The 144,179-nt window shown below is 41.9% G+C and overlaps 1 long non-coding RNA gene across 2 annotated transcripts; it reads left to right on the top strand.

Moving 5' to 3' along the window:
• Positions 1-56,100: 56,100 nt before the first annotated feature.
• LOC132318477 (uncharacterized) lies at positions 56,101-131,380 on the top strand. Of its 2 annotated transcripts, none has more exons than XR_009484329.1 (3): positions 56,101-56,284; positions 74,656-74,773; positions 131,358-131,380. It is a non-coding gene; the product is annotated as an uncharacterized LOC132318477 (long non-coding RNA). The 2 variants fall into 2 exon arrangements; XR_009484328.1 differs by lacking the exon at positions 131,358-131,380 and adding an exon at positions 91,892-91,926.
• The last annotated feature ends 12,799 nt before the right edge of the window (positions 131,381-144,179 follow it).

Here is a 144,179-nt window from a genome sequence, read left to right as displayed (position 1 = left end):
AACAGTACACTGCCACCTCCTTTTATCTCACCCACCAGCATGCTGCGGGCCAGTCAGGCAGGATGCCACCTTGGGAACAGATTGCTGCATTTTGTAACCAAACTCCAAATAGGAGTGAGAGGGAAAATGCAGACAAAATGCGGGAGTTGAGCTGAAGGTGCAGTGTTGTCTCTCGTTTTTACATTGCCCTATTAGCTGAGGGGGGCCTGTGTTGCGGTTAGGGTTAGGGTCTGACTGGCTTAGGCTCCAGCTTCCACCGAAGGGCAAATGAAAATGAGGTGTTAAAATGTCCTAGTGTCCTTCCACTGGGTGTGAATTGGGTAGTTTTGTCCCCCAATTTTAATGATTTCTGAAGTGAGCAAGACACAGTACCAATCCCAAATATGATTTTTTTTTTTTTTTTTTGCTTGTCTTAATACATGGCATTGCCAGTTGCCAGTGCTAGTGGGATTTCTTTCTGTGTCTTTCCAGGACTACAAATATACAGAAAAAATAAGAAATGAACCTGGGGGACTTCTTACTGTGTGGCACCTCAGAATATATGTGAGTGTGATTCTGAGTGCGATGCCACTGCTCTGCTTTGGTGTGTTTCAGCAGGGACTTCAGCAACCGAGAGAACCTGCTCTCTGGCCTCCTGACCAGCTGAAATGGATTTTGGTTTCAGCACAGGATCACAGCCATTCTGCCTTTTAAAACACAGTGGGAAGTTTGTTTCCTGCATAATTACAGCAAAAATTCAGCCTTTTCAGGTTAGGTAGAGAGCTATATGTTACTAGAATGTACTGCAGCATAAGAAAATCACTCATGAGGGTCTGTCTTGCAAATAACATTTACATTTTTGCTAATTGGAAAGAATCAAGCTTTTGTTTAGCTGTACAGATATGGTTTGATGTTTTTAAAGGAAAGGAATTCCAGAAGGGCTGTTTCATCAGCAGGGAGAATTAACAAAGAAAAAGAAAGAAAAAAAAAAAGAAAAGAAAAGAAAGAAAATTGAACATTCCCTCACACGTATTTTCCAGTTCAGATGTCTAAAATACATGTGATCTTCCAGCTACATTTTCCTCTTGCAAATCCTAGTGTTTTTTATTAGGACAAGTTTCATTTTATTGCCTTGTTTTCCTGTAAAGCCAACAAGTTAAAACAACAGGATTTAATTTTGGATTGGCAGGCCAGCTAAGAGATAATACATCGTGTGCCCCCCTTTTATCTTTCTCTTTTCCTTCCTCCTCCTGCTTCCCGGTCTCCTTGAGGTGCTCCGCTCTGCCACTCTGCTGCTCCACTTACTGGCCTAAAAATCTTTGCAGGTGATTTATAGAACCCTATGGTTATTGTATGGCTAATGATTCATGGAACTTCATTAAATACCAAGTATGTGCCTGCTTACTGTCTGTGCACACTGCATATTAGAACCTTTGCACTCCCCCTTGCAAATTGCCCCCATTAAAGTCGCAGACAAAAGGTCCTCTCAGTAGCTTACATATTTTCCCACATGTGAGAGAGCAATTGGAAACTTCCTCTTGATAACTAAAAACTTTTGAATTAGAATTTATGAGAAGGGTCTTTTGGTCTCATTGCCTAAGGGCTGAAACAGATCCCAGTGTGTACAAGCGTTCCTTTGATGCATGGAGCTGCACAGGGTAACATTTTTTAACAGGATCAAAAAGCGTAATGCAGGGACAATGTGCGGAGGCCCTTACTCTGACACAAGGAGTCAGAGCCTGTGTTTTTCCAAGGCTAAAAATGTAAAAGTATGTGTCCAGGGTAGCAACAACATTTTATATTCTTTTTAATTGCAGTAAAGTCCAAGATAAAATAATGGCAGTCAGTGTTACAACTTCCTTTTCTTTAATGTTCCTCTAAAAATGCTTTGAAGCCGCTTTTACCTTTGGGAAAGTATTGTATATGTGTTAGGGGAAAATATATCAAAAAGAAAATAAAGGGCCAGATCTTTAATTGGTAGAAATCAGCATGGCTCTATTACAGTGATTGGAATTTCTCAAGCTGGGGATACGACTAAAGACTTTCTGTCATTTCTCACCGTGTGCTAATATATTCCTGCCCACTTACTCAGTAGGACTATCCTGTTCTGAGTTTACTATTGACAAAACATTTTTCAACAACACTTCTTTACAAAGGCAGCAACAGTCTTAAAAACATACATCGAACTTTCAAATCATAAATATTTCCTTTGGTTTCAGCTGCTCTATTCAAGAACTTAAAAGGAGGCACAGGCATATGTACTGGCTGATCTGAAGTCTCTACAAAAAGGTCTTGATAACTAGCCTTTTTCTCACCTAACAGTAAAAGGAAATGACTCGGTACTCATTCAGGTGCCCTATATATGGTGTTTCATTGTATCTCACTTCACGCTATGTATGCCTATACACAAACAAGAGTGAAAAAAAGGAACAGCTTCATGTTACGGGGCCAAAGCATCACAGGCGTTATTATAAAATGGTCACATTACATCAAACTTGTTGATTGTGTTATTGCAATAGAGATGCTTTTGAGACAGATCTTTTCTGTATTCACACTGGTAATATTTGTAAAATTTGTCATGATAATCAAGTCATACACATTAGCTAAAAGGGATGTTTCCACCAAGCAAAAGAATCAGGTTTGAAATACTTAATCTGTCTTTAATGCAGCATGCTAACTTACTACTTGTTCTGCGGCTGATGAATCAAATTTCTCTCCCTTTACACCATTTGTAGGTCAACCAAATGAGACAAAGGTTTTACCCTTGATGACTTTTGCGGTCAGTTAAGAGCCAAGTGCACTTTTCAAAATTAGCATGTTTGGCTTGGTCTCACTGTTGCAAATTTTCTTCTTCTCTAGTAACATACTGCCAGAGCGTCTGAACCTCAGTGGTGATCTTTAGAGAGCACAATATATGGACTATAAAGAGCCCAAAGACAGTGCTATCTAAAAGACCAGAATAACCTCGCGCATAAGTGAGAAATTGTATGGAATTGGTGGGGGACAGTGAGAAACTTCCTAGGGATGGAGGTCTCCTAATCTTTACTTGTATGGTGCCAGCGTGATAGGGTCTTTGTCTAATTTAGGTTTGACAGTTTTCTTATGTTTGTTCATTACTGATGTCTCTGACTAGATATTAGTAGTTATATATCATATCATGTACAGACATATGTTATATGCAATATCTGTACAATGCCATCAAATATCATCAGCTTACCCAGAGGGCCATATTTCACTAATTTGGCCCTAACTTTGTCTCATTTTGAATGTATTAAATTGCAACTCCAGTAGATTTGGGCCGCTAAACTGAGAAAAAAGATCCCTAAATTCCTTTCTTTTTCCATGGCAGAATGGAATCAAAGAAATAGAATAAGGTGGCTAACAGTAAGGAAGTGGGTGAGATGGCAGATTACCTTGCCCCAAGTTTCACTCTGTAATCTCAATGGGAATTTGGAACATGTCCCTCAACAAAGGCTTGGGCGCACATTTCAAATGTGTTTATTGCAAAGCATTCTTTTCTTTCCAGCTGAGCAGCGTATAAAGCATTGGCTTATTGGAGTCATCGCTTTCTAAAAGTAGAGTGCCCCAGACTAAAAATTCCAGGGCAGTAAATGGGGGGAGAGGTTTTTCTTTGTGAAATAGTTTGAAAGCTTCAAATTCAGACATCAGATTTCACCCATCCTCAATAACAGTCCTCTGGATGTACTTCATCAAGATAGATGTAGAAGAGTCTGGCTGTTAGATCAATAAAAAGTAAGAAAAGTTTAGAGCAAAATTAGGCAAAAGAAGAGGAGCGTTATTAAGTGTAGGTAAACATAAAGAATTTGTTCATATACTTAAGAGTAGGTAAACATTGTTACTGTGGGGATAATAGCGATAAATTGTTGTTTGAGTAAGCAAGAGGTTTCTCTGATTCACAGAAGCATTAGCAGGTGGGAGTTGGCTGTGTACTGAGATTTCTTTTGCTGCTGCTCTAGTTTCAGCTGCAAGGTTTCATAATTCTCACAGGGAAATCTGGGAAAGCAACATTGGGAAACGCTGGTGATTTTGAAAGTTCAGTCAATTTGGGTGACATTTGGCAACATCACTTTTTCCTTCTGGTGAGATTCCATTAACTTTGCTTACTTTGTTGGCAATAACTAAGAACACTATATAGTTTTTAATTGCAATATGGGAACCTCTACCAGGATGACTTAAGGGCAAAACAGCTGCACCCAGTCTGTTCCTCCTCCTCCTCCTGAGTTTAAATAAAATCTGCTCTTATCTGAATATGCACCCAGAAGACTGGATGGTTATTTAAGTCCCAGTTAGGGAACATATTTAAGAATATGCCTAATTTTAAGCATGTGCTTAAATCAATGCGACTTAAGCAAATGCTTGAAGTCAGGCATGTGGTTGAGGTGTTATCCTGAATGTGGGTCCTAATCCTTAAACAATAGCAAAGCCCAGAGGAAAGGGCAAGCTATCTGGGTTCCATTCTTGGCTCTTTTGTTGGTCGTGTTATAGTCTGTAAAATAAGGATCATTATTCTTATCCCTCTTTGTGAGGCACATTGAAAATTATTGGGGAAAAGCACTCTGAATACTGTTATTATTGGCTATACTTCTTGAGACTGAAAAAATTTAGAGACAGACATTCTCAGTGGATTTCTGGTTCTTCCTCCTTTCACTCAGGCAGGAAATACCATGAGAATGGAAAGAAGGATGCGTACCCATGATCGCAAGTAATCTTAATCTCCTCTTTGCGCTGCCCCTGTAAATAATTAGATATTGCTACACTATTGCTCCTGGAAGTTCCGCAGTGTATGAGACATGCTGTGTGCAGACATACCTGCTTCAGATCTCACAAGCGAGCTGAAAACTGTGTTGGAAGTTAATAGTACAATGGAGAGTGTGTGTGAGTGAGTGTTTTGGGGGAGGAGGGGAGGCTGCATCTTCCTGAGCCCACGTCATTAGTAGAGCTGCGCTGAGGATAGTAAAGAGACACAAGTTTGCAGAAGTGTAAAAGCATGCTTAAAAAGAGCGCTCTGATCATAGTTGCTAAAGAGGCAGCACATTAAGGCAAACAATCCTTAGTCCCGCGTAGCCTTATTAAACGCCATTCCTATCAGTGAGGTGTTGCAGGACCGGGCTCCATGGCGCGAGGCTCCCATGTGCGGTGCTGTGTTCCTGTTTGGCTGAAAAAGCTTGAGGCAGCAAAGAATCTATTATTGATGATAATTCAGAGTTCCTCACATTCTCACTACCTTAAGTCAGAGCTCATTCTCCAGCTTCCATGTGAAGGGCCTGGAGCCAAGGCCATGAGCCTGTGTATATGTGTTCAGGACAGTTAATATTTATGATGCATCTTACTGGGAAAATTAGTATAAAGCTGTGTTCCAGCAGTACATTTATCCCATGACCTAGTTTTACGAATAACGTGCTGAAACACGGCCTGCTTGATTTAAACCTTTGTCACCCATTCTGATGGATACAGTGCCTAGCTTAGGCTTATGCAATACAAGCTAGGATTTGTGCAAAAATGTGATGTGTATTAGTGCAAGGTAAACAGATGGTAATGCTTTTGTTAATACCAAGCACATACAAAGATATTTATCAAAGGACCACATGTAAGGTCCATAGTTCTTGGCAGAGATCCCTACTCTGTTACATCAGCTAATAAGAATAACCATTTTATTGCATTACATACAGTTTTTGCAGGGTTGCTTTAGACTGCGCAGGCGGCTCCAAAACTTGCCACAATTCATAGGCAAAGCATCTGATTCTGAAGAGTGTTGAACATCTATAATACCCTGTTGGGTTTTGTTGTTATTTTTATTTTATTGCTATGGCTCTGGGCATTTCCCCAGATCAACCCCCTCCTAGGGAATTCCACTGCTGCTTAACAGCTCTGAAATATGGATAAGAAAGCCAGGCAGTGAATACACTGAAATGTTGGAGGGCAGGTACAAGAAATGGTTAGTGAGAGGTTTCAAAGGGAAAGAGAATGAACTGTAAAGACTGGAAGGGGACTTTGACAATCCACCAGCCACAGAGAAATGCAGGCAACTCTGGAGAAGGCGGCAGTTGTTTTTAAAGAGAAGTGTGGCTAAACACAATTTATGCCAAAGAATGTTGCATCTGAAAATCACAAAGCTGGTTTAGGTTGGCAGAGTTTCCTCATATGATTTATACTCTCTTCTTCCATCATCAGCAGCAGCGGAGATTACTTGTATCGTGTACTGGGGAATCTCAGTCCTTGGAACATAGGCAATGCCCTGGGGGTATAGCTAGTAACTGCAGAAGGAGAAAAGAAAGTTTTCATTACTACAAGCAACCAACAATAAGACTTTTGATTTTCATCTCATCAAAAAGATGTTACTTCTCTGGAGATAGCTGGTATCATTTTGAAAGCCATTTCACAAGGCTTACTCTTGACTTCGGAGCCATCTAAAGAAGCCCCTAGCCCTGACTCCAAAGCCCTCTCACTTCCCCTCAGCTGTGCTAGTGCAACTGTTCGTGGGGACACGTTGTAGGCTGGATCACGGAGGCTGCAGTTCAGCGAACACAAGAACAAGACAGGGCAGCTGCTGCTGAAGGAGCCATCCTTTCCTGTCCCCTGCCCAGGTCCAGTGTTCCCGCTATGCAGCACTTTGTCTCTTATGCTGGCAGAACATGGCTGGTCCATTGGCTACACAGTGAACCAGTTTGAAGAACCAATTTGGCTGAAAATGGAAAAAATTTTGTCATTTTTGTCCTGCCAGGTTTGTTTTCAGCCAGATCAGTTTCCTAACCTCTTTACCGCAAGGTTGTGCACTTGCTTGTGCCAGGATGAAGAGATGCTGAAGAAGGAGTAGCAACAAGCAGGTGGGGAAGAACAGAAGGGCTTCTTTCAGGTGGCAACGCTGAGCCACGTTGACCTGAAGTGTTTCTGGATAAGGCAATATGACTTAATCAACAATAAAAAGAACCTGGAAGAAAAGAGGGAAGGAACATTCTTAACCCGGACCATTTCAGCAGGGTCTTCAGTAAGGACATAACTTCAGCGAGCTACTGACATACCTGAGAGCCACTGAAGCATCATGGGTGCAGGGACCTACTTTGCTGGGGCAGCACTTTTATGTGGGATCACACCCTAAGCATCGTGTTTCTGATAGCAGGGAGGCCTGCAGTTTCCAAAGCAGTGTGCTTTTGAAACCATGTAGGACAGTGAAGGTGGCGTGGGTAGCACGGAGCTACTCCTGCGGCACTCCATGACCTCAAATTCTGCACTGAGAAACAGAAATGTACACAAGGTCCTGATGGAGGAGAGCTCTAGCCCAGGTGCCAACTCCCACTGTCCTCAATTCTTAAGCACATAATATAATCTTTCCTGGATATGCTTCCCTGAACCACAGCACGCAGTTAGTTGAAAAATGAGAGGAAGGTGTGTGAGTGGGGTCATTTCTGTCAGAAAAGCCACTTTTTCACAGAATTCTCAGCACCGGATGAGATTTGGATCCCCTTGCATTCATTCAGTAGTACTTTATTCCATAGCATTGAAATTATTAGGATCCTCACAGGTTAAAGCATTACCAAAAGATAAGCAAGGGTATGACAGTGGGGCCTATGTTTATATAACACTACTTCTGTCACTAGGATAGTTTCAGGCCATACTGCCAACTCCTTTTTCCTTGAAGAGTGGCTATGAGCAGCTGTAGTTGCATTGACTTTATAGATGTGATTATGAATTTTCATCAGAAAGGTGAGATCCTCATGATCTGGACCTTATTTGTTTATTATTATTTATATACTGCCTTCCTGGTGTTGTAAAGATAATTTAGTTTACTCTAATTTGACTGATTTGTAGCATTACTTTAATTCTGTGTATAATTAGATAAGAAGTGGGACTGAAGAAAGCAGTTTTACTGCAAAAGCCTTACTTAAATCACTGCAATTTAAGTTAGCTTACTTCAAGATACCGCTCATGCACATGCTTCGTTTTAAGACCTAAATGTCTTTGATTTTGGAACAGTGGTGTGACTCAGAAGCAAATAGTGTTAAATTAACTCTGTTTTTTTCAACTCCATCACAACCATCTCCCTGTGAATTTTATGGCATAGATTTTCTAAAGTTAAAATCCTAAAATCCAGCCCATGACCACTGGGACGGCTCCCAGTAATTGTAAGCAGGAGAAACACAGCAGTAGAGCATATATACTCTTCAAGTCATTTGCCTGCATATCTGCAGCAAAGCTATTAAACCAGTCGTCTTCTTGGTCTGAGGTTTCTTTTAAATGTTTTCTCTATTGTAAACATTCCACTCCGTTTTCTTCTGTATTGTGGCAAATGTCAGAATTCAAAGGACTGTCATCAGCTGACATAATGACCACTGCCCTGTCCCAGAAACAAACCATGCCACAGTATCTTTCCTAAGACTGTCGCTGTAGTGCATTCATCTTGGCAAGCTTCCACCCCTAGGGTTTCAATAGCTCAGTGTTCTTCCTTCTGCTGGATTTTATCCCCCAAAGTTTTTTTTCAGTTTAAAGCCAGGTTGAAGAGACTCGTCTTGGCCTTCTAACAGATGGGAATGAAGTGGACACGCAGTGGGTAAACAGAAACCTTCACGCTTAGTTGTGACCGTTCCTCTAGGGTAATGATCACTTTGGGGTCAAACGGGAGCTCGGACGTTGGATCCCAAACTGGTCACAACTCATACCACTGGAGCTGTTACAGTTTGTATTAGCTGAGGTTCTGCTTCAGGCTGTTTTGATTTCTAACATTTCTGTTGTTATTTTACAAGTATTTCAACTCCTTGCCAGTAGGTGTGTCAATTGCCTTGTCTAATCTTCCTTTTTGCTGATTCTTGTTTCCCTAGGCACCTCAATAAATTACCAGAACTAGGAAAGGGTCCAAACCAGTAATAGTCTGTAATGGTGACATTTGGGAAAGTTTGGGTTTAAAATTAGAAATGTAAATTTCTGCTAAAATTGCACCCAAATCAGAACTTCATTTTTTTCCCTCTGAAGACTATGAACAGGTTCTCTGAAGCCTGAGTTATACTGTACATCAATGAGATGTAGGTTTATATCCATCCTAACCAATTCCCTCTTGAGTACCTTGTCTCTCCTATGCAATTGGGTAGCGTAGACCTTCAGAGACCACAAAGAAACTTGAGGTTTTAGGTGCTAGATAAGACTTACCAAGACTTCTGTCACATGTGGATGCTTTCGAAACTTAGATCTCTGTGCTCAAGTCCAACATCTTTTACAAGAGCAGATCCAGATTTTCAAAACTGAAAGCAAAAGTCTTCTTTGCCATCTTCAGGCTGTTTAAATTACTTTGATTATTTTGGGTAGCTGCTCAGCTAATTGTTACACAAATGTAGCTACGGGTATATCAGTATGGCTACACTGAAGCGAGCAGCAACTCAGACCAGTGGAAAGTCAGTCTCTCAATCTCTGTCATGTTCTGCCTTCTGTCATGTCTTCTGTTAACAAAAGAAAATTTTCAAAATGCCTAAATAATTTGGAAACAAAAGTTTAACTGCAAATAGGTGAGTTTCAGACTTCTAAATCACATAGGCACTTTAAAAAGCACATCTGTATCTGATATAATAGTACACAGAATTGGGAACTGCCTGGTCCGTAATGACTTCTAATGGACTTTGTGATCTGTGTGACCATTGCGTAAGGAACACATTCTGGAACTTAATTCTGTATCTAAGGGCAGAGTTATTGCACCGCCCTATAGCTTAGCAGTCTAAGTGCTACAACAGTAAATCAAAATAAATCTATCTGAAATAATTGTTTATACAACTGACATTGCCAGGAGCAGGAGTGGACATGAAATAACAGCACTTTTATTTCAGGACTACACACAGTATCTGATTGATTGTAGACCTGATACTACACCCAGGATGCCCAAGATTTCATTGTGGTTTTTCCAGTTTGTTTGACAAGTTGAAATATGTATTACGATACCACATGGAAAATGAAGGCCTTGATCACGTAACCTGTTTTCAGATGAATGATCCCATTTGGTCAAAATGGATCATTTGTGTTTGTAGGAGTTGTAGGATTGGCCTTTCATTTTTACATTAATAAATAAAACTCTACCTGTGGAGATGAACTGATATTTTTAAGGCAATTGATAATTATTGCAACTTCATAGTGTGGCATGAAGTTTTATTTGGATTTATTTCCTTCAGGATGCCACGTGCTAGCAGTACTAGGAGGCAGAAGGAGTAGGATGCTCTTTCTTTGACCCATTCATTTTAGCAACGTTTCTTTTGTGAAAAATCAGTCCAGTGGCCTTGGGACAAGGCAAGGGCAGGGAGGGGATTTTATTTTGCCAGGGGCAGAATGTCAAGACTTATGGGCTCTTCTGCTTGAATGAAGTTGAGAAAATGGATTGTATCAGTGGGGCTGCTCCCTTCACAGTCGGCTTCGTAGGGCACAGAGACCCTCCACCATGAAAACAAACCTCTGTTTCACAAATCGGTGCCCACCTCCTTTCTGTGGCAGACAGTGCAAAGAGCTGCACTTGAGGTGCAAGGTGTTTACTTCTCCCAAGTGGACGCTTAGTTAGTGTCACATTCCACTTGGCTCTCACGTAAAAAAAATCCTGTAGTCAGAAGGCCAAAATTAGCTTCTCCTTAAAAGCCTGAAAAGGCAAAGAGGAGATTAAAAACTGTGTGGGTCACAGTAACCCTCTCAAAATGAAGTGACTGATACTGAATGCTGAGAATGAACTTTCTTTTCCCATTTCCAGACAAAAAAAAAGAGAAAAGGTGCCTCTAGACTCTGGTTTTAAATGGACTATTTGCAGTGATTCCGGGGGCAAGGCCATCTATTTTGAACTGTCTCGAACATGTTATGTCAAAAGGAAAACCTTTATTAGATTTTAGCACAAAATGAAAGGAATGATGAAAACCAACTGAGCCAGGTAAAACCTGGGTGGGGGGGAATAGTGTGATGACAAGAAAGAGAGAGAGAGTAATAAGCAGAAGAAATTCACAATATTGTTGGAAAGCACATGGCATAGAAAGCCTTTAGGCGTAGAAAGCCTTTAGGCATAGAAAGATACAGTCCAATGCACCATCAAACAGCCCACTCCATAAGCTGATGTGGGCATAGGGTTGTTAAAGGGTGATAAACTACATACCCAAGTAGATAAAGCTTTTCAGGATCTTAGGAGGAGAGTACATAGGCATTTATTACACAGGGACCTGGTATGATTTCTGCCCCTTTGCTGGTGGTTAAATACCTGTTTAGAATAACCTAATAACTAAAAAGTTACTTTTAATAGAATTTTTCTGCCAGGATAATGCTAGTAAAATCTAAATATATATGCTTTATGAGTACAGCTGTGCAAATACATTTTCTGTAAGAGTCAAAATTGAGGAAAGAAGGAGAGGAAGGAATTGGGGGTGGGGGAGGGAAACCAGCTTACAAGCAAGAAACAGGAGGGGAAATGCATTTCAGACTGAATGAGGCATCTCATTTGGGAGATTTCATTTGCCTTTTTTAAAATTAAATATAACAGAACTTCCAAGTGAAACTTTCTTACAAAATGAAAATCTGAAGTGTTTTGTCTTGAAAAACTGTGAGAGAAATAATTTAAATTTTCAAAATAAAACCAATGTTTGAAAGAATATTCAACACAAAAACTTACTCCTTTTGTCTATGAAGATCCATATATGATTTTAAAAGTATTTGACTGAAAATGTCATTAATTTATTTTTACACAGATACTTTTCTCATGTCAGTATTTAATTGATTGAGCAGCATTTTGGAATGTAGGTGTCAGAATTTAGAGGCTGGGGTTTAGATCAATATATATACATTATTATATTTCCTTTTCAATCTGGTCTTCATGTGATTTATACCTTGGTGTAATAATTTTGGATGCCCATAGAATCTTCTTTTTTCTTTAACTGGAGTAATGATATTGATATTTGCGTGATTGATATTAAATTATATTCTTACAGGAATACATTTTACCTATTCCCTTTCTGTATGGGACAAGCCAACTATACCAATATAGCTAATGGTGCAAATTAGGTGGGTAGAGAGTCCTAAATCCTGAAGTCATGTAAAACTTCATGTTGTCTACTGGGTGTATGAGTTATTGCCTTCTCAGCCAGTACCTCTGCAAAGAATATGTGTAAGTGATTACGAGCAGTCCCTTGATATTTTTATTGAATTGTCCACACTGCTACTTCTCCAACAGCAATAGGCACCTAAAAATAGCCATACCCTGCACAAATCTCAAGAACGAACACAGTAATCCTATACTGGAATCCAGTAATACTTTGAAAAATAACCAGGGTGAAAAATGTTTCCCAAATTCTCTCCGACAGACACAGGGGAGCGTGGTGGGCAAACGTAATGTTTTGGTGAAAACCGAAGGTATTTTTTCATTTGAAAATAAATTGGCTTGTGTGATTCTTATGTTCGTTTTTCCTCCTTCTCTTTTTTAAAATTAGAAGATTAATTTTCAATGGAAAAATGTGTCAATTTGCCCCAGTAAAGAGTCTTTTGAGCTTTGCCTAATGCTTGGGCAGCAGGCCTCTGAGGAATGTCAGGAGATGGAGCAGCAGCATTCTTCTGGCTGCCGGTCAGTGCGAAATCAGCAGCGCAGTACGATGGTTGACTTACTACGCTCCTGGCATTGCTGTCAGTCAGATTAGATGTGAAACTCAGGGCTAAATCACAGAACATGCGTTGCCTTCTTCCCTAGGCTTTAAAGTCACAGCCAAATCACTTTGATAATTTGATCTTTGGAGATGGGTGTTCTCCTACCCAAATTCCCATTGCAATTTCTGTTTGACATGTCAGTGTTTACACAGCCCCAGTTTCTGTCCATGTTTTTCTGTCCTCTTTGCCAGCTTCTGCTCTTTTTACCCAAGGTGGTTTAATCTAACTAGAAGATAAAATTATTTGGTCTGAAAGATTCTGTGCAGACTGAAAAATGCTATTATTTAAATAAAGGATGTCTGAAGCCACCTTTTATAATTAAACCGGTTTACGCATGTGGAACACGCTGGCTGCATTACGGAGAAATGATCATTTTAAATTTAAAACATGCTCTCCCTCATCACAGAAATGTATTCTGCCTTTTTTTTTTTTTTCCCCTCCCCCCGGTTCGTTTAAACAGAGATGCCATTCCTTTCTCCATCTGAGTTAAATACCACAGTATCCTTTTCGGCAGGCTTCTAAGCTAAATCTAATCAAGCTGTGTCACAGCTCTGTCAGGCAGGTTGCTCTTTCTTTGGCCTTGAATAATTGGAAGAATGTTGGCACTTGTGCCTGGGCCATGAGAACGTGACCCGAGTTGATATTTAATCTACTTCAGTGCTAGGCTGCACTAGGACTGGGGCCTAAGCCAGGCCTTGGGAGCAGTGTGTTAGCCATCAGCAGCACTCATTTTACCTTGAAATGGATTCCATTTGATGTATCATTACACCGCTCCAGGAGAATGCTTTAATGAGACAGATACATGCGCTGGAAAGGATTAAATTGTTGTCCTTTAAACTCTTTTTTGCTTTGCTAGCCTAATAGCTACAAGGTGCAGGGAAGTACCTGGAAAAGGCAAAAAGGTTACAGAGACGGCCAAAAATAGCTAAAACTGAAGGTCTCTCATCTTTGGATCTGCAAGCACATTGCAAGAATTGCAAATATCTGGTCCGCTCTTCTCTTACGCAAACTAGAAGCAAGCACTGAAATTGTAGTTCCATTTTCACCTCTTTTCAGGGCAAGTTGGTATTCTGAGGGAATTTCAGAATTCCTTCACGCATTTGTTACTTCGAAGCAGCCCTCTTTGCGCGGGAATAAAACATTCACCATCACTTGGGATGCAGGAGAGGAAAGTTTTCATTCCTCTTCTCACAGGCTATGTAAGCTCCAGGAGCCCTCAGGAAAGAGGAAATTCCTTTCAGATCTATGGGTTGCTCCTGCTGAGCAATCTGAAGTCACAATGTATTTCAATAGTTTTGTTAACACTTTCATGCAGATTTCGGTGAGAGCTTCTGAGGTGGGGGGTGGTAGAGAAAAAACTGTGTGTGGGGGGGAAATAACAATGAGAACCTTTTCCAGAGAGAAGCGGTAATTGCCGTTTTCTTGACTCACAAGAAAGTCTTCTGACTTGAATGACTTGCTGAGGCTGAGGTGTCTGAAAATGCCCCAGATTCTGCTCACACACACGAGGAACTATTTGAACTTTGCCACATGGGGGAACACACTCACAATTTGCAAAGGAGCCCGAGGCAACATTTAATTTGCATAAAAAGAAGGTGATTTCAATGACCCTTAATCTCTGATAATGAGATGTATCCATGTGGACACAACAAGCTGCCCCACCACGATCGGCGATTTCCGTATTAAATCTCAGCCCCAGAACTTCATTTTTTGCCCTCCGCATTTTTCCCCCGGTTGTCCGCTGAGCTTAGGGCCCACAGGCAGCACCCCTCCGCCTCACCGCATAGGCTAAGGGCTGTGAGCGGTGGGAGAAGTGAGCTTTGTTGTGGAGTGAAGTTGTGAGACGCTAATCAGGTGTGTTACTGATTAACTCGGCCTCCTCTGGAATGTCAATGACTTCTTTTCTTCCAGGCTACAGTATTAAGGGATGGAGTGTTTGTCCCTTTCACATGTACTCCTCCAGTCTAATTTCCACTTAGATTGTTAGCAGAGGCCAGCACCTGCTTTTAAGTCCTTCTAGCTGCTGAGATGCTGGGTGCCTTTTACATTTTACAGTATGGGATTCTTGACAAAAGCAAAGTACTGTTTTAAAATATGATGTTAACTAAAATCTTTTCCCTCTTACTGTGATAAATCATTCTGTGGTCTTGAGAACAATCTTCTCAAACCTTTCACATCAGGCTAAGGATAATGCTATTCTTTGAAGAGAGCTAATAAAACAGCCTTCTAAATTTGTGTTTGTATTCTGTTGAAAGATCCTGGATGCATTAGCAAAGGTAATGCCAAGAGTCTCTTTATACATCTTTTTGTGTACTAAACGATTGGATAAAAATGAAAAACTTTCTGTAGAACAGGCAAGAGTACTCACGGTTGTCCATTATCCAGTTTCTTCTCTCTGTTTATTTTGACTATGAACCCTCGTACGACTAGAAAGTCCGTTCCTTGCTGGGAATGTTTTCTCACAAGTAGGACAACAATGTCAGACTGACCTAAAGGAGGTTGATCACTCTTACATTTCCTTTGAGGGTTTTTTTTTTGCTTGAATGTGACTTGTTTCAAATGAAGTGAGGTCATCAGAGATGATCTTCTGTCACTGTCAAGCAACAGCTACCACTTTGTTGTGTTAGTGGACATTCTGATTTTGTTTAAGCTCAGCTTCAAGCAGTCCCTTTACTTCATCTGCTGACCATCGGGAAAGTGTTTACTGAGTTTATTTGCAGCATGGATTGTTTTCTGAAGTACTTTGATGTCCCAGATTTTTTAATAGGTCACCGACCCACCTCTGCCGCACCTTTGCCATTATTGCCTCCTTGCCTGACATAACTGTGATTCATTTTTTCTAAACCTTGGATTACAAAAACCTTGCAAAGCTGGTATTTCTCATTGAAATCAAATGTTTTGGGCCAAATTTTCAAGGACACAAACAAGCCAGAAACCGGAATATTTACAAGAGAGGACATTCCTGAGGCCAGTTATGGTTACAAAAGCAAACAAACAAACTCTCCCCCAAACGCTAGACAAATGATCACCTTTCTGACCTTTGTCAGATTGCCAGGTCCTTCCGATGGATTTCAGTGAGAATAACAGAAAGACAAGGAGTGCAGGACCAGAGGCTGCTGCTGCCTCATTTTTTTCTTATACCTTGTGCATAATCTTAGGCAAGACACCTCTTTGTTGAAAAAATACTTTCAGATAAAGAGATAGGGGAAAGTCTGTTCTCTACTTGTGTGGCATCCATGACCAAATCAAAATCACATATGTTTATTATTTAAATTTATTGCATGCACTGGTTACAAACAAGAGACTAGGATTTGTCCTGTTAGCTGCTAATACAAGGCATTATTTCATAATTTTCTAACTAACTGCTGTGTTATGTAGGAATGTTGTGGTATCGTATTAGAATATGACAACGCAGTTTGTCTGGTGGCTACTTAAGCTGGCAAACATGGTGGTTGAACAATTTCCATGTAAAAAATGTTTCCTGGATTCCCCTTATTGGCCCTTTGTAGAAAACCGAATCAGGGAAAAGCGAGACACCGCACAAACTGCCAAAATAATGCCTTCTGCTTGGCAGCAGCTGAGCAGTCTTCAGGTATTACTGAGAGAGTGGTGAAGCACTGGAAGAGGCTGCCCAGGGAGGTGGTGGAGTCTCCATCACTGGAGGGGTTCAAGGAACGTGAGGACGTGGCACTGCGGGACATGGTTTAGTGGGCATGGTGGGGTTGGGTTGATGGTTGGACTTGATGATCTTACAGGTCTTTTCTAACCGTAGTGATTCTGTGTGAAAAGCACTGCTGAATCATCTACACAACTAGAGAAATATAAAGAGAGCAACAATAAGAAAAAGAAAGCTAAGGGAAGCCAGGAGAAATGGAAAGCTGTGAGTGCAGAGGAAGGGAAGGCTGGGATCTGGGTGATTATTCTTCTACAAAGTGGTCAGCAAACTGAAAAGAAACAAGGAGTATTACGGAAGTGTATGACTAAGTTATGGTCATCCTCTCTGACTGTATCTTCACTCAGGACAGGAACAAACTCTGACACAGGCACAGTTGAGGCTTTCCCTCACTATGGTGCCATCATGTATTTGGAGCTAAAGAAACCCTGAACTTAGGAATTTGTCTGTCTTTAAATATATGAGATATGGCTAGAAAACCATTTCATCTAACAAAGAAGGCTGAAAGAAAATGTGCTTTTTTCAAAATTTTGTTTTCTCCCAAATCACAAAATGCTAATATTTGCAGCAGAACTGGAATACAAGCAGTTGCCTGCTACTGAGTTTGGGGGACTTTGATTTCATTATGCTGTGAAATAGTACTTCAACATAAATATTCATAGCCTTTTGCTTAACTTTAAGCAGCTGCTTAAGCTGCTCGAGTTCATAGACCTGGTCTTCATATGTCAAAGAAAAATCCAGACACACGCACAGAGCAAAAGCAGAGTTTTCAGAAAGATTCAGAAAGAAACAAAAAACCTTTCTGTGGCATTTTAAAAAAGTCAAAAGCGTGTCTCCACAGCTTTTGAAATTAGATGCTAAATGCAACAGTTAGATTTAGGGGAAACAGAAGGGTCTCCTTTGGTTTACCCAGTACTGTCTGTTGAACTGCATTTGATTTTGCAGTTACAATTGCACAGTGAATAGTAATGAACTGAAGAACTCCTGAAGCCCTATGAGGAAAATCTGCATGGGAACTTACTCTGTAACATTCACTAGGTGTGGAAATGCAGATCAATGGGCTAGATACAGTAGAGTACGGAATTAATTTACATTTCCTGCAGCGCTGGGAGCTGCTTAGCATACATCTTAGAATCATAGAATCATTTAGTTTGGAAAAGACCTTTAAGATCATCAAGTCTAACCCTGCTAAGTCCACCACTAAACCATGTCCCTAAGAGCCTCATCCACATGTCTTTTAAATCTTGCTGACACTTAGATTCATATTTTTTTATTTTATGTAAATACAGTAAAACATTTTTTCTGGAAAAAATGCTTTCACTGTACAGTTCAGAGCTGCTCAATAATACTAACTTTTTTTTCCTGCTGGAAATGGAAATACCTGGCTGGTGTTTAGAACTTGGGCCCAAGGTTCTAAACAGTTCTAGTAAATAAAGCCTAGCAGAGACTCACTGAACTAAAAGCCACTGGATTTAAAAGGCAATTAAAATAATTTCAAGCATTTTCTCTCATTCTGAAGACTAGGCATGAATTTCAGTACCAAGTTTGGAAAACAGTTCATTAGTGCCTGGTAATGTTAATAGACATGATGATTCTATCCTTGTCTTTTCATACTAGCAAGCTCGCACACAGTGGAAAATTTTGCCTTTGAAACCTTACTTACACTTCTCTTTCCCTCTCTTTTTTGTTACTGTCTTCTTTGCTCTTTCTCACCGTGGTGCAGTTTAAATATTTACTGTGGTTGGATAACCAACCAGTTTCTTAATGTGGAAATACTCTTTTTAGTTGCAAATGTTCCTTTTATCATGCACAACATTGTTGTCTTTTTTATTGTTACAGAGTCATTGCAATTAAAGAAGCAAAAGGCTTCTGAGGTCATCTAGGCATATTCATGCCAGTGCAGGATTGTTCTCTGCAGAATGCTTGATCACTATCTAGTTGTGAAAGGTCCATGCGATGGAATGTCTTTGGGTGGTTATTCTTCCCAAATTCTTCCCAATTATATTATCTAGATTCTTAGAAAATTCTTTCCAACTGCATCTGGCTTAAAAAGCCCTTTCTGCTTTTTCTTTCTTCTTATTACTTCCTTTGTCATGGCCACACCTTCCTTGTAGCAGCTACAAACTCTGCCTCTTGAACAAACTCATCCGGGCCCTCAAGAAGTCTTTGCTGAAATCGCCTGAGTCTGGAAGAGTCATACGCAGAATATGAAACCCTTCCTGCGAAAGGCAGAGCTCACACCCGCTGAAGTCTTTCAGTCGCAGCCTGCCCCTGGCCACACAGACTTCTGGGCACTCCGAGGTCAGTCCTGGTGCCCTCTGTACAACCGAGCTTCACGTTCAAGCTTAATAGAGGGGAAAGCGGTGTGAATGAAAGCAGATCTGATCCCAAGATGTGCACAGCATCCACAGCTCCCATTCTAGTGTGGTTGTTGAGATTTGTATTTTTCTTGGCAACGTGTCCTGACAGATAGAAGGCCAAAAGGAGGCAGTGGTGCTATGAATAGCTATGCTTGTAATTCTGCAAGGTGCTGAGTACTTTCTCTCACATTTCTGCAATGATGGATCTGAGCAAGACACAAAATGGCTCCACTCGTAAATAAAATGGGGAAGAACCCATTTCCTCAGTTCAGGTAGGGTATGACCACACACCCATACCGCTAACCTTTCTCCTCTCCAAAGAGGGTGGGTTTATCCCTACTACCTCATGGAAACCATGCCGGCCTCATTCTATTCATCAAACTGCTCTGGAGGGTTGCCTGGGAGAGCATTAGCTGGCCTCGGCCAAAACCGTACCTGGGAGCATGCTGATGGTTTAACAGGAGGAATAGCTGTGTTCCAGTGCTTCCGTTGGTGTCCTGGCCCTGTTTGCTTTCCATAGTTATATATATACAGAGAACCCTTAAATAATCCTGCTGTCATTCTTCTCCATCGTATGCACACACTGATTGAGAAACGGTTCTGTCGTATGAATTACTTTATGAATTATTCACATTTAGAAATCCCAAGGAGACAAAAAATCCCTTTGGTTTGCAGACCTATACATTGTATACATTAATACTATCCTGACTTAACCTCTGCCCCAAAGATCCTGCAATCTAAATCAATCAGGCAGGCAAGAAATGAAGGAAAGGAGGCATTATTTTCTGTGTTGGGAGATGCAGGAGATTGTGGGTGAGATCCAGAAAAGGATTTAGGAGCCCCAAAGTGAAATTTGGGCACCTACCTGTAAAATGTGATCATAAGGATCCTAGGTTAACCCCTACTAACCTCAAAAGTGCCTGTATTCCAGAGGCACTGCATCCAGAGACACAGTTTTTATTTAAAAATCCCTAAAATTCTGCTTCTGCACAGTACTACATCACTCCTGGCCGTCCTGGGCAGCTCAAAGCCTGTTTCAAGAACAGGCGTCACAAAAACTCAGAAAAGAGGAGTTCGCCCACTTTTGCTCCCTAAGAGCAGTGATCTCACATGCATTATAACACCTAACATACCAAAGTCCCTAAAGAAGGAGTGGTGGCAACTGCTACCTTTAAAAATTCAGCCACAGAGGAGCCTCCCTGCTACATCACAGGCAGTGGTTAAGAGGATTTCAGGAGGGAGTTGCAGTGGGAGCCCCAAATTCCACTTATAAGCAGCAGAGAAACTAAACTATGGAATTGGGAAACCATTTTAAGCTAATGATGGACCATTCACATGGTCCAAATGCTCAATGAAGATGATTCTCTCTTGAGGAATTTCTCTCTCTAACATGAAAATGACATTTCCAATGGCAAAGATGACCAAGAGGGGAAGGAGGTGGTTGGGTCTCTGGAAGGTCAAAGAGGTCTGCATTTAAAGCAAGGCAGTTTTAAGGGGAATGCCTGTTTCTCTCCCTCCTTTTCATGCCAGTAGGAGTACACAAGCAGGATGCCAAGGAGGCTCCTTACTATATTTTATTCTTTGGCATACGGAAACTCAGAAGGGACACCAGGAATGCCAGCTCTCAGTGGCCAGAAGGGAGCCGGGAGTGTGAGACTGAGTGCGAAGGCAAAGGGACTGTTTGGGAGGACTGGGTTAGCAGGAGGCTGGACAACCAAAGCTACAACAGCCCTGGGAAATCCATGACATGGGACATGCAGGGGGCCCATGACCATTGATCTCTGTATAGAGGAGGTCAGGGTTCAGTTTCTTCCTCTGCCTCAGGGGAGCCAAGGCTCATGTCCTACCTCCCGGGAGAGCTCTCCGGCCAATGAGCAATATGCTGTTTTGGGTGAGGATGCTCTCTGTCCATCCTGTCTAAGCTGTGCCACTAAGCAGAAAGGAATTCATGAAACCAGAGGAAGAATACAAGTGTGCTGGAGTATGCTGTGGGAGTATGGGAGAAACATGCTGGAGTTAGAGTAGGGTGACCAGAGAGCTTGTCAGTGTTGCTGTGGTATTTATGTGAAAAAAAAATCCTCCGTGCCCTCTGTGGAGTCATTCTTCTTCCCAGTTGACTGAAGCTCTATCAGTTTGGCACAGACAAGATGCGACTATTAATCACTGTCCCATCTCCAGAGATGTTACCACCAGGAGCTTTCCTTTTCTAGCAAAGTGGAAATCTTCAAAGCTACATTTAAGGAAAACATTTAAGCATGCCAAAGAAAAAAAAGCGGGAGTGAACTGAATGAATGTGGTACTTCTGTAGGCAGTTTATTAGCACAGATTAGTGTACCTCTGCTTTTCTGTAATAATTTCAGAATAAAAAAGGTTAATTTTCACCTTCAATCAATCAATGTTAAGAACTCTAAGTTACCTCTACAAGAAGGTAGTATCAGCTAAATTGGAGGTTGTCTTATGATGAGCTTCTTCATACAGAAATGGTATACGCAGTTTAACATAATTTCAAAAACTGTTCTTTCCCAAAAATAAAGAATTTGTATCACAGGACTTAAATTTCACTCTTTAATTTGGTAAAACTCTTACTGGCTTCACTGGAATTGCCTGGTTGGATATTGATATCAGTGGGCTACCCATAAAATAGTGTTAGTAAATAATATTTCATGGAATGTAAATGTTGGTAGTGTAAGACATTAATGTGGCTTTAAAATAGTTGCAACATTTCGGCTGCAGCTGATTGAGTGAACATTTAGTTGTGAATTCAGGTAGACATTGTAGGATGCAATCTTACCCGGCTATACCCTCCAATCTATACTCTTGCTGACCTACTTAACACTAAATTTGATATATCTGTAAAAGCCAAAGTTCCTGTTGAGAGCAATGTAGGCAAGCCCTTACTGTAACTGGTAAATAGCAGCAAGGTATTGCATTTGTATTGAAGTTCATCCTGAAATGTGCAAAGAATGATCCCAGTTCTAACATATTTTCAAGCATAAATATAAATTTCATCTTTATGTCTATGCATATGTATACATTTACTTGAGTGTTTGAAAATGGGTGTAAGCCTGCACTGTCATTTTAGCTAAACTATGCAGGCTGCAACACAAATGCCTATGAACATACAGCAAACACAAAAACACCACAGAACTTGTCTGTTGCAGGCAAATGCACAAATGTCGCAAAATCTCAGAAGCAAGGAAATGTTGTACCCGCCGTTCAGCCCATTACGTCTATTGTATCACTTAGGCACAGTATTCCTCCAAAGGTCTCTGTGTCTCCAGGCCTTTACAATGTAAACCATCACACCCTGCAGTACTAGTTTCATATGGTGGTCTTGTCTTCCCGCAGCTGGAAGTTAGTACACTTAGGATGGCACATTTACTTGGGGTGCTGCTTCACCAGGAGACTTAATTACTTCCAAGATTGCCTGCTAACTGTCCGTGCGTCGCTTGAGAGGTTCTACTTTTCCAAACTGCTTGGCTTTGTAATATAGCTTTATATGTAAAACCATCCAGTGTTTCTCTGTGCATTGAGGTCCGAGCTCCAAGGGGCTTTGCTGAGGAGAGCTCACCTCCCTGCCTGGCACGCCTCCGCCGGGCGCTCCCGGAGCAAACGCAGGCCTTGCCATTCCTCTGCTCCGGTTCCCAACGCCCAACACCGCAGCAGCCCCCACCTGCCATGAGCAACAACCGCATGGAAGCTCCTGAGCAACCCCTGGATCTGGCCAAAGGCTTTTTAGTCCCTACGGCCGTGTCACGTTGGAGGCTCTTGAGCCCCTACAACCTGTGTCAGGACAGTGCACATGACGTGCTCAGGACCCGCTGAATATCTGAAGCCTTCACCTACATATTTCTTGTTGGGTTGTCAGAGCATAGGGCAGACTCTCACCTCTCAACACTTTGTAAGTTAGCCAATTCTGGGCAAACTCTCAACAGTAAGGCAAAAGGCAGCCCTTGATCTGTTATAATTTAAATCCTTTCTCTCAAGTATGTGTTTCTTGAAAGTGCTTCTCTACAAAACATCTAAATGGGGTTTTTTTTCCTCTTATCTTGTTTTGGAAAATGGGAAAGTTTCAACAAAAAAACACATAAAACAGCCTGAGGTGAATACATGGAAAATATTGGGCCAAACAATTACAGTTTAATGAAGTAAAAAGTCCAAAAGTCTTGGAGAGAAAATTTTAGGTAAACATGATTGCAATTACTAGTTCCACCTTTGAAGTATTTCCTGACAGGTTTTTTTCTTTCACACATTAAAATAAAGGAGTTAAGCGAAAGATTCAAATGAGCTAAAACCACGGCTTTTATTCCAAACTCGGTCTCAGATTTAGTTGTGTGAAATATTTGTCACCAAACATTAGGATTTCACAGTATCTTCTTGCTTTAGGGCATTATCCAGAAGGCTTTTAGGTTTTATCTTTCTTATTGACAGTAAAGTTTACTATACCGTGGGGTGGCAAACAGATTAGGAAAAGCCCAAGCACTTCCACCAAAGCTGGATGAGGAAGCAGGGCCTGTGCACTCTGTTCTCAAGACTTCAAACACACCAGATTCTCTCCCCATCATTTTTGCATAATCCAGTGGAATCTGACAAACAAAAGACTCTCAGAAGTCAGATGGCATTTAATTTGAGTAGTAGGTAATCAGTGAAAGAGAGTATCCTGGAGAGAAGGTAATTTGTCTTGAGCTGACAATTTGAGATGGATGTGCTGGGGTTATCTGCAGTGTCAGTTCAGTCAGAGATGAACTGAACTCCATTTCTCTTGCTAGAAGTCTAAATCAACAGAGACTTCGGAGATAATGAGGTATTTAATGTGTTCTCTCTTCTCCTTGCTAGAGATCTCACATCTTTTCTCACAGGAAGAGAGCTTGAAAGGAAAAGGAAAGGAAAAAAAGGAAGTGACAAAAGGGAAAAGAAAGCAGACGTAAAGGGAAATCGCTTAGTAAATTAATTATAAGAGCTGCGTTAATCTAATCTAACTAATGATACATTTCCCCCCTCAATGGGAGTAAATCGAGGGAGTCAGATAAACCATACCACTCTCCTGTCTCTCGGCTCTGTTTTCCAAGCTGTGGTTCATGGACTGCTGGAAGACCACAGAGTGCTTGCTGGAGTCCTTGGAGAGATGCTGGGCCTCTTCTTCATAAACTATTACATTTTGGGCATTGCCTAAAATAATGTATGGTAGAATTGGCCAAATCTGAGTTTCTCTTTTGGGGTAGAAGCCTTGTTATTTCAACACTGAGCACAGTCCAGATGACTTCTGGTCACTGTAAATGGGATCCAATGCCATCCAATTTGAGTATAAATACATTTTTATATGTTAATGGGGAGAAATGAAATAAAAACCTCATTTTAAGAAACTGAATGCCCATAGAAACAGAAGAAGCTGTGAGAACAAATTGCTAATGATGTTACTTCAGAAAATATGTCAAATTGATTTAGAAAAATTGACCTTTCTTTCATTGACTTGTACTGAGGAGTGGCACATACTGGAGGGGACAGCATTTGAGTAATGTGAACCTATTATTTGCTTTATAGAGTATAGGTCTAAATCAAGATCGAAGCTATCATAACATAACATAAGAATGAAGTCTCAAAAAACTTCTAGCTAAAGGTCATGGCTCAAGAAAAAAAATATTTAAATCCTGTTCGGGAAACCACTAAAATATGCTCTTAACTTTAGAACTTTAAACTTTAAAGCCAATGGCACTGAAACATTTGCTTAGTATTATGCACTCACTTAAATATCTGTCCTGAATACGAACACTGAATAACAAAAGAACTGAAAGAACATAGGGTGGCAGAAAGAAAGAATATTATTAAACAATGTTCTTTAAACAGCATGGCTTTAATTTCTTCTGTAAAATATGCAAGTCTTTCCAAGAATCTGGCATTCATTTTTGCCTGCCTCTTTGCCCCAGCAACTAGATGAGTATGAATATTCCTATCGATAATTTGAGACTGTGTCCTGCAGCAGTCTGTTTTGCTTCAGAAAAGCAGTATTCAGGTTTCAAAGCGGATGAAATATCTGCTACTAACAACCCAAACATTTGTTTAGCTCCTTGTTCATACACAGATCTTTGCATTTATACTCTAAAATAAAAAGAAGTAACCCATGTTTTCCTTATGAGTCACAAATCATTCCATTTCCCTGTGAGTCTCAGGAAGTTTTTGTACATTACAGGCCAACAATTCAAAACAAGACCTCTCGTTTTCAGTGGCGTTTTAAACACGGCTGGCCAACACTTTTAAAATTGAAAGTTCTCTTAAGAACTGATTTATTATTATCAGTGCAATATTTTGCCATTACAGTGTGTTTGAAAACAAATTTTTGCTATAAATCTTTTAAAGAAAATATTTTTTGAGCTCTTGTCAACACATGTTGTGGGGGAAGATGATTTTCTAACCAGAGCTATATTTGACCTCTTACATTTTTCCCTGTCAGAATTCTCAGGATTTCTCACCACGCTGGGTGGAAAGAGGCATGTTCCCCAGCAGATAGCTTTTGTGTGCCAACAGTTAGGGAAATTTCTTTTCCTCGGAAAATTGGTCCCAGTGCATTAAGTCTGACTGGCCAGCCTAGGGCAGAGTTTCCCTAACTGTGGGCTACAATCCCCCCAGGGCCACGAAAGAGTTCAAAGGGGGCTCTGAAGTGTTAGAAAAAACAGTGCTGGTCAGCAGCTGCTGACTTTTTCCTGGCTGGAAGAGTGAGGCTGTGGTTTCACGAGATTAAGTCTTCAGCACCAATTCTGGCTTCTGGTATTCCCTTTCCAGCCTTTCCCTACTGCTTGTTTCATCTTCCCTCCTGCAGTGCACGGGCCCCTCGGTTCTGGCGTATTGGTTTGTGGCTCTGCTGTGAAACGGATCAGGAATTTGATCCAATTTGGAGGAAGACACACAAAAAACTAAGTGTTTCTCTGCCAGGCTATTTTTAAGCTGGACTTCTTCCCTGCTCCAGTTCATTGCACAGATGCATCCATAGCTGTAGTGGTGTAGCAGAGGGAGTGGTGTGTTGCAACACCGGAGCAAGGGATGGGGAGCCGGAACACGCCATTCTGGCAGTGCCGCTGGAGGGCTGTGCCGGCAAAACCGCAGCCACCAGAGGAGCTTTAATTACTGGTGGCAAGAGGTTACGCTCTCTAGGGAACGACGAATTGCTTTTCAGTGCCTTAATTGCTGGCAGCAGCTCAGTTCCTCCAGAGAAGGGGAGTGAGCATTTATCCCTAAAGCCAAAATACAGCTGAGTCTCGCTCTCCTCCTCCCCTGTGGGGCACGAACGGCTGCTGACTCGGGGGGCTGCCTGAAAACAGATGTTTCAAAAAGGGGCCACCTTTTCCAAATGTTTGGAAACACTGGCCTTGGCATCCCAATGGGATTTTTATCTCTGGGTGCTTATGACAAATCCAGCCTGGCCTGATGGTGAACAGTATCTGAAGCAGAAGTTTACTGATCTCAGGAGGAGACTTGTTTGTCCTGTGGAGGACGGTCATGCTCTTATGTCACTTACCACTGACTTTAATAACTTTATGTTGGTGTACATAAAGCGAAACTTTGATTCAGGGAAGCCAGTTCACATTCAGAAACAGCTGATGCTGGTCTTAACAGTTTCAGCAAAAGAGGGTTGGTCTGAATTGCCACGAAGTGGTATAAATAACTTCAAGACATTGTTACAACACACTGGCTGAGCCTCATGGAGGGACTCAATGAAAAGAGCATAGAGTTGGAGAACCTAGAGCATGGTCTTCTCTTGCAGCACTTTAGGTGACAATGTCAGAGAAGAAGAGAGACATAAAAGCAAATGTTAAATGTTACGTGGTCCCAGCTCAACTTGCACCGTACCTGCCCCATAGGAAACTTTTGCAGACAAATTCATTCTCTAGATGAACTCAGCTTCTTTTGTACTCACGGAAAAAAATACAGAAATATCATTTCGGTGAGGGGAAAAAGCAAGTTAGACGTCAGCTGTGACTGTCACTGTTCTATTTTTGCTGATTGAATTCTAGCACATGTTTTAGATCATGGCAGATAGTCAAGATTCATTTCATTGTAATAGTGAGGGAAATGAGAAAAAGTTCAGCCCATAAGACAAAGGGCTGCATTTTCAAAATATCAAAGCTACCTAGGAACTTTCCTGAAATCAATTGGATTTATTGTCTAAGTGTGCTAAGTTCATACATTCCTAATATATGTATAAATCCCTTTGGAAAATAGAATTTAGGTTCCTACATCATTTATATGCCTTTGAAAATTTACCAGGAGCCTGTTTATAGACCAGAGTTGAGAAGTCCATGACTCTGAGCATCACACTGGTTTTAAATTGAGAAGATGTTATGTGAAATCTGAACACCAACTTTATTATCCCCATGCAGCCAGAATAAAGATAGACAGCCGTCTCCAAGGAGTGGTAACTTTGCCCTGCTGCCTTGTTCAGACACTGTGCAAGAGCACAATTTCCATTTCACGTGGAACCTTTTGTGTGTTGAAGAACCCTATTTCTGTCATGTACATAGGTCAGAAACCCCTCACACTGGTTTTATGCCGCATGCTACAAAGTCAAGTTTTCCTCTGTGATCTCTGCAAGTGTAGGTGTTCAAGGCTCAGATTTTAATGTTGCCCATAAAAAAAAAAAGATAGGAAATTTGCAAAGTTTGAATCCTCATCTGGATTCCAGTTTCCAAAAAACAACTCACAAATTTCCTATGCCCAAACCCAAGGCTCAAGTTTAAAGTCTAGGTTCACAAAAACCACTAGTATGTATGATGCTTCCAACCCTACCAACACGGACACGCACACACACAAGTCAGTGGGCAGGCTTTAGGAGCCATTTACCACTCCAACTTTACAAATACTATTGCTATTACCAAAACATGTCAACAATATGAGCCACATCATTTAAGTCATGCTGATGTTGTTTTCCTCCTCTTTTAACAAAATAATAAACACTTACTTGCCATAGGAATTGGAAACAAAGTATGAATGGTGTGGCCTTTTTAAGATCTTGTCCCATAGAGGAGATGTGCTCTATTTTCATTTGAACTGATACAGTACAGCCAACCCCAAACATTCATTCAAAACTCATGAATCAGACTGTCTAGAATAAGGGGGTTGGCTTACAAAATTAATATTTTAAAAAATGAACGGATGTTGGGTTACCTCTCATTTTAAAGTCTTTCAGTGAACGTGGACCAGCATGGCATGTTTTTTTACAGCAACACTGAGGGCCACTAGTTCCCTTTAAACTGTGAATGAAAGTCGAGATTCTTAGAAAATCTTGGGGTTTTTATATATTTGCTGGTTTTTTATATTGACATATTTCCATCTACATATGGCACAGGAATTATCTGTGTTAGCAGCTGTACATATAGATGGTCTCTCTCCCAAAGAGGTTCCAAGCTAAGCTCAAGCTGAGAAGTGTTTATATATAAACAAAAAAAGCTGTTTCAAGGAATCAGCATGAGGTAAAGTTACAGTTTCTTCTTTACAAGATTATTTGTGAGCACTATTTCTTAGAAAGGGCAGAAGAAAGATAACTGAGTGGCTTTACAGATATTTATGGGGAAAACATAAAGACAAAAGTGCTTGTTTGCAAGTTTGCCTTATTGGTGAGGGATGCTGAGCAATTAGTGGAAGAAGCTGGCATCTTGACAGAGCTCATAGGGACGGAGGGTGAAGGGATAAAGCAAGTCTTGAGAGGTGGTCGAAGATGCTGCTGAATTTGCAGACCTGTGTGATGGGTGGCATACTGGTGAGAAAAAGGAATGGGACTGCAAGAGAAAGCACACAGCACTGCTTAAGCCTGTTGAGCTTACATTTACAGCTAGATTATGAGTTTACATTTATAGCTAGATAATTCATGAGGCAAGCCACAGAAGTGTGTTATAATTTTTGTCTGGGAGATGCATTTTCACAGAATCTCTGTATTTGGATATGAGTCCTTAAGATAAGCAATTTTAAGGCGAGAAAAGAGAGTACAGAAACCAGAAGGGACATGGAGGTGTGAATTCCAGTGCTAGAAGAGAAAATGTCACCAAGTTAAAAAATCAGATAGCCGTGAGGTGAACCAAAAGGACAAACAGGAGGCTAGGACCAGAGTGATAAAAGATGAAAGCAGGAGAGTCCTTTTGCAGGCCAGCAACACAGCTCGTGTATGAGGCACGTGAATCGTGTTCCCTGGAGAGGGCACGAAGGATCGTGTTCTCTGGAGACAGCGCAAAGGATGCAAAAATGTCATCTGCTAGAAGCAGCCCAGGCAGAGGAGCTGTTCAGGAACAGGATTGGAATTGGTATTTCTTGTATAGCAATGCAGAGAGCGCTGCTCTTGCCCACCCAGTCCAGCTGCCTCTAAAAAAAAAAAAAAGACACAGTACAAGAAAAAGAAGCCCAAACTGTGACAGCCAGTGCCTTGCTGACAGATATTAGGGCAACGTGGGATGCGTTGTTTTCCAAAGTTCTTCGCCTCACCTCAGAGAATTATATTTATTTTATGGGTCACAAACGAGGAATTTCTTTGGACTGTCAACCTTGGGCACATTCTTCATTGCCTCCTTCACACAGCCTGACCAAGAGGCTAGCTGTTAATGATCTCAGCTATTCCAATTTGCACATACCAGTGACTTAAAATTCCTGTGTGTACAACTCTTACTGTACCGTATTTCAGTACACTGCAGGCAAACAATCCCATTGTCTCCCATATGTTTCGAACAACAAACATAAAACAGGTGATTAAACTCCATAAACAAACAGGGTTTTCCCAGCAACAAATCAACACCTCTCCACGTCTGGTATTTGTGGAATTTGATAAGCCACCCACTTTGCTCCCTCCCCATTCTTGTTATGTCTGTCCTCAGCCTTCTTCATCTTTTATCCCCACCCTGCTTCACCCAGTCTCCAAAGGCAGGCATTCATTGTTAATTAACTGCTGAAACAGTGCAAGCAGCTTGGTTCATGGGATTGAGATGGGAATGGAGCTTTAGTTCTGAGTTTAAACTGTTTTGAAAGGCCTAAAAGGCATATTTTCTCACTCAGAAGGAGTGAGGGAGGGAGGAAGGAGTAATATATGAGAAAGAGAGAGTTAGGGAATGTAACTGGAAAACCTCAAACCAGTAAATTAAGACACATGTCTTAATCACTTTGAATGATAGTTTTTTAAAAAAAATCAAAGGTTCTGGTGTTTCTGGTACTTATGTGCTCCCAGATGTATATACTTGCCTTGTCTAATGTTTCTGGGCCAGATACCGGTCTCAATCAGAGGGGTGTAAATCTGGAATTATTCAGGATTAGTAAACACTGCCTTCATACAGGAGTTATGCTGGCATAACATATTAGCTGCCTCTTACTGTGCTGCCTTATCAAGAGCACTTAAAATTGCAAGAATGGCCAAAATAGTCAGAGAAATTGTTAATAATTACTCCCGGTTCGGTTTTAGTCAATGTTTGCTAAATATCTTGCACTGGTACCTTTACCAGTAGGTGCATAAATTACTGTGTTGCTTCCACATACAGAAGTTTCCATCTTACTGTGCTGTCTTACCTTATAGGCTGTGTTTTCTATTATTGACAAAATGAAGCCATTAATACGTGTTCAGATTCTATCTCTACCAGTAATAAGATGAGTTCTGGATAATTGAAATGCTACTGCTATCTGATTATTCCTGTCTAAAATGCCCAATTCACTGGGATGGCTCAGAGTCTGGCTTGAGGTTGTCGTCACTGATTTTAGATGCAGACGCCGGTAAGAAACTTTCTTGAGACTTGAGGGGTTGATATTTCTATTCTGACTGTTGAGGTTATAGCAGCAGCCACAGTAACAACAGTTGTTCGATATTCCCATTGTATTCTGCCTAATTAGAACACAATCTGTAGTTGTTCCCAGAAATCCATATTGTATTCAGCTTATTTAGATCTAATGTAATATTAATAACTCTTCCATGGAGTATCCTGCAGTGTTGCAAATACATTTAGCCTGTGTTGATCAGAAGTGAAAGCGTTTCATTCCATAAAGAAATTAGGAGCTCTACTGCCATCAAATTCAGCGGTTAAATGAAGCAAAAACTTAGTTCAAAGGCCAACTCCTGGAAGCATTTTCCTTTGCAACATTTCAAGAAGCAATACTTCCCTTTTGGGATTGTCCAGGAGAACATGCTTATAAGCTAAATGCCATGCCTTTTTAACAATGACAAATATTTCATGTCTAGTAAAAAAAACCAGAGCGTGTGAATTGAGCAAACCAAAAAGGAGAAATTTATTCACAGGATTTTTGCTGCACTGTCTGTCCTGGGGGAGGGCTGGGGCTTGGGAAGTCCAATTCTCTCCTATAAGCAACAGCCACGTGATGAAATGCAGGGACCCCCTTCCTATTCTATCACGCAGCTTGCCCTGAAGCCAGGGTTAGTCCTACAAACTCGTGGATACACCTAATAAGTAAGACACGGAGCGAGAGCAGCTTGCAGAGAGGTCTCATGTCTCTCTGCAGATCGCCGTTGTGGGGCATGATCTATTCCCGGAGCGGCATGGCCCCCCCAGACTGCGTCCCTGCTGCCTGCTCCTCCTGTGCCTTTTCAGCTTCCTTCTTCTCTGGTGTAGGTATAGAGTATAATACCTGCGAGGACTATCGTAATTGTAAATAATAATCACCAGCAGAGTAGTGAAAGGGGCAAAGGATTTCTGGCTTCTGTTCCCTTGGAGTCTTGGGTGTTCTGCAAGTCTGCTTTAGATGTGCTAATAAGGAGCGAGATGCTGAACTTGAAGAACCCAGATTTAAATATTTTGACCCACAAGCGCAGATACAGCAGATAGTTTAAGGGATTTATCTGGGAGTCTTTTCTCAGGTGAGGAGCCGGCACTGCAGCGCTGTACCCCGAAGGTGCCGTGCGGTTAATCTGCCCACGGCTGCCTCTCAGATCCCGGGCTGCTCCAACTGAGGCTCTTTTCCTGTCTGCAAGGGAGGGGGGCTTATCAGCAACATCTGAAATGTCGTATGTTTTACCCAGATCTTTTCACCAATCACAGGGGTGTTTTTAATCACTCTGAACAGGAAATAGCATGCTGCATTTAAATACTGTATATAATTATCATGGGAAATATAATTAGCAAGCATAATTAAATGGGCTTGACTGCATATCAGACTGTTTCTCGATTTTTCACTCAATCCAGCTGTTTCTCACAAGCTCTTTACTTTGAATACTGGTGGTCTGTGACGGAACCTCTGCACAGAATGCAGAAAGAATTACTTCTTTAAAAGCTATTCTTTTAATCTAACTAGGCCAATTTATTTAAATGCATTCATGACATTTTCCAATACAATCTCCTTTACTTTTCACGTTAGATGCTTCATTTTGGAATGCCTAGATTCATCAAAAATATTCCAATTTGAAGGTTTTATAAAACCCCAAGTACATAAAGTCACTGATGGCAGGGACTGGCTGTTTATTATGTGTTTGTTTTACGTGTTGCACAATGGAGGCCTGATCCTTGATTGGATTCTCTTAAGTGCTACCAGTATATACAAATAAATAATGATGATAAAACAAGTGTGGTTAATTACTGAGTACAATGCTGTTTTGTGATGATACTGCTCAGAAAGGAAGAAAGGAAGCGTTCTGAATCACTGGAGAAAACATTGGGTCTTCCCTCCAATAAAGACCATAGGCTCCATAATTCTGCAATAGCGTTACAAATGTTGGGAAGGATGTGTTGAGAAGATGAGCATAACCCTATTTTTATTTTTAAAATGGCCCTTTTTCTTTGTCCCAGTGCCTGATCTTTGGCTTGAGTCACGTAAAATAGCTGAAGCGATTGAACAGTTTCCTGCCAGTGAAAGAGGCAAATCCATACCCTCCCCTTCCTGAGAGCAGGACGCTGCCCTGATGCTGGGGCTGGTGCTCATATGACCCCTTAGCAAGCTGATTCAGCTCCCTACGCCAGCAAAAACCTGAAGCTGGTTTTTTGTTTTTTTCCTGGGTTGCCTGAGTGAGCTGAATTAGCTCACAGAGGAATCAGATGAGCACTAATGTCAGCGACAGGGGCATGCAGATCCGTCCATGCCACTGCCAGGGTGGGGGGGACAACCCATTCTCTTTCAGCAGGAGCAGGCGCCTAGATCGGCCCAGCAGTCTCATCTGACTCTACTTATCACTGGAGTCATGCGGTGAAGGGAAAGGGTATCTGAAGATCGTGGTACGGCATCTCCGCAGTCAGGAATGTTTGAGACATTCCCGTGCTTCCCTGAATGACACTAATTCTTAAAGCGAAAGAAAACCCGTAACTATTCGGTCAGTTTTTTCATGGACTATGCTCATAGGCTTTTTTGGACATACATGATATGATTTCATTATGGGCATAAGCGGTGGCAGAAAATGCATTTTAAATTTCTCCATTCAAACAGCCACACTGCAAGTGCTTGCGGCACACAAAAAGTACCCCGTGACTTACCTGCCAATTCGCATCTCTTCCAATAAGTAGAGAATTCTATCCAGTCCACAGATAACAAGTAATGGTTACATATTTTGTTCTATAATTTTGTTCAACAAGTAAATTCAAGGAAGCCCCTATACTCTCAAGAACATTCAGTGACCAGGGAAGAAAACAGCGTAATAAATTATTAGTTCAGGATGTATAACTACAGATATAATGTTGTACTAACTATAATTGTAAGACACGACCACATTATCGTAAATCGTGGATGCATGAGCTATCAAATCACCCAACTGTATAAATTTTATTTGTATCGGGCCTAAGCACTGAATCACATTTCTATTCGCTTTGCTGGACACCATGATACGCAGTTTATGCTAACGTTACGCCAGTTGTGAAAGGACAGGCAATACTTGATCGAGGACTCAGTTAAATGGCGCGGACAGACAGTACCTGATCCAGTGAGAATCCTGCCAGTGAAAAATTAACCTCTCAACAGACTGTTGAACAACTGAGACCGTGAGAATGATCTGCATTTTGTGTGACACAGCTGTGACATTTTTTATCTGGTAGTAGCACCTCTAACCCCAGATTTACTATAATGACAAGCCACAGCCTGGGTACGTTATGCAGGTCCCAAAACCCTGTGTAGCGGGAGCTGACTGTGCCCTTTTTCCAGGGGAAGAGGGGTTAAATTGGGAAACAGCTTCCTCGTGCTCGCTGGAGGATCCAGGCCTCCATACTTGTAATCCATCATCATCAACCCAACAGGCTATGCTTTTGAACTTTAACAAATATTACTTTATGTCTTACTGAATATAGTATAAAGAAACTGGAGAATGTATGGATAACTTAATTACTTAATACCAAAATGCTTAAAGCAGCTGATTTCCAAGGTGATGGAAAAGCGGAAGTTTAATTTATAGGCATAGGGAAAGGATTTAGCTATCTTACTTCTTCATGATAAAAGCTACGAATCATTTCTCATGCCAAGTGTGGGGGAAACAGAAGCAGTAAATTCAATACAAAGTTTCTTCTAAATCAGAGATGCCAGATAGCTTTTCCAACGTGTGACTTAACTCAGTATTTCCTGCAGTCAAGGGAGAGAAGCCAGCCACAGCACTTTACAGGTAATTAGCTGAAGAGGACATGGCTGATGCCGAGAATCGTATGCCACTTCCAACCAAAGATGCCAGACTGACCTGATAAACACAGAGTAGCAAATGGCAACCGATATAATTAGGGCTCCTCTAATTTGCCTGGTGTCAAAAATGCCAAACCCCAAATTCCACGGTTTCTTCTCTAAGCATACAGTAGAACTAGTCAAAACAGCTATAAATACATTTCCCCTGTATCTGCACATTCCATAAATAGTACAAATATAATTTTATAGCAATAGCTGAGACTCGAATAGCGGGATTATCTGCTCGGATTCAGACAGTTGTATAGTTTAACTTCTACCAGAGTCTGAACTTGGAAAAGATTATGGAGTATAAATCAATTCTTGCTTTTACAACAAAACCATGTGCAACAGGGTGCTTGCTTATTCACGGACAGGCTGACATACACTAGCAGCAAACAAAACTTTTCGAGAGCAGAAATCATCCTGCTTCCACTGACATCAGTGAGAATGTTGTCACTGCCTTTGAGGAAAGGGTGGCAGTGCCCTCTTCTATACTTTTAAAGGGGCTTCCTTTTTTTCTGCTTTTGTTGTATTTTTCTTTATTTCTTGAGAAATTATTTCATAATTTGTTCATGTTTACTCCTTTATAAGTAGTTGTACCAAGTTAGGTCTTTTCAGGTACTGAGAAAAGAGAGAAATTAATTTTACATCAGATTGTGTCCTGTGTGATTGCATAAGCACGTGCTGATCAGAAGGGGACAGTAAATACTGCGTGCCCAGAGAGCGAGCAGATGCCACAGAGTTGCCAGACCTTCCTGAAGAGATAAAGGGGAGACAGTTACGGCACAGGGAGCAGCGGATTTTTCATTCCCTTTGGGGAATCCTGGAAATCCCAGTGATTTCTGAGGCTGGGGAGCACCGGCATGTTTCAGAGGGGATCAGAGTAATGGTCCAGCCGTTCACTGACTGGGCATTGACTCCAGGATGGTACCTTGTGGAGAAGAAGGACAGTGGCTAGATGTGGAATAGCTTGTCCATTGTGGATATACTTATGTTAGGATGAGGTATGCGTAGCTTACTTGGCCAGCTTCCATACTTACGACTTGTTGATTATCCTCTGAAGTCATCAATCACTTTTCTGTTCATTTCGGTAGGAGCTGGATAGACTTTTTTCTGGCAGTTTATAACATCCATTTTATCTATCTCTGTCGACGCTTAGTTAGTGCTAAATTGAAGTTGAATAGACGAGGACAAAATTTGCTGTGTAAGAGAAACTCTGTTGTTTCAGCGACTCAGTGATTAGACCTCCAGCCCAGATGCTGAGAGACTGGGGTCGGTTTTGTGTACGAGGGCTGGAATTGACATCATCCATTTCTAAGCCGGGTTAAGATTCCTCAGTATCAAAGGCAAATTAAATTTTAGGTGGAGCTAGCTGAACCAGAGCACCGCTATGAGAAACCAGGGGAGTTGGGGTTTGGTTCTGTAGAGCAAATGGTTGGGAAAGAGCTGCTGGCGATGGACTGCCTCGACCTGAGCAATAGCCATTACCCCAAGCAGCTTATCCTGCCCAAGGCACTTGTTGCAGGTTTGTTTTTTACTGGCTGTCTGACTACAAAATGTAAGAACTGTAGATGCGCACGTTATACAACTTCAGTCCTCGCTATGGAAAAGGTCTTCCCACCTGACCTGAGAGTTGGAGTATTTTCATACCCTATTTTCAGTCTTTCAATTAGATACTTTGTCTTCAACCACTCACCAGCAGCAAGAAGCCAGTGGTGCTTCATTGACCTCAGCGGGTTTTGTCTGGGCTATCCCTTGTTCAGCTGTATTTGGTTATCAGTGCGGTATCAGCAAGGTCCAGTGAGTACTAGATAAAGAATGGGGACCAGTGAAGCCAACAATGCTTGTCGTATAGCTTACTATACTCGGTGCAAAGAAAGTTTCTCTATTGCTTATAGTGGACGTCAGATGTAAGAGAGCCCACAAAGACAGCGTGTAAAGAAATAATGCTAGCGTAGAGTCTAAAAACAATGCTCTTTTTTTTTTTCTTGGGAAAAAATGCAAAAATACAGAAAATACGTTGTGGCGTAACAAAAGCGTGCACTAATATTATCTCTCAGATAGAGTACTTGTGACAAAATTATTTTCTGAGCTATTGCCAGAGGTAAAATGATTCTTTGTAGAACAAAGATTTTATGAATTGCCAGCAGTATATTAGCTCCTCTTGCTATTGAGAAAACACTTAAGGACTAATCTGAAATGGCAAATTGCCCTCTTGTTAATTCTACCTTAAATTCGGGAACTAATAAACTATTTCTGAGAGTTTGTTACACACAATTGAAAATTGTTCTGTGTACCACTGTTTGGTTATTTTTACTCCTGCATCAGGAGTTAGTTAATCTGGGTCACCCACTTTTTCTAGGGTAGAAAGGTTTGCATTTCAGGAAATTGTAATCGGCATTGAAAAGCTGAACCTAATAAAAAGTTGGGTATGGATTATTTGTGTGAGAAGTACTGTATCCACAGGGAGGAGGTGTATGTGAGTATACACTTCAGCAGCCTCGTATGAGGAAATGTTCCAATGTTTTATATTCAAGTTGAACTCCTTTTTGTGTGTTAAACTTGTGGGGAATGCTATGTCCATTGAAGTAACAAGTAAAGCAGGGAAATAATAATTTTCTTCTATAAGCAGACTTGGATAGGTTGCAGAAACCTGCTAAATATCACAGAATCACTACAGTTATCGAGTCTGTTCAGGTTGAGTTTCAAAATCTGAGAATTTCAGCAGAACCTGGGGTAAGCTTTATAAGTTGATTTAGAAAACAAAAATGCACTTCAGTTATTTCAAATTATAGTAATTATCACTTTAAATAATGAAATTAATTTTCATTTAATTGTGTGTTTGAGGGAAGTAACAACATATATTTGTGAGAAAAACACATGATAAGGGAACAGGTGTTCCCTGGAATCCTTTAAAGTGCTGTTCCCTGTTTTTCATGTGGTTGTCCCTTATTTCTATTCATGAAAGTGGTCATCTTAGGAGAAAGATCAAAACCAAATTTGTATTCCAAGTTCTTACAGTCCAAATCCTGCCGTGATGGAGCCGATGGGGTTTTGGCTTAACCCACGCACGGGTTTTTTGCCACCAGTGTGCCTGTATGGTTCATATGGTAACACCGTACCTTGCACGCAAGGCAGGACCCATCTCTCCCTGCCTGCGGAAGGAGGGGGTACTCCTGAGGAAGCCCCTCTCTCCCCAGCGTACCGCACGGCCACTCTGACTTCTTGGTGTTAAAACTGGGGAAACTTTAATAAGTGGTGGGGAAGCGCTAGGGAGCTAATGCAGTTTCAGCTGAGGAAAAAAAAAGTCCGAGAAGTTTAAATGTCTGTTTTCCTCTTGTTTTAATGTGGCTGTTGTGTGGGGTTATAAACCCGTATTAAATATCTTACCATTAAAAATGTGTATTTCTTGGTGACTTGACTTCTGCCACTTTTTTGGATGGCCAAGTGGCAATCATAAACACAATTAATTTGGGGCTTTAAATAATTTTGAAATTAAAAATGCAGATAAAATAGAAAAACAACCACCACAGTAATACATGTTTATTCCTTATATAGGATAGCCTCTTTTTTTTTTTTTAAATACACCTCCACAATAAAAAGGGTGAGTTTCAAGAATTGCTTTCTCCGCAATTGCAACGCGGATGAGCTTGCTAAATATCGGCACGCTGCAAACCGCGACAAGGCAAATGACAAAGCAGGAGGATACCCAGCTGCAAGCGCAGGGGAGCTCAGGCAAGAAAACGCGCTTAGTTGAGCTTGGGTTTGTCTGGAGTAACGGACACTGCATCCCACCTACCAGCAAAACATCCGGAAGGTCTCTGAAGACCGTGGGCAAGGGTTTGGTTTATTTCTTGCCCAGAGGCCGGACACAGCCCAACCGGGAGGGTTTGGCCCGGCGTGTGCGCTCACGCACCGCATCCTCCCGCATCGCGGCCGGAGCCTCCCAGCGAACAAGAGGGAGGGAGCGGCTGCTGCAGCCTCCCGGGCAGCAGCTCGCTGCTGGCAGGGCTCCCACGCGAGTTATTCGTGGTTATGGGGTGCGTAAGACAAGGGGTTAGCGACAGCCACGGTCTTTATTACCCGACAACCGCACTCTCCCCGGCATGTGCCGCCGCCCGGCGCCCCGACCCCGCCGTCCCTCCTCCAGCAGCGCTCGCAGCAGCCAGGGCAGCCCCCGCCCCGCCGAGCCGCACTCGCACCGCTGGGGCCCGGCCGCCCAGCAGCGCTCGCCTGGGGCGCGGGGAGCCGCGAGGGACGAGCTGCGGGGCGGGGCGGGCGGGACGGCGACGGTGCGGCCTCCGCGCCCCGGGACGGCCTCCGCGCCACCGGACGGCGGCCGCGCCGCGCCTCACCGCACCGCGCAGGCAGGGCGGCACCGCCCCGAGAGCGCCCGCGCCGCTGATTGGCGAGTCCCGCGGGCGGCGCAGCCAATGGGGCGGCGCGGCAGCCCGGCCATTCATGCGAGCCAGCATGGCACCGCGCGCGCGGCCGCGGCCGGGCCGGGCCCGGGCCCGGGGTTGGGGCCGGGGCCGGGCTCCCTGCGACCTGCCGGCGGCTGGCTGCCGGCCGGCACCGGAGAGCCTCACCCCGTGCAACGCTGCGGAACCAGTGCTACAGAGCAGCGGAATCCTGCGGGGCCGCTTGTTTGTGTGCTGGAAACCAAACTCTGCCTTTTCCAGCGCGTGCCTGCCATGAAGTCATTTTTTGGTGCTGATTGAAATCATCTGTTTTCGGTTCTCTGACAAATTAATTGAACTTTCCTCTGACTCAGGGGCCTTCTGACTTTTGAAGCAGATTTTGTCTACACGCCGTCTCCCAGACGAACACAATTTAATTTTCTAGGCTTTGAATGAACTTTACGTTTCCAGAAAGCCAATGAAAGAAGCATTTGTTCTGGTGATAGCATTTCAGCTTTTACAAATGTGGCACAAGAATAGACGCTTATAAAATGTTGATTTTACTGCAACTGATAACCAACTCCAAAACGTGTTAGATCCTGAGATGCACAGTACCGATAATGTTGTGGGCTATGAGTTGCTTTCTTTCAAGTACATGAAAAGAATGCTCCTTAAATAACTGCGAGAGCTCTTGCAGAACTGAGCTGGGACAGTGTCGAGCCTGTGCCCATTTGCTGCGCTGATAAAATAACTACTGATTAAGGACGTGTTCCCGTTCAATTTCATTTCATATGGCTAAGCAGGAGCTGCAAAGTTCAGCTAGAGTCCAATTCCCCCCGCCCCCAAGCCCTGCATCCAGGGTTATGATTCGGGCTCCCTAATGATACGGCTCACTCCACCGTTCTCTTTCTTGATCTACCCTTGCGGACTTTTAAAACTCACCTGTCAAACATAATGAGACAAATTCTGCTGTCAGGTACCCGACTGTTGCTGCCTACGACCATCCTCTGTGTATACCCAGTATTTGAGAAGTGACTCAATGCAGTAAAGACAAGGCTACGCCAGGCTTGGAGGGTGATGAAGGAGCACTGAAGGTGCAGACTGTCTGCCATGCTCAGCTGAGTCTGTATGTATACTCTGCAGTTTTCAGTTATAGCTGTTGATTTTCCATATTTAGAAAAGCACCAAAGCACATAATTAACTCTGTGGGTTCTGCTCTCGTTTACTGGGATAGACTTAAGCACATTCTCAAGCACATGGTTATGTAGTTTACCAAACAGGGAATGAAGAGAATCTACTGTTTTTCTTGGCCCATCTGAGTGTTTCTTCCGTTTTCTTCCCCCTCCATCCCCTCTAAAATCCAAATTATTTGTAAACATTAATTAATTTATCTTTGAAACTCTCCTGGGAAATAAGGGTGTTATTTTTGATCCTTCATTTAGATAAAATGCAATTGATATCAAAAGAATTTTATGAGGCTATCGGGAATCAAACCCAAATTCTGTCCCGTGCTTTAGCTGCGGCGACCACAGCTCAGAGGGCCAGGACCTCAACCAGCTCTGACTGACTGCAGAATTTTCATCACGGGCTGACCCTCACACCCTTTCTAATTCTTCATCTTCTAATACGCAGTTACTACTTTGAAAAGTTAAGTAGAGAGCACTGACTTATTTGAAAGTCTGTGTTCCACTGAAGTGTTAGAAAAGAATTAAAACAAAGATACTAAAATCATAATAATAGGTAGCTGAAATTTCAACACAAAACCTCAGACCCAAACATTCCCAAATGCCAAGGAAATATATAAGTGAATCCAGACTCAGACATTATGATTTACCTCTTTCTGTGAACTGGCCAAACCAACCCCTGCCCCCCCCCCCCCCCCCCCCCCCCCCCAATTCTGGCTGCATCTGAACCTTTCAGTCAACGTCTTCAATTTCACTAAAGTTTTCAGTCTGTTGACAAATCTGAGCTTTGCAGCTTGCACCTATTTTTAATTTTAATGCAATTATATTAACATTTCTAGGACTGTCACTTGGAAGAAATCATCCTTTGATTTCTAAATGGAGCCAAGTCAGCAGAAGACTCTCAGCAAAGCTTTATTTAAGTACCGGTGGCAGGTGAATTTAGAGCTGTTCTGTGTCACTTTTGCACAATCCGAGATCTGAGTACAACCGCAGTTTTCAGGCCTGTACGTACCCTCAGGGCTGCTGGTGCTCTCTAGAAAAAAATGGCAGGAAAATGTCTTAGTCGAATGACACTTTTTAGGATGCTGAGTGGTTTGCAATCTGCTCGCGTAATAATGTTGATAATGATATTCAGTGTCGTTGCTTAAGCTTTTCTGTATTTATTATGCAAGCCTAAGAGGTGTGTCAAAAACGTAGCTAGAGATTGGACATGGAATCTGCAGCTGTTCAAACTTTTTACTATCTGGCCACAATAGTTACTAAGGCACATTGAAAACTTTCTGTTGAGTGTACTATTAACACTTCAGGGTTGTGAAGCAACATGAAAAAGTCGCTGTTTCAGGCTTTTTCAGGAGTATCGTGGAAAGAGATGGCTATATTCATCTGGTCCACCCACTCCTATCCAGTATTTTCATTTTATGCAGCGTTGTGAAATAAAAGTACGCTGCGTGCATGTAACCCATCTATGAATTTTCAGACTTTCACTCTATTGTGGCAAATGCCAGATAAAGGGGATTTTGTGTCTTTTTCAGTCAAAATTCCCATTGACTTAAAAATTCTCCTTGCAGAGCCTTACAGTTTTACTTGAACAAGAAGGAAGCACAAAGTGTAAAGGCAAGGCCATCAAGATGTGTTGCAGTGCTGGGACAATGATGGGGAGTCATTATTGTGCCCTAGATGAAGGTTGCTGATGGTGTTGAAGGTTTAAATATCAAGTTATAGTTCAATATCAAGTTACAATGTGTATAAAAGTCCATTGAAAAGGAGAAGACTTGTTTGTGTTCCTCTATAATAATCCTTTAGTCCTTCATCAGATTTCATTTGCCAATGTTTAAGAATGTCTTTCTGTTTACTTCTAAAAAATCCCTAATTTTTATTATATGTTCATACAAATTATGTATCTGTTATAGAACTCTACAACAATAGAGCATACCATACAATTTACCACAGAATTATAGTTTAGTGTCTCAGCTTTTAATACAGTGAAAAATCTAGGTATGCAATAAATGCACAGGTAGCCACTAGAGATGAGCCAAACATCACCCAATAGTGTCAACTCAAAACGGTACAGAATGTGAAACAAAAGGGATTTGACCTCTCCTGTTTATATGAGTGAGTGATGAAGGATGCTTTTTCTTTTGTCTTTTTTTTTTCCTTTTCTTTTTTGTAAGAAGACAGAGGACATAAAGTTTTTGTCAGAAGTTTTACTCCTGCCTGGCTTCTATCAGTTCCTTTTGCTCATCTTTCTGCGCCGCTAGGATCTCCCCAAATTTGCCTCTCATTTTCCCCCTTTCCCTGCAGCAGGAGGTAATTAGATTTGACGTGTCTCCCTGGCTGAGATCGATAGCAAAACTGTGGGATGCTGTGCCAGGATCAACTTGCAGGTAGGAAGAAGCAAGAGAGGAGTAGACTGGCAACCTGACCGCCTGTGCAGTACCCCATGGCCTGCGGAGGTGGGAAAGAAAACCAGCGAAGCTGGCTTCAAACTGTCTTCTTCCTTGGCACAAAGCGGGGCGAGAAACCTGTGCTGGGCGACGGGCGAAAACACAAGAGCAGACATCTGGGAGTGGAGCCACGCCATCTGAAGGGTGCAACAACAAAGTCCTTGATGATAACCAAGCTATTTTACAACAATAATTACTTTGAACTGTGAACCGTGCTTCAGAATATCTGTGGAGTTGTGAGGGAGTGAGGAATAAAACAGGTTTTGTAACTGTAAAAGAAATTATTTCTGTCACGCTTGTACAGGTTGTTGATGCAGAGTTTGGTCCCATTTTATTACAGAGCACATGGAACCAACTATTACAGTTTTTTTCTTCTATCAGTATGTGCCTTTAGCTCTCCCCAAACACCAGAAGAAGAAAAACAGCCTTCTTGGGACAAATCTATCATATCTTTATCATTATGGAATAGTCCCCTCAACTTCAATGCCATTATTCACGAGTGAGGCAAGCATCCTGTGTCCCTTGCAAAAAAAGGAATTGAAAGTACCCGTGATTATTCCTTATGACATTGGCATGTCTGTAGCAAAACTTCACATTTCTAATCTAAACTGAGCAAAGTGCTCTTAGGGTGACAGTCAAATAATATGGGAAACAAACTCGGGGAATCTTGTCCTGGCTTTTAAGTTGAATTTCTCTTCATCTGTGTTCATTCTCCTTTTAATTCGGTTTGTTTGCAAATGGAGCTTGTTCAGGAAGGCAAAGTGTTGATTAGCAGCCAACACTCATTTAATAATGGAACAAAATTAGTTTTGCAGTGAAGGAGAATTCACTTCAGGAAGAAACAGGAGTAACTTGTAAAGATTACATCAACCAAACAGGAAATGGAAACAGTCCCATGTGGTTTAGGTAGTTTTGATTGCAATGCCAAGGGTGTAAATTGCCAAACAGCTTTTGCTGGCTTGAGCTGTTGTCGGCTTTCCCCTTCCTCCTAACTGCTCCGAGGTGTCCACTCCTGCCTGAGCCATTCCCCTTCCATCTGGATCAAGCCCCTGCGCTGCCTTACTGTGCCTTCAGGGCAAACACGGCTGGGGGAGAATTGCTAGCAGCTGCTTATGCTGCTTAGTCACTACTGCCACCAAGAACCACTGTCTGAGACAGCTGAAGAAGTATTTGCAATGTGTATTTACAAACAATTGCTAGGCAGAATTTGTCTGCACAAAGCATTTGTCAAACAATTTTGAGCAGGAAATAAATTCAGAGGAATAGATGCTCTTTTGACCAAGGAAAGTATATGCGCAGATTTGTATATTGTCTAATATGGCTAATCATGCTGCCGTAATACCAAATAAAGGCAGTGCAACTATGAGATGTAGCAGGGTGGGGTTTTTTTGCTTGGGCCTATTCTGATGATGGATTATGTCAGTTAAACATTTTAGGAAACAGAAGTCACTTCTCTATAGGAACTTACCAGCAGTACTCACAGCTAAACCACAGACACTCGATGTTTCAATGCATACTGATGCCAGCCTTGAGTGAATGACTTCTAAAAGCAGCATCGCGTAAATGGGTCTGAATAAAATAAGAGCAGATCGGAAGCGGTTCCTGAGACTTAAGTGAATGACCTTTCTTGCTGTTGTCGTTTCCAAATGTTTGGCAGACTCTCCTCTGACCGCTATATTTCATTTCCACGCACCTCTGTACTTCCCAGTTCCGGCCAGGAGCAGAAGCAGAAGTAATAAAATACCACAAGAAAAGCTATTCTTGTGATATTTCCGGTGCTACTGGATGCAGGACCAACAGGAAATCTCATGAGAAAGACTGTTCCTTCCCAGTTTCCAGGCCCACTTTGGAAACCCAAGTGACTTGGTTGAAATAAACAGCAAATAAGCACCAGCCAGCTTTGGTGAATAAAACTCCTTCTCCCAGCATTTCTGGTCCAGTGCTGGACCTACTGCCAAGGTGCACAAGCTTCGTGGCAAGACGGTGGGCACAGAGAAGACAGTCCTTCACGGTCGGCTCAAAATAGTCTGAACCTGCATTTCCATCCAGTTATCTGACGTGAAATGAAGAGACCTGCTGACGTATAGACCTTTCTCTTCTAAAATGTACTGGTCTTACTTGAGAGGCCGTCGTGCTTCAGGATTGCAGCCTCGCTACCTCCACACGTAAAGGTCTGCTGCTGATGATTTGCGGCAAGAAGGCTGTTCCCCTCTCCCTTCAGCCTGCCTGCATGTACTCCAGGAGGACTCCCGGTCTCCCAGGGGACTAAGATGGAGGAGAGGGAAAAGAGCTCGGAAAAAAAGGGGAAAACTTGGCAGTCTCACAGCCAGCTGATGCAGGAGCAGCCCACAGAAACCATCGCAACATACACAATCAAAAACCACTGGTCTTAGGAGCATTCATATGATTCTCATATTTCCTTTCCTGCTATCCCCCCCACCCCTTGTTGCTTGTGTGTATTATGTACTGTAAGCAGGATGGGGAAGGAGCTGTGCCTATTCATTCGGTTTGCCTAAAATGTTAGGTTTCGGGTGACAGTTCAGTCAGTTTGGCCACGTGTTCGGAATTTTTAATACCATTTCTAAGTCCAAGAATTACCATCTAGGGATCAGTCCTCAGCCCAAAGGGCACCTTTCCTTTGGCCTTTCCATAGGGTAGCAAATCAGGTCCACAGTGATCTGCAGATCTGAAAACCTCCCTGAAATGTTTTGCAGAAGCTCTGCCGCTCAGCTTGCTGATGGACACACACGCTGTCAAAGATGATGACTCAGATGTAAACCCTTCCTGAAGTGTCGCTCTCAAGAACAAATGCCTTCCCTCTCGGTAACTGATACAATATTTCTGGCTCTCCAGCTGCAATACCAGATTGCATTTGCAGTGTCACTTTGGCAGTTAAAAAACCTTGTCATAGTCATCTGCTTCAACACCAAGCATCTAGTCCAACTGACTGTGGGCCTTTGTTTTCCTCACATGCAGCCAGGATGCAGGTTTCTAGGGATGTTTGATACTCGGGACATTTGGAGATGGAATGTAACCACTTAAAACTGTTTGGTTTGTCACTTTTGGATTTGCTACATAAGGCTCTGTTAATACAAACGGGCCTGTTTATAATATTCATCAGACAGTGGAAGAAATTCCTCTGATGTCTGTATAATGCAGCGAGCAGACTCCTTGATTATTAACATACTGATTGTGTACTCTTATTTCAGATGTTAGCTCAGCACTGGGGAAAGAGTGCTGGGGGAATAAAAAATGTAAGACGCATGACATGCATGGGATTTGGTCTGTGAAACTGGAAAAAATATTTACATGGTTAGATCGTGTTTTTATGTCATTCTTTCCTTTTATGTAATATTTGGAAAAGCCGCTGAATTTTCAGTTCTTACCCAAATCAAGCCACACCTCTGAGCACTGGAGCAGTCACTGTAGGAGAGGGAATGGGAGCAACATGTCCCCGTCCTTTCTTAATCCTTTCATTGATGTACTCATTAGTGTTGGCACAGCGATCATCTGATGCATCTCATCCCTCCCCAGCACTTCCTTAAGCTCCGCATTTACATACAAGCTTCACTTCCAGCACAGCGGCCGGGACGCTCAGGCATTACGCCTGTGTGCTTCCCCGGGCCCTGCTCCTGTTTGTGGTTGCTAGATGCCGCAACCTCTCCCACCGCGTGTAGCTAACCAGATCTTCATTGCCAGCCCTCAGTAAAAGCTGCAGAGTAAGGAATCCTGCATTGCTCGATTGTCCGTGAAAACAGTCCTTCGAGTACGGCACAGCAATCCACGCGCTTAATATTCTCTGGCCTGCAGTAACTTCGGCGGGTATCAGCTGCTGCATCCTGTCACCAGTTACTTACCCGTTTACAGTACTTTCATTTATTAATAAGGCCTTTTTGATGCCTTAGTCATAGCAAATACAGCAGATACTTTTTGCATTACTCAGTGTTTTCATCCCTCAGGCATTATATCTTCTTCTAATTTACTGTTTGTTATTTTTGTGAAGGCACTTTCACTTTTGGTTGGTTGCAGAGCCCACCCTGGATATCCCCTGGATGGGCTGAAGTACATTAGATATGACATTAACTAGCATTAATGTGGAAATTCAGAATCTAAATAGAACTTGTCCTGTTGCCCAACAATGAGTCATTGTCCTTTTTCTCTTTTTAGCCAACAGCAGATTCAGAAGCTGTGAGACAGTTTCCTGCAGATAAGAGATAAATCGAAGGGAAACCTGGCAAAAAGATGATGGTCAAGCTGCAAGATATCATTTCCTCCAAAGCCCCTACGTACTAATTAACCATTCCAAGCATATTTTCAACAGCATTTAGGGATTTCCTCATCAAAATAAACTTCCTCCCATGTTATCTTCATTTTTGACATCCGGTGGTATAGTCTGATATAAGAGTCAGGGTTAAAAATTCCTAATATTGGGTTGTGTGTGTGTGTATATATATGCACAAGCGCGCGCGCAGACACACTCGCACGATTGAAGCTTTGCCAGTATTACTTTGGAATTTTAATGCCTGATCCAAAGTCCTCTGTAGTCAGCAAGAGATTTTCTGTTAACTTCAATAGTAGCAGGATCGAGCCTCTATCCTTCCGCATCCAGATTTTTTCATTTATGCCTTATGACTTGTTTATAACAAACTACAGATGGGCTTGAGTCATAAAGTTCGGAGTATTCGGTTTAGAGGTTTTGCTTTGGGCCCATCCCTTTAATGTACTGCTTATTCCAGACCTGCCCTTTAAAAGGAAAATATTGTCAGAATGAAAGTGTATGTGCAATAAACAAACTTCTCATTTCCTTCCCCTTAAGTTTTTTCCTCTTTTGAAGCTGATTTCTTAACTGGACAATTAGTTTTAGGACTGCCATCGAATGCCAACGTGTCATACCTGATTTGCAATCTTTTCTGTTTCAAGTGCTATCAATTATTTTCTAACTAGATGCTCCTGTGGGATCAGCTGTCACTAAGAGCAAATTTGAACACAATGGGTTGCTTCCTATTTCCAAAAGAATCTGAAGATTGTCAAAGCTTGACAGGCAGCTCCAGTTTTAAGATGAAACAGATAAGTTAGGTTTCCCTGTTAGGAGCTTTTGAACACAAGTAGATAAAGGAAGTATTGTTTCTAAAGAGGGGGTTCCATTTATAGTGCAAATTCACTCTTATTAAGAACAAACTGCAGTTGTTTTAAACACACAGTCAAATACATTTGCACTGCAAGAGGTAATAAAATACTTATGAGTCTTTGCAAATATTTCTGCAGACCCTGCACTTACAAATTTGGCTTTCATATTTTTTTTAAATGAGAGACTGAGTAAACTATTAAAAAAATCAGTAGATGGTATAACGTAACTGTTGTGTAGATCAAATACATGAGGGGTTGATTTTAGAACCAAATTCACTGACAGTCAGCTAGAAGTTAAATTTATGTAGCTTTGTTTTTGAAGATGCTTCATACATTGTATGTCTTGATAATTACTTATGTATGTTGCACATGAAGATCAAGTGCATGTTATTTTAGGCATATCGTAAGTGAGAAGTGTTATAACTTTAGGTCTAAGGTAGCAGTAACTTTATTTTGTGCCGTGCCACTTTTGTTTTGGGGTGGAAAGGTGCCACTGAATCATTCCTTTGCACAAAGAAGTGTCCAGTATCATTGAATGTGCACTATAAAAAAAAAAATTCTTCTGAAAGATGGCATTAGGTTAATGGTCCTAAGGGCTGAAGTGTTCCAGTTGCCCACTGAAGAGACTCGCTATGTATACTGGAAACACTCATTGCCTACTTCAGGGAAGAGAATAGTCCTTGCAGTCCTCTTCTGTTTGCAAAGTCAGTCTTGGCCATTTGGTTGGCTGTTGGGTGTGTCAACAAAGATACCGTCTAGTGTCGGTTTTTGGCTGGGTCTGTTGTGTCTCCTCACCCACTATGAAGAGAGTAAAGAACTTTACAACGCAAGGCAGAAACCTTAATTATTCAGGTGACTGATCAAACACCCAATGACTTCAAGAATTAGTCACATGCTAAAACTTCTGCTTTTGTTAGAAGTGTCTTGCTGAATGAAAGCCTTGATGCGGTACGTAGGAGGTCCTGAGCCTTCAGGTGCCTGTGTAAGGACTGTCTGAGAGAAATAGTAAGTAGTTGTCTTCCTCCCTCTAAAATCTGAAACAATCATAACAGGAAGTACAAAAGGAGAATGTGACTACTTGGGTTTGTAATTTGTAGTCAGTGTGATATTTTAGAGTTTAGTGTTTTGAAAACTTTGAATCAAGACCAACATCAAGGAAGAGAAAATTTCATTCAGCATCATTACAGTTGGGAAAACACCAAGGAATGGTAAATAACCTTAGACAGTGAAGTATTGTACAACGTGCGTATAGCTGCCACCACATTGATGGATTGTCCCCAGAGCAGATCAAAAGGAGGAATTTTGGCCACGAGGGCAATTCATGCGATCTACCAATGGAGAGAAGCAATGTTATTTCCACTTGCAAAATCATAGGGCTCCATTGCCACACTTTCACAATCACCAAATTAGAATCAGGTGTTAATTAGCACTTGTGTTTGGCAAGCTCAGTTTATTGAGAACATTTGCCTTGGTCAGACTTTTGATTATTTTGGCTCTGAAACCTGGTTTACATTGATTTAATCATTAGAATACCCTCTTCTAAGACTTTCAAATGATGCAATTAAGTGCAAATACCACATCTCCTGCACAGCAACAGGGATCCGACCAGTTATGACAAATCCAGTAGACAGCAAGAAGTGCAGTTTTTTACCATTTAACAAGGTCTAATTCTGTAGGAGAGCATGTGTCAAATATTAAAATAATGTATCTTTTCCTTGCCCATTACCATACTTGTACATTGTAATCATTGCATATCTTTGTATCATATTAGGCATCTTTACTGAGTTTCTAGATGAAAAATACAGTGTTTATTGTATGGGGACATGACAGTCCATATCCAGTTTATAACTCCAGCCATTTACGAAAAAATCTCAGTCTTATGATTGCATCCAGAGAGCAAACAGAGGCTGTGGCACAAATGTAATACAAACATGTCAGCATCTACAAGAATTACTCACCCATTCTTAAGACGTCTGTTCATAAATAAGATATTTAGGTTATTTTCTTTTGGAAGCTGTTCATCTACTTAACCATGTATATTCTTCTACTTTGCAACAGCTTTGTGGCAGCTCAAGTATTTCAGAGAACTCATTTACACATTTTTGTCACATGCATTAATGTGCCATTTGGAACAATTTGCTAACAACTTAAAACTACATATTTTAATTAATTATTTCCATTTCTAATGATCAGTTTGAAAGTACAAAAGTAAATCAACAATGATGCTTCATCTGCAATTAAAAAAGCTTCCTCCTGCTAGATGTGGTAGTGGGTAATAATTTAGTGTAGTCAAGTTTTTGCTATGAGTTGGATCAAACAGCAAATACTGTAGTAAAATTAATAACATTTTTACTTCTAAAACTAGGCATTCATATATTGTTCATTTTTACACTTCACTGATGCTTTTGACTCAGACAGGAAGGGCTTTCGTAACCTTCCTCACCTTGAGTAGTACCTTACTCTACGAGCATCACCAGAGCTTCTAATAGACCTACTGAGAGTACTGTCCCACCGGAGTTGAGGTGTCAGGATCCAGCACTTTGTATTTGTTTGTAATTTCATTCCCACATGGCTGAAGAAAAACACCCTGACAAAAGGAAGTAATCTCTCTAAGGAAGGCTAAATTCCACCCCCCCCCCCCCCCCTTGAATAGCTTTACAATGGTGATTTTTATCAGATGAGTCATCTGCCAGGTTTTATGAATCGGTGCTCATGTTGTGGATCCATTAGGGGTTTGTACTTCTCTCCATGACAATGAAGTTGGAGGGAGTGATGAGGAGGCAGCTGCTTAGATCAAGTGGCAGTGTCTGTCCACTCCTAAGCTGTAGCCAAAATCAACAGTGTGTCTTTACAGTTGATCTAGGGAATGATGTTACAAAAATGGGATGTTTGCACTAATGACTTAGTCAAATACATCTGGAGCCTTTTTCCCTGAAGAAATGAAACTGATGTAATAACACAACACAGTCTCCTTATTATGTAAATCATGAGGCAGAAAGCTGAGGACGTTATTTAAAGAAAACAGAGGAAAGCTGAAGATTTGCTCAAGTAATTTCCCATTTTTACCCCATATGAGAGCTTGCAGATGGCAGGAAGGAACAGAAAAAGCAGCAAGGCTCCTAGCTTCCAAATGTGAGACAATTCTCTTCTCACAATAAGATTTTAAGCCACTGAAAACCTGGACTTTTCTACAACAGAAGCATGTGGACACATTGCAAGGAAGAAAATCAAGCCACACTTTATCTACACATCCGCTATGTTGAAAATAGAGGAATAGTGTTGGTTGCCACTTGTGACTGGATTTTGGAGGCATGAATTTGATAAAGTGCTTAAAGACACGCTCTGGTTTTGAGCCTGGGAAATCTTTCTAGCTTGCAAATAGGAATTTCCTTCTTTTTACACTAACTGAAACTTGGATGCAGTGGAAAAGAGGGAAAGAACAAAGTAGAATGTTTTCTGTAATTTTTGGCCGATTGTGCAGGATTCATCTTTACTTCGTCTAAAGTTTGTGGTCAAAGTTTTGGCTTATTTTATTCAAGTTGTTTGGTATCGTGATGTATTTTTGGAAAATTTTTCTCCCACAATTTGATTTTTCTATGCTGTTCAAAATGTACCATCTACATATGAATGTAAAGCTTTATGGGTTACTGCCTGTGGATGAAGAAAAATGAACCTTCAGCACTCAGCAAAGCCAGGCCAATGCCCTGTCACAAAGAAACCTCAATAGCTTTACTCTTCTGGCACAACAGGGTTTTCCTAAATAGTTAAAGCAGATCTATGCAAGAGACATTTCTGAGGGCATGACTCAGACATGAAGTTCTCTGGGGAGTGCCAGCTATCACAGAGCTCACCATCCTCTGCTTGACTGTCAAGGCCCATCCTTTTACATTCCATGTTCTGCAGAGAAAGAGGTGTAGCAGGTCTTAGTGCGTCGCTGCTTGGTGCACTGCTGAAAGAGCTCAAATACTTCAGAGCTGAGTGCATATAAGGATTTACAAAATGAGAACAGAGAAGAGTTACTTTAAGACTTTGAGGTTTGCACTGTGCTTGGATGGTGCAGACAACCCATTGTACAGCTCTGCAACACTTATTGCCCCAGTGAATTTGCAGAGGATGTTCTGTGGCTCATTGTTTGTGGCTTAGGTATTGGTCAAATCATTGACAACTTTCACCAACTTCAGTCCAGTATGGCTTTTCTCCTGGGAGGATATAATCTTGCACCTTAAAAGTCTGCCTTTTTCCATATTTATGATTTATTCTCATTCATTCTTTCTCCTAATTAGAACTGTGAACCTCTTCTTTGGGGACCAGGAACTTCCAATGCATCCAAGAAAACTGCTAATATGAAAGAAAACTATGGGCAGAAATCAAGAACCACGACTACAACTAACTCAATGTTCCTGTATAGTAGAGAAGCAGGAATTCTCATTCTACACTTAAAAAATCCAAAGACAGCAAATCATCACATATTCTCACTTTCACTGCCCTTGCCCTAGGGATACGCTTAGGGCTCCAGCTGACAACCTCTGCTGAATCTCACTGGGGCAGCAGAAGGGGTTACCCATGCCTCTAGAAAAGCACAAGGACCAAATCTGTCTCAGATCCTCTGGTAGTGTTGTTTATAGCACAGTGTTTTCAAACAAAATTGATGAAAGCTAAAGAGGCAGGACAAGGAGATCCTGGTGATACCCTCTAGCACGGAGACGGAGCAGATAGCTGGCAGCGATAATGCCTTAAACCCTAGCTGCCAGGATTCATCTGCCAGAGCCTTCAGTTTCTATAATTTTGCACCTTTTTCAGTATTTGCCTGCTCTTATTTTTGGTTAAGTGGCACCTGTGCGCCTAATAGCTGTAGGCTGCAGCGTGCATAATATTTTAAACATAGTTCAACGTAAAACACGCAACAGCATTTTCACAGGTTTAGAGACACCCGTATAAATACACAGTACATAGGCTCAGGCATTGCTGTAGTTGAAGGCTACGAGACGTATCTATGTTTTGCACCTTCTAATCCTACAACCTTCATTTAATAGCAAGACGTTAATTCTAAGACTACATGAGAATTTTCTTCCTGGCTAAGTGAAGATTCACTTGCATAACAGAATGTTTGTGTGCTGAAAGGCACCAGTACCTGCAGATGTATGGTACTTCCTTCATAAACCATATTGCTAGGCTTCGCTGTTAGGGTATTCTAATCTTTTCACCTCTGATGAGCCTGATCAACAGGGTCAGTGTTGCCACTTATGCAGATCTTTATTCCTGAATGTTTGTGTGGATTGCAATTAAAGTGTAAGGCAAGGGGCATGGGGGCTTTCTGGTATAGAGCTGGGGCTTTTCAGACATTAGTCAATTGGCTATAACATAGATGAGGTTAGCAACCTTAATGAAATAATGTGCTGCTGAAGACAGCAAAGTCATTCTTCCCATGGATGCAAAATCCTTGTTCTGCGTTGATGGGATCTGGGTTCAAGCAAGAACTTATTATTTCTGAAATATGGAATGCATCTGCTCTTGGAACACATGTCCTTTTTATGCCCCCTGGTTCATGAGCTGGTTGCAAAGCTACAAATTTGCTATAAAATCCCTTTTAAGGTGCAGTGCTGCTAGAAATTTGTAGAATAATAGAGATCCTTTCATCCTTTGTATTTAAACATGCAATTTGCTTTAACAGGATCTGATCAACCATTAAAACCCACTCTGTGTTTTATGTGTTTAACAAAAAACATACTTGCACAAGTAAAATGGACTGCACGCAAGGCTACAATATACCTATTTACGTTTAACATATAACAAGCTCTTGCAGAACCCCTTTCATCCTGAGGGGTTTAACAGCTCTGTCCCAACACCACTAGTGGAAGGTCAAGCCCTCTGGAAGGAAAGCTGCAGCACAACACACCGATAGCATAACGTGTTTGTTTGTTAGGGCATTGGGTCGGCAGTCCCAAAGTCAGGGTTCAGCTCTTGCAAGAGGGATGCTCAATCACAGCACTTACGTTAAAATATATCCATGATCCATTCCAGTCATCGCCTATCCAAGAATGCCAGCATTTTGCAACAGGAACTGTTTTGTCAGGTACTGGCTAGTCAAGTGGTCGGTTCAAGGGGTCTCACTCGTAGCTGAAATGCTTAGGTACTACTGGAGTATCAATCATAAACATGAGGGAAGTTTCGAAGTCCAGAAAGTTTTAAAGTCGGGGAGAGGAGGCTGGCTTTTCAGAAACATGTGTGTGGAGTCTCTGATGTTGAATGTCTTTAATGTTGCTAATGTGACACTCAGCAGAAAGAAGTTCTCAGTGTTCAAGGTTTCATCTGAAAGACATGCAATAAAATCGATGATTGACTAACTCCTTCCTTTTTAAAATTGATTGATTAGCCATAGAATTACAGGTTTTGCCATTTTTTTTCAATGAAGAGGAAAATGCAGTTTTTCATGTAGTCCTGTTTGTTTACTCAGATATGCAAAGTTTTGTTTTCGTGAAGACATCAAGTAGGCATCAAGCAACGAGGGAGAATATTTTGGCTTGTAGTTCAAAGGCCTTTTCACAGGTAGCGCTTTGCTCAAAAGTTCATTCACTTAGCTTTTCTCAAGATCTTTTTTTCCCAGTGTTTCTTCTGGCTTTGTGTTTGGCTTTTTTTGTCTTTAATTCTTGATTGTTTTCTCTTGCCTTTTTTTTTCTTTTCTTTTTTTTCCAAAATCACAAAACCCCATTAACAACTAAATCTACTCAACTAACCAGTATATCTGTATGGGTTGGAGGCCCCATGGTTTCAGCTGTCAGATCCTGTGAAGTTATTCACAGAGTACCAGGAAGACATCACAAAAAAAAAAAAATTAGTGGAAAACCAAGAAATGAATTGCAAGAGATACTTCAAAGACATTTTCAGGCTTTGGAACTAAGAACTGATAACTTATTTGATATCTTGTCCTCTGTATTTCTCTAGGAATTTTGTTTTCCTTGCTGTCATTAACATTCTAGAATGAAAGCATTAAAATGGATTTTTGTTTTAGAAATACAAAGATCAAAAAAAATTTTTTATTTTGAGGATTCTTCTATGCGATGCGTTTGTCGTATCAGAGCTGAAGGTGAAAATTAAAAGGACTTATCAAAACTAAGAGCTACATTTTGATAACATTTTCATCCTTTTAAGTAATGGATGTTGTTTACTAAATGTTTCATGGATTCTTTCAAGGAAAAGCAGAGTTTAATTATTTTTTGTCTTTGAAATATTTTGTGACCATGAACACCCCAACCTTTCCTATCAGTTCGATGGATACAGCCAGGACTGCAACTCATTGAGTCACTGCAATTTTTAAGATAATAGTAAAAAACCCCAAACTCTTGGTTTTTACACGTATATATATTTAATGCTGAGGATTACATCTGTGTAACTAGTTTTAAGAGAATATTTTACCATGGTTGTCGTGAAAAATAGCATATACCATATTTGTCTTCTTGTTCTTTTTCAAAGCCCAAATCTTTTGGCTGACCAAATGATCCCAAGACCTCTAAAATATTCTGTGATCTTTCTAATTGGATACACTGATGTCTGCTGGAAAACAGATGTGATCAACTGCAGTCATCTGTGAAGCTGAAACAAAATGCAGCATGTTTTTTTTCAGGAAAACTTTATCAGTAACTGTACCTCCTTCCAAGGCATAGATGTAATCCATAAATAAAAGAGTTGCTATTTGATGAGAAGGAGGAAATTCTATCTTAGTCAATGACAGGGAAAGTGAAATGTGGTCACCCAGAGTTCCTGCAATTCAAAGCCAACTCATGCCCACTTTAATTATTATGATGTGTGTTCCCGTTCAACTTTAATAGGACTGCTTGTACGAAGAAAGGATCTCAATTGCAAGGGTCACATTTGCTTCGCTTTTTTCATCGCTAGTTTAGAGTTAGGAAACCTGCAGAAAGGACAAGGATCCTTTGAGAAAGCCATCTGTTCGTCTGACTCTGTCTCCCCCAGGAAAGATGAGTGCAAACCCAGGGTGGCCAGTTTGGGTAGACCCCTGGATCGCCACTGAGTGGAAGGGGGAATAGGCTGGCCTCATGTCTTAAGAAGCTGTGGGACTCAAAGCCAAAGCACAAGGTATTTTTGGAGAGGACTGGACTAGTGTAGGGCTGGATGGCAGAAACCACCACATACCCACAGGGAACTAGTGACTCCAGATAGATCAGTCAAGGAGTTGGCTGCAACAATCGTTACATTTTCCTGCATTTTATTACTTGTAATTTTAGCTTTAATTTCACCACAGGTTTTTCAATCTCAGTGGAAGAGTAGAAAGCAAAAATTTCACATGGCAAGGGAAAGTGGAGTCAGGAACACAAATCTACAAAGGTCTGGGAAGTGGATTCACGGTTGAGTAACTTTTTAGTGGGCACTGCAGGATTGGTGAGGATGGAGATTGCAGATGCTAATTATTTTGATTAGTGGAGGATTTGGTACTTTCAGGAAGTTTAAAGAGTTTTGGTTTTGTTACAAGCTCTTTAGACTCTAGGTGGGTTGAGATAGTCTGAGGCTTTGGCAATCCGTGATGGAGTTGCACTTCGGCCTCCCCTCTGCTTTATATGTAAATGGTGAAGTTATCCACACAAAAACTATCTTCTGTGTTGACTTCTCTTTGGAAAACATTGTGTTTCAATCAACTGCTCTTTATCTTTGAGCAGGGTGAGGTCTGTCTGGGAGAGCTCAGCCTCACAGCAGCGAGAGGGAGGCCATGCTGGTGACTCCTGCGGGGACTCCTCCCGGCGACGCTGACATTGGGAACCACCGCACTGCCTCTGTTCCCAGGCAGGATTTCAGGCCATTAAGAGGACTGACCCAGCTTGAAAACTCAGACGTCCATAAAACCATTAAGGTAGGTAACATCTTCAGGCATTATTTACCTGTCAGGGTTAAGGCACGTCTTGCTTTTTTGTGAAAATCAGATGCCTGATGCCAGCATGTGGCTTTGGGAGCTGTGATTGTAGCCAAGGACCTATAATGCGTGTGCTTTTATCTTGTTACTTTTTAGTACAAAGGTCTTGCAGATATCTAGCGTACATACATACAATGATTCAGTATAAATTTTTAATTAATTTTATCCACAGTAATAATGTCAATAATCAAACTGAAATCAAAGACCAGTAAGAATTTGACTTTAGGCTGTCATTCTTAGCCATCTCAAAGCTCATTCAGAATAAATTAAAAATTATAACAATAAATTAATGAAATAATATTGTATCTTTTCAGAGGACACAGGCTCCCAGTTTCCATGAAAACTGCTCTGCAGCCAGCTGCTGCTGCAGCTGACATTTGCTTATTGAGCCAAATCCATATCTCAGGGCAGACCAGAGGGAATGTGTCTATTCTGGTTCCTGAGAAACAAAGCAGACAAGGGCTATTTCTAGTGGCCTTTCAGGTCCAGTGTGGGTGGCTGAGAACTTTGAATCAAAGTCCTCCCTTTCAAAATTGAACCCAGTGATACAAATTTTGAACAGGGCTCACAGACTTAAACCCAGTAAAGGAGGAAATTGAGACAGTTTGTGATGAAACAAGCAACTTCTCTGCCTCTTGGAATGAGAATATTAACTTCAAGAAATGGGAAAAGCAATAAATAAGAAGCAAACTCAGAAGAATGAATTTAAATATTAAAGGGCACTAAAATCTAAGAAAAATGTCCTGGCTTGTTTTCTTCAAAACATTTTGATAGACTTCTGATAAACTAGAAAATACACAAAAAGCTGTCAGCTTGGGCCAACAAACAAAAAAGTGCTGGCAGATGTGTGCAACGCTTGCTCTTTTTTTTCTTTACAAAGTCATACAATAAAATCCAGCTAGTGTATGTGACTATGATATGGGGGAGGAGGGAAGGAGGGAAGGCGGAGAAGAAGGTTAAAGACTTTCAAACCTGGGTGCTTAATTCTAGGTCTCTAAATCTGTATTTCTTATACAAACTATTTTGAGAGGCGCTTATACATCTCAGAAGTGTCCCCCAAATAATTTATGGTTGAATTTGTCTTCTTAAGATGATGTGATCCAGTGTTCTTTATTCAGTGAAGGGAAGCATCTATAAACCATTTCTTTTTTGAATGGCTTTATTTCTGAATCCTGGCTTACCCTAAATAAGAGCTGAAATGGTTTCTCGTGAACATTAGAGGATGAAGGAGTAGAGGGTACATCGTGTTTCTGAAAGGCAGTCTAACGATAAACAATGATATATATTTTTAATGCTAAAAGTGATACTGTGTTACGGTTTTAAAGCATTTTAAAAATATATACAATCTGCAAAGGAGGAGGGGGAAACTGGTGAGTATTTCATTTTTTATCAAAGACTAGCCATTCATAAATTGCTGAACAATGGAAACTGCATGCAGGGTAGCGCCTGGACTTGAAGTGAACCATAGTATTTCATAAACTTGTAGAGCTAGGCATAAAGTGCTACTATTGGGAGTCTGCATCACCGAGTATCTGCTCACTTAAACCCCAGGGTAGAGGAGAAATTTTCATGGAGCTTATAGTGATTTATAATGGGAAGCATAGGCTTTTTCATAGACATTGTTCTCAGTGACAGTGTAAAGAAAGAGAGCACTAAATCTCTTCTCATCATAACTAATGATTAAGTCAGCAGCTTTTTTGGCGAATACAGAATGCCCTTCTACAAAAACAAAGTATTCTATTGTGATGTATTACATTTAAAAAACCCATAAGTATCCCATAAGGCTATTGCAATATTTTTAACTAGATCTTCCCTCTTTGTCACCATATTGAAATAAATGGAATGTGTCAGACTGAGTAATGCTCTTTCAATAAGTTTTTAGGAGCTCACTTAGAAGTTTGGCAAAATATAAAGAAAAGAGGAAAACTTTCTCAGGATCCTCTATGGCCTGAATGAAAGATCAGTCCATTAAGGAGAAAAGCTTATGCTGATGCTGACACTAATAAATGGGACAGGGAAGGACATTTCTGCTTAGTTTGGGCTACCTTGCTCCAAGCTTGCTGCCTCAAGTTGCCCTGTGAAATAAATCAGCCAGCTGAAGATGATTCATTGCATTACAAAGTTCCCATCAATATAATGGGGAAATCAGTTTTGTGTGAGTGTTCAAATGTGAACCCACCCTCAACTATTAGGAGTCAAAGGACCAGCGGTAGCTGAAAAACCACTGTTCAGACCTGGATTTGAACTATGGCACTGGCAATGCATCTTCCTTCAGAGGGTATTTCTGTTATTCAGTCTGGATACTGAACTGGCTTTAGCATCATACATTATTTGGAAGAAAATATCATTATTTTGTTAGGCTGTTGCTTCTCCAGTGCTTTCATTTCAGATGCGATCTCAGCTCTGTTGAAGGCAGTGGTAACACTCCTACAGCCATCGCCAGGGCCAGGCTTTTGCTCTCTATTTTGACTCTTGAGGCAAATTTTTAGAAGGTGGACCTTCAGAGTTAGATCTAGCTTGAATTTTAAGTCCCTCTTGTAGGGAATATAAATACATTCTCTTTTATAAATATGTTCCCTAAAATACTTTACATCAAAACACAAAAATACCTCCTCAGTGCTCCTCAGATGGAAAAATTTGCAGTAGAATGGCAATGGGAAAGAATTGTGTTTAATCATTATCCCTCAGTAACGGTCAGACTTTAGGACTCCATTGATCTCCATGTTGCAAGTGCTGTATTTTAATACCGTCCATCTTTCATTCTTTAGAAAAAAACAGATTAATGAGAATCCATTTTCAACAGATTCTTCTCTTGGGACACTGATCCTACAGTGTGTTCTTATATTAGATAGTTTAAACATTTCTGAATGTTTGGAAATCTTGCTTAGTAAGTCTTTTTTTATATCTCTGTAATACAGCCTTTCCTGAGTATCACGTCTGGAATCCTAGCCACAATTCACAAAAGTTACAGTTGGGTAAAGTGGGCCCTCCACAGACTTAAGAATCCTTCAGTTTTCCTTTCCCCCCCAGCCCCTTTGCCTCACAAAGGTCCTAGTCAAGAGTGGGATAGAAGGAAATCCCATTAGATCCTAATAATGCTGCTTCTTTCCAGAGGGAGTCACTAGAAAGTCATTTATTTCTTCAGCGTGCAACTGGAGGTACTCATTTGTCAAAGGCTTGTGCATGCTGCTGCTATGGCCTTCGTTATCCCGGGAACAAGGGACTGAGGTTGTGACCCAAAAAGCCTGTTCCTACTGCCAGGCTAGCCCTGTTTGTTCCTTACTTACTCAAACATCACATACAAGCCTACTAGACGTATAAGGCTGTGCTCATAGCTGGGATTTGTACAGTATGTATAAGGTATGAAAAGCCACAATTCTGCTGCCTTCCCGTATTAGCACCAGTAAGGCACTCCGGGCGAGAGTACCGCTATCAGCTGCATTCCTTCGTCTCCCGAGCCATGGGCAGCTCTAATTTTCAGACATGCTTTCCTTTTTCTCCCCCCCTGCTTTTCTCTATTGTTATGTCTTTCCCATCAAGGGAATTCGCCCTCAAGTTCAGATCACACACACTTAGGAGATGCGGTGGAGAATCAGCCCTTTGTGAGCGTGTGAAGGATGCTTTCCTTGACCTGTCAGAGAACATATTTTGCTTGATGAGAAAGAATGCCGGGCCAAATTCCTCCCTACTGTAAGCAGGCTGCTGGAAGTGGACTTACATTAGGGCTGAGCCTGGCCTGCTTTGGTTGGCAGAAGGTCTCCTAAGCAGATGACACTATTTGCAATGTATTGGCTGCTTTTACTGCTCTTTTAAGTGATGGTGGGTGTTTATACCAAACAATGCAAATAGGAAGTCATTTGTTTGTGAGGGCCTAATCCTGGAGCCCTTATTTGGTGTTTACTGACATTAAATTCAGCCTTTACTCAGATAAACTCCAGTTGAATTCACGAGGAGTTTGCCATAGTGAGGACAAGAAGAGGACTGTGGGAGTGTACTGCTTGTTTTTGGCCAAAGCATGAAGATACTTTACATTAAAAACACATACTGAAGAAAATAGAGGCACACACAATTACTGCCTATATGCATGCGGCACTGTACGTGTGCACACGAACACAATTGCACACTAATCTAATCAATACATTCATTTCTTATTAGAACATAATTACACATCCCAGGAGGCTGGAACAGAAAAGTCCCATTAACCCCTCATGCCCTTTTCAGCTTTCCTCTGCCTTTCCATCTAACAGACCTCTGTGTCACTCCACTCATTAGCAGTTACTGTCTATGACATTGTTACATAAATAAGGATGTCGACCTGTCAGAATGGGTCACCCAATTCAAGGGTGATGATAAATATCTGTCCCTCTGAATTAGGCCAAAGACACCAGAGTACAGGACAGCTACTGTTGATTATTGGATAGTTAATGTATAGAGGACAAAAGGTGCTGAGGCCTGGTCACTTTTTGGATCATTAATATGGATTTAGGCCTATTGTTAAAAAAAAAAAGCACACGCACACAAGAAACTAGGTTAGCAAGAACATGCATAACTTTCAATTTGGGATAGAATGTATAGACGGTGGGTAGATTCACGGTGTTGAAGGTGTGGTGCTTTTAGATATGCAAACAAAATATGTGGGGGTCAGGCTGAAAACAGTTTGTGGTCCCCGTGCTTACAAATGCTAGGTAAGTAAAAGGCACGGTGGATGCCTTTAAATAAGCAGAAATGACTCCAGGAAGGGGGATATGCAGTAAAGCAGTATTCAGTTCAGAAGCAGCTAGAGAGCTGCTGCTGAGGCATGCCACATAGTTTGCACTGAAAACCATCAGTTATTGTCAAGACTCTTTTCTGAAACTCTGCTTTATTTTCAAAACACCTTTTTCTACTTAAATAATGAGAGGACTGGAGAGTATCTGTAACCTCAATTCATTCATTTAGTGATTACTATCTTCTTGCGTTAGTGACAGATTATTCCTTGCAGGTAGCATTTAAGTGTGATGCAACACACTGCTTTGATTTTAATAGCAGATAATGTAAAAATATCAAGGCAGTTTTGTAGACAGAAGCTCTTGCCATTCCAAATAAGAATGAATTAAGACCCTTTTCCAAAAGACTCAATGCTGTAACTCACTGAAAATGTTAAGTGCTGGGCAGGAACATCTCTTAGGATTTGTTTATCTAGCAATCTAATCGCAGCACCCACAACTTCCCCTGAATTCAGTGTCCCACAGGATCAGACTGTCATATCAGTGTCTAGAATTTATTACAGCAGTTTGCTTTGCATGGAAGATCCAGTCCTGTACGGAGCTAAGTGCCCTGTAAAGAAGTCAGTGTTAAGCACAGCATGCCTTTGCAGAGTCGGGCCCCTCAGTTTTACTCCACTCATCCCTACCTCTGTGCATTGTCACATCCTTTACACTCCTGCCACGGAGCTATGAGAGATGTGGCTACAGCATTCTTCTAGAGCAAGGCTCTGCCAGACGATGATGCCAACACATGTGCCAATTCAGTAGTGCAACGTAGCTGTAATTCGCTCCGTGTTTCCCTCTTCCTAATTTCCTCCACCCTCAGGGAAGCAACTGTTGCAAGGAGTATCCCTGTTTTCCTGGCACACTGGCGTATGGAAAAGTTCTGCTAGTTATTGTAGTCAGAAATCTCAGTCTCACTGGTGGTGCCAGACAGCAATCTTTTGAGCACAGGAGGATCAACAAGTCAACTCTAGTTTGCTGAGACACCCCACCAGTCCTGAAGTGCTGATTTGAGTAGGGCCTGTGAGTGCTGGCTTAGTGGAGTACATTCACATCTTCATCCAGGTTCAGCTATGCAGATCCGGAAAAAGAAACTGCAGGATGGTCCGGAATAGGGATACCTACAGCTCCTGAATTTCCCTTGCTGGGGTACGACTCAAGGGACTTAAGGGACAAACTCTGGAGCTGGTCTACGCTGGCAGATTTATATCCTCAATGGATGAGACCCATAAGGGAATGTCTAATGTAACCTGTACATAAATTGTATATCAGCAAAAGATATCAAAAAGATTTAGAAACACACTGCTCCCAAAGCTATTTTTTCCCATTCAAACTGCAGTCACACATACCGTTCTATTTAACTGCAATAGATTCTACTATTTTGTGATTATTATGGGTAAGAGTCATACTCCTCCATGAAATCAATTTTTAGAATTAATTTTCCAGAACAGATTTGTCTGTGCATGAGTCTGCAGATGTGTTTCTGCTGGAGTATACAACATTTTCTCTCCAGACTGAAGCCTTTGGTGTCTGAATGTTGTACCAAAAAAAAAAGTCAACGGTTTTGTATCAATATAACAAGTAAAATTTGAAGATACTTTGATCTGGGATTTCCTCCATGTATTTTCTCTCATAGGCATTGAAGATGATGATGTAGGAAAGACAAGGCTTGGAAGTGCAGGGTGTAGTAAGGTTGCTTGGAGTGCCTCTGTTTCTGAAAGGGATAGACCTGACAGTGTTCTGACTGATATCATCAGACATCCTCAGATATCATCACCTATTCCATTATAATGACAGATTTGATAGACTGTGGGAAATCCGTAAAAAACATAATTCAGAAAAATACACTAAATTACATTATTTCTTTGTATTTGGTTATTTCCTATATCTTTCACAGGACCAGCATGGCTGTATTAGTTTGACGTCTCTCAGAAACCAGGGGGAACCACATCAAAATATAAGCTAAAAAATGAAAATATATTTCTTTCCTTTTTAAGGTTGATTGTAAAAAACCTTGCACATACACACATGCTACATTTATAAAAATAATTCCTAACACCCTCTAAAAAAGTCTAATCATAATATCTCAAATATGTGGCCAATATATATGGGATTATTTTGCAGCAGTGGGTTAAGCATATTGCTGGCAAAGAACTCCGGGACACGATGATATAAATTCACAGAAACAGTGCTTGCTAATGCAGTAAATGACGACAGCTGCTGTAACTGCTGAACTAAAAGGGAGCTCTATCCAAGAATAATGAATATTTCCCACTGCATTTCAGAAGTGCATGCTTTGCACGTGTGCGTTCAGGTCATAACTCCGTTAGGCCTCTGTATCCCTCCATTTACTGCATGGTAACATTCAGATGAATTAATTAAAGGTCCGAAGTTAATTGTGCTTATACTCGGCGTGAGAATTCCAGCAAGGCAGCCCTCGGTATCCAAGTCCTCGGCACAGTCATGGGCCAGGTACTGCCTGGTCAGCGCAGAGCCCCTTGCGATGCCTGGTTCGCTCCAGCCTGCTGAAGGCAATGGCACTCCTGCCGTAAACTGCCAGGGAGAGAAAGCCTTTCGGCTTCTTATTGCAGCCCGTTAACAATCTGCCCGTTTGTGCCGGCGGTTTTTGTGCTGTGACTACCTTTCCAACAGGAACTGGACTGAGATCACTGGCTTATTCCAGTCTAGCCACTGAAAGGCTGCCTGTTTATTAAAACCATACTCTCTGTGAAATGCATCTTTGTCTATGAAATGGCATGGCCATTACATAATAAGTTTGTGATTTATGGTCGTCAGATAGTGTGTTTGCAGTAGGCAAAGCAGTAGGCCTTGAGGGATCAGGATTTGTTAGCCCAAGGCCGTCCATCTCCAGGTGCTTTCATGCTTGCTTGCTTCATTGAAACATAATAATTGATGGGACTTTGCTTCTTGAAGAGTGAACAGCTCTATTTCTACCATTGGATGAGGCAACCCCAAACCAGCAGCTATAGCGTAAAACCTATCAGAAGCATCTGAAGCACCCGGACACCTGTCAGAGTGATGTGGAAAGCTACCTGGGTTATCTCTAGAGCTCAGGTATTGGTAGCAGTCTAGCTGTGGTGGGATGGAGCACCGTGAACATTAATTTACCCAGCTGAGAAGTGCTTGAGCCTGTGGTTCCACAAACATTTTCCTCTGTGGCAATTTTGGCTCCAGCAGGTCATGCTGCCACCGCCCAGGGCTGTTTGCGGCAGTCCCTACACTGCCCTCTTTGTTCTGCACGGAGGGGTGGCGGGAGCATGGGAGCAGGCAGCAGCGAGCCAGAGTGGGCATCGCCTGCTGACGCTGACTCTGCGTCCTGGAGAAATGTGTGTGTAACCACAACCCGAGGGGCAGGATGAATAAGCTTATGTGGAAGTCAGTGACTAAATCATTCTGGAAAATAGGCTCTAGGCTCTTTTGAGGATGTTACCCATTGCTAGTAGGGACTAGGTGTCTTAAAGAAAAGGCAAAAGGCCATTTACTCTAGTCCTTTAAGTGCGTAGCGTCATGTATAAAAGAAATCACCAGCACAGCTGCTGTTAGCTGGAAGATGTGAACTTTCTCAGCAAGTAATTGATGGCCATAAAGATTACACTGTCCTCTCTAAAGTGGTTCCTGGTGTTAATCTAATCAGTGCCAAGTACAGTAGCTGTTGATCCGTGCCAAGAATCTCTCTCTTCTGTTACCTGGGTTAAGCCTATTCCCTGGATGCAAAATTAACATTTCATAAGTATTGAAGCTGAAGCAAAGTATGAAAAAGTGGGTGTCTGTTACAGGGAGTTAGGAAAGAGGTCTGTTGTGTCTGTTGTATCAGTTTATCTGAAAATTCTGGCGGTGAAATGTTCCTTGCTCTTTTGATTGTGTGTTGTCAAAGGGTGTGTGTAATGTCTGAGAGCAGCAAACGAAGCTAAATTCCTGTGAGTAAATTATCCACCATGAATTACTCAACAGCTTCATACCAGTCAAGTTACAAATATTAGTATACATTGGCATGCATGTTACCAGTGTGATATCAGCTGATGTTGTTAAGGTGTGATGCAATAAATTGCCTAAATGACTCCGTGTACCATTATATGGTAAGTGTGCAAGACCCCCTCTGCCTCCTACAGGTGCCCACACAGCTCCACGTGTTACACCTTGAAAACGTTTACTTGCAAGTTTGCCCCTAAGTGGTACGATGCAAAAACTTCCACTCTGGCACTAAATTCTGGAAATTCGGTACTGAAGAAAGCAAGATTGCCTCGTACAATCAGTTTGGCAAAGGCCGGTGACAAGAGGCTGATACTTATTAGCCTTCTTACAACGCTAAATCTGCCATTCATCACAGTCCCTATGACAAGAAGTTTATTTGTCTTCCTGGCTGACCTAACCCCAGGACCGCCCCAGCACGTGTGTCTTGGACAGGTATGGCTGTGCACTGTGGTGGTTATCCTGGCTGGCCTTGAACAGGGTCAACAACGTCAGTCGGGAGTTACGTCACAAGCTCTCTTGTACCAGAAGAAGCAAGCCAAACTGTTGACAGAGAGATGCCGAAGTCATTGTAATGCCTGCAGTCAAGTGTGCCCCACGCTCTGATCTCATCAGATGTTGTGTGCTGACTCAGTACTTCATGGAGGGCTTTTATAGTGTGTATGGGAGGCACTGTTGGTGAGTAAGTGGCATGCTTTCTTCTGAATCTGGCTTAAACTCAGTATTAGTGGACACTGTAGGTGCCTGCTCCAGTAGCAGTCTTGCTATCAAGCTGTTCTGTTGCTGTGGCCATTTTTCCATCATTTTTGCAGACGTGCATGTGATAATGTGATGAATGACTACGCTTCTTATGGTAGTGGAAGCAGACAAGTGCTGCGGGGTGGATCTCACATCTAACGGTACAGCACAGGTGTGCAGTCAGGAAACAGAGGGACGTGGCGTTCCCCAGCATCAGGCAGTCCCCGTTTTTGGTTGGGGGTATGGGAGGTGTGAGCTGAAAGGGGCAAAGACCATGAAAGAAGAAAGTAGGAGCAAGAGGCGTGTCCTGAAGCTGCGGTGGAGACAGGGTGAAGACAGAATGACTGATTCTCGCTGTAGAAAATGTGTGTGATAGAAGCAAGGTGGATCAGCGATTAGAAAATAAGCAAAAACTGAATCTGAGAAATTACCCTTTTCCAGGCTATAGAGCCAAGTTCAGATTCTTTCAGGAACTGATTCCATTTACATCAATGAGAGGAGAAAATACCTGCTCACACTGAAATACGTGATTTCCATTGCCGAATTACAGTTCTGTGCACTCAAACATATGGCCCATGTCCCCCTGACCCCACCAGGAACACAGTTGCACAGCTTCTGTCATAGCTGGCTTGCCGTGTTGGGTTGGCGGGGTTTCCAGATTTGGGATAGAAAGTTTCTGCTCCGTGACCCCACCTTTTTGCAGCCCTTCTGGAACGTACAGAAGGGCGTCCTTTCCCAGCACTCATGGCACACCAGTGAAGTTCTCACTAACGTAACAAAGAGTGGATCGGCCCCTTAGGCTTTGGTTTGTCTGTGTTAGTTTTCATGGATACAGCATACACCTTTTGCCAGCAGGTAGGATCCACAGACTTTCAGAGTGTGCGCATTCATTGCTTACATGGGCTTCTATCCTATTGTATGAACTTGGCTAAACAGCAGCATTTTAGATTTAGCTTAATTGTCAGTAACACCTTTAACTCAACTCTTTTATAATAGAGCAGCGTACAGCTCCATCCATTAGCATCCTTCTGAATTACTGTAGAATTTTTTGAAACAAAAGGCATTTTTAAATAAGTGAAGAATCATCCCAGTTATTAAAAAATAGCATCATTAATTCAAACTTTATTAATATTTTGCTCTACTTTAATTTTGGTATACTTCTTGTGTGGACCCAGATATGTACACATACATGCATGCACACACTTGCACAGATTTATAGATATGTATGTGGGTGTGTAAATATATATATACACACATGTGTGTGTTCCATATATATCTATACACGTATGTTTGCCTGGAACATATATGAAATGTCAGCATGTTTGTAGAATATTGTCTGAGATGTTTTGGAGTTCACCAGTCAGGTGTCATTGTTGATGACTTATTCGTATTACAGAAGTGCCTACAGAACCTAGCCAAAACAGGGATCAGATTGTGTTAAGCAGAGTTCAAATGGTTCCTGCTTTGATGCAAATGTTTTAGAGAGGAGGTGAAGAGAAGGAAAGATGTAAGAACTAGTGGTTTAGCTGGAAATAAATTTTGGTGTCCTGACTAACACCTTTCGATTCTCACTGGCTTCATGTATTGCAGTGTGATGAATCAGGTACCAGCAGCAGAATTTGTCTGAATGAATATTATCACAGGTTGCTCTGACGCTCGGTCCTGCAGGGCTCCAAGCACTTGATGGCAGCCTTCAGAAACTCCTCCTGCTCTACCGGATTTCAGGGTCTAGACGCTGAATTTTCTCTGCTCGTGCCGTGATCAGATCTGGCTAGGACCGTGCTTTGCCCTCAGCACTCAGTCCAAGGTCCCTCTGAAGTTCCAAAGAGTTGCATTTTATTCCCATTATTCCTCATTTTCACATGCTTGTTCACATCCAGGTTCCGGAAGAAGCTTCAAGAGGAAGCGCCAGAATCTTATTAGGGAAAGATTGTTGTGCTTTTACTCCCTGAGGAGGCCTGGTGAGATTTATAAAGACAGCAGCATGCTCCTGCGGAAGGCTGAGAGGTGAGGGAAGCAGACAAGATGGAAAAATTAATAGGAAGAAGGAAAAGTAAGAGAGGTACAGTGCATGGGCACGTAAAGAGAAAGGAAATGACTGACAAGGGAGAGTGTGAGTCTTCTCTGGTTCACAGTGTTACGATATCCCTGTCTGCATTTGTCACATCATTTAACAGTGACCTGCAAATGATTATGTTTATTGCATTTATGCTTTTCATCACTTCTTGATGATTTACAATGAAAGCTTGAAAGAGTTCACAGCTTGATTTTTTTTAATATGCTCGTTGTTGTTGTTCTGTATCTCAAGCTTTTTGTATACACAAATTTCTTGCCAGCACAACTGAATTAGTTTAGATTGATTTTGATACGTTAATGTACAAGCCTTCTCCTACAGACACCCAAACCCTCATCAGCATCTGGGGGACACACTTCGATGGGTGCAGTCATTTTCAATAGCTCTAGTTTCTGTCCATAAGAAAAGCTCAAACTGGCAGAGCTTTTGCTGGCAGACAGGCTTGCAAAATGTCAGGAAGATAGAGATGAGGGAAGGGGGAGAGAGTGGAATTTTACGGGCGATACTTGCATGTGCTAAATAAAAAATGGGGGGAGGATTTATTTCCCTGCCTCAATTCCCTTTGCAGTTCACCTTTAAAGGAAAATATTTTTTTAATGCACATGTATTAAACGTGCTCATGTTCAGTTATGATTGTTGTTTAATGAATAGGATAGTCGTTACATTTAAGCTTGTTGAGCTCACAGAAACAGCTGAAAAAATATTATAAGCATTCATTATACACAAGTGAAGAAACAAGCATGTATGTGTATGTGTTCATGTGTATGTGCACGTGTGTGTTAAACACCACACAGCACATTATCTGGGAGAGGGCCCTCACACGGACACGGATGACATACATGCATGATGGATTTAAAATAACAGAGTAAGAGGTGAAAATAAATCCAAAGATCAAACGGAAACAGAATAGAAGAGAAAATAGGGAATAAACTGAGGGGAAGTTATACTAAAAACTGGCTGTATTCCATATTAGTTATTCAGATTTCCAGATAAAGACAAACCAATTCTGTTATTTCTTTTTTTGCTCTTTCGTTGAAAACAGATACACCACAATTCAAGGAGATGTTTAAACATGTGCGGAACTTTAAGCGTATAAGTAATCCTAGTGAAGTTCTTTTACTGAGTATTCAGAAAAGCCACAATTAATAAAGGCATTCACTGTAGTTAAAAAGATCAACAAGTTCTAGGTGAGTGGAGAGGGGAAGATAACTATTACATTTATATATATTTAATGATATATGTGAAGAAGAGGAAGCTTGTAGCAATACATATGAGTGAGAAGATTGAAATTGCAGAAGAACAATAAGGAAAACATAAGGAGAGCAGGCAGACCTGTATCTACCAGGCTCATTTTTTAATATATTAAGAAGAAAACCTGAACAATACTAATCTTTTTCACTAGCTTAAGATAGTAGAACAATAAGGTAAAAGGAACAGAACTGGCTTTATTTCAGAAAAAATCCATATCATATAATGAGTATAGGGATCATTGTTTTCCTTTCCAACAGTGACTTGAATAAGTTCCAACAGGAGCTTATTAAACACAAACTACTGAAATCAGAGTTAAGATCAAAATATCCTTATACCTGTACCCAGGATTTTTGGAGGAGCTCAGTGGTTTTCTGGAGCGCCAGAGCATGCAAGAGATATCAACTGGGTATAAGCTTCCAGAAACACTAATGGCAAATACCATCTGTGATTATATGAAAAGGAAGCTGTCAAATAGGGATGTAAAAGGCGCATTATTGCTGCATTTCCCTAGAATAACATAGTGAAGATTAAGATGGGTCCTGTATTGCTGCAAATTTTGAAATCAGAGAATACATGTTCTGAAGTATACACTCTAGTAAGAGTCTACTGAGGGAGCCCTATAGAATAGATTTTATTGGGAGTAGAACTATGGGATAAATGTACACGCACTTATGTCTAATTTTCTATTCTCAAAACCTGACTATGTGAAGTGGCTTTGTACTCAATATGCTGAACTTCATATGTCCTAACATGTATTTTTAAATATATACCTTGAACATGTATTTCCTTGTGCCTTGCACTGCAAAGCCAAGATCCTAACTCAGGGCTTTCGCCGCACCGCCAGCAGCTCAGCTCAGAGGGACAGGCTGTAGCGTGAGCTGCAGTCTCCTTTCTAAATGTTGCCTTAGATGAGCCACATGCAGTCTCCTGTATGAATCTATAAAATTAAACATACCGTCTTTGGTCTAACCAATACAAGCTCAGTAATGAGAAACAATGTGGGAATCTGTATCATGGTGGAATAGATGCTGGGTGCTCGTTTCTTTTGTTCCCTGTTTCGATGCAACACTAATGCATCTATTATTTTATTAAAAAATCGTGTGCCACAAAAGCTAGTTGTCTGTGAAGCATTTGCTGATGGCCCATGGAGAACTGATTAGCAAACAATATTTTTTGCATATTACTTTATTACCTCAATAGCTTCTAATTTTTAAGTAACTGTCCTTATTCTGGCAACAGCACGGTGAGAGGAGGTTTTGTTACAGTACTTTTAGATCCTGATAGCAGGATTCTTACTGGAGATAATTAGCAAAACCTCCTTGAGCCCCAGGGATCACCATTTGTAATGAATAATCAAAAGGCTGTTGTGTCCAGAGGACACCGTGCTTGAGCTTATGTGGAATATCAAAGCTGAGACCGATACTGGAGTGGTCTTTACGTACCAGTGCAGGCAGCTACCAAGAGAAAAGCATTTAATTGCTCTTTTGTTTTTTCTCAACTGCACCATCACTTATTCATGCTAACAATCATGATATGTAGATCACTGATATTCCTTCACTTGCAAACTTCAGTGAAGCTAAAGGTATTAACACTTGGTCAGACCTTCAGGAGCTAAAATATTTTTCTCCTTTGTGTTAAAAGGGACATGAGTGAGCCAAAAGCTGATGGCATCTTTATTCCTTGGACCTTCCCAAAATCTGATAATCTAAACAGGGAATAATTGATGTTTCTCAACTCCTAGCTCACTTCCTTGAATGAAACAGTATTGATTTATAAGCTGCTGCAATATAAAAGTATTGTATGGAGACATCAGAAAAACGGGGATCAGACTGTGTAGATAGAGAGCTATACAACGTGGATGTTATTGGTTTAATTGCATGAATTAATTAAGGTTTCTAAATAGACTTCTGTTACCTTCTGGAGAAAGGAGAAAGAAAAGCAAAAATACTATTGCAAGGAGATAAATTCAAAGGTGCAGCAGCAGAGAAAATAAATATTGTCATTTATTTAGTGGCACCTTCATTGATTGTATGAATTTGGGTTCAGAAGAGAATGTTTACAAAATTAGACCTTTTTATCTGCACTGTCAGACTGGCTCTAGGTTGCCAGATAAATGAAATGGCTCTCAAAAAAGCTTTCTGTGGATGTAGACAGCTCACAGCAAGTCGATCCTTCATTTTTTTCAGAACCTACTGTCTGTCAAAAACTCACAGGAGTTAAAAAAACCCACAGCTAACCCAAAGATTCAGTGTAAGAATTACAGTTGGCTGTTTAAGCCTAGTGTCCTTGGCAAGAACAAACACAGAGCCATATCATTTGATATCTTGAACCACAACCTGCAATAATCCATACTCTTTAATCCTTCATATAGCTGTCGCTATGTCATCACAATTTATTTTAAAATGGTATTCTTTAGTACTAATCTCATTCCTAATCATTCATATTAATGTTAGCATTAGAGTGAATTAGGGCATTATTTGCCTAATATGTGCCATATGTGACACTTAAGTACTTGTAAGTAATTGCATATCAGAGAAGACAGCATTAAATGTGAATGGCACATACAGTATGAAAAATGGAAGAGACCAATATTAAACTTTTAATAGAAATAACTTCAGCAAAACTTTCCCACAGGCAACAGGACTCTGATATTTTTAGCTGGTTGAGGCCAATGTATGTTAAGAATAGCCTTCACTGCAGTGGGAAAATACACAATTTCTATTATGGGGCAGTCAGAATAACAACATGCTGATGATACACTGGTATAAAATATGTAATTATCTAGCATGCAAAAGAATAAATCACATAAACTGTTTACAGTAGGAATTGTGAAAGGACAATGACACATTGTTGTCTTCTTTGTGTAGCAAGGATAAAGTTTGGCTTCTAAAATTGCAAAATCTAATTCATGGTGTTTATGTGATGCTTCCTGCAAGAAGACTCTGATAAGATTTTTTATTTCTAATAAATTAGGTTAGATATTAGCTTCGTTAAAATGGCAGATAGAACTGGATAAAATTAGAAAGATGTTAGTTTAGATAACATCTTGTGTTTCTCCACGTTGTACCATTAGACTAAAATTATACAGAATAGTCCTCCTTTCCAATGCAGCTGCAGCTAACTGCAGTTTTGCTTCTAGAACCATTACTGTATTGTAATTCATAGGGTGCAAAATTCTTAACCATACCAGAAGTGAAGTCAGGCTCTTTGAGAGCTGTGCATGGAGTGATTATTCTTATTACAGAACTACTAGTCCATCATATTAATAATTATTAATAACTCAGAGAACAAAGGCATTGTGTGTCCTCATCTATCATCATATATAAAAATAGTTTTAATTGATAAGCCCCGTCTGTTCTGTGTGCTATTATTGTATCACTATAAGTTGTAAAAATAGGGTGAAATCAATATTTTTTATCTGTCCTCCTTGGTAGCAAAGAAAGACCTAAGCTTCGGGATTAGTGGGCAGATATGAGGAGGATTTCTTTCTTTGTGATACAAATCTGTATTAATTGATTTTTCTTGATGTGGATTAATTGCAGCTCTTTATTAGGAATAATATCACAAATAAACTATAGACAAGTATAGATTGTTAAGCCTAGATTTCAGCTGAATGAGGCTAATCAATATCTAAGTCTGTAATTTAAAGCAATTCATTAAGGCCTCAGGAAAAGCTAAATAATATGTGTGAGAAATGTCTCATCTGGAGCCTTCAAGGAGTTTCTCCCGAAACAGAATAAATACATTTGTAATATATAATTATTGCAGATTAAGCTTGCTCAAATGCTTTTCATTTGCCAGCTATTACGCTAAGGGTGTGGAGGAACACCTCTGCAGCTCAGGCTGTGGTAGCAACATCCTGATGGGCCAGAGCCGCTCTCCCTGTGTATCATTAGGCTTTCAGTTCAGGAGAGGAGGACAGCTGTCATGCATTGCAATACCTCAAGTTTCTGCTTACCTTTTTGGTAACGAAAGTGTTCGTATTATCATTTCAAGGAAGTGTAATGTGTTGTATACTCAGAATGGTTTCTGATGGCCTACTCTGGACAAGAGAAGTATACTTCAGTTTTGGCCAAGGTGTTTAAGCACAAACGGTAGTCACCAAGCACAGCCCACAAGCTACTGCTGTGCCAACAGGTAGGGAGGAGTGTTTCCTGCGGGGATGCCAGTCTCTGGCCCCAGCCTGAAGGATTGCCCGGCCAGGGCCCCTCTGTGGCCAGCTGGCCATGCCTTCTGCTGGGGGCTTGCTCACTGCCTTCGCGTGCTGGTTCTTTGCCATCACCCCTGGACCTGCGCGCCGTGCTTTGGAGGTGCCCAGCACACAGCTGGGACTCTCAGAATCACTCGGGCCTAAAAAGCAGACCCACATAGGATTAATTTTCATCAGTATTGTAGAGTAGATACTTTTTGTGTCTTATAAGTCATTAAGGACTTTCCTTGGCTATTTTATATGTTGTGTGATTTCAGATAGACAGTAATTAGACAGTAGATCACATACGAGTTGAGGTTGAAGTTAGCCAAGAGTTACAAAAAAACCCAGGAGAGCTTAGTGCTTCTGCTAATTTACATTCTTCATGTACAGCCACACAACATGTATGGCACCGTCTGTGTTACCATTGCTTTAGTCAACATTTTGGGTATCTGTAACAACTTCAAAGCTGTTCAGTCTCTGATCGGACTGGTGCATCATTCTTGCTCTTGGTTCAGTCAAATGTACAGTTCAGGTTCCAGTCTTAAGCATCCATTTAAAGTTAAATACATGAGCAAACATTATTAAAATTTCTACTAATATCTAGCCTTCAGGAAAGTATTTTAGTAACTTGTTGTGAGTGTGTATTACGCAAGGTGAATTCCAGGGTTCTGTGACCTAAGAGCTTTCAGAATAGAAACTGTATCGTAAAAGAAGGAAGTGGATGTAGCACTTGATCAATATGATTGCTATAATACTCAAGACAGATCCTAGGTTTTAGAAGCACTAAATGCAAAACCTAGGATAAAACACCTAAATCAGTGCGAGAACAATGAGCAAAAAAAGATAAATTTCAAAATAATGCTGTAATAAGAACATTTTGAAAATACTCTTACATATTGGGATATGATCTTCCTCTGTGTGTGTGTGGATGAGATAGAAACAAACTTCAAGCATATACTAGTAGTTCTAACCAGTTCAAATTTTAACACTTGCCAAATTCATTAACTTCTTTGAAGTTGCAAAGGAGACACATTTGCCTTAGTAGTTCCACAAGTGCTACACAACAAATGTTTCCTTTGTGCTGCTTAAGAAACTTGGTTTTAGAGCTAGAAATTCCAAATTCCTAGTGCAAGTCCCAGGTTTCACTGGGGCTACAGCAGGGATAAATGCAAGCAATTTCTGCCTGGAAAACCGCAAACACGACTTTCTCTACAGTGGAATAAGCCAGGCAAGACATTCTGTCAGCTCTCCAATGTGCATATTCTGATAACCAATGCTGTTATTGCTCTAAGACTTGTCCTCTTTTTTCTTTGCCTAGGCTAGTATCTGTCCTCTTGATACCACCTTGACTTCCAGTGCTGGAGCCTGTGGAGATAATAGAGTTTGACTCTCACTGTGAAGATACCATTCACATGCAGCGAAGATAAGCTAACCAGGTATTTAACTTTGACTTCTGGTTCCCATATACATTAGTTTGTCCTTGTCCTTGTATTAAGTATTGTTTTGATAGCTGAATTATCTAATTCAAAGTAGCTAGTACCTGAACTAGCTAACCACTTCTTGCAGGAAAGACTTTGCGTGATTTGGGACTGATTTTCTGCATGCTATGGTTCCTTTGCACTACTGTACGGGAAATATTTATGCTAAGTATATTTAATTGCTATAGAAATAATGCCCTACATAATTACATCATGAAAGATGTCAGAGGACAGAAATTTCTTGCTTTTTCTCGTTTGTTTATATTTCTTAGACTCTTTCTCAATTCCATATTGCTTCTGTGGCAGCACCATAAATCAAAGCCTAAATCTGAAGATGTGTGAAATGGTAGGGCATAAATGCATCCAGGATAGAGTGCTCTTGCATTTGACAGCTAACGAAGCCAAGAGAATAAACATCGTAATAAGTCCGTGTGCCCTCTATCTGGCTTAGATTATCTGGAGGCCATCTGAATAAACTCTCAGCTGAAACAGGAAGCCCTGGGACTAGATCTTTCACCTTCCTTTGATTGTCATGTTCCAATTGTTTTCATTTTTCAGTGACGCCAGCACACTTGTTCATTGATGTTCCATTTTGGTCTTGACTGTGCCAGATCCACCCAGAGAAGTCTGAAGCCAAGAACAAATTGGGCCTAAATTAAGAGTGGGCTTTCCTTGAGGCGTCCTTACACATAAGGTCCTGAAGTAAGATGCAGGCAATGATGATGTTTTGTATAAGTGGTGTTAAGACAGGGTGCTTCAAGTTCATCAGGCTTCTTGAATAGGTGGAAATAACTTGTGTGCGCACACACACATACTCAAAATCAAGGATACCAACAACAGAAATATTATTGTGAAAATACACTAAAATGTGTCCATATTTTTCTCCAAACTAGAAAACTATCCCAACTGACTAGATAGGGAGAGATTTTGTTCATTTTCTAGTCTCTGACGTTAACCTGGTAGTGCAAACAAAACAGTACCACGAAAAGGTGGCACGGTGTAGCAGCAAGTTCAGATACCCTTTCCTCTCATCTCCTCCCCTCTCGTCTCCTCTCCTCTCATGGTTTATGGGATATATTACCCAGGTATAGATGTCTATCATCAACCAAAGAAAGACATAACATGCCAACAAGTTCATCACAGTGATTTCCCACCTCTTCTCTTTTGTTTTGGTTCACTGCCAGCCACAAGACTAAGCCCTGTGCTGTCTTGGTGAGAGTAGTTTGCTCATGTGTGACAAAGGACAGAGAGATCTGGGTCTTTTCTGCACATATTTATGAAGTCCTTATCATCTGACCAAAATTCATTATTCTTTGGAAACAAGAGAGGGAGTGGGATGAGTGTTAAGAAGGCTGGACTTTCTTAATCTTACATGTGGCCTGTCCATTTTAGGCTTGGGAGTGGTTGGAAAGGAAAGCAAACCAATGTCCGCACATCTATTTTTCTTGTGCAAAAGATTTCAGTTGCACAGGGGTTGTCAGTTTGGCACTAATCATTAATATTAAAGTTTAGAGGGGAAAGGCTGTTCTGGAATGGTCAAACAGAGAAAGTCATCCATGTATTTGCATTTTAGTGCTATTAGCAGTGCCGCATTCAGAGCAGCTCCCTGCTCTGAGAACGGATTTGCAGGATAACTGCATTTTTGTAGGTTTCCTTTGAAACAGAAACAAAACAGAAAAAGAAGCATCAAACCACTATTTTAAAAACAGGATGCTTTAAGATTCCTCCTGAAAGTCACAGGCTGTCCTTACATCGTTCAATTTTTTGAATTCTTCAAGAGTGAGAACAGACTCGGTTGTCAACAGAGTGCTGTTCACAGAAACTAGGCAGGAAAATGAAAGAAGGCTCGCTATTGTTCGCCGATGTGGTGTAGGCTGCAAGAATGCGTTGGGAATGCAGCGCCTGCATGTCAGGCAGAGAGAGAGGTCTTTGTGTGAAAACACTGAAGCAGAATGTCAATCATATAAATAGCTATTATCCCATTTTTTAATCTTGATCATTGCTACCACACTTCTTCAATTGGAGTCCACAAGGATAGTTATCAATATCCTGGAACGTACTGGTGTCTCATCAAAGCTGTCCAGATACCGCATGCAGGGGAGCTGACCTACCATGAAGTGGGCAACAGTGTTGGAAGCGTCATACCTTTCATGTGCCCTCTGCTTTGTACCGCTTTCTGACACAGTCTTGATCGTAATTTATGAATAGGTAACATAGAACCACTCCGCTCTGGTGTCACTTAGAAGCAGCATTGTTTTTCCTAAAATACAGATGTCTTTATCATTCCCCAGAAGAATGTGCATGATTTGAAATATTCGTAACTGGAAAAGGAAAACGTTGGCTAATAGAAAGGAAAGCTACACACTTATGCAAATGTAAAAAACATGCTTTATCTCACAACGGTTAACATTGTGTTAGGGTGCAATGATGTAAGAGCACTGTTATGAAATTCCTCAAAATCCTGAGCAAAATAGAGGCAACGATCCTGAAAAGGGTGTATTAGTGATCAAAATAATTTTACTCTTTAAGCAAATTAATGCTTGAAACAGAAGCTTGCAGAACTGGGAATAACATACCTGTTATGACCTGAATTAAACTGACCTCCTCTGAAGTCTCGCTTCTCATGGATTGGTGTTACTTTGTGATGCTTAAGGCAGATCCGCCTTTGAGGTGACACATCGCTGTTTGCTTGCCAGTAATGGGAGGAGATCACATACTGCAAAAATCCACCCCGCTGGGAGAGGTTGAGCCCGTGGTTTGTTAGCCTACACGATGTGCTGTGTAGCAATCATAAGGGAGCTGTTTCAGCAGAGTCATTTAGGGCCAGGAGGAACAAATCCTGCGAGCTGCTTTGAACACCCATGCAGATGCGGTGCTCAGAGGTGCGAGCTGCTGGGTGTATAAGTAAGAGGTAAGCGGTCCTGAGCAGTACAGGGGACCCAGTCCTGCACCACCAAAATCAGGGAGAATTTTGCCAAAAAGTTACCTTTAATCACAATGTTGCTGGGCTGTGGCCACGTTATTATCCCTGTGTACCAAGGCCCAGCTGGGATGGCCTTATCTCACAAGCATTTCTTCCTGACACGGTGACTAATCTGGGGAGCAAGGAGTAGAGTGGGAAAGCTAATAATAAATACCTCTTAAGTCATGCTTCCTTAGGCTCCTAGGATACTCCGTTCCATTTTATCCTAAGTATTGACAAGCAAGAGAATTTGACCAGAGGATATGGAATTTCTTCTCCCTCAGGTATAACTTTTGGAAATTCTTTAAGTCAGTATTGCTGGTATTCCCACCAAGAGACGCTGTCCTGCTGCCACCACACCATCCCCTAACCATTTGCCAGCAGAGGTACGAACTGAGTCAGGAAGCTGACCCATGTTAAAACCACCTGATCTTCTACCAAATTCGTTTTAACCCTGTGCAATTTTGGGGGGGCCAGATCACCATCTAGCTGCACAAGCAGTTACATTAACAAGAAGGAAGGCAGCACGGACAGGAGGAGGCAATGAGCAGTGAGGAGCTAGGAGAGAGCAGGACAGCTTGTGCTTCAGCTCCATCTCAAGTCAGCACTCACCTGCGAGCCTCGGTACGTGCTCCAGCACAAGGTGACTTAGACTTCTACTGAGTCACATCTGCCTCCTCTGTTGCACCAGGCACATGGAGATTACGCTTTAGCCACCATACCTTCCACACTGTTTTCCACACTGTACCTCATGCTTGAGAAAGCCTTCCTGAAGAGAGCCTTAAGAGCGTGGATTTCAGGGCAAATCATGTTACTTCACCAGCCTATGCCACAGTTTATTCAGTATAGTGAATAAACTATAGGCCATATCAAAAACCTCAGTTACTTTAAATCAATGTAGCTCTCTTCAGTTCAACAGGGCTGTGCTGATTTGTACCAGCTGAAGATTTATTACTCTACCTCAGATTTCTTCTTCGTTTTTATAGCAACTGTAGCTCTATAGCACTTAATAACAGCACGTTATTATGTTAGAGTTTTCCATGATTCATTTCAGGAATTCAAAGTACACATAAGCATTTGTACTTACTGCTTAAATGCTTTGCAGAAAATCATCTTGATTGTAGAAGCAAATCTTATTTGTGTGCAAAAATAGTGTTTATTTGGCCAAAACTGGCAATTGCCAAAGTGACCAGAACACAGAAGTATACAGGACGGATGAAGAAAGCCGTGTATTGTTTCACAAAATTTTAAAATATGTTTTTCAGACTAACCCATGAAAAATATTCAGTTTCATTCTAGAGGGTAGAAACCTTCCGAGAAAGATTTTACATCTGTTCTATTTTGGTTACAAAAATCATCATTTATTTTTTCCCCATTAAAACACAATTCAGAATATGTTTTAATATGAAATCCTGCAAAATGTTACTGAAAAAATGTTGTTACAGTTCCTTGGGGAAGAGGGAAGGGTTGTTCCTTTTGCATTTGTCTTGTGTTGTGAGGGCGTAAAAAGGAAAATTTCTTCTAATAGCGATAGTTTAGTCAAAAGCTGTTTAAAAAGAAATATGATTTGACCGAGATAGTGGCCAATTCTTGATTTAGATTTTTTAGCTTTTATTAGCACTGTACAAAGCAAATACTCCAGTTGGGGTTCCAAACTACAACTACCAAAAATCTCTGATGACTAATACTTCCTGGCTGTACTTCATGCTGGCTTGAAAAGAACAAGACTACTTTTTGTCTAAGCCTGTACTAATGTTATATAAAAGGTTGTGAAAAAGGTTGTGTAGGTCCATCCACAAACATCCGTCTTTTGCATATGCTTGTGGTGGTTTTGCTAGTGGCTTTGGGGAGAGTTAATCTGATGTTTAATTAAATCATTCAGCTTTATTCAAAGCATGCTTTTTTTTTTCTAGCTGACAGTAGTTTTCGTGCAGGGATTTGCTGCAGTCCCAAAAGAAGGATGAATAATGTTTCCTATTTTGACCACAGAGTGATCTGATCATGCCTGCTGTCAGTGGACATTGCTACTGACTGGCTTGCAGGGGGAAAAAACATCCGTCGTCCACTCTGTCCCAGCCGCAAGGTCATGTGGTGGCAGGGTGTCCTGCGGGTGGGGAGAGCATGTGATGGCGAGTTGGGATTCCGGCATACTTTCCCTGGCCTGATACTGAGCCAAGCTGTGACTCTGGATGAGTTAGGTAGCCATTAGTTAAAATGAAGGTGATAATATGCACATCTCCAAAACGTTATAAAGGTAATTTCTGTGCTTTTAGGAGGCTCTTTGACTCTCAGATGAAACTGTCAAATGACCACAAAGAAAAACATGACAGTTCAAAGTAGATGCAGGACTGAGCGCACGTCTGATTTTCTGGAGGAATCTGGACCCACCAACTCATAGATTCAGAAGCATCGTATACATTCCTCAAGAAATAAAAACTGAGGAAGATCTACATGAAAATCCTCTTTTTGCTCAGAAGAAGATACCCTGTCTTCCCATTCCTGCTCCCTCCCTTTCATCAAATAAGGACCTTTCATCTATCTACTTAATCCCTGCAAGCACCCACCCTCACGCCTTGTTCCTCCCTCGCTCTTCATTAAGCTCTACATAATGTATTTCCAGTCGACACCGACTGGAAATGTAATACTCCCAACTGCGCTGCCAGCAATACTCCCAGTCCTTTCCTCTGCTGGCCTCAGCTGCTGTTATGATCCAGCTCCCCCAGTTACTTTTCCACACTGGGGAAAGGCTAGAACTGGCGGGAGGCTCCAGCAAGACGGGGAACACCCAGGGTACAGGAGAAGGCTGGAAGGAGTGGGCTGGGTCCATTTCCCCCACCTCTAAATTAGTCTCAATGTCCTGTGACTAAACTCTCTCCCTCCTCCCTGCCACAGCACCAACCCATGGATGCTCTCAAATACAGAATTGTTACCCACTATCCTATGGGGAATTGCACTTTGTAAGAAACTCACTGGCCAGAAGAGCTCAACTTCTAGTTGGGCACCTTGTAATGACCAGATTTTTAGCTGTGTTCAGCACTTTACATTTATTTGCCAGATACTCTCCTGACAAGTTTGGTTATAGTAGCCAGAAAGACAAAACTTTATGAAAGGAATAAATAAATGTAGAAAGAACTTGTTCAAAAAATCAACATCATGTCCAAAGGTCCAATTCCTGTGTGTGCTCCAAGATCCTGGGAAAAAGTCACTGATGCTTAATGAAACGTTTTTTTAACATTCGTATCAATTTTACGTAGCTTTTTTCTTTATTGTAGTCCGTCCCTGCTATTTGTGCCTTAAAACATGATATCTACATTTGAAGAGGTCGTCTTTGATCCTTGCACTGTTTTCATCCAGCAGTTTTGTGGTCATCTTCATTCTTATACCTCAGACAATTGAAAGTTTCTGCAGGCTCCCTTCTTGATTCTCCCTTGATTTTCATTCTCTTCTTGGGTTGGACTTTTGTTTAGACAGTTATTCCCAAAGCAGAAACTTAAGAGACTGGTGTTAGCCTAACACACGTTAGATTTCTACTTCCTCGGCCACTGGGAATCGAGACTGCGATTCAGCCTCACAGGACCTGACAGCACTGCCTGTAAACCACAGATCCCCCAGGTCAGGGAAACCTTCGGGCATACGTCCCGGGACTATCTTAATCCTTTGGCACCCCAGAACACGATAAGGATGCTCTAGCAGGGGGGCTATGCTACATCTTAAATACAGCTGTGTAGCATGTACACATTTCTTGACACAAAGAGGTTGCTATAAAATGACTGCTCTGTTCTAAAATATTGCTGGCAAATTGTCGTGAACATGGGAAAGAAACAAGAGTGTTGAGAGCTCTGGGTATCATTGAAATATTTAAATATTATGTATGGTGACGCCTGTAATTCAACATTTGCTGTGGTAAACACAGCAGAAATGACTGTAGCATAACGTTATTCCATATTCTAAGCCAGATTCTTGAGGTTGGTTTTATTTATATCACATGTGGCTGGGAGAAATAATTCTAGGAAGGCTCATACCATATATTTTCTTTTCAAGTTGCCAAAATATCTTAGAGAAATCAATGGCTGGGGACTCTTCCGTGTGGCTAAAGATTTATTTTTAACCTCTCGGTGTGCCAAAATCAGGAACAATTATTAATCCGTCCTGAAACTGCCGATACAACCTGCTAGCAACAGATGGTGTGAATGAAAAGCCAGAAGTGGCCATTTTTAATATTCAATAGATTAAAAAAAATTAGTTCTTTAATCTTATCTAACCTCTTGTGACCGAGGGTCTAAGGTATTGATTTAAAGACAATATCAATAGCCTTGATTTGAACCTGAAACAACTGGAGAACTGGATCTTCTGAGATACTTTGTACCTCTAAATGATGCTGCATGTTCCTAGTCTCTGTTGGCCTTGGTGGGAGATGAGCACTAAGAGTTGCTCTTCAGCAGCTTCAAAGATCAGGCCCCGTCAGAGCACCCAGTGCTGCAGGTTCTGTGTGGCTGCTCTCCGGGGGTTCTCGTTTAGGTCTGAACTTGTACGGTAGTTAAGAACCAACTCCTGTCATGCCTAGGGATGGAAAAGTATTACATTACTAGATATTATCTCAGTCTTGCTGTATTTATACATCTCAATTACTAAATCAGGAAGTATTGCCAGCTATCGTTTGGATACAGCTGGCATAAACACACGCACACACACGCGCACACACAGAGAACAAACCAAAAGAAATCCCAAACTGCAAGCCTGCTTTATTTTCCAATTAGTTAAGGATCATGGAAATCTGACCCTTGCAGCCTTGTGTGGTGTCTGGTGTCTAGTTCAGGTAACACACGGATGGCTGGGTCCGAGTTTAACTGGCCAGCCTTTCCAAAAACACTTAATCCCCGTTACCAAGCGGGGGGGTGCTATGCTTCTAGTGAGACTGGGTTTGCCCTGTATGCCACTGCTGGTGGGGACAGACCGTCAGCAGCAGGAACACAGAATTTCACAACTTCCCATGAGAGGTGGATCCCAACCGCAGATTCAAACTCACCCGACCTATGGGAAAGGCTGTATCTGAATTTCAGGTTTGGGACTGCTCATTATTTCCCGTAACATCTCTGCAGCCCAGATTTATTTGTGAGAAACAAGGTGGGGGAACTCAAAACCACAACAGCGGCTCGTATATAAAGGCAGTGCTGTTAACATGGTGCAGGTGAGAAATAGGCTGAAGTTTTTGCACGAATAATTTCCCAGGTCAGGTATCCTCTCGCTATGTGCTTGCCAGGCAACGGCAGCAGATGTGGACAGATGACAAACTTTGCATGCATGGCTCTGGGACAGACAAAACCTCTTTCTGCAAACCAAGGGCTGCAATTTGAGAAGCCATTACTTTCTCTGTTTTTAATGCCTTTATTGATACTTGTCTGCATAGACCCCGTACCCTGGCAGGCCAGCAGCTCCTCACCCACAAATCCCAGTTCTGGCCCAGGCCTCCCTCCTGCAGTTGTTCTGCTCTCCTCGAGTGTGGCCCTTCTGCCCCTTTCCGCCTACGTGTCCGCACACAGAAACCACTGACCACGGTCAGGCAGTCCCCTGACAATACAACATGTGGGAAAGCTCTTCCAGGGTGAACGGCAGCCTTTCAAGAGCTCAGGCCGGAGAGTAAAGGCCGACGCACCATGGGAGAGCACGGGAAGGACATTTAAGTTTTCTGATGAAGGGAAAATGAGCTCTCCCCTGTGGGTTTTTCTCTGGAGGCTGTAAGAGTGAGATTTCCGAATTGGAGGAGTGGAAGAAAGAGAAGAAACATGAAAAAATGGTCAGCTAGAAAGATGTAACTTTAATTTAGCACATTATCATAGTGATGCTGGGTACTGCTATGAAAGGGAAGATGCTGGGAGATGCTGGGAAAGATCCACTTAAATATCAGTTGATCTTGGACAGCAAAATTTAGCGTGCCCAACACAGTGAAACAAACACCTCATGAATGAGGGCACAATTAAACACCCACTTAAATGTTATGCCTGCCTAAGCTGTTGCTGAAAGCGGTGGCCCCAGCATACCCTGCCTCAGGGCGTCCATTCCTGCCGCTCTCTCGGGCAGTCCTGCCGGGAGCCTGATGGGGCACTGATCCAGCGATGAACTCGGATCGCTCTGCTGCCGGTATCATTTTCAGGGAGAGCAGTGGTCTGCTTTCGCCACATGGTAATTAACACGAGAATGAGCAACTAGACATGCGGAGGGAGTTTGTGGGGAAGCAGGGAGGGGTGACAGGGCTATGCATTTTGTTGGTATTGTGGATTTCTGACGGAATGAAGCATCTCTGCAACCATGGCCTGGGAGGTCTCATCTAATGGTCTGAGTAGAAATCAGCAAAGTATTCTTCATTTCTACTTATGGATGAGGGATGGATTCCCTTCTCAGCTTTGGATAGGTCTTGCACCTAGAACATATTCACTGGTCTGAAAATGGGGTTGTGAAGTGATTATTTGGGTTTGTAACATTTTTTTTGTCTTTCTGGTAACCCCATTTACAACAGAATAATATTAAAATGTCTGCCTGGGAAAGCAACTTTCTACCAAGCTCTGAGATGTGTTCCTAAATGTTCTGCACTGCAGACTACCTTAGTAATTCTAGATGCCCAGTGTATATTTTACCATGCAGGACATACGGAGTTGAAGGACGTTGAACACTGAGAATTCTTCCACTGTATGGCGATTACAGAAAGATCTGTTCTCAGTAACCCTCTGCTGATCATCTTTTAAAATTAAACGTTTAATATTCCCCAATATTTCCCATTTTTAAGAGACATGAATCTGAACAGTCTGAACTTCAGATGAGTTTTTCTTCCAAACCGCTTTCCTTACGTAGACCTGAAATGTATGTACAGTCCCTGCCTTTGTATCAATGCTTTACAAATTCTCACGGTGTTTTGCAGCATTCAACTCTACATGCTCAGACTCCTTATCTGAACTTGGAGTTTTGGAGTGTTTCATATTTCATGGTCTGAATTTTATGATTTGAGTTTCTCTCAGATTTCTAACCTGTAGTGAGAAGACCAGACTACTGCATGAAAGCGGTGCTGAATGCAAAACACATTGCACCGTCAAAGTCTCTTTCATGAAGATGTTTAGTTTTGAAGTTGTGTAACAAAGTCAGAAAAAACCCACTCCTCATGAGCGCATGCAATGATGTCTACAGAATTTCTTACTATCAGGACGTACTTTTTCTCATGATTGTGTTGCAAGTCTCCCTGGCTTCTGGTAGAATTTCTGCACTATCACCGATGAATGAGGTCTGAATATCAGAATATGTATCTCTGAATGCGCCCACAAAACATAGGTTTCCTTAATATGAAGACACTCTGTGTCCATGCCGAAAACAGCTCCAGCGCTTCTGTGAATGATATAGTCTCCAAAGTACAACCAGCTCTCGTAATCACAACAAGGCAATTCAGAAAAATAAATGGGCAGTCAAAGACTTGATATGAGAGTGCTCAGATCTTTGTAGAAGTGGAACTAGGATTAGCTTTCTTCTTTTAGTCTGTGTGTGTGTGTGTGTGTGTGTGTATTATAGTTGTCATTCATATTTCTCTCATGTGTGGTGGAAAACGGTTAACTATTAAGCTTCATAGTAACACTGCAAATATCCCAGATCTCTGCTGTATCTGCTAGACCTCGTTGCCTCACTTAAAAATTTTTTGTTTGTTTGTTTGTTCTCAGAGAACAGAGCTTTCCATTCGGTATTAGCATTCTACAAGAGAAAAGTCCTAAACCGAATAAACCCTTAGAGCCCAAGGGGAACATCTCCAGTACTATCTGCAGAGAAAACAGGAATCTCACATGGTTGCAGGTGCTGCCCCACCTTTCCCATGCCCAGTTCTGCTGCAAACACGAGCAGTCAGTGCCAGTAAATGTCTCTCAGTGCCAGTAAATGTCTCTCAGTGCAACGCAGCATGGGACCCAACACTGGAAAGGAGCTTGCGCCATCCTTGGCGCAAGTAATTCTGATCTGAGCTTAGCAGAGGTGCAAGGCACTTGAACCAATGGGTGATGACTAATGAGCACCATGGGAGGAAGTCAGCCTGCCACACGCCAATTTTTCTGCTGTCAAGATATACTAAGAAAACACTGCAAAACCAGAAAAAGCCAGAGAATTGGAAATTACATCTTGGGGGATTTTTTAAAATCATGTTTCAGCCCACTATTTTTTAGTTTAATTATTTAAAAAAAAGCCCAAAACATTTTCTTTTAGTCTATATATGGAATCATGCAAGGTATGGATTGTACAGAATAGCCCAGTCCCAGTTTGGAGTAAAAGGAGAGAAAGGTCAGCATTTTACAAGACTGAATGCTAAGTACCGCCAGACTTCCTGAAACTGAGGAAAAGTATGCAATAATTTAACTTCTGTTTTTGAATGAGTGCCTGGTGCTGGAAGGTATCTAGAGCCATTGACAAGAAAGGCACCTGAGGACACTTAGCATTAGCCAGGCAATATTCAACGTCTTCCAAGATTCAGTGCCTCGGCAGGCAGGAGCAGAGATGTAGATTTTTTAGCATCCAAAAAAAGAAAGGTGAAGGGTTCATCCCAGTTCTAGGTGGTATTTTAAAGCTAGCATGGTTAAGGCATGCCCAGTGCTGTTGCCAGCAGCTTGCAAACCGTTTACTTTTGACTTTTCCTGTCTGAAGGACCAGATCAGAGCTGCAGTTGGCATTTAGCATGAGTGTAGAGCAAGCTTCAAGCTTACGCCTCATTTATTTCATCATCAGACTATTCGTATTTTCTACACACCTTGAAAACAAACTCTTCCATCCTTCAGCTCATGTAAATTGCTCTGTTGTCCTCTTGATACAGTTGAGTGATGACTGACATCAGTTCATGATCTGTTCTTCCATTTGTAATTCTGAGATTTAACCTTTTTGCAACAAAATCATGGAGAATTAAGCCATTTGTGGCAGTAACTGTAGTCAAAGACTAGGAAATAAAAGTAGGAGCATGTATAAAATAAAAGTATCCATGATACGATCATGTGTGTAAATATATATATATTTTTTTATAAAAATTTCAGCAGCCACTTGAATTCTAAAACTGGTGATGAGATGACAGACAAGTGAGAAATATGAAACTTTCACGTCAGAGATCTTTTTCTGTTTATGATTCATGTGATTTTATTTGAAAAAGATTTCTATGAAAATGGAAAATGTTGAGTCACTCTTGATTCACCGCCCCCAAAAAGACATATATGTATATATGCATATACATATATAGGAGGGGGGGTGTGTGTGTGTGTGTGAATATATATACACAAAAAAAAGAGACAAAGAACATTATGGAAGAAAAACGATATGCATGACTGATGAGTCTAATGACCATTAGTACTAAATCCCATAATGTCTTGGAGAATTCAGACAGAGCTAGTCCTGAATAACAGTAAATCTACTTTTTGTTGGAACTTCAAAACAACTTTGTTATTTTCTCTCCTATGTTGCTTTGAAAATTACAGTATGTTTTCACTGGTCTACCTTCAACAGGATTTAGTTGCCATTTAAATGATGCGATTTACACTCCATTAATTTGAACTTTTATGGTAGAATAACACCCAGAAAAATCAAGTGTGATATTCTGGCTCTATTTTATTCTATCTGTATTGAAGCAAAGGAATCATTTCAATTCCAAGCACTGAGCCGGTAGAAATTATTTTAGCTGCAGGAGATAAAATTAAAAATAGTGCTAAACCTGCATTTAAAGTCTTCTGCACATACAAACCCACATTTGCATGTGTAATATAAGTTGATTCTTGCTCAGGTAATATTTTGCCAGTGTAAGCATGCAAGAATACTGGGTCAGTTGTTACAATACACATAACTTGCAAATTCTATTTGATCCACTGCGTACAAATGTGGGAATCTGAACACATAGCGGCAAACACTTCAAATCATGAGATGGAGGTAGAGAAGCAAACTACAATAATAAAATATCTCTTTCTCCATAATTCTCAAATTCTCAAAGGTCTGAGGCAGTTTTGGATCTATTGCGCATCTTTCTGCAATAACAAAGCATTTTAAAGGGATTTCCTATATGTGGAACGACATCCCTATTTCCCCTTATCAGGAAGATGTTTACCCATTCTCTTTTATACATTGTTAATACACTAAAATTGTATAGACTTATAGAATATTTGTCATAGAATCTAGACTAGGCATGCCCTAACATTAGAATACGAACTGGTTTATTTATATTTGGCAGTTTATGAGAAAATGTTCATGTGCAACGCCCAGCCCACTGCAGACCCAAGTGCAGCCACAATACTGCTATGAATACAACCGGTGCTATGGTCAGTAAATGTACTCTGTTTCCAAGAAAATAGGCAATTGTTTCTTGCTGCTGCATAATATTCTGGAAATACACTTGGCAACTGAGAGAATGCAGTTGGTTCTGCTGTAGTAAAAGACTGGTGTAGACTCAGACTTGCCATTAGATAGAAAAGCAATGTACTGTGGTTAAAACGCTTCATTTTTAATGACTAGTGAAATAGGACAGTGGCTGGGTAGTAAGCCCTATCACACAGGCACTTAGCTGGAAAAATCCACTATATTCTTACTAGGACACCCTCCGCCGTTAAGCTGCTATCTGACCTAAAGCAGGTTCCTGACTTTGCCCTGTCTGTAAAGTGAGAATAATGATATGTACTGTCCTTTGCAGGATGCTTGTTTACTTCTTACAGCAATATGTATTACCGTAAGTATTAATAAGCCTATTTCCAACTGACAAAAAAATTGCTTGAGTTTTTATCAGTGAAATATGGTCAGTCATCCAACAATTTGCTGCTTTGGCATACCCTCCACTTGCTATAGTGAGGACTAAACCAAGAGTACATCTCAAGAAATATATGGTTAGAAACAATGCTTTTATGTTTTCCATATTTTGTTATTTTTGCCTCAAATCACAGTTCAGTTCAGCGTGATCTGACATGGCTGAAATACAGAAACCCCCACTCCTCTGAAGCAGTGTTTATTATAGAAATCCACAAACTTAACCTAACCTAGAGCAGCTTTTCCAGCAGTGATATAATTACAGTAGTTATTGTTGCAATAAACCAGATGTTCCTGAACTGGAATGAAAGCACTTCCCCCCGCATTACATTTGTTACATTGCCTCTTTTCAAGTTTCACATCAGCTGTTCAGAAAGCTCTTTCTTGGTTGAGTGTCACTTACAGATTCTTGCTGCATGAGTCTTTTAGCGTAAAAGAATGAAATACTGGCAGGCTTCGGATTTTCATTGCTTTCCTTAGAACCTCAAACATGACAGTTATCAATGTCACTAATTCTTGCCCTGGTTTAAAGACATTTTTTGTCCTTTAAGACACTTTTTCTTGGCTAAAAAACACTTTGAAAAACCTACTTATCCTTCAGATTGAATGACTACATTGTTCTGTACGAAAAGAAATGTTCCACTCCTACGAAATCGATGAAGTTTGCCCCAGACTTCAGTGAAGCCAACGTTTTACCCCACCATTTTGAGCAACTTAGTTGTTAAGCATTATGTCAGTAGCATTGGAGAACAGCATCTTTTTAACTGCTGCGGTTGCAGCTGTGAACCATGAACAACCATTCAACCTGGACCATGAATATCTATCATTTAAACATTACATGTCTTACATTTTTAACAGTGTGCTAGTCAACGCATTTCTAATATTTCCCAGTCCAATCAAGTCCTAACTGTAAGAATATGTTGCAAATAAAGAAATGGACTGTGTTTAAACTACTAGGACCTTAGACATGAAAGTTGTTGTATATATTTTATAGAAAACCTGTCTAGGAACAACAAATACGAAAAGTCAAGAATTCAACAGATTGCTTTATTACCCTTACTGTGCCATATAATAATACAAGAAAGAAACATAAACTACGCTTCAAGTTTTGTTTACTTATAGGTAAGTTCTCATGAAAATACGGGAACAGTAAGAATGAATTATCTTATCGACTATCTGGACACGTCATGGCAATCCTGGAAGAAACCTTTGTAATGTTCAGTTATATGTGCTGCTCATTTTTCTGTTTGCTAACAGTAAACTATTAGTCAACCCATCCCTGTGGTAACTGTCATGTAACAAGGGAGACGAACGAGGGACGAATTCACCCCGTGAAGCGGTCTGCTAAATTTACACTTTGTAAAACGTAAATGTTTCTTAGAGAAGGAATTTACATGACTCAGAAACACGGTCCAATTTTTCACTGATGTGGTAGGGGATGCAGACATTGTTGGCCTGATTTTACAGAAACCTTTGAAAATGGGCCATAAAATAGCTGAGGAAACCCAAGAGGCACCCACACGTTTGGAAGCAGATTATAAGACAGCTCTGTTGCTCAGCCACAGTCAGCTCCCTGCTTTCAAAAGAAACGGTATTGATTTCACTTTTTTTGCTTTCCTAATGAGAATGTGTCAGAGCTGAAATAAATAAACAAATAGGACCCATGGCCAGGGAGCCTTGACATCTTTCCCATCACGGAGGCTGGGAGGCCCCTGTGCTTCCTCCCCTGGCCGTGACATGCCCGGTGAATATTTCCACCACCCACACTTTATTCATTCTTAACTCTCCTCACCCACTCATCATTACAGCTGTGCAAAGCATCCATCGCAAACCCTGAAGCCATCTGAAACCTACCTTTAGAACTTTGTTACGTGCTTCACACACAGCTGGGATTGGGTGGATTTTGGTAAATTAGCTTTTGAGACGACTGGCCCCCAGTTCCATGCAAATCTGGGCCCAGGTGAAGGTGAATGATTTATGGGTTGCATATTTTGAAAATCACTGAGAGAGTTTCGTATCACTGCATCATGCTTCAGTGCGTAGATCTCTGTCATATTCATGGAAATCAAAAAAGAGATGTATATAGTACACTGCAAAAGGGAATAATAATAGCAGTCAGATCCCAAATGTGCTCCGTGCGTTGCAAACAGTTCCTGGCCTGAAGGACCTGGGGAAAAAAAGAGCTCTTTTTAACTCTTTAACACTTTATTGCTTCAAAGTGTAACTAACTCATAAATTTTTTATTACATTCCTTCGTTTAGCGCATATGCATGTCCCTGGCGTTTCAATTAGATAGGAACTCGTGCAAGTAGTTGCCGTAATGATGCTCTCAGACAGGAAGCAGAGGGAGACCCAGACTACAAAATCCAGATTCAAAGCTCGGTTTTCTGTAGTCGTAATGAGAGCTTTATTTCATTGGTGATAAAAGTTTCAATTTGCAAAATTTGGATTTGGATCCTCACTGAGATTTTGGCCAGCCCGGTTAGCAAACTTAAGCAGTGTATTGTTAAATGGAGACCAGACCAGGGCAGGCCTACCGCGTGCCATCTCGCTCCGTCAGTTTTCAGAACCGTGAGGCAATTTGCTCTAAAAACACTGACCGAAATTATAGATAAACAAGTTTTACAAAGAGTGATTCAAAGGACAGAATTCAGTGTAAGAGACTCTGTGGTCTCTTAGTCAGACAGTACTGAAGAAACTAATTTTGCATTTTAATTTTAAAGGAAGCCCAGGCTATTTAAGGCAGGAGTACCAGACACGTCACTTTTAGCCTCTTAACTTGTAACAAAAGAACTTCCTTGGTTTCGGTTTGTAGCATGACAACTTTTTATGTGCAAAACAGTCTTTTTCTTTTTTGTCATGAATGAGTCCAAGCAGAAGATTGTAAACACCTCACCAGATCCCGACTGCGGAACACTGCTTCCTGCCGATACCCAAATATTAATGTAAGTGAAAGCCGGGCAGACGGTTTTTAGTGTGTGGCGGATGTTGCTTTGTCATCAGGTGACTTCAGTTATTTTTTTGAATTCCTGTAATGTGTCCGTTTATCAAGGTGACTTCAAGACAAGTGGGGAAAAGGCTTGCAAAGTTTGTATAAATCCCAAAAATGTCTTGAGGTGGAGTTGTCTTGGACTTAAGGTCATATTAAGAAAAGTATCGAGGCATGGGATTCAGCTGAGCAAAGGTAGATATGCCCCCTGTAAGCAACAGTATCTGAACTAATCACCGTGGCATGAGGCACTGTTGGGTCTCAATTCGCATTCTCCTAAACGTCTAAGATAGGTATGACGAACCACAGCCTACAGGTCTCTGTTTCTTCCCATCAGCTACGAGAAGAACATGAGTGACCAGCTGATGTGTAGCTAAACGTCTATCTACCTCCGCGTTTGGTGCGGTGAGCTCCATTCCCGGTGCCTGCTGAGTGCCCTCTGCAATGTGAAATTTGGTGGAGGAGGAAGGGATTCGGGACAAACACTGCTGTAGAGGTCAGTACTTTATCCCGTGCCACTAAAAGCAGAATTCTTCCCTTGGTCAAAAATCATTAAATAAAAACAGTATGTAAAGGATCAGCATGGAAACATTAACGATAAACGACAAGACTATCAGAGGTACTCTGTGAAGAAATGGGTCACAAAAATAACATAGAAGCAGCCTAGGATTGCACCATCAGAACCCCAGTATTATTACAGTATTTGTAACACTTTAATTGCCACCTTCACTGTGTCCATTTGTTACTTGCACTTGTTGAAACATTACTTTCGCCTTTTGCTTAGGGCCTGGTTTTGTGAAGTGCTGAGCATCCTCATCTCACATCAACATCAACATGTTGTAGACTTATACCCAGGGAGAGCTAAAATATGGCACATAATGTTTCATATCGCATATGTGTGGATGGCTGTGAATCAAGGAAACAATTGCTTTTAAATAAATGATGTGAGACTAGAGAAGTGATAACATAACGCATGATTTGAGAGCAAAACTCCACCCCCGTTGAATTAATTTCAAGAACAGCGAAGAGTGGTGCCACTAACAGTGCTGTTCTAAGGAGTCAGATGGCATTTCCACTGTATAATCTTGATTCTTGGGGTTGGTATCTCTGTCATTTCAAGTCATGCTGAGCTGTAACTTAGTGTGGAAAAAAAAAAATTAAATTGCTGAAATGGTGGGATTTCTCTCTCCCCCTCTCACTGCATCACAAAAAAATAAAATAGAATTTACATTTTATAAACTATTTGCCAAACCTCGTATCATAAACGCCTTCCTTTTAAATGAATGGATAATAAAAAGGAAGACAAAGGAGATAAACAAGTTCAATATTTAAAAGATTTGCTCAATCAACATAGACAGTCCTTCCTTTCCACAAGTTTTCTTGTTAAAAAATGAGAAATACGTTAAGAGTCTGATTTAACAATAATAGGAACAAAAAAATGCAGGCAATTAGTAACGAATGCTCAAGTAAATGTATCTGTTCTAAAAAGAGGTGTCATAAAAAATGTTAGAGCTGAAATTTACTACCACTGAAGTCAGCAATAGCATTTCCATTGCCTCCAGCTGGAGGAGGACTTGGTTCCTAGGAAGTTCACTTCAAAGATGATTATCTTTATATCAGCAAGTCTAGGAGCGAGGGCTCCATGGCCTTCTACATGAATGCTAAAGGGAATAAAGTGCTATAAATCCCTGTTTCTGCAATGATAAGGACTCTGGCCTCAGTTGAAATATATAGAAATAAAGTACAGTTATATGACTTTAAAAATCCTACCAAAATCTCTGAGTAACCACATCTGCAGTCCCACCACAGGTAAATCTTCCAAGGCTCTTGTTACAACTGTGGCTTAAATAAGCAGTCCAGGGCCTGTTTCAGTGTTTGTTATCAGATTGTTCAAATATTTCACTTACGTTTATTAACTAAAGAAGGTCGCAGACTCTTTGTTTCAGCTGTATACAGAATTTACCAAGTTCACCGCTCATAATCTACAAGTAGAGACTCAATTATCTGGGAATTTTCAAATAATTTTGTTCAGACTGTGTATTTCAATTAATATAAAAATAGACCTGTAAGGATTTCCTTAAGTTGCCACTGTTTGGCCTAATAAATAGCCAGTCTTTCAAAATTCTCTAATGGTTAAAGGCAGTGGCAAGGTATTTTGGTCATGCATTTCAAGAATGTGGGTAAGCAAACTTCTTGATTCTTCTTTCTCTCCTGTGTGTTTTATTCACAATTTTTTCTTACTTGGGATGTGTACAGCTTTGAATGGGACTGACTATACAGTTGCCCACTTTTGAACCTCTACTAAATCACATATCCCGACTCAGGTAATGGGAGAAGGATTCCTTGTTCGTGTTCCCAAGGTCTCTCCAGCAAACCTCAGGACTGAAATCCCTCTCTCCAGGCTCCTCCCACAGCTGTGCCCCACAGCCCCTGCAGACTGTCCACCTCTCCTCCCAGCCTGCTTCTGCGCTCCATCTCTGCTGCTCAATCTGCTCTGTCTCTCTTCCACATGCATCCCTGCCCAAAACAAACTCAACAAGCCTCCCCACCCAGATCTTTTAAATTCCTGGGCAACCTTATGGTTGCCTTTGTTTTGGGCAGAAACATGTGCTGAACTGTCTCCTGTAGCTCAGAAGAGAGGGGCGGTGGTTAACCTACCATTTTCTACAAGGCTTAACGCAACCTATAACAAAACTCTCAGTAAAGATGTAACCACGTCACAACCCTATGTATGTGCATGTGCATGTGCGGTATGTGGAAAGGAATTTGCGGAAGAAATGGCCATCTTTCCATGAATTTCCAGCTGGACAGGAGCTACAATCAGGACCAGGACTCAGGCAGTTCAGTTCATTTGAGAGCTGCACATACGAAAAATGTTTAATTCTGAGCATTTTGTTTCTGTTGGGACTGGAGATGCTGGTACCCTTATGGTTTCTACTTCAGACATCAGGGGACTAGGAAGATGCACAGGCAGCCCCAGCTTTTTTGTTCCGAGCTGACGATCTGAGCACCAGTTTGGGAGCCAGGGAGGTCATGCTCGGTGTGAAGTTTGGGCACTCAACAGGTCTTCTGGGCTGGGACCAGCCTCCACCAGACCAGCTTGGAGGGTGCAGAAGAGCCTCGCGTGGTCTGCCCTTGTCCAAGCTCACAATCCAAAGTGTGTTAGCAAGCCTCTGCCTTCCTGAGACCATGGGATTCAGAATGGTTGAATCACCATGGGATGTTTTGCCATAAAAAACTCAGTAATGCGTGCAGCATTGCTCTTCGAACTTGTGTGTGTCGCATCTGTCACTCCCAAATAATTCTAACGTTGATGGTCTTAATAAGACAGTGTTTTATACCCTGAGAAGGCTTGTCTGTAGGATGTTCAGTGGTCACTTGGCGGCAGGAGGAGTTCTCCAAAGCAGCATAGTGGATGTTGGGAGGGAAAGGGAATGGGTAGGAGGCTTTCCGTAACTTGGCATCTTCTTATAGATGGTTTATGTTAAGGTGGGTTATCACACATAACCAACCTTAATCCCTTTTAAATGAAGGTTCTGTTTATAGCCTATCAAGGTCAGGATTATAAATCCCGGAATGAATCACCAGGTATAATTAAAAGGAATAATGCCAATTATATTTTCCAGTCGTTCTCAGTACTTGAAACGTGGTCTCTGTACTCCTTGGACTTCTCACAGATAAGTACAGATGGTATCTCTGTGAGCTAATAGTAACCTGTTTATTACAGTTCCTTTGTTTTTACCTCTAGCTTGAAATACATACCAGTATTAAACATTGTCTATGGCATAACAAACTAGTTAATTCTTTCAGTTTTTCAGTGGAATGTTCAACAGAGCTTTAGAAGTATTTCCAAAGAAATTTCCAACGTTTATGTACCCTTTGTAGATAAATTCACTTCTTGCTTTTTTCATGTTTTTTTGTGGTCAGTTTCTAGCAGTCATCCCCAGTTCACTGATGAGAATTTCACAGGAATAGAGGGTCACAGAATATTTCAAAAACCGGAATGTCTTTAATCTTTATCACATAACTTTGCAACACAAAGCCAATTCTGAGAGATAAAGTACTTGCACCAAGTAAAGACAACAAAACAAAATGTGGTACAAAAGTAGCACATGACCTAGTCTTCCTCTTAAAGAGGTAACATCTTCTTCTTAAATTGAATACTTGAATTAAATTTATAATTTTTTTTTAAATAACTAAGTTAAATAAAAAATCCAAAAGTTTAATGACAAGAAAAAGAGAAAAAAACGTTGTGGTTTTAGTATGGTTGACTAGAATGTGTGTATTCTATCAATACAGCCAATTATTGTAGTTAGTACAGCCAGCGGTGCTTAACTAGCAGAAATTCTGCATAGTTAAAGTGTTGGCTTTGTGACAGAACTTGCATAAAGCACAGTAAATAGTAATACTATGTACAGAAATGTTTCATTCTTTCAATTACAGAGGTTTATCAAGTCCAGTATATAACCTTGGGCTGGAAAAATGATAAAGATACTTTGCAGGTAAAGGACATTTTCCTGACAGGATCCCAAGTCATATTAATAAATTGGGATACTTTTTTTTTTTTCTATTTTCCACTGAAGGTGTAGGGGAAAATATAATAGAGTTGTTTTTTTCCTCATTATTTGGTGGTCCTTCCTTGAAACTTTCCAAACCAAAGCCATTTTTCACATCTGGTTGGAACACAGATCTTTAAGACTTTCAAGTAATTCAAATCAGATGTAAAAATCTAAGCTACACTATATGAAATTCAAGAACAATATAGTTACAGGGTTAGGAAAGTCTGCAATATGGCACCTCTTTTAATCAATAACAGCCTCAGTTTCAGTTTGTCTGTAAATACAAGACTATAATTAAGAACGATCTACTGCATTAATTATTTCAATACCCAGTGTAGCAAGTTACCAGATTAGTGACACTTCACATCTATAGTATTATTAGCAATTTCTTATCCCTGTACTCTAGATGAAGTCCACAGCAATATGGTCTGTATTAGATTATAGTTCCAATGGAAAATATTGAAGATCACTAATATCAATAAGTACTTCCTTATCTCGACCATTTGTAACTGCTTGTATTGACTTTCATTACATTCCAGCAGTTCTGCTTATACCCAAACGGCAGTCATTAATTTCCATTAACTAAGTCACAACTATACATAATTCAAATTATTTCCAATAAATGTTCAATTAATGCCTATTATCTGCATTTAATTTCCATTGATTCCAAAAAGCTACTGTTGAGCTTAATTGCTGCCATAAGAAACAGTTTACCAGCGGCGTCACGGGATCTCCATTAATACCGATGGACAGCTACAGGGACCGATTTCTCTCTTACTGTCAAGCAGGAGGGAGCAGTGCTGCACAGAGATTGCGACGCAAATCAATGGCTAAAAATGCAAACAGCTGCAGCTGGAGTTGACCAGAGAACAGTGTTTACCTCATCAACAAATGCGTGCTCTTCTAGGAGACCATTTCAGTTGGCCAGAAAAATTTTAGAGGTTTCCTTAGACTTAGCGTGTGAAAATAAAAGTGAGCTGCAACAGACTGTCTAAAGTAACACAGTATTCTGGCTTGTTGCATTTGAATCAGAAAATGTCATCTCATCAGAGAAGCTCTAGACCAAGAGACAAAATCAGGGCACCTTGTCTGATTCTTTTCTTTTCCTTATTATAATTTTGTCCATATAAATACTCTGGCTGGCCAAGAGAAAAAACCCAAACCCTTATCTGTAGGACTGTTTCAGATATTTTTGGATACTATAGGTTCTTAGCAACACTTTAAACTCATTGAGATTAGATCACCACTTAAACGGACGTTTGGTGTTTTACATACAAGTCAGTTACATTTAGACTCTCAGAAACTGCCAGTTCATGAAAACAAAACATCTGCATAAGAGTCATGATCTTGACTAATGTTCCTTTTAAAGAGAAAAGCAAAAGAATCAGCTTGCTGAAAATTAAATGTTACTATATTTTCAAAATAACATTTTTAATTTTGCATTGCAAATTTTTTTTTCCTATTTTCCATACCATTTCAAGTTGAGATCTAAATTAAATATTTTGCTTTTATTCAGACAAATCACTTGATTGACCAACAATTATTTTATTCATAATCATGCTTTGTAATAGCTTTCTGGATTGTTTTATTGCTTTCATTAGGAGTGGAAATAAAACTCAACCATATGACATTCCCTGAGAAGGAAAAATCTGGATCTCACTGGGCTTCGGTTAGAGCATTTTTTCATTAGCTTCACTTTCTGAATATGTTCAATGTCTTATCCAAAAAGACCCTCCAAGCTAGTCCTGTACAAAAGCTGCCACACGTCCCACATTGTAGTATGGTCAAACCTCATCTGAAATGAGAGTGGGATAAGGCTTTTCCTAGAGTTTTATCACAGCCTGCTGTTCTTTAACAGTTCTGCATTCACACAACAAATATCACATACGTAGATCACCTACATTTGGGCTAGAGAGGCATAAATTAGCATTGGACCTAAGACTCCCAAAATTTGAAGGCAGTCGGATAGCTATTATTCCATCTGCATTGGCCAATGCATTCTACAGAAGGTTCAGCTCTGCCCTGGGCTCAGAGCACATCACTGCAGTCAAATCTCAAGGTGACAAAGTCTTGGGCAACACTTATAAACTTTGCAAGAAAAGTGACACCTCTAAGAACCAATCCCAGATGTTGAGGGTTATGGGCTATGGGTTAAGAGACAGAGCTGATCCTCTCGGGCAACCCTGACAGGCAAACCGGTATAACAAGGAGCTGATGCACACACCCTGGGGAGGACTGATGCTGTCAAGAGCTGATGTAAAGAACTGAACAAAGGAAACCATGTGCAGAGCACAAAAAGAAGGAATTTTATTGGTCTTAAGAGAACTTATCTCCTGAAACCTTATCTATTAACTATTTACACAGCCACAGACATCAGCGGTGCTAGATATTATCTGCACTTCCTTTTGATTGCTTCCCTTTCATGCCAGCATTACCTCCACCTGGTCAGGTCTGAGCCTCTCCAGCTAGCCCTCACTCAAGATCCAGTCTCAGCACGGCTCCTGTAAAGCACCCTCCAGCAATTTAGCACAGAAGACAGGGGCAGGGTGGTTCCTGGGACATCAGCGTTTACACCTACTCTCTAATCATCCAGGTATTTCTGAGCACATTTAGTAGGTCTCACAGCTGCCGGTACCATAAAGGACTCAGTCCTTAGAGAAGATGTTCACCATTTCACCCTAGGATCTCTCAGAAAGAAAAAAACAGAGGCACTTCTTAGCAGTGGCATTTATCCCAAGTACAAGTTGAAAATGTGACATCCATATTTCATGCAAATCCTATGTAATAATCAGAGAACACATAAAGCAAGTAAAGCTTAATTTATTTCTAGTTCTTCTAGGGCCTTCTTATTTCTTTCTTTAGTGTTTGTGTGTGGAACAGAGGTAGTCTCACCCCATAGCCCTGTTTCAACCCAAGTTTCTCAATGGAAACCTCTCTTCATATTCTTGAATCCCAACCTGCTTCTCTTGTAGGAGTAAGATTCACAGAGTCCCCCATCCTTCACGTGCAACAGGGATGAGATTTCAGTCTCTTTTTTCCCTGACAGTACAGCTGAGTCTGACCTTATCCACAGAAGCATGGGGAAGAGCATATTACAGACAAGCAGAACAAAATGAAAGCAAAATATGACACATATTAAAGGAAAGTCAGCTTGATGTCACAGACACGCTTGCTCCAGTTGGCGAAACTCATCCCGCGCTCTGACATGGCATGAAAGCACTTGTCATGAGATCCACTTCTTTATGCAAGGTCCCAAGGTTACCAAACTGCACGCTATTCAGTACGCCGCTTACCAACTGTGGTAGCAACACAGAGAGCTGTTGCTGTGAAAAGACAGAACTGTATTCATGTTCAGGTATTTTTTTGCCTAATTCAAACAAAAGCGAAGTTCTACCAGGCTGGAAGTAGGTCATATAAGGAATGAACTGGTAGTCTCCAAAGAAAGACAGCTGCACAGCAGTTCATCCATCCTCAGAATAATGCTGGTGAATAGCTACAAGTAGACATCCACAGCGAGTGCAAATAGCTGTTCCTGACTCCAAGTTTATGACACAACATGCATAGCATCTCCTACTAGTGCTTGAATGTCTCGAGCCCATTTTCCCAAATAATTTAACTTTGAAATCACAGACTATGATGACCTATGTTTTGTTACTCAGCACCAGATAAGGACATAAATGTTTTCCTCTTAATTCCTATTTCAGAGTTTCTCAGGTCCTCTGGATATTCAGATTGCCCCTATAAAAAAATAATATTGCTCTGCGACCTCCAGAGGTTTTAACCTCAACAATTTGACCCTCAGTTATAAAATCTGCAAGTTTTCCAGGCTGGAAGCAAAGAATGAGGATTACTTAAGTACTGTGACTGACTCACGAACAGTGCTAGTTCTTGTAATATCACCACTTATGCCATTTTCCTTTCACAATGAAATTACCCTGGAAGCCCTGCCCAGAGGGGCAGGTGCTCTCAGGAGATAAGCAGCAGTGTGAAAAGTTTGGGAACTTATCCCATTGTACAATAAACTTGACATCTAATCTACTACTTAGGTTTGTAACACACCCAGTAGAGTTAAACTAATTAACCACTGTGGGTCCATGCATCCCTCCCAACACTTTTCAGAGGTATTCTAGACAGCCCCCATTTACTGTAGCTAAAGATGCTCCATCTACGTGTTTTTCAGTTTTGCACATGCAGTCATTCACACAGCCCCGGACAATAAACTCAGATGACAGTGGCGTGGAAGATGCCTTTCCCAGCTGGGTTCCTCCAGCAAGGGAACTCCTGGTGTACAGCTCTTGCAGGGATTTGGTCATACACGTGGTATCTCGCCACTGAGCTTTATCAAGCCTCAGGTGCCTTTGAGCATGTGCAGGACTTCAAAACTTGGATACTTTAAAGCTGGAAAAAAAAGATTGTATCATGTTTAAGTACCTTTGGAGCTAGGCATTAGTTGAGCACGGGTTTTCAGGATTTAGTTTTAGTTTGAAGAAATAGTACCTGAATTTTACTTCGGTACCAATTTAGATTCCTAAATCTATTTTCTAACCTAGCCCTCAGTGACTAAGGCATCTGAATGAGCGGCAGAGATTAAAATAACCACCTTTGATAATTCTCTAAATTCCTAAATTAAAAGCACTCCTCTGAGATACATAAGCGGTTTGCCTGTTTCACATAGACCAGAAAATCAGGACCAAAGTCCAAGAAAAAAATGACATATCAAAACATCAGCTGAAACAGAAGGTTCCAGCTGTTTCAAATGCCACTAAACCACAATGATTATTGCTAACATAAATAAAGCAAAATCTTAATCCAGCTTTATCAAGGAGTTACTAACCATATTTCTCTGCTCTTCCAGTAGTTTTATGAGAGAGAGAGAGCGCATGTTCATAAGCAAGGACAAGGATGGTATATTAGCGACCACTTTCTCTTGTACTGTAAAAAACCTCAGACACCTCCAAATGCATCTAACAAACAACTGAACTTGCTCAATTCATATAGAGTAGAAAAAAAGCTGTCAAACCAATGTCTAAATTATGTCCTTGCTAAATGGCTTAACTTGGTTTTTTTTTAATTGAACAATGTCACTTCCTTGTGACCACTACAAATGATAACAGTTGCAAAAGCTTTACAGTTGCTAAACCAAAGGAATGGCTGGAATTTTTTGAAAATCTTTACAGCTTCAATACCCAGTTCAGGCTGACATTTTGTACTTTAAAAGCTATCTTTAAGCAACTAAATAGGTGATGAAGCACTCCAGAATCTGGCAAGACAAAGAAAAAATATCAAAGCCTGGAAATGCCAACCCCTTGCACTTTTGCTACACTCTACGATTGTGGTGAAGGGTTTGGGTTGTTTCATTTGCAGGCTCGTGGCTCCCTTCATTCCAGTAACAAAAATGCCAATAGCATTTCTAAATTAAACCCAGCATCTTGTCCCTTCTATTTAGGGCAGCTTTTTCTCTGCCCCACCACATCTCCAAGCACAATGCCAGTTCTCTCATACCATCTGTGTAAACTTCCCTCCACTCTTTCCAAAAGTGCCTTTTTTTTCTGCTGCTGGGCTCCTCCACTCAAGGAGAAAATTTTCACAATGTGGTCAGTGAGAATTTTTTTGCTAGCCAAGTTAAACTGATCACACAAAGTTCCCCCCTTTTTTTTTCTCGTTTCCCCACCATTAGGTTAATGTCCAAAATGTCCAAAATGTTCTCTGAGAACCCTAATTCTAGCTCGTCAGAATACAAGGGGGCAGGCGGGGGGCAGGCAGGGAGAGCACTGAAGTTTGATGCTGATATAAGTCTTACTGCAATTCCTTAGCATTCCAAAAGGCTCACTGCTAATGACAAAAGGAAAATATTTTTAAGGACACCAAAGAAATGCCTGCAGCAGGCCATGGCACAGGGAAACCTGAGCTCTCTGGAAATGAGTTCACTCTCATTGCAGCAGTGGAGCCACAGAGCAGGACCCTTCAGGTCTGGTAGTGTGCTGCCTGGGTAAAGATGTTCTGCTTTTGGGATCCAGTGCAGTATCTCTCCAGGGCAGTTAATGAATGGTGTTTTGAATCACAGCAATTTTCACCAGGACTTGTGCTTCTACACCTTCAAGGAGATTTTAATCTCTTGCCTCTAGTTTATCCCGGCATTTCTCTGTAGAGTCTGTATGGCTCCAGTAGCTACCAGGAACTCCTTGGAACTGGCATGGGGATAAGTTAACAGGGTGCAAAGATTTGAAAAAACAAAAATTAAATTTTTTTGCTGGACCTGTAGAGGGATTTAGGATTACGTGGTTCTACTTGAGAAGTGAGAATGACAGAGCATTGGCACAGATTGCCCAGAGAGGTTGCGGACTCTCCATCCTTGGAGATACTCGCAAGCTGTCTGGACATATCCTGGGCAACCTGCTCTAGGTGACCCTGCCTGAGCGGGGAGGTTGGACAAAATGACCTCCAGAGGTCCCTTCCAGCCTCATCCTTTCTGTGAATCTGCAAAAAATAGCAAAGTTGGACTATTTATTAAAAAAGGCTAAATAGATTCACGGGATGGGATAAGAGGCATTGACTGGGTCCTCTGGAATGAGAGGACATGGCACTGGTAATTCCAGATCTAAAAATCAAGTCACTGTATGCTCAAGTAGTGATAGACGAGGTACTCAGGTACCAGAGCAATAAGCATGACAGGACAGAATTGAAGTGAAGCAAAAAGGAGAGGTTCCAGTAGCTCTGTCACCACTTGTCCAATATAAAATTGTTCCTTTGGGCTCCCATGCTAATTCATCTTTCCCCTAATATAAGTGACCTGGTAGGTTCACTGTTAAACTGCATGAAAGGCCGGGTGAACGGTTGGAAAACACTAGCTCTGTTTCCTCTCAGTAAAATACAATCTCCTGACCTTAGTTAATATGTGTATTTTGCTGTTTTCCTGTTGCAACCAGCCTACGTGTTTACATTTGAATGATAAGATAACTTACAGAGAAAAATATCTCCTATAATTGTTCTGCAAACTATATTGTTCTTTAATAGGAACACAACAATGAAGTTGTGTTCATAAACTTACTGTTACCAATAGAAATAATTACAAAACCATAAAAAAAATCAATGCATGCAATAACCAAAAGTATAAACCCACCACTACTAAATACCACTTCATAACTGTGGCTCCGAATTATTACTGCCTCACCAACACAGCCGCAATATCCGACTTCATAAAGTCCTCCACTCTACAAATTAAATGAATTGGATAATTAAGAAAGCCTATGTTTAGTCCACAAAGTGAAACCACCATCACTATAGCATGAGAATGAACCCACATTTTAAAAAAATGGTAACAGTTCCATTCCCTGGCGTGCAGGATCCATACCTCCTTGCTCTCTAGCCATTTGAAGCCGGGTGCGTTGAGAATGAAGTAGCTGCGCAGCTGCTTTGCTCAGATGCTCTGCCAACAACTCCAGGTCTCGATTAGAAAATCTTCAGGGCTGGGACTTTGGCTTCCTACCTATCTGCAAGACACTTCATTGCTAACAATAATTAGAAAATTACAGATTAACTGTAGAAGTTTTGGTGGAAAAAAAAAACCCCATGGCACATAGGCATGCAGGTCTTGCACTAGGACCTGCCTGGCGGGGCTCTTTACAGAGAGGGGCCGAGATGGCAGCGGCTCATGACAGCAGTTCTTTACTATAGCATCTCCTGCCGCCACAGGGAGAGGAGCGGGCCTCGATGGAGCGGCAGCTATGCTTGTCCCTGCAGGTCTGGTAGAGGGGGAGATAACCAGAATTACAGGCCTGACCCCTCACCCCCGTACCCCACACCCCTCTGCTAGCCTAGAGAAAGGAGGCAAAGAGCAGGAATACAATTAAAATACAGGGGGTGTGATATAGATCATAGCGCATGCTGCGCCGGCTCCCCGTTTTTGCAGGGGGTTGCATGTGAGTGTTCGTACGCCTGTGAGGTTTAAGCAGAGCTCGCACATCCCTGCGGCTGGGCAGACACAGCCCACGTGTGCGCATTAAATACTCTCCTAGAAGAAAACAGGGGCGAGGGAGGGGGAGAGAGAACATTCCTTTTCCTTTTCACTCTTCCCAGCCTCCCATCATCTTTCTGTTGTCAGCCTCCCTTCTTTTCTACCCAGACTGTCCCAGATTTTAGTTCATGAACAAGCCCTGCCAGTCAGCAGTGGTCTGGGTGGCTGAGGATTGCCACCAGCTGCCCTTTCCTCTGAGCAGCATCATCGCTCCCACCACTGTAGCTAAAGATAGAGCCTTGCCTCTGTGTTTTCTTACCTTGTGCCAAGAGATATCTATTATAACTCCTGAAATATGTTGGCTGCACAGCGTTGCCTGATTACCTTCACGTTGCACTAGCTCTGTAAATAGGGCAAAAATATACCTCTACAGATGATGTAAGAGAATTACACATGTATGTTTTATGCTGAACAGCATCTCCAGAACAGCTGCTGATACTTTGCCAGTTGTGTTTTACTTGTAACATTTCAGCATATGCCAACAAGATTTTTTGTACCGCATGCAGATGGCCAGGTGTTATCATCACTCTACCCACATGCCTGAGTCCAGTAACAGTCCTGCTCCTGGCAAAATTCAATCTTTTCTCATCTCTCAACCCATGTTCATCTTTGTATTGTTTTTTAATTAATCTACGGTTAGCTGAAGCCCCTGCTGTAAATCAATGATTCCCTTTCAATTCTTGTTAAAGATTTTTCATTTTCCTAAATTTGCAGCACGTTGCTCAGAAGCCGCTAACAGCACACTTTTCTCTCATTATCAAATCAGTGAGGAATGGACTCAATGAAGCAAAAAACATAAACCCGGCACTGAGGACCTTCAGGCTTAAAACTCTTTCTATCATCATCTGCTCCAGACATGCTGCAAATGAAAACATGGTCTTTGCCACCTTGAAAGCTACAGGCCAGATCCTCTCTTGGTGTAAAGCGCCATAGCTCTGTTTTGGGATGCAAGCAATGTCCTGATTTACACCAGCTAAATATTTGACACTGTACGCTGCCTACTCTCTAGCCAAGGGAACAGCTAGCTGTCTGTGAAACTGCCCCTCAAAGAGGAATTGCTGGAGTTTTCTGTGACTATGTGTTTCTAAATGCAAGTTTTCCCCATCTTTTTATTTTGCCAAGCGGTATATTGAGGTCTGTACCGAGTTCTTCAGGGGATGCTCACACTGAGAATGTCTCTTCATGCCTCCCTGTGTAAATGTGCTTAGTATATCTTAGCATGGTTATTTAGTAAAGTTCTAATCGTCATGGTGTTCAATTTACAAGCAAACAGTCTTAAAAATCCCAAGACTTTCTCACCGTGTTTGTTTTAAAAAGAGAAGATGAACAAAATACACAAAAGAGAGTGATGAACATACCTACTTATTCTCTTAAGTGGCACAAGAGGAAAATCAGTTTAGTCAATGAAGGAAAATGCAAGCTGTAACACATTTTAGGGTAGTTTACCAGGGTGACTGTGTGCACAGCAAGAGCTGTGAACTGCACACACTAGAACTAGGCCCAGTTACAGCATCGTATATGGCTTAAGCCCATGCTCACTACGCATGTGTATTACATTAAACTTTTTCCTTCTCCTTTTCTCCAGTTACACTTCTGTGCATTTTGGTCTAAATTTTCAGAAAATTGCATGCACAGTTCCTACGATTATGCATGTAATCAATTAGTTATTTATGTATACAACTACTGTGACCAGGTATGCAAATCTCCAAGCAGCTTTTGCCATTTTTCAATAATTTAGCCCTTTGTCATTTATACATCCACTTTTGTTCGAAAAAACAAGTTCATGGAAATTTAACTCATTCGAAACATATGCGTAGATCCATATGAACTGCCCAAAAGCATCACAAAGAGAAAGGATAACCTTGTTGTTAAGGCAGGAGAGCGCGAAATCTGGTTTCCATTCTGAGTTCTGCCACACATTTCCTGTGTAACCTTGGGCAAGTCATGAACTGTAACCTATCTCAGCGTAGCTGACCTACATGTAAAGCAGACAGAGCCATCTTTACTTCATGAGGTTACTGAGACGTTTTGTTTGTTAGCGCACATGAAAAACATTGAAACAAGTCAGTGGAAGGTGCTAGAGAAGTATAAGCTACCAGTAATGGTATGGCATATAGTCACAGTAACAAACATGATAGGTGATCCGTACTCAATCATAAAACAGTAAGTAAAGGGGCAAACATGGCCATTGAGAACGGAGCAAAGAAAATGGCATACAAATTCAAGCAGGGAGATGAATGAGAACTGAACAGTAACGGTGAGCATGAGCAGGCAGGCATGTGAGTAATTAACCTTTATACTGCAATTTTTACTGTGCTACTTGGTCTTGTCCTTTTACAAAGGGCCACAGTGTCAGAAGACATTTGAGAAGAACTGAGCTGGTTAATAGGGCACTGACCACCTCATGGTCTGTCTGATCGGCATGAATTATTCTTCATTAATCAGGATAATGCTGACAGTGATATTCATGCCAGGTATTGGCCAAGCTGGTGGAGAACATTGTGTTATTGAACCAATTAATATAGCTGGGTTCAGTTATAGGAAAACATGCTCTCTTTGTTTCCTTATACACCGGAACAAAACTGAAGTCAGTTCTGTTGCTGTGGTTGCTTTCTTCTTTTTGGATAAAACGCAGTTAGACTTGCACATCGCTTCACTAAATGTTTGGGGTATGGCCTTGTGGGAGCCATATAAATAATGAGATATATTCCATATATATGCCATATAAATTCTGAGAGAATACATCTCCTTTTAAAAATTACCTAATTTTGTAGCTGACCTATATATGGCACTCTCACTGACATCATTACTAGTCTAGAGTAGACTGATTGCAGTATCTGGCCCAAATTTATGACTTAATACAGCAAAATGTTCAGTATCCTCAGATCCAACTGGGATAAAATGTTACATCTTGGGCCCCATGTAGCAAATTTCTATTTTGACTAACAAAATCTTTCCTCGTGAGAAATGAAGCAAAGCTTTTGCAAATATATTAAAGATTGCATGTCTTTACCTCTGCAAAACAATTTGCAGAGTCTTTATTTCATGCGTGATATTCCTTGGGAGGATTTGGAAATCAGAATTAAAAACGAACATAGAACGAATGAAGAAAATTACGGTACATTTAAGTTTAAGGTTTTCTGAGCTACAGGCAAATGTTTGAAAATATGCCTTGATACATACCTCTAAAGGCAGTTGTCAACCTGTGAGTCTGTGTTCACACTGCCGCTGAGGAAGAAAGCCTTCCAATAGTACGTTTGAATTTGCTACAGAGAGCTTTGTACTTCCGATGTAAAATGTTCAGGTGTCCACAGGCTGAAAAAGCTGGAGCTGCTGCAGGAGGTCAGCCTCCTGAGTTCCCTGGAATTCATCCCTGTTTGAACTGGAGCATATCTTTTGGAAAAAGATACCATCTTGATTTAAAATGTTCCAGTGAGGGAAAATACACTATAAACTTTGGGAAATTATTTCAATGGCTAATTAAACTCAGTTAAAAATCTATGATGATCAGAAGGCAGCTTCGCAGGGGTCCTTATCGGCTACAGAGAAGGAGCCCAGATTTACTATTTTTATATGTGAATTGCACCTGTGTGACATGGTGATTTTTTTAATAACCAACGGCAATACAAAAACACACTGACTGTAAAAATCCAGCCAGCAGAATGATTAGAAGAGTTACTATTCCCTTCCAGGTCTTGTGAAGTGTTTATTAAACCTATTAGACATAACCTGAAAAATGGAGATAATCGGCATGTGCCGTGGGAGTAGTTCCACCACATTTCATTAGTCTATCATCTTCATTACTCTGTCATCTGAGCTACAGTCAATGGAAAAACACAGGCACTTCTACAACATGATTCATTGGATCTTAGGCATACACCTACCTTACATTTAGACTGATGAATCACATTTGTAGTATGTGTGGCAGTTAAGAAAATTTGGGCCATGGGCCCTAATTCTGAGCAACCAAGAAAAGGCCAGATGAAACCGTTCTACCTGATGGAAAATGATCTGCAAGAGAACAGGGTGGAGGGAGTCAGTCTTCAGCTCAGGCCCACAGTGTTCCCCTGCAATCGCTGCTCCCTGCAGTGCTGTAGAGAAATGCCCTAAAGCCGTGTCACCACTAGTGTGTGCTGACTCCTGGAAGGAGCAGATTTGTCCAGCAAAACTGTTGGAGATGAAGTCCCAACGTCCATGCCTCCAGCACTTCAGGGATTTTACTCTGGACCATCTGTAGTCTAGTCCCACTGGCTGCATGTAAGTTGGGTTCACTCCTGGAGCTGGAACGGACCTCATGGTTTGGATGAATCTAAAAGGAATAGAGTCTGTGTGCTCTGCGATGTGAACCAAAGCGCAGCAAGGGGAACAGCAGGCAGATTCACTTCAGAAACAAACTCCAGGTCTGCGCTACACTGTTAGTGGAGAGACATCCCAAGTGTTTTTTATTCACGACAATAAGGTATGTGGATCTGTGCTCAACACTTGAGATCTCTATTAGTGGTCATCATCTTCTCCATCCTAGTCCATAAGCTACTAGGGACATTCAGTTATACGTTCCCAGAGCCAAAGCAAATAGTCTGCTGCTTTTTCTGTCTTGGGATGTGTGGTTGCTGACTCCTATCAAATATAGCTAGTAAGTTCAGAACTACAATGCTCACTGGCTTTGGATAAAAGTACCTTGGGAGCTACTCTAACAGCCGGTGCCTGCTAGGGAGGTATCTGCCGGGGTTGCAAACTATGGTTTATATACTGCATTCTGAGCAAGCATTTAACTGCCTGTGTTTCACTCTAACCTGAATCCCTGATGAAGCTTACAGATCATATTGGCTTGGTCGAAACCAGATGTTCAGCAACTCTAGGCACTGCAATCCTTTCTCTTTCTTCGCACAGATTCTCTGCTATAGCACAGCACAAATACCTCCTTCCCTCTCTGCTTGGGCTTTTGTAACTCTACAGGCTTTAAAAGCATTTGTCACTTTACAGTTGGATCTTGAGTAGCATTTCTTCCAGCACTAATGGAGATAACTCTGGGAATAAAGTTCCTTAATCTGCAAGTTCCTTAAAGGAGAGGGCCATTTTTCATTTTTTCTGTAAGTTTTGTGCTCATCAACAGGCTCTATGGAGTTAATAATAATAATGCAGAGTTACACAGGTGGAAACTTAAAACAAGAGGTCAGATGAGAAACACAGCTTTCATCAGTGTCGGGTCATCACTGGAATGCACAGAGATCATTTCATTTGTAGAAGACTCAGTAATTGTAGGAGGAATATTGTCTACCCCCTTCTCCACTCTCCAAAGAAATTACCTAATAGTTTCCAATTGAGATGACTTTTAAAAGAATTTGGTTTTGATTCAGTCATCATCACAGAATAAGGAAAAGTATTTTACTCTTAAATTGTAAATTTCTTAGTTGTCTAATGCCAGCTGAAATTCACACTGTTCCTCAACTAACGTATGCTTCTTAAATTGTCTCTCCCTTTGATATACATCTAATAAAATAGATAGGTGAAAATAATAATCTGCTGTACTTCTAACTCAAGATCCAAAAAGTTCCTGAAGAAGCTGGATTTAATTTCCAGACAGGGAATCTGAGGCAGAGAGAGCTCTAGGGCTTTGCCTGGGATCCCACAGCAAGCCAGCAATTGACCTGGGAATAAAATCCAGGTGTGCTGTTTCATTTCCACATGCAGTCCTCTAACCAATACTACCATCCTAATTCCTTCTCTCTACAGCTATATCTGATTTCTAACAGTGTTGAGAAAATGTTGGTTTTGTGCAAGTTCCAAAGCAAGTTGTCTTACCTGAACCTATTGAATTTTAAAAAGCTGTATTGTTTTGCTTTTACAGATAAGAAAATGCTTATTCCACCTGTCAGTTCCTATCACAGAAATGATACTCTGATAAATCTCAGTGCTCATGACGTCCACTGTCAAAAGATTGGGTCATTGACAAGATGAAAAGTGTCATTTAAAATGGCATAAACGTTCAGCAACGTATATGACAAATACAATTGAGGGAGATTTTCTTCCCGAGTCCTCCACTGACGCTTTTTAAATGTCAGTCGATAACTGAAGAGTGGCCTGTTGGTGTACACATGCAAAAGTAGTATTCCGAGTACTTGTCTGACCTAAGTAGGAAGGGGCTGTTCCATTTAACGAGAGCAAGGCCCAGCTACAAAGAAGTGATAATGGAGATGCCATTGACGACAGGGATGCATGCAGAATCCACAGAGATTCTTCCTTTTGTCTCCAGCCCATCACAAGGACCAGGATTCTTTCACACACAGAAAGAAACAATTGCTGGGCAATTGAAGGGAGTTCAGTTGAGTCCCCGATAGTGTAAACTAAGAACCTTTTTGTTCATACAGAAGAAATATATGCCCCTTGCAAGACTTCACATACATCAAGTGGTTGGGTTGTTTTTAAACAGAATTAGGCAAAAGCTTTCTCTGCTTCCTCCCACAAAATGCCTTGAGAACTTGCTGCAGATCCCATAAAACACATCTATATTTTTCTCCTCCCCAATTAGATATTCTTTATTTTTCATTCACCTCAGGTCTAGCTGCATCACTTTGACCTCTCTGTGAGGCCTGGGTAAATCCTGAAGATGCTGGGCCACAATTCTTAAGAAGGAAACTTCAAGTTCTTTCCGCTTCACTTCCCCTTCACATGTCTGAGGCAGTTAACGTTGCTGCCCCATAGTCTGCGTGGCAGGAGCTGTGTGCTAGCTGTGGCACCTATTGTCTGCATTTTTCCTCTCGTTAGTCTCCTTGACCTTTTATTGTCTTACTCCTGCAGTGTCAGGTCAGACTTAGTGTAGGTCTCCCTTCACTAAGGACCCCTTTCCTTTCGTGGATCACTAAGCAGGACAATTGCTCTATCCATCTTTTCAGGGTCTATTGTCGAGCCCCCCCTGAGCTGAGAAAGGTTTGATTCACTGGGAAACCATTTTGGTCAAAGGGAAGCCTGACTATGTGTCCTTTTAGGAACTCTGTCTTAATCACTGACTTTTTTATCTGGGATATGAAGAGGATTCAGGAGATCAAAAGGTTTGGGAGTACATGGGTTTGACCACATTTTTCCTGGAAATAATGGGAAACCTCCACTGAAAAATGAGCTCCGTTACAATGGGCAAACAAGAAGGAAAGCCACATAGTGTTCCCAGAGCATTCTGAATCATCAGACCTTCAATAGCTTCCATAGAGAAGGGAAAAAGTAAACAGAAAATGTAAATGGAATGTAATAATTAATGGACCTAAAGAAACAGACTCATTTGATTTGCGCATAATTGGTGCCTTTAAAAAAAAAGGTAAGTCAAAAGAAATCAACAGAGCAGATGGAGAAGGCTGACGTCTGGAAGTTCAGTTTGGCTGAGTACGCAATGGACGTGTGTGTGCTACTCAGAATTAGTAGCTCACCTCACCTTTACAAGTGATTATACATTCAACAGCCCCATGTATTTCCCAGGACCACGGGATGTTACAGAGATCTTGCTGGAGCACCACAGCAAAACTACGCTGGTTTTGAAGGCCCTGACTTTGCCACTAGGTATTATCTGTTCAGCCACATTCTTGCTAATGCCTTGAAGATTTCTTCCTGCTTGGAAGCCCTGACCGTTATTTACAACTATGAGGCTTTGTATAAGACAATCATGAAACTTCAGTTGACTATGTTTCCAAAGAAGTTAACCAGCAGCTACCATTTCCATTCAGGCAATTTCCTGAAATCGAGATGTAGGCGCCTTTTTTGGTGCACAAATTTCAAAGCATTTGGTTCAGGAACTTAACAAAAACCAGGAAGAATGAAAATGCCTTCTTTCCTGCAATCTAGCTAGAACCCTTTTACCTACTGGTATGCCCAAATGCTTTTTAAAATGAACATTTCACTCTTCCTTCAACTAGCCATTACCTCTGCACAGAGTCAGCTCAAGCCTTTTCAAAATACAAAGCTGAATATTGCTGTGTAAGGATAAAAGAGAGGAAAGGGACTGGTCTTGGGAAGGGAGGCAAGCAAAGGGAGGAACTTGGACAGAAAATCTTGGAGACCTGGACTCATCTTCCTGCTACCAACAAGATGAAAGAAAAAAATGTAAGCAGAAGCCAGTGCCTCAACTTTTCCCTTTGCCCTAGGCAAAGCCAAGAAGCAGCCAGGCTGTTTTGCCTTTCTCCAGCAATCTACTTTTCCTGGGTATTATCTGTATGTTTCCTTGCTTTTTTTATACTTCTAACAGGATTCTGTACCCCAATTTAGACAAAAGTTTGTATTTAAACTTCAGTACATGCCAAGATCTTTACCTGAGTCAAAGAAAAAGAGTCAGGTGGACATAGTGAGCACCTATGCACTGGGTTTTTGATGCAGAGCTACAGCTGGCTTCAAACAAGATCCAACTTTGAGATTAAACATTTCTTCTCCAATAAGAAAGTGAGGAAGAAAAAAGCCTTTTAAAAAACTGGAAAACTGAGTTAAAAAGAAAAAGCCTTTCCAGCCACAAAGAGTAAAAAGTGACACCATCCACATCTCTGATGTTTCAGGTAAGAAATAAGTGTAGAATCGAATGAGTTGTGAACCATTCCTGTTTTCTACAGTGAAACTTCTGAACCTGACATTTCTTGGTTGGAAAACAGACATAATCCTTGTGATATTTACATTAAGTATGACCTGGAGAATTCTTTTTTTTGTTTACCAGCATATATTGTCACTGAAGGCACAAAAGTATCTACAGTAACTTTTGTGCCACCTTAATTTGTTCCTGCCGTTTGACTTCCCAGTGTCAATGGATCGCTTAATGTCAGCAGTGTCACTTTCTGTCAACGTTATCAGGTAGAAGTGTCCAGGATATTAAATATGCTTGCATTTTCATAGAAGAGGAAGGGAAAAAGTGATCGTAGCATTTCCTGTACCATGGAAACACCTGAATATTGTTTCAGTTGCATTGTGATTGACTCGTTGGCAAAGCCCTGCTCCAGAGGAGCCTTTAGTCATGATCCTTAATGACAATAAGTATCGATTTTCTATTAATGAGTCCCAAACATATGAGGGAAAAAAAGTGATCAGTGAATGAAAACACAAGTATAGGTGCAGACCTGTTGGAATCAGTATAGCTGCAGTTTCAAGTTCCCAAAGGCAGAGAGTAAGTACTGCGGGATATATTTCAGCCATATTGGGGAAGCCCTTTGCATGATGGAAGTGCAGTTACATGGCTAAGCTTATTTGGAAAACTGTTGAGTTTTACATACCCTTTAAGGTTGATAAAGAGAGCTTTGCTGAATTCGTCTAAGGATCTAACCACCCCAGATTCTGAGTATGCAGCAATGCCACCAGCTTTCACCTGGTGTTTGTACTACAGAAGTTACTTTCTCCCTACCACTTTTTGATGGTTATAAGGGAGGAATCTGATCCAGAGCTTGTAACTGTGGTGCGTCTTGCGTGGTTAAAAAAGTTAGGTCAAAAACAATCCCAGAGGAAATACCTTTGAGAGAGAATGAGGAATTGTTTTCCATTTCTCCGGTGACTAACATTAAGGCTATTGATAGAGGTTTGCCTCTGGATCCCTCTAGGTTGTTTGACACCCATTGAGCATAGCTCGGGTGAGCTGCCTCACTTCTTACCTGTGAAAGCAGCAAGTTGTCCTAGGTATCCTCACAGTTCAGTCTTCCTTGATGAGCTAACTTTGGTAAAATTTATTATGGGCCTCAGGAGAAATTAATTCCCCTGATAGAGAATTACATTGAGAATTTAACTTAGCATAGCTAATTTGTCCCACGTAATTTGGAAGTTCTCATACTGCCTTCTCTGTCGGCAGATTGGTGGAGGCAGGACCTCCAACAAAGTAATGGTAAAAGGAGGAGGGTCACCTCTTCCATTAGCACATCTGGATCAGGAAAAGGATGATTTACTATCCCCACCCCAAACCCCCATTGAAATGAACAATCCCGTTCCTCACAAAGGACTAGTGGCTCTGTTGCATATTTAACTGGAATAGTAATATGGTCAGTTGCATAGTTGAAGATGTAAGACTTATAATATGATTGAGTTAATTGCTTCCAGAGGGAAAAAAAAAGAAAGAAGCTATAAAAAGGTATGCAATATTTGAAAATCAGATATTTTTTTTCCCCAAATAATGCTGTTTGCAGAGCTTTAAATGCCAGGTGGAACATAAATTATTAACTACTCTTTCTTGTAAGCATATACATTTTCTGCCTTTTGTTAAATCTTTTCCCCTTCTATTCGTTCATGCTAATAGCTTCCATAGTAAAATGCAGTACATACAGGTGGGCAAAATGACTGTGTATTCTGAGTAATTAGTTGCAGTTGGCAACTAACCCTTGATGTTGTATTCTACCTTGCAATTTTCTCATCTTGAGAGACTGAGTAAGCACAAAGCTATATTAACTCTTCTTTTGTAATAGCTGGACCAGTAGCTAGTTAAAGTCAAAGGAAAGATTCCCATTAACTTTAGTGGTCTGTGAATCAAGCTCTTGATATATATAGAAGGCCCCTGAAAACAAAGTTTTATTTTTTAATGTATTGTCTCATTTGTTGAATAGCATGGCTTACTGCCCAGTGTTATGGCAGTTCACAATGACTATTCTTCCCACCCATTCTCCTTCTCCTCCTTCCATTAATCAGTGATGGGCCGAATTCAAATGTTTTGGAAGTTCTGTCTGGTTTTGATGTGATGGTACATAAAAATATCTACAAAGTAGTTATTAGGGTGCTTGGTGTGGCTGCATTTGTCCTGGGGAAACCTCCCCCTCCTCTCTGAGAGCAGCAGCACATTTTGTGGGAAGGTTGGCAGCTCTACAAGGTCTTCTTTGAGGCGGGCTCCACTCCCTCTGCCCCAGTGGTACATCCATCATTTTTGGTTTTCCTTTCCAAAATGCTTTTCATAAAAGTCACTTCCTTGTTTCACATTACTCCATGCTTTGTGAATTCAGACTGAAACATGCTGTGAACCAGATCCATATCTGGTGTAAATCAGCATCATCCTGCGGCTCTCAGTGGAGCTACAAAATTTTGTGTCCATGGAGGATTTTGCCCATGAACTTCCTACACAAAGAGGCAGTTTTGGTGGAGTGAAAAAGGGTTCATGTGTTTTGGGAAGAGATATTAGCAGGAACAGCACATGGAAAATCCCACCTAAACAATGAGGTGTTTAACTTCACAGATACTAACATCTCAGTTCTGCCTAATGAGATAATTCTGGATGACTTTTTTGCTCTGACAACCCTGATATGGTCCATTTCTGGGTACTAGAAATGGGTGCAGAGCAAAAAAGGACCGGGATGCTGACTGTATAAGAGAGCTCAATTAGTATCATAAACTAACCCTATATAAATATATCCTTTGCACTCCCATTTCTTTATATAACTGACCACCCCAAGCACCTTTATAAAAAGTTGCTCAAAGTTTATTCAAGGATGCATTTGGTTAGATTTACAGTATTTGTCACTTGTTGGCCAAAAGTGACATAAGGGATTTCAATGTGCTGCTTTTAACGTGGTGACACTGCCTTTAATTTAGCGTAAGTGATTATATATGTTTGACTGTCAAATCACTGTATGTAGCTTTTGTGGTTGGGGGCTTGTTTTATCAAAGAATTCTGCTGAACCTCTTCCAAACCAGAACTCCCATGTGTATAATTATATTGTATTTTCATTATATAAACTTTATTTTTAAGACTGAAAACATATGAAATGATTATGGGAATCTGCATTCTATACAACACCACCACGTACTTGTGGGAAGAGAAGTTTGTAACATAAACCAAATGTTGTCATTAATATACAGGTACAAGATGCATCCATGTGACCCATAAAACTAACGATGGAATAGAGGGATCTGAAAATACATGCAATTGCACTTCAGATTGAAAGAAATTTATAGCAACCGTTATTTTGCATTAAATAGCACCTACTTGATGCTCTGTGGAAGTAGATGTCAAAGATTCACAGCCTGCTGTTGAACAGTAATTGTATAGCCAAGTTAGGTGCTTCCAAAATATCTTTCAAAGTGATACTTCAAAAAAATTGTATTAGTTCATTAATATGTTTGATTGGTGCAAATATAGCTCTGTTAGAGACCTATTTTAGAGACCTATCTTGTCCTGGGACAACTGTTTTGGTGTTTTGCCCTAAAATTGTACTGGGATTATGTCCTTCATTTAATTTCATTGTCTTCTGTCACAACCCAATAGGGACCTAATTCCAGTTTGAATAGGTGCCACAAAGACCAACATTTTAAGAGATCTGCAACAAAATATTGTTTAAGGCAGGATCCAAAATTATATCCAACAGCAAGGTCTGGCCAGGAGGGATAAACTGTGTAAATTCTGAGTAAGCTGTCATCACCATCATGTCCACAGTCCATATTCATTCATACATTTGTTTTATTAACAAGGCTGTCAAGCGCTGTCCCTGTGTTATAAACGGGGAACTGAATCACCATGCAGATTAAGCAATTTACCAAGAACATACTAAGCATGTCCACATAATTCAGCACTTGAATTCAGTTCTCCTTCTGCACCCTTACTCCATTGCCCTGAATAATAAGCTGTCCTTTATTTCAAGTATCTTTGGTAGTTCCCGATGTAATCCATTTTTTTTTCTCTCTGCCTCAGTAACTTTTGCTGGACTAATGGTGATTCTTTAAAAAACAATTCTCAAAGGAAATAAAGACTCTAAAGGGTATGTCATGAAAGCAAACCATTTTTATATATATATATATATATATAGGTGCGCATACAAACATACGCACATAGCAAGAGAGATACACACATTCACACACAGAGCAAACTAGAGGGCACATCCATCCTCAGAACAATCTGTGAGTCATCTAAGATAAATGCTAACTCTTTCAAGGCAATCCTATACAATAGATCAATAAACAATATCTTCAGTTTGTGGCTGGGAATTTAGACCCAGTCATTTACAAGCTAGAAAATAGGTCAAGGAATAATGGTGATAACTTGCCTTATCGTCAAGCAGTGTGTGTGACCGTCGTCATCTGTAAACTACTGACAAGCACGCTCACGTGGGCTCTTATTCTTCTGTTGGAGTGACAGCAGAGAAGTCATTGATGATACAGTGCTGTAAACCTAAGCAGAAAATCAGGGCCAGGGTCTAAAAAAACTTCTTATAATTATGCATAAATTATAAGTTAAGATATAAAAAACTTTTAAAAGGACAACAAATGCAGAAAAATATCTGACTGAAATGAACACAGGGCTTCCTAATCACCAGAGAAGTCATCTGAAGACAGTTTTGCAGGCTCAGTGTAGCAAATTCCTGCACAACGTTCTCAAAGTCCCCAGCCTGAGCCACTTCGAGCTCAACTGCTCTTCAGCAGAGAGAGCTTGGAAGCCGATGAATCACTGTTGAGCAGTATGTATGTTTTCATAATCTTCACTTTAAGGAATGTCCATTCAACATCTAAGCTAATGACCATTGGATAAGGGTGCAGATGGAATGTGGTTTCCACATTTGGAAACACACTGTGATGAATCTGTTCTTTAAGTGTGTTTATGTTTGAGGGACTTTGCATGCAGGCTATCTCCTCAATGGCATGTTAAACTCTGCTCTCCGAAAAGAAGAGTGCAAGAGGCAACGTAGTGGAGGGGGAGGAGAAGAATCCAAAAGGATGGAAAAGCTGCAAAATACATTTCTGTAGAAGCACTGAAATTGAATTTGCAAGGTTTGAAGAGCCTTTCTCATTTAAAGGAAGAATAATAAACTCCAATAATTCATCCAAACTCACCACAAATGATTAAATGTTGAGGGGTCTGGAGCTGCAAAACAAGACACCGTGTTTTCCGGTATCTCCATAATTAATCTAATTTGCCAGTACATCACATGTTCAAACACTGAAATATCTCAAAATGTTTGCAGATGATTTTTGTAGATTTTCAAAGCTCTACTAATTTTACACCATCTCCTTCCCTCTTCCCATATCTCCATGTGCATGCTGCTGAATGCTGTCACTGTTGGTTAAAATCTCTCTTTCACAGTCTCAGCAACAATTTTTGGTATAAGGGACGAGTTTGCAAGCATACGGTATTTTAGCATGGCATTTTTCCATTGAAGACAATCGGTTCACATTAGGTATTCTGCAGACCCAGTACTGCAGTTTCTTATAGTTTCTACAGAGCAGAGAGACTAGAGCTAGAAACTTAACTGGTTTGAAGACAACACAGAATTATCCTCAGCTTTTCTCCCAAACTCATGTAAACAACTTCCCCACTCCCAAAATAACTTGCAAACTACTTTTCCCCCTCCTCATACTTATGTATTCCTCTGCACTTCCTGATTTTGGCAGGGATATTTCAGAAATAGCTATTACAATGGTGTTTCCACTCTGAAAGAGGAAACACTGGGTGGGAGGAGTTATGAAAGGAACAGAGGAAGCAAAGCTGTTTTCATACCCTCTCAAGCTGCACTTTTGCAGCAAATAGGTGGAAATGCATCTGGGTGAAGTATGCTATGGAGCCATCAGAGTCCCAGTGTTGTACAGCGCAAGGCCAAAAGTGAATATGCATAAACAGGAGCGTGTGTGGCTCCTTGCATCATTCAGCACAGCTGACGCTGACAGGCAGCTCTAAACTGTTGAACAAACTGAATGAATCAAGGTCAGGCCAGAGTCAGCAGCAAGCTTCCCTCCCTCCACGATTCACTGATACATGAAAGGTACTGACTGGATGGCTCTTTAGCGTGGCTTTGTGCAGTGCAGTCCTACAGTAGAAGCTGCTCCGTCACATGTTTGTCAGCAATCCAAGATTTTAATTCTGAACTTTTCCATGAAACCAAGAGCTATATTTTCTGGCTCTGGCCCGCTCTAGTGCTTGGCCAGGGCTATGGGAATGAAATGTCAAAGCAGCCTGTCTATGAACTGAGATTGCTTTCATGCGTCTCCACCTGCTGGCTGGCATTTCACTAATTGCAATAGCCCGGAGAGATGACAGCCTACGTTTTGAAGTAACGAGCTTATGTGGAAAATGTAACGCAGTTTCACAAGAAGATGAGCAAATAAGCATGACGGGAGAGATTATTTTCTAACTTGATAAAGAGCAACATCCTACGTTGCAGGTGACAGGTAGAAGGCCACTGAGATTTTGCGAGTCAAGCTTTCGAACTTCTGAAGCCTCAGTTGAGAAGATAAGCGACGAGAAAGATTTTTGGAAGGAATTCATGAAGTGTGGAAACATTAATGTTTTATTTCACTACCAAAACCAGATGCTAAGAATGTTAACGTGCTCTCATTGACACAGTGAAAGAGGGAAATTGTTTATTAATATTTGGAAGCATGAGCATTCTGGGGCCCACAGCTTAGTTTCTGTGTGGTTAGGAAAGCAGTTACTTAGCAAATGCAGGCAGGCAGCTGTTTCAAATGGAAAGGAATAGAAATGATTAATGACTTCTATGCTTTAAAGAAATGAACCCACAGGATTTCTTTCTTCTACTGTGCTGTCCCACTTGGCCATTTCTGTCATGTGCCCTGGGACTTCCTTTGGAAGTTTTCAATGGTCTGTCGTGAACTACTATTTAGAAACTTACTGGACCAGATCTGGAGCCAGACAGATGCCAGCTGTGGATCTGATCCATTTGTACATACATTTACAGACTCCGAGCACAGATTATCAACACTTGATATTCCATGAAATTTGTACTGCAACAGCAATAGTCTCTCTTGCTCTCAGACACTGCAGTGATGAGCACAGTACTAAATCCTGTTTAGAGTAGGAGCAGTGTTACCTTTTTCCTTTTGTAGCCACATTTTATTCAGGCTATATTATACAATGTAGAAGGCAAGGGGCACTCTCAGGAACTGGAACAACACAAGGGATGAACCCTTCCTCTGTTAGCCATGTCAGATACCAATATGGATTATTGGTATTTTACCATCTTCTGCGCTTCCAGCAATGGCTTGTTTTTATCCTGCCCAAACTGCTAACTCTATCATCTGTTTCTCATATATGCTTTCATTTAGGTTCTTAGGTCTTCTATGCATAGCATTGGAAGGTGGAAAAGGTTAAAAAGAGAATGAGGAAGAGAAAGAGGAATATGGAGGAAAGAAAAAGGAAGGCTATACAAAACACAGATAACATTTTCACTGAACTGTTCACAATGAATCATCCAGCCAATTTTGTTAAAGTAGTATTTATCCAAGAGAGTAAGTTGTCCTCTGACTTGACTTCATGGAATTACTTTGAATGTACTTCTACTCAAAAGGGTACATAATTTGATCCACTAAAGGTTCTTTTGCCGTATTTGTGATTACGTGTTCAGAACTGCCGAAGCATGAAATGTGAACGTTTGCTATTCCAAAGTATTATCCCATTTCAAAAGTGGTGTTCCATATTACTAAGCATTGGGAACAGGATAGTAACTACAGAAAGTGGTACAAGTGTCCATTGCATATCTGTATAACTAAACACAGCTAAGCACATTTATTACACACCCATACAAGTAACATTCCTGGCAGTTCAGCATATTCCATTATTGTTAGCGCTAGAAATCTGAATTAATTAGCTAGCCATGTGAACTCAAAACCATCAAGTAATTTAAAAGGTGTATGAGTTTAATACATCCTGACTGTGTCTAATGCGTTGGCTAAGCACAGGCATTCAGCTAAAGAGAGTTCTCATAGATTACTTTAAGACACAGCAGGACTGGAAGATGATATTTCCTTGTCTACAAGTATATCGCTCTCAAGTCATCGTTTCAACACAGGAAGTTATCTGCTACCTGGGGTAACAATGTGCACTTGGACACAATTAGCCTGCTGTCTGATGATATTTAAGAATTAGCAGCATAAGGTTTTCTTACAAAGTTGTCAAAAAGGCTCAACTGATTATTTTAACTAAGCCTATTTAAAATACCTGAATAAACTGATGCAAAACAAAAGCAACTTTTGCACGTTTGAACTGCATGCTTCCTTTACATCACTTATTTCCAGGGTAGGAATAAAGACCGGCTCAAATGGATAGTGTTTCTCTTTCTATATCTCTCTACAGATCTCTGTCAGGTACTCAGGTGAATTAGTACTGATGCCATTCAAAGCTCACAGTATAAGGATGAGCTTTATACATGTTGGTACACAAAATCATACATGGAGGTATAAATTCAGCTCTATGTTCAGTCCAGTTTACTGAAAGCAGAAGTTGGTCCAATAGCCTGAATCTTCTTTCACAGCCTATTTTTGAAACTGATATAATTCAGGCAGGAAGTGTGAGAGTGTGTGTGTGTGTGTGTGCGTATCTGTGCTGCTGAACACCATATGAGGGCCAGATCTATTTTCTGAACTCGATTCTTACTCCTGGTTTTGGGTTTTTTTATTGCAAGATACTTCCTGAAAACTTCTCCCTGGTAATCCTAGAGTACTGAGGTTTTATTCCTACCTGGATCAACTAGCTGATGTGCATATGGATGAACTCCTCTCTTGTTTTTCTGACCCCTTTTATCTTTCAGGCCAGTGCATCACATAATTATTTAGTATGTATGTGCTCTCATTTGACACTGTCTCAGTTAACGTAATATTTTCCTGTCATATTATAAATTCTTTTAAAATAGTGCTCAGCTGAAGGTCCCATCAGTACAGTACAGTATTTCTGCTCTGCTGTCCATCCATGAAAAAGCATATTAAAAAAAAAGGCTGTGAAGTTTTTATTTTCTCCCCAAAGCGTGTTGATGCTGAGCAGAATGTCAGGCAGGTGAATAGTCATGCGCATCATTTGCAAACAGATCATACGTCAGTTGGCATTCTCAGGCCTTAGAGCTGCACTACCAGTGAAGAAATACTGATTTTGAACATTTCACTATGAATCCCCGTATTAGTGTTTCTGTTTTGGCAAGAGAATTATTGCCTGCAAATCCTTTGCCAGTCTCTGAGTATAATAACAAACTATTACTATGGAAAATAAAAGTCAGTGGGAAATTGATTGTCTGAGGGGCAATTCAGAAGTGTCTGGTGAGCTGTACGTTAGCCTGATAGTGACTACATCTTATTGAATGAGAGACTATGAAAGTTAAGCACGTAAATCAGCATGAGGTAACAATCTGTGTAGAAAAAAACAGTATAAAGCTGTCCAATATTTTGTGCATTGCTCTTGGTATTAACGTAAAAGATGCCTGACGAGATAGGCAGCCATGTATATCTCTGCAAAATGACTGGCAAGCCAGTATAAGTGGTTGGCTATGAGGTGACTGTTTACAGTGAAACCCCACATGGGGCTAGAGTGGTCTCTGTCTCAACTCGGGGCAACTGAGGCGTCCAAGGCGGCAAAATGCCCTTTCCCAGGCTAGTGACACCTTGCTTCTGGCACAGACCCTTATCCCTCTTCTTTCTATTCTGCAAGCTAAGGCTTGTAAGCACAAGGGGAGAAGTAAGCTTTAGTCTCACAGCACAAATACCGAAGTAACTTACTTCCCTGGCTGGAACAAGGAGGAACCGTGGAAGGAATTGCAGCTCTCTGAGTCATACTTCCTCCTTGGAGTTTCTCTTGGAGTAGTGCAGCTCTGCACCATGCCTTAGGCTGACACTAGAGTTAAGCTCGTCCATCCTCTTATCCGCAAAGTGATACAGAGAAAGAGAGAAAGAAGACAGTAAGGCAGAGGATTATCATACCCTCAAATCTCCCGATTGCAGCTCTAAATATAGCCAAACAAGTAAAAATCTGTTTCTGGAAAGAGTACAACTATTTAGGTCCCAACCCTTCAAACAACATACATGAAAAAAAAAACCCAACAAAAAACCCCAACCAGTTCTCTCCCGACCAAGATCCTGTATGTGGAGCCATGTTAAGCACATTCTGATCTCCAGCCAGAAAGCAAAAAATTCCCAACCGCCACACCTATCCAGGGTGTGACTAGAGACTATCAACTAGTTTATATTTGCACTTTGATATACAGCACATGCTTAACATCATATGGTGTATCCTTGGAAAAAAAATAGCAACAAGTTTCAACATAGAAATTGTGTTAGATTAGGAGGCCAGAATAAATAAGAGCCAATGAATTGTAGAATGACTTGAGGTAGCGTATAAGATCTCATCTTAAAAAATAACATGAAGGCAGTACATTGCAGATGAAACACATAATGAAAAAACATTCCAAACTTCTCATTTGAGAAAAGATTACAAATAAAATAGGCTCGGGCATGCCAAGTGTAAAATCTTTGATATGGAAATGCAGTAATGGTTAAATGAAATGGGCTGAAAATCTATTTATCAACAGTCTGTAATGCTTAGTTGGATCGTCCCATGAGAAAAGCAAATAAGGACTAGAAGGAGAATATACAGACACTGTTAAAAAAGTTTACATACCTCCTGCTTTCATACCTCAAGATATAGTCGTTGACCTTAACTAGAGATTTTGAGAAGTTAAAAAGCTGGTATGAAAACACACCTCGAATGATTCAGGAAACGTGCCCTGAGACCCAGATTTTTCAGGAGTCAAAGGGACCTGCTCTCTAGACAGTGAAAAGGAGCCCTCTCATATCAGGCCCTCCACATAAGCGTCTTGGATTGATATCCCCAAACAGCAGCACCGCTGCTCATTTCTGAAAAACCTCAGCCCAGGCTACCGGCAACTGTGAGGGTGCTCCACAAGGTATGCATTCATGAAAATGCTGCTGTGAGAAAGACCGCCAGATCGTGCTCTGTGTGACACTGCCCAACTTCAATGAGCTCCACGCATCCAACTGAATACAGAATTTGGCCCATTACTGTTACCTCCAATTCATTTTTCTTTTTATTCACACTAGCCTTCTATTACATTATTGCCAATGGGCATGTAAGTCATTGCTGCACCCTACATGTGAATCACAAATGCAAGTGCCATGGAAATTAAACTCCTTGACCTGCTCGCATTTTTCTCTTTGATGTCAGTCTGAATAGGCATTTTTGACTGGAACATAGTTTTAATTTTGAGAGCTGGCAAGACAACCACAACCTTTTCTGCAAGGAAGTTCGCTGAAGAATTCTTTGTTGTTCTTCCCGACTTACTTTCCTAAAGAAAGAGTGTCAGCAAATAGCATTACAGAAGGCCTGGATCATATTTTCACCATGTTCAAATGCAGGAAACAGAAAAACAGCTACTGTGTTCCTGTTCACACTAGCAAATACACAATCCTAACCATATCAGTCTGAGCAAGTTGCAAAATTGCCATTAATCTGACATGGAGCTGAAAATGGAAAATATTTTTCATTCACTGCTGAGGACTTGCCTCCACAGTGGCAATCTGGATTCAGTGTCATCATGGCCACGTGCAACCCATGGGGCAGCTGCATGCTCCAGGTCTGAGCACCAAATATCTGGAGGGGAGCTGGGACAGGCGCAGGTATTGGGACCTGAGAGCCACCTTCCAGTGGGAGCTGGGGGGAATGTGGGAGAGCAGCAGCAAAGCGAATGCCCCTAACTCCAACCCTGCACTCGGGATGCAGGCCTGAGAGCCGAAAAGCTCCCCTGGGAACCAGAACTCTGGTCTCCTCCGTGCTGCGTGCTTACCGCTGTGTATCAGGAGGCGCTGCTGTTTCAGAGACCTGGGGCTCCCACTGGCAAAAGGCTAGGTAATTTGCAAGGCATCCAGGCCCAATACTAAATTTCCATTTGAAATCATGCGATGTTTTGCTGAAACACTGCAGAGGCGTCTGTTTTGAAATCTACAGTTTCCCATCTCACTGTTGCTGACCTGTTTAAAATAATAAAAACAGAAAGCTTTCCAAGATGGATGACACTGGGGCCAGGGATCAAAACCTCACTTGTGTTTCTAAAGGCTCTTTCCATGCTTGGAAACCTGGTTCTTGCATTCATCAAACACAGAGGACTCTTTTTTTTCCCTTTCTCAGCCAGGAGACTTCAAAAAGGGAGATGTCTAGGCCATCTATTATGCTGCTAGCCTTTTTCTTCAGTTCACAATATGTTTCTTAAAGCTGCAGGGTTTCAGGTAAATAAATATTCCAGAACTAGAAAATAAGCATGTATTCAAATTATACATCCATGCTATTTAAAGGAAGATTATGTTTCAGACATGTGGCTATCTGGGAAAAATTATTGTTTGATACACTGTCCTGTAATTTGTCAATTAGGCCTTTCCTAGAACTTTCAGTCTGGCAAAGAGGCAGAAAATAATTTTATGGCCAGGAAGATGGCACAGACATTGACTTGCTGGGGTTCCAAATAGACTCAAGGACTCACTTAAGTCATATTTTATAGCTAAACTGCTGGAAAATGAAATTTTCATTACTGCATCATTAGAAGTAACTCCATAGTTAAGATTACAAGCAGAACAGACTATTCATTTTGAGCCAATTTTTCAAACCTCCTCAAATCCACAAGTATAGTTGATTAACTACAAAATGAATCTATCAAAGCACAAATTTGAGGTTGTTTGGGAAAGACGTAGGAATAGTACGTTTGAAACCTCATGATTTTCAGCTTTCTTCTGAGATTTGTTTTCTGCAGAGAAGGGGGAAAGAGGCTTTGAGAACTATCCACTAGTTACATCACTGCACTGCTTGTCTGGAGACAGAAGATGAAATTCTAGATTAAGTTAAAGTTAGCAACATTTTGTCATTGATTTTGAAAGAACCAAGGTTGACAGAAAGTAGAGAGAGAAAGGCCAAAGCAAGTGTCTTGGGTTTAGGTCTATAATGCTTGAAGATGCCACTGCAGGGTCTCTCTTTAAAATCAGGGTAGAGTCACCATGCACTGGACACTCTGTATTTCTATTTCTATATTTTTTTCAGCAGACAGAAGGAGTCAGCAAGCAGCACAATTTGTGTTTCAATGAATTTATATTCTATTGGTGCAAGTACATAATGCAGAAGAAAGTAATCAGGAAAGGCTAATGGTGACAAAAGTAACTTAGTTATTGCAGCCAAAGTATTTGCTACGTAAGTAAGTTTTTGAGACTTATTTCCAAGGGATGAGGCTGTAACTGTCAGTTGCTTTGACCTAAGAGAATGGGCTATTTCTGGATTTACAAGACACATTTGCACCCCTTGCAATGAGATTTTAAAAGTTTTCTCTATATACACAAAGGAGGCAAAGCTTGGCTCCAGATTTGAGGAAGAATGTATATGAACTCTTAAACCAAGGGAAAGCAGTCAATGGAAATGTGGGTGCTCATGGATTTATGTGTTTGAGGCCTTGAATTTTTGCTAGTGGAAGATCATTCTTTCCTATAGAGGTAGCGGTGTGTTTCACACTGGTGAGATTGATGGGACACAGGCTCATCAACAGCCACAAGAAACCAAAAGCTCTAGCTATTAGGTACCGTGCTGCATTCGAAAAAGAAGGAATGGAATGTAAAGAAACAAGAGTCCAGAGCTGTTCTGTGCATGAGAAATCTTCTGGTAAGAAAGCAGTTTGTGCTAGAGAAAGGGCGGGCAGACTCGTGAAGTGGATACTGATGTTCTCTATTTGCTTCTCAGTCCTGCCAAATAATTCTTATACAGTGTTGGGCAAGACAATTCAATTTCTCTGGCCCTGTTTCTGTGACATGGAGATAATAAAGAATGATTTCTGTCTCCAGTCCTTTGTTTCTTTTGTCTATATGAACAGCAAGCTGTTCAAGACTGTATCTTTACTGAATGTATTTGCAGTGCTTAGTATGGATGGCTCTCAATCTCACATGTGGCCTCTAGGCACAATGGTATTACAAAAATAATTAACTGAGAGTGTGTATTTATTTAGTTAATTGCAATAACTTCAATCAGGATATTGGACCTAATTTTAGCTTAGTGTAAGTCAGTTCATATTCATTGATTGGTCTGCTCTTTCTAAGCCTACTGCTTGTGACAATATTGGTTCACAAGCAGGATGTCAACACGCACATGGTGATTTCTATTGTTTAGGGGTTTTTTTTCCTGTGAAATGAGCAGGTGAGGATGCCTTACTGCCTGGAAGTTGACTGACTTAGAACATATTATAAATATACCTGATGCCAATCAATTTGTGAAGATGTAGAAGGATATAATACAACTAAACAACTTCAAGAAGAATGCCTTAATTACTAAGAGGTATGTTGAACACATGCTGAATCACCTTCACAGAGGCATCCTCCAATGCTTTATCTCACTGTCACAATGCCTTTATCTTACTGGCACAAAACCACATTTTATTTTCCTGGAGAAAATCATGTCAAACCACAAAGCAACGATTCAGCACCCAGTGAAGCCAAGCAGCATTATTTATTTGATGACAAGAAGCACAAGGATTTTGAAGACCCTTCCTGTGGCTGCTGAGCACTTTCTCTCAAGTCCTCAGCATCCTCAGACTCAGCTGTGTTTTCATATCTTAAGATCTACTTAGCACCTCACAGTTTTCACTCCTGACATATATGATCTTTTCTGTTTAGTTCAGAAGGATCATCAAAATGTTTAATTAGAGAGCGCTAAATATTACCACTGTTTTCCAGAATGCTGTCCAGTATGGTGAAAGAATATAGAAGCTCATCTTTGAGAGTAAATTAACATAATGTTCAACTGAAGATTTATCACGTGGTTCCTAAGAGCATTCCTGTTTGGTATTGCATCAAACTTACTTCTTTTTTTAAAAGAATTCAATGAATTTTCCTCTCCAACAGTGTTCAGCAACCTACAAGTTACAGAGACATCAGAAGTCTTTAATGCAGGTTTTCAGAGTAAATGAAACCTTTTTTCGGTGTGGTTGCCTTTGTAATAACAGTCTTCTTATTTGTTGGATACTTATGTAACGTAAGATGAAAAGACATTTTATAGCCTTCTGGCAAGAGGACTTAAAATTAACAGCATACCTGTGGCTGCCCTAAGCCAGGGAGGGAGTCATTTTCAGGCCATGGGAAAACTGCAGTTTTGCATCCTTCGCTTCTTCTGACTTACTGGTATTCAGTATTTCCATAGACTTGTTTTTCATGAAAGCATCATCATCATGCACAAAAAAAGAGAAATTAAGTAATTGATTCTGATGAAAGAACAAGAGACCAAGGTGGTAAGTGATAACTGTCACCCATTAGCATTCCCCCAAAGAATGTGGTGGTTTAACTTATTCTTTCATTTTATATTTTCATGCCTGGCTAGGCTCTCACATCGCACACAGTCAACTGGTTCTCTATGCAAAAGCTATTAACTGCCTGATTACCTCTGGCAGCAAAACCAAACAGATGCAGTGCACATCGAGAGGTATGAATCTTCAGCCTCCCAGTAGCTCTATGGGCCATATCCTGCCAACAGTCGGGAGGCAGGCAGACTCCCACTGAAATTAAAGGGTGTTTTACAAAACAATCAATGGCCCTTCACACTGACTCCCTCTCAATATGCAAAAAGGAAAACCACAAAAAGATAATGATCTGGGGTTTGATCTCACCCATACTGGGCTGACAGTAGGGTAATCCCATTGATTTTAGCTGATTTATTCTGTCAGTCAAATGACTTTCACAGGCTTTGGGCTGGGCCTTTAAACAAATGTAAACTTGATCAGAATCAAGCCCAATCACATTCATGCCCATTCTTGCTTTGAATATTTGTCTTTCCTAGCACGTTTCCACCTGGAACCCGACTGACCTCAGCGCAAAGTTTTATTATTTAAAATTAAGTTGACAACTATTTTCAAAAAAGGTAATTACTCTCCATTATAAATGCAGAACGCTTTTAATCCTTAAAGAAGCATGCTTGGAGATAGAGTTTCCTACTCATCCCCACTGATTACCAACAAACAGATATATCAGTGCTACAGTCCCCAAAGTATTGCAGCTCATGAAAGTATGTCTGAGCTCGTCGGCTCGGACATTGCTGGCTGCAGCGTGGAGCATACCATGGCCAGCCAAACCACCCAGGCCCCTGGGTAAATAGTTGGGCTACTAGCCTGTCCTGAGCATCGGGCTGCTCTACTTACGCTGCTATCAATACTTGCGCTAACTAGTCAGGAGGCAGGTCTGGGGAGCTGGCTACATGAGCTGCTGTCACCGCAGGGTAGATAAAGACAGGGTCCACAAAGGTGGCTGCATCTAACCTTTGGCTACATCCCAGGGCTTTCAGCGCCCGTGGAAGAGCCCGATGGGGTCAGCAGAGCAAGGTTTTCGCTCTTCTTGCCCTAGCCACTGGAGGTGACGGATGCAGCAGCCAGCAGAGCATGGACAGCACAGCTTATGTGAAGGATATGTCAGGCCCTCGGCTACAATCCTGCCTGGAAAAATAACTCTGCTTTCACAAAAGACCCGTGAGATCTGTAATGACCCCAGGCGGCTGAGACCCCGGTTTCACGGCTCAAGGAAGTATGCAACTAATTGGTATATTGCATCTACCGGGGACCAGACAGACTACTGCTAATACTCTTGCATTAGACATGCTAATACTCCTTTGCCTCTTCAGCCTTTGGATTGTTTGAACTTTTTCTCTCAGCAGTAACAATTACCGGCAATACTAGAGATGGCAGCGATATTAGATCAGAAAATGACTCATTATTGAACTAGCCCTGTCAAGCAAGATAAATACAATTTAGTTGTTAGCTAATCTATTTTTGTTTGTGTTCTCAATTCATCCAAGACACTGATTACATTGCAGTCTATCATGCTAGCATTAAGTATATTTTGTTACAATGCTCTTTGCTTTGTAAAGCGAACATTTATGAATACAATAGCTGTATTTGTCTGTCAATATTACATCACTGCTGATGTACCGTGCATCAGCTCGCTATGTCATAACGTGTAGAATAATATTTTGGGTTTTCAGGAGTTAAATTATGGAAAGGCAATATTTAATTCAACAGCATTTAAGTAACTATAAGTCTCATCTAAGATACACTTCTGCTATCTGTCATCTTCATCTGCCAGTTGTTCCTTCTTCCATCTCTATGACTAAAGTTTTGTAGCTTGATACTGCGTTGAATCAGCTTTGGACTTTGGCCTAAGAAGGAAGCCTAAGAGGGGCTGTTTTAAAAGGCCTTGTAGGATGTTTTTGCACCTCCATGCTGAACTTTATCAATGCAAGCAGCTCTCAGGGGTGCTCAGCACCTCGTAAGTTCTCCTCCTCAAAGAATTCAGGCTTTGCATTTGAGTTATTTATTCGCATTGTACTTCCTCTCACTTTGTTTTTAGTTTTGTTTAGCACTTACTTAGCCTTTGGGAAGGCTATTTATGGAAATTTAAAATTTTCATGATAAAGAAAGTGTTTTGCAATTAGAAAGAGAGGAAACCATTGATCTTGATAATAGAGAGAGAAACTTTCTAACTTGCATGGTTGGCAAATCCATTACCAATTGCTGAACTTTGCAAAGCAGTGAATAGGGAAAGGTACATGGTAAAAAGGAGGTGAAAAGCACCATAAAACATGCTATCTTTCTCTATTTGAATTTAATACTAAGTAAGTTGCCATAGCAGATCAGGCATTTATCAACTGTCATATTCTATGAAAGTCTTTACAGACTCAAGTAAAAGCTCTCGCTACAATCACTTCATGATCAAGTCTTCTGAGAATCAGAGAGATAGCTGATTATTTTGTGCAGGCTGAGAAAAAAATTGTGGCTTTGCAAAGTCCCATCATACATATAACAGGACTTCAATAATCAAGATTTCTGCTGCTTTTCCTAAAACTGACTACAATATTATGCTGAAAGAACCAATCCAAACTATTAGCAATGAATTTACAATACTTTGTAAGCCAAACAGCTATGGACATTTTTCAGGAGAGGCATGAACACACACTTACTGTCCATCATTATGTTTGCCTTCTACTGTGGTCCTTCAGGTCTTTTGTTGTTTCTGCTGATTGTGAGAAGCTCCTGCAGAGCCTACTGGTTAATCATGATATGTTAAACAAGCTGCTAAGTGATGTGGGAAACCATTGCAAAGATACTTAGCTGAGACTGATACACTATACTATGTATATAACCTCTTTCCATCTGATAGTACTATCGTTTGGTATGGGCTGTGTGGGAGCCTGTAGTTCCTATCAGCCTGAGCTGATGGTTCATACCACATTTCTCATGCAGATGATTCTGTCTCCCGGATTTAACCCGTAGGCTAGACAAGACTCAGAGGATGGGATGAAAATGAGTGAAGTAACTTCTATTCTCCCTCTTGAGTACATAACACTGCATTGTACTACTTGTCAGGTACATTTTGAGACAATGGTTTATTTTTCTCATCCATAGCATAAGATATCATCATCATTATCATTATCATTACTATTATTATGTGATATAATTTAAACTAGTCCAAAATTGCATACCTGTGTGCAATTCCATCTCTCTCTTGATCAGCTGAGCCAGACGGATGAGATAACTATGCCACAAGTGAAGCCAGGGCCCCGAGCTGGTTGGGCTCCCTCAGCTTGGAAGCGAAGGCAGCAAGAAAGATTTTCTAAAGAAGGGGCAGGTTTGTGAGTAAGAGCATGCTAACTATCTTAACTTCCTTCGCGAGAAGAGCAGGAAAGAAGATCCAGCCTGAGTTGAGGATCTGACTTTCCTAGCAAGAAGATGCACCAGAACACAAGTGAACTGTGTCTGACTGACACTTCAGGCCAGCTCATGGGACTGGGGACTGGAAGCATGACAGCACTGTCTGAAACAGTCCAGCAGTGGTCACTGCCAGCGACAAAATGCTGAACTCAGCAGCTTGAAGTGGTGTAACAGACCTGTGGCCTGATCCTTACCTTCTTCCAACTCCTGCCTGCACTTCCTAGTAGGTAAATCTTAAGAGTGACTTTTCCTGACAGTGACTTGTGAAAGGATGGATGCCTTATGGGCTGCCTGCTAGGCATGCAACGAAAGCCAACATCTAGCTTGGCAAGTCTCCTCCTTATCTTCAGACCGATACCATCAAAGGTCTCAGTCTATTCTGGTTTGGGACTGATTCTTGCTAGACGGTGAATGACTTGTGAAAGTGGCTAAAACTTGGATTTCTTCAGTGGGTTAGGCACTGACACACTCACTACTGTAGCTTCTAAGTTATAAGGATTGGATTCAATGTAGGACTCAGATATTTGAAGGACAGGTGCCTCAACATCTAGTCCCATGGTGTGTGGTCCCTGGAGTGGGATCTGGAGGAAATTGGCTAAACTGCATGGGGAGAGTCCAGCACTGATTCTCCTGAGGGGTTTGGTCCCTCTTTATCGCCCAGTCGCATGGCTGTTCCTAACTGATCACAGCTGCCAAGTCCTCCTCAGGACAAAAAGAGCTGAGGTTTCTTGCAGGTCTGCGAGACAGCCCTCCCGAAGCAACACACTTTGGCCTTTCCCTTGGTTGTTGATATTTCAAATAATACTTTGTTGCTGTTACATTTCTGCTGTGAGGATAACAACCACTAGTCAAAAAATATTTTTATAGCACAGAGGGTGGGCGAGGAACAAAGGAAGCTGCACTTGCAAATTCCACACATTGCACTTGAATTTTCACTTCTCGGTGCCGGAACTGTGCACACAGTCCCGCTGGGATTTTTGTCAAGGCTGTTTCTCCTTGTGCTGATGGCGTTATGGGAAGGGGAGGGGGGGAATCTTCAGCGATTACAGCACTGCACTGCAGTTATCAAAAGGGCTGCTTAGTACCAAAGCCCCAGGCATGATCCAGTGAAAAGCACCAGAAATGCTAGAAAAAAGCAAAGGGGTTAAAATGGCTCAATGTCAGAAGGAGATCCAAGACCTCAGCGAGCCCATCAGCGAAAGCCCCTCAGCCTGCCAGGCATCATCAGCGCCCTTTATTTCTCCAGGGAAGCCATGCTGAGATTTGTAATGTTTTTCTTCTCCCAGATACTATATTCGGAACTAAAAGTCTCATTTTTCATTCTGTCCCTTGATCATCCCAGGACACTTCTCACAAGAGACGGAATTGACTCCTGTGGCTTTGGACGAAACAATCCTGATCCATGTACTCTGTGCTGAATAGCTGCCACGCTCTGCCCCGGCGCTCATTGCACATCAGTGGTGCTGTGTTTAATTAGTTTGCAAAGTGCCGTGGGATCCTGTGTGAGGAAGGTTACTATAAACTGCTGGTAACAGCTGCCTGTGCTGTAGATCCGTGGTTAGCATCAGCAGTTTTCTGTGGAAGAAAATCCCATGGATGTCTGTGTGGGTTCCCAAGAACTCCAGGGAAAGCTGAGAAATGAATCCAAGGTACAGGATGGTAACTCTGTGATATAAATGAAACCAACAAATATTTTCACCTACTTTTTTGCTTTCCACTGAAATGGTTCCAACTGTGGAAGCATCAGCAAGGAAGAATATGACCTTAATTCCCCCTTAGGGGGTGGGAATAGTTGTAGTAAGGGGAAATTGATGCAAGACCTTTTATAAAATCACACCAGCAGAGCCACGGTCAGGAGATAACAAAGAAAAAACACACCAAAGTCCCTGTTCTCTGGCACACAAGCTTAATTAAAGGCTAATGTAATCAAGCCAGTGATTAATCATAAACTTTTTATCAATGGAGAATGATAGATTTTCCCGCCAAAGACTCCGGTTCACTTTTTGCTAGCACTCTAACTTCATTGAGTACATGCACTCAATCTTTCCCCACTCGCCCAACGTGAGTCTGAAATAGCTTCCTGGGAGCCCGTGGAATTATACCGGGGTAAAATCAGCTCGAAGAGATAATCATAAGGTAATAGGATCCTTCCTTAAACTCCGATACCTACACAGAGTCAAATAAATGGATCTGAGTCCATATTCCTACTGGGCGGTAAGAAATTTTTATGGTACAAGTAGTGCATTGCTTTGTAGATAAACTACCTGTTCCTTAAGGGCATTAAATTTATAATCCCTGAGGCAAGGGCGTGAATTATCCTTGTTCCCAACAGTACGCAGAGTGGCATGAAAGGCACCAGCGAGAGAAAGTCATACCTCATCCTGCTGGGATAATGCTGTTACTATAACAAGAGGGAAATGGAGGGGTGACAGTTTGCCACAGCCAGCAAGGGTAAAATGGCCAAGAGTTTACACACTCGGACTCCTGCGAAAGGAAAAGAATAGCCTCCTCGATCCCTTCCTATAGCATTCCTTGCGTTACTGCAAGAACCCCACCGCAAAGCTAAGCCAGGCTGTATACGAACATAAACAACATCAGAACATCATACTTTGCAGCAAATAAAGCCTGGGGGGAATACCTCTAACTTAAAGTACATGCTGATGTAAGAGGGTCTCTTTGTAATAAACTCCCACACTGTAGCCTTAAACCTTAATGGTCTGTGAAAGTTATTATGCGTGTTTTTAGCATTCAATTTCATTCTGACAGGACTTTATGATGTGTATTACAGAAGAATACTGTTAAGCTAATCATATTAATACCAAATCTTTGTAATATAATAGCTTCAAACATTTTGAGCAAGGCACAACTTGACTTTTCATAAATACAGAAAGACAAAACTTTTAATGATGTTATTTTCCTACTGCTTCCCCAAGTCCATCTGTTAGAGCTGCTAAAGATCAAGGACCATCATTTCTTTCTTCTACCGACTGAACGGTGGAAAAGATACTTGGCTTCCCAGGGCCTAATTCTGCATTTTTTTTATTCCCAGGGACAGTCTCTTCAGGCATTATCAATTTGTCTTTCTCTTTTTCTTTTTAAGACATGCCTGGTATAAGTCATGTCTGAAATATAATTCCTTATTTCTACTACTGATGACAGCTTAAATTATTAAAAGGAATTTTAAAGTTCTTTTTAGGTTTCTCATTTTCACATTATTTTCCTTTCTGCATTTCATTCAGTTTTGGTAGCAGAAGGAGCCTTACTGGAGTCACTTTTTCCTTCTGTTTATTAAAATTAATTCTACTCTGTTTGCCTTTGATAAGCAGTTAAATCCAAAGAAAAGGAAAGAAAAAAATACAGGTAGTAAATACTCTGAAACCCTCACCTGCGCAGAACTGCATATACTTAAAGAAAAACTGAATTTGCTTCCTAAAATTGTCAAGAAGGGCCCTTTAAGCTTGAAATAGGAGCAGATTCTTTTAAACTTTCCCAGAGAATAGCAGTGACCTTGCAGATCAGATAACCCATGGTCTACAGGAGTTCAAATATGTCATCAAGACTTTATTTTACTGCTTGATGTTCCTTGGCCTAGTTGCTCCAATCAGGCTAATTGCACCACCCCCAAAAAAAACCTACAACAAGACTATACAACCAGAACCAACGTCAGCAAAGCAGAGCTGGGTGCATGGTAGGAACAAGGATAAATGAGACTGTGTGTCGAAGGCTGGATTTTTGCTGAGTGACTGTAATCTGATGGGTACAATATATTAAAACTAATGGAAACATTTGATTAAAAATATGCTAGATCTTTGCACAGAGCCTTATCACAAAGCCGTCATAGGCAGGCAGCCAAGTGCTTAGCTGCAGCACAAATGGCCATGATAGAAATCCACGGGCCCCAGGCTTCCTCCTTCCACGGAGAGCTTGCCAGAAGGATACCTGGGGTCCTCAGACCTCCACTGCCTTTAAATGCTTGCACTGAGAGACTGAGATCTGCTATCACCACCCTTAAAAATGCAGACAACTCTCCAGCATCATCTCCCCAAGCCCATGGCTTCCTGATTCCAGGAAGCCTTAACCTTCCCAAGGGGTCACCTGCCTTTGTGTCAGGTCCTCTGAAGAGTCTTCAATCTCTATGGTTTTATTCCAGAAGAGTATCTATCAGTTTGCCAGGAGACAGTGTGGTCCTCCTGCTTGTAGCAAAACCTTCACAGAGGTCCAAACAGAAGCAGTGAAGCCCCAGTCTCTCCGTGGCTGGTGTCAGCGAGGCTGAGAGGCCACCAGCGATGCTTGTGTGCCTACAACATCCTCTGCATCCCACCGTGAAGGGTGAGCATCTCAAAAACCCCTGTCTCTTCATGCTTGCTTTGCAGCCAGCTTGATTTCAGTGACATACTTGCTTTGCGGTTCCCTTACCCTTAGTTATTGCTAGGAGGATGTAGAAGCCCATAAGGAAAAGAAATAAATGCATCCTAGTCCGCGTGAGAACCGCTCCCCTTAATTCTTTCTCTAACAGGCTGTAGCTTGTGAAATCAAATAGGGATTGCATGTTAGTACAAAAACTGACTTCCATGTATCTCCATTGATTTTTAGTATTAACTAAGACTTTTACTTGCATTTTTATGAGAAAAGAATACTTTTCAAAGTCGTTGAGGAAGTAGCAGTTACTGTCAACAAACTGCATTTGTTTTACTCCAGCGTGGGCCGTTTCAGGGAAGTAAACCAGGAGAAGACTAATCACTTTCAGCAACAACTACTGTCTAGATTAGTTTAGCTTTAACTTCAAACTGTACCCTTAGGCTCCAGTTCAGCAATATATTTAAACATGTATTTAATTTTTAAGCATATGACTAATTCCGGTGTACGTACTTATTTAAATTTAGGCACATGTTTAAGTCTTTTCCTGACTTAGCTTCTAAATCATTCACAATCTGATCTCATTTCCATCAATGCAAATCATTGTGCTACATCATTTGATTACTCCAGAAGTAGGAAAAAATATTCTCAGTATTTCTTGAGAAAGTTTTCCTGTTTTTATACTAACATTTTGCTGAGATTCAGCTTCTTTAACCAACTCCAGCCCCAGAGTGAATTCAAAGCCAAAGCTGGGATTTGATGAAATACTTTGGTTGTGGACAAAATATGCTCAAACTATACACAGATTTTAAAGAGGAAAGATAAGGTGGGGGCATAGCTTTATCATGCGCTTCAAGCAAAAATGCAGCCATTCCCCTTTTCTAGATCCTCCCTTTCCCAGCACAATATTCTGGGAAATTACCTGCGCGTTTCAAGACATGCCACAATTAGCGCTCACGCCATGATACACATACATGCGACACAAGCTTGTGCTTGGCAGAGACTTTTGTGAGTATTTTGGGTTGGAAATAAATATTAAGGTTTATCTTGTTTTTTTCTTCAGGTGTTTGAAGTTTTGGATCTGTTTGCTGTTGAGAATCTCTATCAGATGGTCTCATCTAACTTCACTGCGTTCATCCAGACGTCTTCTTAGCCCGATGCAATCATGACTAGGGAATCCCATGAGAACACCCTCTGAATTTTTTAGCTGCGTGATAAAGACGTCCTTGCCACAGTCAAGCAAATGGAGGTTTTACACATGCTGACTGAGCCTTAGCATTTTCTAAATGACTGGGGATCCTATCAACAGGCAACAGCAGACTAAGCACTTCGATAAAGCCACTTAAGTCCCAAGCCAGGAATCAAGAAAACATAAAGGATAAAGGGAATTTCGACTGGAACGACATCACATTTTAAATTTTGATTGGTCTTTAAAAGTGGACACTGATGCTGCTACAAACTCTAGGCTCTTCCTAGGCCAAGGTAATGTTAAGACCATAGAAAATCTCACACTCTGGAAGCAAAGCACCTCTGATGTAGCTGTTAATCAAAACTGACATTCATGTTTTATTTTGACTTTTTTACTTTAATCCCTCCGAAATGTAAGACACATTCAGAAAGATGATTCCCTTTTTTTTTTTCCCCAAGAAGCAGCATCCACAGTTTAAGGTTGCAAATCTGAGCAATTTAGAAAACGATGTAAACACAAATGAAAATTAGCCAACAAAAGAAATTCAATTGAGTTAAATAGGAGGCTATTATCATACCTTACATTCTCTTCTGTCACTAGCTGTAGCTCCGTGGAGAGACAGTCAGGTAAGAACTAACCAGAGGGGACAAAACAGCTACTGGTGACGTTGTGCACTATTCCAAACAGAGCAAAAAGAAACAATAAACATAAAATGAATAGTATACAAAGATGTAACTCTAGGATTATGTGTTTCCACAGAGATATTCTACCCCATACTGGTTTTCAACCAAATTGAGCTGCACCGCAAGTAAGTAAAAAAATACCAGTTGCCACAAGCAGATCAAATTAAGTGTAAATATTTCTGAAGCCTTCACTAAGACTATAATCTCATCTTTCAAGGTTTTCAGTTCTTCACTTCCTTTACTGATTTATGGAAACAAGTAAACCAGATTCCCCAAGGCTTGTCATCCTGCATCATTATTCATATTTTTACCAATCTAGTATAACTGCCCCAGATTCAAAATGGTAGTACTCTGGACCTACTCATTTGGCACACACATAAAAGTGCACACACACACACACACTTACACACACACACACAAGGCCAAAGGTGGTAGAAAACCCAAGCAATGTAAGTTTATTTGATTGTAGTCATTAGTGCTATACATTACAGGTTCAATCCTGCTCTCTTTGATGTTGATGGTAATACTCCCATTGAATTCATGTGCTCCGAAAAATGCCTGAGTTTTGCAAATTTATCATTTTGTCATCTATGCTTCAGGTCAAAATTATAATCCAGTGTTTTAGACTTGGTTTTGAGCCAAATGATTTTTACTAATGGTTCAAAGAATGCATACTCGTCCTTCAGAGAGGTGCCAATCCACTTTACAACCAAGGAGTAAAATGGTTGAGGTTTTCAAAATGGTCTGAGGGATGCAAACATCTTGCAAGTGACTACAGCAATCTCAGCTTTTAGGGTCTTACTGCAGCAAACAGCATGGCCCTCCTCTTGCTGGGGGCGTGACGGTGCCCGCCTGCTTGGAAAGAGTTGAGAAAGTCATTTGCAGAACACCAGAGGTGAAGGAGACTTTCCGGGATTGTTCGTGCTACTGAACCGCAGCTCTTTCAGTGAAATATCCTAAGTCCTCATCATTTACATTATCCAGTCCACCGCTTTTAAGTGAAGCAGTTTTCTTTCTCTTCTCATCCTCACTTTCTCTCAGCCCCAGGTGGAGAACACCGCATGGTGAGAAATGTTAGATAGTAAGAGGTAAGTCCTTCTGGTCATCGCGGTCATTCAACCAAATGTGTTCAACAGCAATATTCAAGGGGTTCTGAAATAAGGTAGATGAGCGGCTACACTTTAAGTCAACAGAAAGGATGAGAGAATACGGAACCAATTAGGCGGGTGTCAGATGCCAATAGACTTTGATTTTGAAACCCTCTTCCTCCATCCCAAGTTAATGTACCAAGAACTGGGACCTTACCAGAGGACTTGTGAACTGCCACAGGCAGTAAAGAAGGTGAGATTACAGGGGAGTCAGGCACCCAAGTTACTGAAGAAATGACCCCTAGAACTACCGCTGCCTTAAATTGGAGTTAACAGCACACCAAAAAATCTGGCCCCAGAGGTTATGTGTACTGCTTTTACTTGGAGAGTGTGTTGCAAAGATGCGGTGAGCAGGTTTACCACTTTCAGGCAGGTGGTGAAAGAGCGGACAGGGCAGCAGGCTGAAGCGAGAAGTGCAGCGTGTGGCCGGATGGGCTCAGTTCTGGACTCTGGGAGAGCTGGAGAACGGGCGGTAGAGACGATGACAAAAAATGTGCCACATCTCATTTGTATTTAGACCAGAGTCCCAAGATAAGCTTCTGTCATCATACCTTTTTTCTGCACAGAAAAGTGCACAGGGACGTGTGTTGGTCTCTGCAGCTCCCTCTCTCTGGAGCCAACACGTTTAGCCAGGAAGCAAATCTGCCTCCATGGAGCTACCCCACCAGCCCAGCCTATCTGATAGTCTGGATCACAATTACTAATGCACCTTTTCTGGCAGAGGGAGACAAACAAAATGTGGGAAGACGACACCTAAGACATTCCTGAAATAGCTTTTCTGCAGCCTATGTCATACATACTGATTTACTGGCACTTACTGGGAATTATGCAAGGTACTCCGCAAAATTTGGTTACGACTTTGCCACTAATGAGTAAGACAGCTTAGGGATCATTCCAGTAAACTCTCTGTCCCTCCGCTCACAGCAAGTCATCACATTAGCAGTCCGCCCCATTACAGCAACCCAACAGCTGCTGACTTCAGTGGGAGCAGAACTGAACCTATAATCGCCACGAAACATCTCCCCATGTTGTTTTGCAATTTTGGTGAAAATAGAGATGAAAAATAGGAACACCATGCTTCAAAAACTACTACCGATATCCCATTCAACAACAAACATCTAACAGTATTAATAATGTGCCTTTAAATTGTCTTGCAGTACTACATGGAGGAAGTGTCAGTTTGGGGAATGGAGAACGTGTTCCTTTTCTACCTTGTAAATCAAGTTTAAATAGTCTACGTGGCTTAGACATGCTTTTTCATAGCTCGCCAATCCCTATCAAACACCAGCGTCTATGCTGGTCATTTTCATGCTGATGAATTACCAAAAGGTACTGTCAGCTGAGGACTCTGGGTTAACAGTGCACAGCAGAAACTGTAGCTGCTGGTTTTAAAATCAAAATATTTTCCACTGAAATGTTTCCATTTTGAGGGTGTTGGTGCATAAAGACATTGTCTATTCACCTTGACGCTGTCTGCCAGGCTTCCCTCGGTGCCTCTGCTTCCACTTCCACCGGCTCGTTTCTGCCGTGGCCGCACACGAGGTTTCCCTCGATGAAGAAAGGAACCAAACCAGCTCCTTTCCTTCCTTTTTCTTCCCCCGTCCTTAGCCCTGTCGCCTCCTTTCTCCACTCTTACCTCCACTGTCCAGGCTAAACTTGGGCTCATTTCCACCAGCTCTGGAAGGCCGCTGTGGTCTGTCCCTGCCTCCCCGCCTCGGGACACCCCGGCCGGGCTCACCCTCCCTCCCACCCAGGCGGGTGCCTCTCCCCAGCCTGGTGACGGATCTCCCACGGAGACCCTCCGTGAGCTCAGCTCCTTCAAATCCCTCCCTCCGCGGGCCCCGTACGTGGTCAGCACCGGCTGGCCGTGAGGGAGAGCTGCCCCGCGGCCGGAGGTCAGGATCCACCTCTCCAGCGACGCCTCAGGGGAGCGTCTCGCCCACAGGCACTCGCGCCCGCCCGCGGGGGCGGCCTGGGGACCTCTCGGATCCATCCAGGAGACGTGCGGTTGGCACCAGGCCCCGCGGGTGCGCATCCCAGGGGGGGAAACATGGCGGGAGGCTGCGTCGCCGCGGGGTCGGGGCCGTTCTCCTCAGCGGAGTCCCGCCAGAGCCCCCGGCACCCCCGAGCCCTCAGGGCCTCGCCCCGCACCGGGCGCCCGCGCACCTCCCGCCCCCTCAGCACCTCCCGCCCCCTCAGCGGGCCGTAACTACAGGCGCGGGGGGGAAGGAACGCAGGTGACAGGCGGGAAGCCAGGGCGGAGGCGCCCAGGGCACGAAGCCGCGGCCAGCGGGACGCCGCTCCCGCGGGGCGGGCGCGGCCGCTGCCCCCCGCCCGTCTGTGCCGGTTTAATCCGCTCCGGGGCCGTTTCGCCCCCGCCAGGGTGCGGGCGGGGGGGGGGTCGCTCCCCCGCCGGTGCCCCCGCGGCAGTGCAGCCGGTGCTGCGCGGCTCTTCGGAAGATTACGGCGGGCGGCGGCGGCGGCACGCGAGGAATGCGCGCGCCCGCGGCGGGCCGGCGCGCGCGCCCGGCGGCGGTGGCGGGGCGGGCCGGGTGCCCTTTGTCAGCGGGGCCGGCGCGGCGGCGGCGCGGGGCGGGATGACATCATGAGAAAGTGCCGGCCGCGAGCGGCGTCCCCGGCAGCGGGCGCCGCGGGGAGGGGAGGGGAGAGGCGGGGAGGGCGGGCAGGCAGGAAGGAAGCGCCGTCGGAAGCCCCCGGGGCGAGAGCAGCGGCGGCGGCGGCTGCAGCGCGCAGCACGCCCCCGGGAGCGGCGGGGAGCGCCGCGGGCTGGGCGCGTCAGGCAGCGGGGCAGGAGGCGGCACGCCCGCCGAACGCGCTCCCCGGGGCGGGCGGGGAGCCGCGCAGTCGGGGCGCAGGCGTCCCCGGGCCCCGTCCGGCGCTGCGCGGGGGCCGCTGCCCCGCTGGGGACCGTCAGGGGCCCGCCGGGGGAGCCGGCGACGCGGGGCGGGCCCGAGGGCGGCTCGGGCGGGGAGCGGGCGCTGCCGGAGCCCCGCCGCGCCGCCGCTGCCGGGCGGGCAGGTAGCGGCGGGGGCGGGACCCCGGAGGCGGGGGCGGGCGGCACCGCCCCCCGGCCCGGGCAGGTGCGGGGCCGCCCGGTGCGGCGGGCGGAGGCGGAGCGCGCAGCTGGCACCGGGACGAGCGGGAGGGGGGGGCCCGGCCCGGTGGCCGCGGCTCTCGCACTTCTGACCAGTCCCCTTTGTCTCGGCGGGACCGGGCGAGCCCCGCGCCGAGATCTGCCCGATCCGCCTGGTAACAGCCCGGCGCCCCCATTGGCTCGCGCTAATGGCCGCTTCCTGCGGCCGCGCCGCCCCGCGCCGCCCGCCGGGGGCTCCCCCGGGCCCCGGGCCAGCCCCGCTCCCCGCCGCCGGCACCGCCCGCCCGCCGGGGAGCCCCGCGCCCCGCTGGGGCGCTTTCATGAATGAAACACCGGCCCCGTGCTGAAGGGGGGGGGGGGGGGAACCCCCTTCACCCAGCGCCCCCCGACCGGGAGGCACCGGCAGGGCGAGGATGCCGGAGGCGCGGGCGCTGCGCGGGGCTGGGAGAGGGAGTCCGCGCTCCTGGGCAGGGCCGGGCCGCTCGGGCGACGTGGCCAGGAGCAAACGTTGGGAGGCAAAGTGCCGGCACCGTCCTGGGGAGGAGACGGGGCAGGGACCGGCTCCCCCGAGCGCCATCCCGGCACCCCCAAAGCAGCTGCTCCCCAGAAAGGCCTTGGGGGTGCAGGGGAGTCGTTTAAATAGGATCCCCCGGTTGCGCATCGCGGGCAGGCCGAATTCCGCTCTGGGAGCGCAGGGTCGTGGCGTGTTTCTTCATTAAAAATTAAAACCTCCCCGGCCAACTGAAGTTGTGGAAACAGAAGTGCGCGTCCTGTGTAGGAAGCACAATAGGCAGGCGGAGGGACGCGGGCAGGGGACAGCTTCCTCGCCTCGCCGAGAAACCCTCCAGATTCGCCCCACGGGCTGCGGCGCGCAAGGGGAACTGAGATCCCGGGGCCTCCGACGTCCTCCTGACAGGCGAAGCCAAAATGGAGACAAACGGTCAAGCAAACCGGTAAACTAGGAACGATGGGCAGATATTTCACGCAAAGAGATTACGTAAACACACAACTGTGCAACAACATGCCCTGTGATCTTTGGCCCTGCTTTCCCCGCAGGTCATGCAGGAGAGATGCTATGTGACTCCTCGGCATGTCCTCCATGGCATGTCCTCCACGGCCAGGAGACCCTTCCGCTGCCCCGACGCCTGCCGGCGATGCTGCCGCGAGCGCTGTGCCACCGGTAGGTATTCCTGCCATGGGCGCTGCACCCAGGCGATGCTAGAGCACGGAGGCCAAGGTTAATCCGCGTGCTCAGGTTTTGAGGGGCTGGCAGGCAGAAGGCAGCGTGAACCCCAGTTTATGGCCTTCCCACTTCTCCCCACTCCACTTTGGTGCAGGACACGTCGCTTCTCCCATGCAGAGCTGCATTGGCTTCGCCTCCGATATTCTCCAGCGGGCCCCAAGCTCCCCTGTCAGCCCCTCGAAAAGCGAGCAGTTTAAGAGAGACTCTTTTTTATTAGAAACAATGCAAAGCGAAGCGTTTTCAGGTACGGGCAGCTCAGCCGGGGAATGGGAGTTATTTACGGTGGGGCCCCGCCGTTGCACGTCACGCGTGGACAGGCTGTCCTGGCGGCGCGGCGTGTCGGATGAGGCCCCGGCAGGCTCCGGCGGCTGCCAGCACCTCCCTCCCCACCCCCTCGATTCATCTCCCTTTAGGTGCTAGAGGAAGCTCTGGCCACCATTTTGCTGCTCTGCTGGGATATTTTTTCTGGGTGGCTGTGAGCGGTGGGGGTGGGGTGCCGAGTGCGGCCTGCCCGGCGTGCGCTGCCGCCGACCGCAGCTCGGATTAACTGTCGCCCTGTCCTCTGCCACCTCTGTGCCCCTTTCGGAGGGGAAAACCTCTAAAGTGAAAGGAAAGACATAAAAAAAAAAAAAAAAAAAAGAGGAAGAGAAGAAAAAGCACTGTTTCGGCCGGGGGGGGGGGGGAGACCCCAATTCCTTGAAAATTCTGGCGTGCAGCAAAACCATCTAGGCTGGGAAAAAATAGGACTGAGGAAACGGGAGGAAGCTTTTCCCTTGGGATCAGCTACAAAGACTGGGGGTTCAGGTTGGGAGCGCGCCTTTTTGAACGACAGATACCGCAGGTACGCGTCGGTGACGGCAGTAATAATAATTGATAACGAACAGCGACGC

The sequence above is a fragment of the Gavia stellata genome, chromosome 17 (assembly GCF_030936135.1).
Source record: "Gavia stellata isolate bGavSte3 chromosome 17, bGavSte3.hap2, whole genome shotgun sequence".
Taxonomy (NCBI): domain Eukaryota; kingdom Metazoa; phylum Chordata; class Aves; order Gaviiformes; family Gaviidae; genus Gavia; species Gavia stellata.
Note: the sequence above shows the minus strand (reverse complement) of the source record. Positions and strands in the feature narration are given on the sequence as shown.